This window comes from Corvus hawaiiensis, chromosome 1 (assembly GCF_020740725.1).
Source record: "Corvus hawaiiensis isolate bCorHaw1 chromosome 1, bCorHaw1.pri.cur, whole genome shotgun sequence".
In the NCBI taxonomy this organism is placed as follows: Eukaryota; Metazoa; Chordata; class Aves; order Passeriformes; family Corvidae; genus Corvus; species Corvus hawaiiensis.
This window is the reverse complement of record NC_063213.1, coordinates 69,222,440-69,366,618: the sequence shown is the minus strand read 5'-3', so window position 1 is coordinate 69,366,618 and position 144,179 is coordinate 69,222,440. Positions and strand designations below refer to the sequence as shown.

The following is a 144,179-nucleotide window of genomic DNA, read 5'->3' as shown; positions in this document are numbered from 1 at the left end:
TCAAGTGTCAGTCAATCCTGGTTTTGGACTAAATTAACTCTTCTAGAGTCATTTGGCCTAATAAATGAAAGAAGATAGTTTCTTGACATCTATTTCACTCCCCCACCTCCTCTCCCACCCCCCCCCCCCCCAAAAAAAAAAAAAAAAAAAAAAAAGAGAGATCAAATCATTTCAGACAAGCATAATAGGATATTATTACAGGATGTTGCGCTGGATCACCTAACACTTCCAGACTCATGCTCTCCCTTTGCTGCTCTAGTTCCCTCCGAAGTAAAGGCATCAAAAAGCTTAGGTGCAAGATATTCCACCGTGTAGAATACATCCACATAGTCTTAAAGCTGATATCTGAAAATGCATCAGAACTCAAGAACTTCAATAATTTACTGCTGTTCAAAATTAAATAGTTGTTATACCATGCAGCAGCAGGAAAAACATGGTCTGAAAGAAATTTGAGAAGCATATATTGCATGCTTCTTGTTGCCATTTTACTTAAGATCATGAGGATTTATTATTTGTCTTAGTAAACATTTAGATGTTCTAGTAAAAAATCAAAAAAAACCCCAAAACCATCAGAGCCTAAACAAAGACAGAAAAGAAAGTTCCTATTAGCTGTGCTTATTTGAAGATAAACAACCTCCCTGCTCCTTCCTCATCTTTTATTTTCTCTAGTCAAAGAAACTCCAGTATTTCAGTAACTTTCCTTAGTTTGTGATTCTGGAGTCAATTTCAGTGCCACAGGCTCTTCAGTGGATTAGCAGAGAGAAAGGCTGAATGCTTTGATACAGATCAAGAACTCAGGATATTTTGTGGGGGTGCAAATGACAATTGGCTATAGGTCTTTGCCTTTGATAATTCTATTCTGTAATCATCAAAATTCTCATCCAAATAACAGATTTTCACTTGTAACATTTCAGAAGCACAGATAGTGTGAAATCACTCTTCAGTTCAATTCCTGCAGAAGCAGGTGATACTTAACTTGGTGTCTTTACAACCCATAATACCATCAAATAAGTGTTTAGATTTGCTAAGGCAAAATGCCCCCAAAAATGGCATATTCAGGACTCCACAAATACAGCTCCCTTCAGCTGCCTGCAGAGCTCAGCCTAGTTTAATACATTACTTTCCCACACAAAGCAGTTCATTAACCTCTAGGTCATCCTAATGATTCTTGAGATCAATCCAGATTTCCAGCCAGACCAGGTAAAAGAAGGAAGCTTTGGCTTTGTTCAGAAACCCATCTCAAATGAAAAAGGTGGTTTCACCTTTCTGGTTGCATAGCATGGCCCCACCAGCAATTGCTCTGGCTCCTGTTTGGAAGAGGAGGGCAGCAGAAACAAGTACACTCTAATTTAGCTGGTCCAGTTTCATTTAGGTCAGCAGCAAATCTCACACTTACTTTATGAGATCTTCAGTTTTTACATGTTTGCTTCTATTTGTCACTTCAAAAGCTCAGTTTGTCATAACTGGTTCCTACTCTGAGTTTCCCCTTGAGCACTTCAATGCTCTCTGTCTAGACATTACTTCTATGTATCAGGTCAAAATTATTTTCTCAGTTGTGCTGAGCTTTGGGCAATAAATCCCTCCTGTGTGGTAAATACTACAAAGACCTTCCCCTTCAAAAGCTGAAAGGAGGATAAAAGCAGCATTTTCCTCACAGAGAAGCAGCCTCCCCTCTCTTTGCAGGTCCAAAGAAAAATATTTTTAAATTAATTTTTGTTTAAACTCTTCTCACTTTCATTTGCTTACATTTTCATTTTGAGATATGTTACAAAAAGAAGCAGAAAAACAAGTTTCTCAGTTTGGCTGGTTGTTCTGAAACCAGTTAAAAGCTTTTTCTCCTCAATTTCATATCCAAAATATTTTCCAGAAAAAAGAGCATAAAAAGTAATAGATGTAAAAAAAAGAATAAAGATGAAATAATGGTCTCTTCATGTTCTCTTTATACCCATATATACACTTACTCTTCTATCTTCTCCATTAGAAATCTGGGACATTCAAGATCATTTTACTATCCTATTCATTTCCTTTCATGATTTTATTCATGTTTGCAGAAAATTAAGTCTATTTTCAGACAGCACTGTATAAGTGCAAAAGCATTTTAAGAGATTGCTTGGCAGAACACCTTATGAGAAATTGCTCCTGTTCACAGGAGACAGACACAGCATTCTCAGTCACAATGTAGCCCTCTTCTGTAAGCAGACCCATAAGAAAAGAAAGACTAAACTTTGCCCATTGCTTCTTTCTTCAATAAAATTAACTGAAGAGTTCACATTTCATGGGTTGGTGTGTGTTCAGTCAAGATTTGTGGGTGACTTCTGCCTTCACCAACAAGGAGGTAATTTCACTCCCGCCAAGCGTGATGATTGCCATCAGAAACGAATCTGGAGTATCTTCAAAGTCAAGCTCAGCCATTCAGTTCATGAATGCAAATCCAGAGGAAAGCCATGTATCCCTCTAATTGCATTAACATCCCATGTTGGGTGACAGGATTTTGTCCTCGTACATCAATAAAAATACTCTCAAATTGAATCTTGGTTACTGGAGACAAGAGAGGTATTTGGGTACAAGATGAGCCCAGCACAGAACCAACCTCGGCATGCTGAAACATAGTGAACACCTCTGTGAGGAGGAAAGGAAAAGGAAATTCTTCACATGTATACAAATCACATTTTTGTATTTTGAGAAGGGTTCTTCTGAGGACACTCTGCAAGGACAGGTTTGGGAGTTTTTTTGATAGCTGCTATGTCACTTCCTTCTTGTCTAGCAAAATATGAATTGATGTGTTTTGACAAACTCATACTCACAACTCAGATAATTCCTAGCCAGCCATCACATAACATACAATTTAAACCAGCATAACTATAAAATAACGTGGAAAGTTTTAAGTTTTTAAGAACAACCTTTTAGTATTTCAACTTGAGCTTGCTGCCACCAAAGACAGTTGGTGCTCTGGGGCTTGCAGCAGTGGCAGACTTAGCTTTCAGCTCTGAACACTTCATCCAAAAAGAGCTTATTTACAGGTCAGCTCTTTTGAAAGTCTAAGTCTAATGGTAGGAGACATAACCACTATACTATCACGTAAGGGGACACCATGACTATACCATCATGTAAAGATCATTTTCAGTTATAAGCTTAAGCTGTTTTTTATTAGGAAATACCAGACAATGTGCACTGGGCTTGCTGGTGGGTACTTTTGGGAATTGGAACAAGGAAGAAAGATAAGAAAAATCTCTTTGTACTGCTGTATATTGGCCAACTGATTTTGGGGAGTTCTGCAAGCTGCAAAACTGCAAACCCATCAACTGTAAACTCGGCCCTGGTGAATTTAATAATGCAAGCAAGCATCAGCGCTTACAATGTAAGAAAAAGATGATTCCTAGAAATGAGACATGAAAGGTTAACAAAGCCAATGAAAAGGCATTCTTGGTACCTGAACATTCTACAGTTTTGTTGCAAACATAAAAAGGACAGTCTAGTTGTAGGATACAAGAGGAAGACCATAGGAATGCCTTCTCTGAAAACTTTGTTAACAGAAAGCATTTATTGTAATACATCCAGCGTGTTCTTTTGAGACCTATCATCCGTATGCGTTCAGTTCTTACTGCTGCTTTAAAACCAAAAGGGTCTCTGGGAAGAGACCTCTGGGAAGGCCCTGGATACCTTAAGTAATGGGGACTGACTGAGAGCTACTGAGGCAGAAGGGCTCACAGAAACAATTTTCCCATGAACAAGCTGATGTTCTTGGGCACTCTGTTACTTCCATCACTGCTGAGTATGATGAGTTCAAACACAGTAAGAAAATCCAGAGACATCTATTGGTTTGAGTTGGAATGGGTTTGATGTGCTCTCCCAACAAGACCGTGAGATAAAGAAAGGCCAGTATCTTTTTGGCAGCCTGGGCCACCTCTGCAGTTGTGCAGATCACACAGTGGCAGGCATTAGTACTCCAGTCTGCCACGTCTCTCCTCCCCTACCTACCTGAATTTTGCTTGTCTCCTGACATCCCTTAAAAACACCCTTAAAGGCCAAATGGAATAGGGGAGAACTGGACAGTTTGGGGCACATCAGATCCCCCCAGCAAAATGAAGAGGGAAGAGAGGAAAAGAGCAGTGAGACACCGGCTCCCCTCAAGTGAGAGCAGACAGAAGACTGCTGCAGGGCAAAGGGCAGCACCTGCCAGGCAGCTGCGGGACAGGCATTCAGGAAAGGAGGATGGTAAGACACACAGAAAGTTTGTAGTTGCAATAAGTACTTCATTGCAAAATTCCTCCCGAATCCCAGGAAATACAGCCTATGGGATCAACAAAGCGTGTAGGTCAAATGAAAAACCAAATTATGCCAGTTCTTAGTAGGTGACCTCTTAAATGTACATATGCATGCATAACAAGATGAGACAGTTTTGTGTGAAGGAAGAGCCAGCCCCAGTGACTGGATATAAAATGACAAGCCTTTTCGAAATAATGCATTTGTTTCAGATGAGGTTTAGATTAACAGGCTTTTCGGGTGAGCCTTTGCACTCCATCTCATCTCACAAAGGCCACAGAGCTGTAGAGCTGGAAACCAAGGAGTAAATCTGAATATGGTTCTAGATCATCTTTTACAAAAACTTCCAGAAAATTCTTCCATGACAGCAACAGTCACTGCGCAACAGCTCCCAGAGCTGTCACAAGGCTTCTTTTAGGTCAGACCCCAACTCCAATAAGAGGTGGGCCACCTTCTTAGAGTTTCAGATCCCACCTAGAACTACCATGTGCACCTGGGGATTGACACCCGGAAAGCACACGCACATATGCAACATGGGAAAAGCACAATATGCAACTGTAACTTCACTCTGGGGAAAAGGAAATAACAGGAGGCAAGAAGAATAAGTAAGAAATAGGAAGGAGGTGGTTGCAAAGAATCTATTGGCCCACGAGAAGCACTTTCCAGTTTGGCAGCAATAGACATGCAGTCATGAGCAAGATTCAAGGTGTGACAGAAGTAGTCAAAGAAGTTAATTGCCAGGAAAAAACCACCAGATGTGAAGCAGCACAAAATTGTACGAGTTTTGCCACTAATTTCAGTGCAGCCAAGCCTTCGCTGCAGGTTTCTTTAGGGCAAGCTCTGGTAATTTCCTTGAGCTGCAAAGGAAAGCGTGGAACTTCCTGCCTTTCCTCTCCCTTGAGACATTTTAAGTTTCCTGAATAAGGCACAATGAGGACTCTGCATATGCCAGGGTAAATAACAGCCTTTGTGTAACTTCCCCTGCATCTGCTGGAACAGTCTTCACACCACGGTTAACTTTGGCTTGATAACCTCAGTGGATGTCTTGCTTGTGTTAGCAGTCCCTCATAGAGTTTGTTTCTGCTGCAATGTGTTACCTGGAAAACTCAGGTCTCTGTTAAAGATTGATTTCCAAACATCTCTTATGTCTTATTCGTTGTACTGCAGGAAGGAATCTCGCAGAAAAGGAAGCAGCCCTTCTGAAACTCTCTATTCTGCTGTGCCTCCTCATCCTCAGGAGGTACTCCTTTTTTCTCCTGAGCTGCTTGGTTACTCTCTTTTGAGAAAGTCAGCCATGATTGTGTCTTCATATCTCTTCATATCTCCAGCCCAAAAGGGTTGTCTTTCAAGACAACCTGCAAAGTCCACAAGAAGCCTTCCCTTTGTCTCCAGAGTCAATTTCACTTTGGTCCTCCATGGTCTAAAATATCTTTATTTTAGGGGTCTTTCATCCCACCCCAGGCAATGTAATCTCTTGAATAAACCTCCATCAGAAAAACATTTCTTGCATAGCTCCCCTGGAGCTTTCCTGCACTGAGGCAGAAAAGGAAAGATAAACTCCCACATTCATTTAAAATCTTGGTTTGAAGCCTCTGAAACAGTGCTTGTCTATGTTGTACTGGCTTTTCTCTGTTTTTATATACCAAGCACAACACTGTATGGTGTGGAATATCTCTTTGGCCAGTGTGAGTTAGGTGAGAAGCTGAAGAGTCCTTGACTTACTGTAAATTATGCTTACCAACAACTAAACCATCAGTGTGTTAACATTATTCTCATCCTAAATCCAAGCCACAGCACTGTACCAGCCAGTAGGGAGAAAATTAACTCTACCCCAGGCAAAACCAGAACCAAGTTTTACATCACAACAGGATACTTTCCCTTCCCCTCCTCCTCTGGTTTGCAGCCGGTTGACTTGGATAATTTCTGTTGCTGCCTGTCCTGAGCTTCCCTTCCCCCTCCCCAAGACAAGCCAGGATTTGCCTCTGCCATGTGCTCTGAACCCCTTTGTTCCAAGCGCAGGCAAAACCAAATGTAACTCAAACTCTTTAGCAGTGTCTGATTGGCCGCTCACCCCGGGTCCGCCCCCAGTCCGCCCCTTCACCCTTCCCTGAATAAAAGAAGGACCCGAGAGGGGGCCTGCCCTATTTGTCTTTGCACCCCTTCTGCGAACGTCTGTCTCTGTCTCTGTTTGAAAGCTTCTAATTGCAGGAATTAGGCAAACCGAAGGCTATATTTCTCCCTCTTTGCTTCTACTGGTGGTATCAGCTTTGCAGTTACCTTTTGCCGCTTTCAGAGCTACTGAAATGCTGGATTGCCCGTGCTACCTCTCTAGGCTGCCCAAGGCTTTCTAAGGCATTGAACCAGCCTAGCTGGTAAAAATCTGTGAGTATTTCCACAAATTTCACTATTATCAACTCTTGGATCAAGAGCTACAACACATCTCTTCATCAAGTTCCACAGAGAAAGCCAAAAGAAACATTCATCACACAGTCAGCAGCCTTTGGCATACGCCCTCTGTCATGAACCTCTGATCAGGCAGTCAAGATTATACCCTTCTCAGATTGTTTGCTGTGGGCCTGCTGAGGTGGTTCCTCTCTTGTGGACTCCTCCATGAGAGCCAGACACCAGCCTGCTCACATCTTCATGATTTATTTATAAGCACATTCAAATCAATACAGTTAACATTCAGGTAATACAAATTTGTGTAAAGAAGTTCACATGACATTAAAAAAAATAATCATGAAATAGATACTTGAGAACTAAACTCTGGCAAAATTTTGATTTCATTTTTTCTTCCCTTGTATTGTTCTCTGCTTTCTCTCCTGATCTGTGTGGTTTCAAATCTCTTTCTTAATTCATGGAAATATTCTCACCCTGGACTCCTGCCCTCCAGCCTCATGGTTTTTTCTGTTTTGCAGAGCCAGCATGGGCTATGGGAGGCAGGTGCTTCCTCCAGCAGTCCAGAGGCCACTGTAGTTTCAGTAGTGACTCAGCCCAAAGTGAACCCCACAGGGTAGGGCTGGCAGTGACGTCCTACGTAGTCACAGCTCTGTACAGCCACACTGGTTTTGAACTGTGCTCTCCATTGTGAGTGATCTTTACAGGGGAAAAGTGAGGTGTGGCAGCCCCCAATTTTTATTGTTTCTCTGCTTTTAGCATCTTTAACTTCTGAGAACCCTTCCTGTGCAGCTCTGGATTCAAGCACAAAATCACATGCTTTCTTTATAGAAAAACTAACAACTACTCCCTGCTCCTGAATGGTTTGCAAGAGCCTGAACATTGCTTTTCCAACACAGATCAATCAGTGTTTCCACAGGGGAGGAAAATAATAGTCTATATTAATACTTTGACTACTACTCAAGGGTACCAAGAACAAATAGCATCCAAAATTTTTCTCAAATTAAATGAAACCTAAAAGAAGCCTCTCATTTTGTCACCCATAGCTTCTTAAATCAGTCACACCAGCATAGAAAGAGTTTCAAAGCCACTTTCTTTACTTGAATGGTTCATTAATATGAATTGTTATCTCATACACAAAATACATGATTAATTGTACCCTGCACCTTCTCAGAAGACCTGTGAATTGCTTGTTTGCTCTACAGGAAAGGAGAGAAATGTCTATGTTTGGGACTGTTGCCTTGGCTAAATATTTATATATGCTGTTTTTTTTCCCCACTTTGGTTAAATTATTTATTCAAAACCACTAACCCTCTGAGAAAGGAGTTCTTATATTATTTAGTGCAACATCTAGGGAGCACCCTATGATGGTGATAAATATAATGCTAGAGTAGCAACAGCAATCCTGTAATTGAAAGAGTCACCAGGGACAACTATAATAAAAACTGGGAGCACAGACTCCTGGATTAGCTAGGCTGAATTTTGCAACTTATAAAGACTTCAGAATACACTCCAGGAAGAATTATGAGGTGTACTTGGGTTTAACTTCTCTACACATTGCCCAGAAGTACCTATAGGGAGCCTACAAGAGAGATGGAGACTTTTTACAAGGACGTGTAATGATAGGACATGGGGTGATGTTGTTTTTTACCCTGAAAGAGGGTGGGTTTAGATTAGATATTAGGAAGAAATTCTTTACTCTGAGGGTGGTGAGGCACTGGCACAGGTTGCCCAGAGAAGCTCTGTCTGCCTCATCCCTGGAAGTGTTCAAGGCCAGGTTGGGTGGGGCCCTGAGCAACCTGGTCTAGTGGAAGGTGTCCCTGCCTGTGGCAGAGGGCATGGAACTGGATGATCTTTGAGGTCCCTTCCAAACAATTCTATGATCTTATGATGTAAGCTACACTGCTAACAGCTGCTGGAAAACCCACGTGATGTACAGTCAATTTTTTTAATCTGATCACTTAAAATCTTCTCTGTGACTTTTTTGGTGCTTTGTCTCTCATCAGCAGTTCATGTAAGTTTCAAAGAACCTCAAACCTCACTTGAGGCTTGCAGGTGAGCAGAAAACTTCATGATCATGCTACTCTAGTTTGGGAAGCAGCTGTCAAGTTAAGAAGAACATCTTCTGTTCTCTGTTTCTCTACCCACTGTTTTCAATCAACTTCAGTAACTCAGTGTCAAGTAATTAGTCCAAAAGTTTCATCAGGATGCAGAACTCACACCATAATTATTAGGAATAAAAAAAAGAAATTAGAGAAGACTGTCTCCAGTGTTTCTGCTACACAGTCAAGAGTGGGCAGTCAGTGTCTGCTTCTTTCCTGGAGGCTGAGATAATTGTATCGTGTGATCTTTATGGCAACTGCCAGCTGGATGAAATAATAACCCCGAGCTGCCCCTGCACCCTTCCGTGATCTCACAGGTTTAGCCACCACGCAAGCTCTTGTTTTGACTCATGTGGAAGAGGGTTAGTCCCGGTCTCCGTCCTCTGCACGGATCACTAAGCAAAGGGAAAACAACAAGGTCTGAACACGTCATTCATGGAAGACTGCCAGGATTTCCTTTCACTTGAGATTGCAGTGCTCGGAGTTAAGAAGTTTTATTCCTATCACATCAACATGGGAATCCTTTGGTCTGTGAATTCATTCATCATCCCAGCATTTACCCTCCTAGATTTATGTCCTTCAGCCAAGCCAATCTTCTGAGTATTTCACAATGCTGCAATTATCACTGTCTTTTAGCATCAAAGCAAGCACACAGTGAGAGCCTGCACAGGTAACCACAGGGATTGCTCAGGAGAGGTGGGAGAGCCAAGTTTGGTGAGCAGTGCTGAGTGACAGTACCTCCTGGAGGGGTTCAGCTGCCTTCCCAGAAGGTAGTAAACACATCTTCCCCTCTGGCAGAAAGGAGTCATCAATAAATGTTACCTACTCCAGCTGCTATTTGCTAGCCTAATACAAACTTTGAGGTAGCTTCATAACTTACACAGAGAACTTAATTAACTTCTAGTGGATCCAGTTACAGGAGGGAGGACTGAGCACAAAGCAGAGAAAAGCAGCACAGTTCAAATTTTTAAAGGTAATGACGTGATATTTCCATGGCACTGAAAGCAGTAAAAGTAATTTCCAAAAGTAACTTATGTCTGTGAAGCAAACTCTCAATGATTTGTAAGGGGATTTCAGCCGAGTCACAGCCTGAGGTGAATTTCAGATCTCCATAACACACAGGACATGCAAATAGTGAGAGGACACACAGCAACCTGTAAAATCTGAGGCTGGGCTCCTGTTCAATGCCAGCACTATTAAACTTAGCAATCTGCATTTTATTTTTTTTCTAAGGGATTCACCCCTTTATTCTTCCATAGCAGAGGGAGCAAAGAGCTGATTAAGTGCAGGAGGGTACAGACAGTACTTCAGATAAACTGTTGCTATTTGTCGAATGATCCACCAAATCCAGTTTGTTTCAAAACACAAAGGCAGAGTAGTCTTTTCAGATAATGAGCAAATGGTAATGATACAAAGTATTTACCTTGGAGCTGCAACTGTTTGGGAAGGAAATGCAATTTATTTTTGTATATCCTTTAAATATCTTCAAATATCCCTGTCATCTCCAAAAGCCCCTTGGAGGTCATTCCTTTATGTGTCTGGATCAAAGAAAAAATGAGGTGCACAAGAAATAACACAATCACTCAGGCAGTAAGGTTATTCAATAGAACATGAACTCCTCAGGAATGCTAGGAGAGCTCTGCAACGTAAAGTATGCCTCTTTTAAGAAAGTGTTCATAGATTTAAAAAAAAATAGTCATAGGAACATCAAAATATGATCAAAGCATGAGATTTCTAGTAAAAGAATCTTTAAACTGTTTTGAGAAAGAATCTCCTTGAAAACTTCAGACTGCAGAAAATTTGCTACCTATATGGAGGTATTTGGTCCTGGTTTTCAGAGGCAGTGCTTTCATGAGAGTTGCAGTTTCATGGGTTTTCTACTGTGGATCATGTATAAGGAGCAAGAGGTAAGATGAAATGATTCCTCGAGATTCCCAACAGTGCTATGAAATGTTGGAGAACTGCACAGTTTTCCAGGCCAGACTCCCTGAAAGCATTCTGTATGAAACCCCTGCTAGAACAGAGATCCTTTGCAAAAGGTCAGTCCCTGAGAGATGCAGGCTGTTGCTGAAGAGGAACACCCCAACCAAGAGCGTGCAACAGGGAATGGGAGGGAGCCATAGGTGGGGACACACACAGTGCAGGCCTGCAGAGAAGTACAAGAGCCAGGCAATATAATTTGGCTTTGGTTTCAGGTATAAAGGCTCAGGTCCTTTTCAAAGCACCCTGCTGCTTTAGGCACATGCCCGAAGCCCTGAATAAAGGCCACTTGCAGCAATGATGCAGACCCTGGTAATGGCAGTGACATGAGAAAGGTGCTGTATGCTTTGGGAAAGGAGTAATTTTATCAGGAAATTGATAACAAAAACCAAACAATACCCAGAAAATCTGAAGCTGCCAGCATATATTTTATTTCCCTGGGAAATGAACTTTTTATGAATGTTTAGAAGATTCCAGGTACTTTCCCAGCCCCACAGCAGCTATTTTCCATATGGCACACAGGCCAGACCAAAAGAAGCAGTCACACAACTTTGCTCTGGTCCTGAAAAAATGCTGGCAAAATTAATCTGGGTGTCTACTTTCCCATATAGGCATACCACACTGCAAACTCCACACGTTTCTAGACGGACTCACAACATAGATCCAACTCCAAACATGTCAGTAACTTGAATCAAATGCATTTTCTCTTCACAAGACACTTATGGTTACAGGCTGAAGGATACCAGTGCATGCAAGGGAAAGTCAGATCTGCAATGGGAATAGTGAGCAACACACTGCTGGGCAAGAAGGGATGGAGATAGTCAGCCTAGGAAGCCTCTGCCCATGTGGAGGTTATTTGTGCAGCTGGCAAAAAGGTTCTGGGGAATCTGCAACATGGAAAAGAAGACAGATTTCTTCTTTGCAGACAGCCTATCAAGCACCACCACCTGGAGAAAAAAAATTTCTTAAGCAGCTGTCAAGACTCGATAAAAGGTCAGTATGTTTATAATAGCCAAGGTTGCATTGGAGACACCAGTTTTATGCACTCAAAAGGCCTACAGTGTAGTTTTTACAGGAAGCACCAAACATTTAGGTGCCTGGAAGGAAAGAAAATTGTATTGAGCCAAGGAAAATATGTGGGAGCTTCATTGAAATCTCCAGCTCATTGCTATTCCGATCTGTCTTTTGTAAAACTGTGGATGAAGTTTCTCTAATTGACCAAAGTGTTTTGAGAACAGGCTAGTGTTTATGAAATACTTTGGAAGTAGAATGGTTGGAGTATTTTTTTATTGCATTCATCTTTTCACTTCTTGGGAATTGTTGTCCTATAACATGACTTCAAACACTCTTAATAACTTTCTCTATATTCATATAGCTGTTCAGAATGAATGCATACATGAATTCAAGTTGGTCAAGACAGATGAAAGGTTGTGGGTAGATCTTCATCTAGACCATTAAATGGCCACTGTTTCAGGCAAAGCTCTTGAGACATCCATATTACTCTATGATTTTAATTCATGGGCCTGATTGTGTCTGTTGACAGCGTTACAGCATGGGCACTCAAGGCAGTAAAATTGCTCTCTGAATATTCCCAGAACAGGTTGCGGAAGCAGAATGAACCAATGAAATGAGGAAGAAAAATACCTCTGAGTGATCAGCCATACAAAATTTCCCCAGGTTCTCGCATGGGCATTTTCATTGGAGAGAAGAATCTTAGGTCTGGGGTGTCTGAGCTGGTTGTCCACATTCTGGGTTCAGCCAGATGCTGCGCGTCATCCATCAGAAGCAAGTATGGGCTTTTTAGGAACATAGAGGATGTCTAAAGGACGTGGACATTTTGGGATGAAAATGAAGCTACCAGTAGCTGACACCAACAAAAAAAATCAATAATGCCTTTACAAAGAAAAACCCAGACCAGAGGAAATTAATTACAGCCACCTACTGCTGTCTGAGGGAAAGGATCGAAACTACTCCTCTGGCTTAAAGGCCACGTAAGCTCATGCTTCTTGAATTTTTGCTGCCAGACAATGTACCTAAATAGAAGATTTTTTTTCTCTCTCCCACATACATGGCTAATTAAAAATAGCTGTGGTGCTATGAGACATCTCTAATTGGCCTGTGTGAAAGCTCTGTATTCTACTGGTAATTACAATTATTCTCCCATTGCAACCAATTTCACCTTCACTAAATCAGTCATTTATTTTCTGAGCTATTAGGACCCTGGCTGAAAACACAGGAACTATTCAATTTCCATCCTTCTCTTTCACACTGTGGTATACAAGAAACTTCTACATGTTCTTCAGTTTTCATAAGACATTTTATTCTTTTAACTCAGAGCAGACTTCCTCCAATAATGTATGCATTCAAGGCAAAATCCAGTTCCTTTTGGATGGCAGGATTCAAATGCAAAATAACTATTTGCTTCTCTTTTTTCCCCCCATAGTTATGGCTCTCCCTACAAAGTGCTGTTAGACAAATCCCTTAAAGCTGTATCATGTAACACCACTCAAAATGTCCAGAATCAACACCACCCCGTGGTCTTAAATGCAGGTTGGACCTTCAATTCATGTAAAAACAAAGCATTCATATGAATTTTATAGCAACAATAATTGGCATCACTCTGCTTTTGAAGGGCTTCCTTTGAAACAGATTTTGCAGACAGATCCAAATTTGGCATCAGTGCCAGCTCACAGACTTTATTAGAAATAGCCTTATTTACTATGCTTCATGGAGAAGAAAAAGGGCTTGGGACTGTGGACACCCACCCATGGGCAAAGTGTCAAACTTTTAAAATTAAGAAGTGAGACAGGTGTTCCTGAGAATTTCAAAGTGGGTGATTTTGGTAAAGACAAATTACGCATAAAGGCATGTATAGCAGTCTGAATTCCTATTTGGGAAAGAGTGACTAAAGCAGAGGAATAACAATGCTGCTTGGTCACGCTGGATCTGGGCGTGCTTCGGGGCTAAAATAGCCAAAGTGTATTAAGATAAATAAATGTAATATAATATAATATAAAACTTCACTGGAAAACGAACTTTTGTGGAAGGAGGAAGTGACCTACAAATTTGGTACAAGATCATAGGACAGTTGAAGTTAAATCCAATGGGGGAAGAACTAGGATAGCCAAAACAATTATGTTTACATCCTCAAATGTCTGGGTTTTTTTATATTTTTGAAATGTTCTAAATATAATTTTTGAAAGGAATTAAATGAGTTTTGAAGAAATGTAAATGCCTTAACAAAACTTGTTTTCTGCCAAAATATTTTATCCAGTCAAAACAGTTTTGTTTTCTCAGTTTATTTTACCAAGAAAAAGGGAAATTAATTGCTTCTATTTGTGCTTTCAGCATATGAAAATAAGCAATTTGCAGTGTGTTCTGGAGTCACCAGTCAATGTCACATCTTGTGACTTGACATGACTAACCCACATAAGGTCTAGTGGTTTCTGACTGGCTGCTGCTGCAATGACAGTGCTCACTTGCTCCCGCTGCTAACTCTTTGAACTCCCAAGGGAAAATACAACTTCCCACCCCTACAGAAAGCCCTCCATCGCTACAGCATTTCCCTCCTCAGCCTTATACTTGCAGTAACATTACTGTTGTAATCTGAACATGTGCCTACAGTGACAGAAGATAAGGCTTTAATTAAGCTGGTTTTAAACACTTTAAACTCTCATTCCTGAGAGTTCCTCCCAGTGCTTCATGAGTTTATTTTCCTTCCCTTGCCAACCATGCCTGCTGCAGTGGCACTGAAGCTGCTAGTAGGAAAGGGATTAATGGGGATTGTCACCTCTCCTCCAAAAGAGATGACATTCAATAATGTCTTTGTGCCACCCTTTTTCTCTTGCTGAACCATATATTGAAGGTGAACAAAGGAAATGCAGTGCCTGGTGCTGCTGGCTGGCACCAAGCAGAGAGAGTCTCTTGGCCGTGGCTTTGAATACACCACAGGGGCTGCTCTCTGGAAAAAAGCTCCTCCAGAAACCAATGTTTGTCTGTGAGGGAACTGTGGGAGGAAAAGAAGAAAACAGTGACTTCCCCATTGGGGTTTTCTTCTGTAAGAACACCTGCAGAAGGTGCTCAGCACCAACCAGCTTCCTAAAGAACCTTTTGCAGGCAATGACCAGAGCCCTGCTGCCCACCACAGCTGCCAGGGAAGTTTGCTTTAGCAAACCACGGCTGCTGCGTGCTATCCACCAGCTGTCACAGCCTCACCCCAAAACATGCATCTCCCAGCAGGCTGGGACACTTGCACCTTCCTGCTGCTGAGCTTTTTCCACCTGTGCTATGATTATCACTGCCTGCTTCCACCCTCTTGCCTTCCTCCTGGCTCAGTCCCAGGGCTCTGCCGGTGATGTTGCACACTGTCTGGCCCTGCCGCTGCTTTACTTTCAGCACTGCTTGTGCCTGTTGCAAATGAGCACAGTTAGGGAGGAGCCACATGCCAGAGGAGCAGTCTAACTGCCTGCACCTCCTTTTTCTGTAGCTTTTCCTACATCACGTTCCTCCAGCACATTATAGAGAGGCTGGAAGAGGGACAGGCATTACAGCAGACATGCTGGCAGCAGCCCTGGGAGCACACACCCCCTCTGCCCAGCACTGGCACAATGTCAGTGCTTGGGCTTCCATGTCTCTAGACTGAGGCTAAACATCTGGGTCATGCTGGAGAGGCTACAGCTGGCTACAGCTTTTTCAGTCCTTTCAGCAAGAAGGCCATAACGGAGCAAACAGTATCAAGGTGATTCTGTCCATTATTTTCTACATTTCAAGCCTAGTGATGTAGAATTTTTTTTCACCATCTTGCCACAACGTGTGACTTTTCAGATTACTATATTATGTCAGTAAAATGTCATTACTAACAGTAAGTACATACATTCCTTAAAAGAGGACACAATGGACATGGATAACAGTACAAATCAAGTTTAAAAAACAATTTTGAAATCAGCACGTAGATGATTTTTTTCCTCACTGGTGTGTACCTCCATCACTTTTTCATTGGGACACGCTTCCTGCCAGGCACTGCAACTGGTTTTTATTTTATTCTTGTATTGTAGTAGCTGAAGAGACAACCATTGTCCTTGGCACTGTCTCCTGAGCTATAGCAATGTGCTGGATTTCAGAGACTCTTATCAGCTCCGTGCTGAGTGGTCCTTAAGCCAAAGCTCTGCTTTGAAAGGGAAATATGTCAATGCAAACATGCGACCTTAGCATCTCAAGATTTTCCAGCTAATCTCTCACAAGGTACCAGAACCACAGTCTCAAGAACCCACGGATAAGGGATATTGGGTTGCAATGAGTGCCTGGCAGCTTCTTTTTCATTATCCTGGGAAATAGATACATTTTTTACTATCTTTGTGCTTGCACAGTTCCCAGGAATTATCACATAGGTATAATTCCTATTCTTAAGATGGAAAAAAAGAAAATCCAGCCAAGCAAACCTGTGCTGGCAGTCAACTAAGAAATGTAAAGAAGATTAGACACTCCTTACAGTTTCTGTACTTCTTGCAGATGCATAATCACCCTTTTGGATGAAATTTTTCTTCACTACTCTAAGCTGTTTTCCTTGCTACAATTTACACACCCGTATCTCCCACTTGACTTGTCGTTACACATAAACCCTAAGAGACTATGTCTAGTGTTATTTTGCATACCAGCCAAGAAACCAAGCCACTCCTGCCTCTGAGCATCACTCTGCAATCCTTCTCGCAGAGACATGGCATTTTCCACGGCCTGGGACAAGATGCCGAAGCACTGATGTCATTTGCCTGAACTGCCAGGCCCTTCTTTTCCTGTTTCTCTCTGCTTAACAAATTCCTGAATCATTCCAGCTCCACCATGCGACTCACAGCTTGTTCCATAAATAATTGGAAGCAGGAAGGATCCAAGAGCAATAAAAACCAAACCTGAAAGTGCTGGAATGAGATTGGTTACCTTGGTGTTGTTTCGTTGGGTTTTTTTAAATCTTCCATAAGGGAACCTGGTCTTTACAAAGGAAAAAAGAAAAGTCATCTGCTTTATTTAGCAGGAGTTAGCAATTCATGCTTTGCTTCCTGCAATGGGCCAACCTTATGTCACCAGCTTACATTCTTCAAAGCCTTATACTGAAGTTGGGATGAGAGGATTCTAAGCTGGTTTGACTGAATGCCAGCCAGAGGAAAAAAGTTCCTCTGATTGCTTCATGTTGGGCTGTTGTAGATATTCATTCAAATATCTCACTTGGAACAGAATAATCCCCATGCATCTTCCCATTAATACTTAACAAATATTAATTAATTAACCTTCAAACAATCCCCAATCCTGTGAAGTAGAAACTTCCTCTATTTTATCTCTATTTTAAAAAGGAGACAAAAAGACAAGGGCAAGAATAGATATTAATGCCAACACGGCCAAGAAGTCTGCACTAAAAGCATGAGTAGAATGAAAGGGCTGCATTTTCTTATCTGTCATGGGATGTATATTCAACTGAAAAAGTTACTTGGATTGGAGGAACTATACGTAAAACTGTGTTATCCAAGTACCAGAGTCAGGAAGAGGTATCACGGAGTTTTGACACGCTATAAAAAAGTGTGCGAATAATACTGCAAGAAAGCAAAAAAGCAAGGAAAGAAGTGGAATTCAGGGCCAAATTTCTCACCAACCACTTAACAAGCTGCACTCCAAACCGAGAATCATTTATTCCTGAGAAAGAGAGTTAGTCTGCCTATTTCCCCCTCTATGTGACTCACTCTATCGACACAATGGATCTGAGCACAGATGTGAAGTTACTATGTATTTGGGGCAAGCTGGGAGCTCTGAGCTGTCCCATGCCACAAACCTCCAATTCATTTAACACATGAAGGTTTTATTGATGATGTTGCATGCAGAGCCCAAGTGAGCCAGTACTGGTTTCTTGGGACACTGCAGATTCATCTGGTCACTGTATCTTCTGGACAATTCACCTCTGGATGTCTCACACAACCTCTTCAGAATCTCTGTTCTCTTACCAGTGTCTGTGTTGCCAAATTGAATTAGTTGACCCACAGCACATTTGTGGTGTGTGCAACCAAGAAAACAGTTTCAAGAATGGCAGGCTTGTATTTGTACAGCAGAACTGTCATGGTGGGAGCATGCTCTGCATGTGGAGGGCTGTGCCTGAGGGGCACATTTCCTTTTGAACACTTTCAAATCACCCTGGAGATTGTTAACTCATCCATGATTGCAGCTCTGTTACCAATTGCTACAGCTTCTGGAACAAAATGGGAATCAATGTCAGTGTCTCCAGTAAATGTCTGCTAGGAAAGAGCTCTCCTTGAAATGGTTGCAAGAAAAAAAAGTATATCAAAATAATAATGGAGCAATAAAAAATAAATTCTCTAAAATTTGGATTCATTTACCACTGAGGGCAATTTTTCAGTAATTTTCCCCTGAGTGTTTCAAGGCATTTCTTTCCCTTCCAGCCCCCCATAGCTCAGGGGATCTGTCATACAGGTCTCTTAGTGCCTCAGCTGCTCATGTGTTGGTCATCACTCATGAGTTAGACACTACCCTTTTCATCTTCTAGTTAGTTTTTCTGCCAAACTGTGGCACTGACATCCTCTGGATGTGATTGAGCCAATTTTCTCATCCACTTCAATGAACCTTGACTCTGCTCTAAGAGGATAATTTCTTCCCACAGCTTCTGGGAACATCAAATGAAATTGGACTGTCACTTACTGGATCCCATTCTTCTGGCTTTTAGGGCAGCCTAAGTCTCCAGTGTACTATATCTCTTTTATTTTCATTTCTTTCAGCCTGCCTCAACCTACTCTTTTAGCTCTGTTTTACTTCCACAACACAAAATAATCTGATTTGGCATCATATGTGGTTGGAAATTCACCAGTATGGCTCAATTTGAGGGGAAAAAGCCATCCCAAACATCCCTTGTATAGAAGTCCTCGGTATACAAAAGAGCTGCTCACATGAAGATGCCAGTGCCTCTAGCAATTCTGCTTGCTGAAAACCTGGCAGGGAAATACCAGCATTAGAGCAGGTAGGAATATCTGTTCAAATATCCCTGAATTCTTCACATTCTGAAGAAAACTGTTCTCTTTTACAATTGCACCCACCACCTTGGAAGAGCAGATTCTCTGCTCCTGCAAATCTATCCCAAACAACATGAACCATGTTTTGTGGGTTTCTCTCCCCCAAAAATCTTTATGGGAGGCAAGTCCTGGATCTGACTTCATTGGAATGACTGAGTTGGGCCAGGGCCAAAAAAAATCCTTCCCAGCTTGTCCTTGCTGCTTTTCCTGCCCTGGAGCAGGTATGTGCTGTCCTCAAAACATATCAGGCCCATCTCTAGAAGTATTAGGATATTTTCCTTAAGGCAAACATTCAAACCAGCAAATGTTGCAACCCGTATCAAAAGAGAATTTAAAATTAGGAAGAGAAACTCCAGATGAAGAAGGAAGAAATCTGCTGGATGTGTATCTCACTGTCATCACAGTATTATCTCCAACAACTTTTCAGCACAGTAATGGCAGGAAGACAGAACGAGCAGGCACCCAGCAGGACATTCAGCCTAGGCCACTGCTAATACACATGCCCACACCACCCTTTCCCATTCATCACCTCAGTGAGGTCCATCTTGAAAGCAGTCATGAATCCCACTTGTGGAGCTACAGTTCAAATGCCTAAAACCCATTTGCTAATTTCAATCTTAAATTTATTCCTGGTCATTTGTATTCTAAGGCATCCATGGCTCCTTTTCTCCTCTCTGGTATTTACCCACCTGATACATTTCCAGACAGCAAATATATCCCATTTCTGCTTTTGTTTTGCAAGGTTAAACAAATAATTCCCTTCAATTTCCTACTGTAAAGCAGGATCCCTGTTCTGCTGATCTTTCTCACTGTCCTTTTCTGCATCTGCCAGCTTCAATTCACCTTTCTGAAAAGACAGTGGTCACAACTACATGTGGTATTGGAATTAAAATTAACTACCACAAAACAGAGAGAAAAAGGATCACTTTTGAGGACCATCTTAAAACTTGTAAAGAAAACCACAACAAGATTTAGAGCATACATTGTAACTAAACTCACTCTTTATGTCTGTGGAAAAAGACTTTAAGAACATCACTATGTGCCTCTTCTGTCCGAGTTATAGCTTGTATAACTGTGTCATAATTTGATACCAGTCTCAAAAAGAGGTTGATAGAAAACAAATTGTAAGGTTCGTGGGATTTCCATTGTGTCATGGTAACATTGCTTCTGTCCCTGAACCTGGGATTAAGGGCTTGAAGCAAAGATGGAGATCTCAAGTGAAAGCCTATGCACTGATTTCAGCAGGCAGAAAAACAGCTCCAGAGGAGTAATTTTCACATTTCAGAACCAATGGACCTTTTCAAGTCCACAGAATTTCCCTTCTTTAGGCAGGAGCAGACTATGGTGCATGGCCTGCCGAACATCGGGCTGTACATCCTTGCAGCCCCAGTGTTTGCCACTCACTGGGATGCGTCCTACATTAGCCCTGATGCAACCCCTGCAAGTAGCCAAAACTATTTTCTGTAGCCTTCTGTCCACAGAGTGTTTCCCTGGAGAAAAGTTTGTGCATTCCTTCCCTATGAGCATCCTTGGACAAGCACAGAAGCTCTCAAAGACAGTTTATGAAAGACCGTGGATATATTTTCTCAGTCCAGATGTAGAAATAGCCTCATAATGAAAAGCAAAATGGCTCTACTCAGCAATCATTTCAGTGACTTTGTTTCCACAGCCCCAGGAAGGATTCCTTCAGTTCCAAAGGTAACACGATGCAACCACAGCAGATACTATCAATTTGCCATGTTAGGCATCCTTCCAGGAAAACAGCTTATCACCTCCTGATGACATTCTATTTTGCAAGGATGTATTCTCCAAGCTGGAAGAGGGGAAAGCTAAGAGATTTCCACTGTCATCTGATTTTTGTTCTTTACACCACAGTGTCAGCAACATTCTCTGGGTATTGGGCAGACCTCCTCTGTAGGTTGTTTTTTGAAGCCATCAGAAACAGAGGGAATTCTTCCCTATTTGTCATTTGAAATAAAGTTCAGAACAGAAAAATGCCTCATGACTAACTCAAGCAATTGCTTCACTTGAGCACTTCCTGTTCTATAATCCTTAAGAATAGTTATTGACCAGGTTAATTCCCAGTGTACACCATTTGTAGATTATATTTCTGCACACATATGTTACTGCCCTACTCACACTCTGCAAAGATGAGCGACATTCATGGGTTTTAACTTTTGTCAACTTTTGTACTTCTCAGCCTTTCTAAGGTCTGTGGTTCATGCTTACTTGGGTTCATACGACAATAGAAACAAGAAATGTTTGTTTCTAGGTCTTTTCCTCTGGAGCTATCTGAAATATACAAATTGTTTGCAGCAAAAAAGCCCATCTGCCTTTGAGTCTAAAGTAAATTCAAGCACGTTCACAATGCGCCTATGTGCTCCAAACACTGTTACCTATTCTAATAAACTGTGAGAGAGTTCCTCGGCAAGAATGTAGCCTGCTCCAACTTTCCCAAGCAGCTTCTGAACCTGTTTTGGTAGTGGGATTCTGCCAGGAACCACACCCAAGCAGCAGTTGGCTCGCAGCCACCTAGCACAGGCCAACCCAGTCCACCAGTATAGATGCAGGCTGTTCCATGCCAGTTGGCCTCACTGGCTGGGACCATTCCCAAGCACATTTAATAAAGTGGTACAAACGCAGCCTATCTCCTTTTAACAAAATTACAAAGTCAAATCAAATTGTCACTGACAGGCTGTTATACGTACGGGTTTAATAGCATACTATTTTGCAAGTGTCTGGCATTTCCTGGGCTCACTACACTTGTCCTGTGCTCCAGTTAAATACACTGATACAATTTCATAGTTAACAGTGGAACTGCTGAACTCCAGCAAGGCTGTGATGAACTGGCTCCTTTGGAATAAGGATAGAAGAACTAAAAGAAGATTTTCTAAGGTCAAGTTTGGCCATGACCTAAGTTACAATCACTGAACATTTTCTCCATGTGACAATCTGATTATAATTTTCTGCTGTGTCACTGCAATTACCTCCCACAGCCAGACACCATCTAAAATAATACCAAGAAGGCAACTGCTCTCCTATTGTGCAAGCGAAGTTGGAAACAGAGATGTGATTGATTGGAGGTTGGGCAAACTCCAAACCCTATTTTTAACTTCGATCACAAGACCTAGGGTGCCCCATTAAATTACTGAAATAAACGTAATACCTTCTTTCCTTCAGTATATAGTGATTCCAGTTGGAAAAGGACTTCTAGAGGTCTCCAGCCCAACCTCCTGCTCAAAGCAAATGTAGTTAAAGCAAGTTGCTCAGGGTCTTGTCCAGCTGTGTTTTGAAGATCCCCAAGGGTAGAGAGTGTACAGCTTCTCTAAGAACACATTCCAGTGTTTGTCAACCTCCACAGTAGAAAAATTTCCTTACACAAAGTCAGAATTTTCCATGTAGTAGCACGGTAACAACCCAGAACTCAGCTGGGGGCAACTGAAAACCCCTAAGGGCAACCAAGAACCTTTTCCAGGTGGAAACTGTGGGTAACTGGAAACTCCTGAAGAACCTCAAGGAGCACCCAGGGGCAACTGGAAAGAAATGCGAATCTCTGAGGGAAACCCAGAACTGTGCTGAGGCAGCCAGGGATAGCTGGAACCCCCTGAGGGCAACCTAGAACCCCAGACATGTATCTGTTGTGTCATGTGCACTGAAATCGTAAGAGTCAACAAAGATTTTATTCTACTCTATATGCCCAAATGAGCCAAATTTAGACTGAACTGTGACCTTAATTTGCAATATTCTCAGACCCCAAGGGAACTTAAGCAATTTTTTTTTTTAAACAAGATTAAATAGGTATTTGTAAAATACTGTAGAATGCAACACTGACAATGCAAAGCTTGACAGCTAAAAGCCTGCCCCTTACTCTGCTTCCCAACTCAGAGACAGATGAGCAAGGCCCAAACAGGCATTTCCCTCCTTGTGCTTCTATGTATTTACATGATGCCAGCTATGCAGATAAACACCAATAAACACTAATTAAAACATGCAGTATTCTTCACCAGAGGAGTTTTATGAGACATGATTCGGCCTTCAAAGTAATTACTCCAATCCCCTCATAAGGCCAGCGGAGCTCAGTTAGGTTCACCATGATTGATGATAATTCTGACTGCTTCCATTAGGAGGCTTGCTGTGCTATGAACAGTCAGAAAAATACCCCATCACTGTGTTCATTAGGAGAACTTCCACACCATTTCATAAAAGACAAACCCACTAGACCTATGTGTCACAAGAGCTATCCACGCTAAAGTGCCTTGCTGGGTCAGGGCAGGAGATGATGACACCATTCACTGAGCATTTAGGGCAGTGTAGGCACATCCCATCGCATGATTAAGCCCTAAGAGAGGCACTGAGGATTAATTACAGGATCTTTTTTTTAACAAAGGTTCAAAACCTTGTGACAGAAGATAGACTGTGCCTGACTACTACTGAATTCAGTCTTGTACGAGCTGCCAATTAATTTTAGTGTCCTGTCTCCACCTTTTGCAGTGACTCGTTGTGACACATTTGTCAGGGGAATGGTCACATATAAGGAAACACACACACAGGGCAAACCGGCACAGTATTAAAAAGGGAGGTCAAATTATGGTTCCATTAACCTTGACAGCATCTCTTTAAAAGGAGATGAAAACTGAAACAACAAACAACCAAACCTAACCTTCAGCTAAAAATAGGAGCTCTTCTGCTGAGCTCTTTTATACCACAGCAAATATTTATAGATTGCTCAGAAATCCTGAATAATGGTGGGGTTTAATGGAGGCTGACAAGTTCTTAACTAAAATATTGCTAATGTGTACTATGATGAGGCTTCTCCACCATTTACCACAGGGGCCACTGGGCCACTAGAGGGTTTGCAGTCTCTACAGCCATGGATAATTAATGTTACACAATGAACAACTTCTCAGAGGAAAGCAAATGATCATTCCTGGAGCTTAATGGCAAGGTAAGTAGGTAAATAAATAAATAAAATCTACAGCTTTCACATTTCTGTCACATCCATCAGGAAAGTTTCTGAAGAATAAAATGCGGAGAGAAAGATCTATTAAAGACCAAACATGAAAACAACAGTAGTGTGTTTTTGACTACCATCCATCTGCAACTGTAAGTGATGAAGGATTTAGGGCAGGGGGGCAGTGCACTCAAATTTCCAAAATTGCCTGGTTTTATTTAAGAATTTCCAGTGTTTATTTTTAGACTTTCCACCAGAAAATAAATGGCTCAATATATTATCAAAAAACTGTCAAGAAATGAGCAAGAAAACTGCAAATTTCTTCATCCAGTGCTAAGGAGGGCTCTCTGGTGACAGTAGACAAGCCAGAAGGTGTTTAAATAACTCAGATGATAAACCCTGTGGAGAAACAGTGGGTTCTATTTGCTACTTGTAGCATTAATAATCAATCGCTTTTCCACACAGCTTCACCCTGATGTTGTTTTAGGACACAGGATTTTCAGGAGCCAGCAGGGTCTTTCAAGTCTCAGTGTCAATTCAAGGAACTGACATATTTGGCTCCAGAGCCTGGAGAGAAAGAAGAGAGCAACAAGGACCAGAGCCAAGTCTAAGCCTGGACATCTCTGGACTCAGCAGATGTGAACGTGCCCATGGTTCACATCTGGAGCATTTGTTCACCACCACAGCAGGACTGGAGAAGTCCTAACAGTTACAAACATGCAAGACCTGGTACTAATCCCCATGACTCTTATCCCTCCATTACAGAATGTCTTTGTTTATGACTCAGTCGCCAAGATATTTTTGGAAGCTTTTATTCTGGCGATCCCAAAGCATTCTTTTCCTCTTACAAAAACTTTAGTATTTCTTTGGGGTGTGGTGTATAACTTGGATACAAATTTTGGCTGAGGGCTAAGGCTAACTAAGAAGAGTGGGAATGACATTTTGCGAGGCATGAACCTTCTTCATTTTTCTCAGTCATTACTGTGAATACTTAAGGCACTTATTTTTGAAACAACAATCTAAAATACATATCAAAAGGCTAAAATACACATTGCAAAGTGCTGATCCTTATAATATAAGATTTAGGAAAGTTCAGTGCAAGAAACTGGCTTTAAACCAGTAAATAAACAATGCCTCTTATTTTGTTTCAGATAGCTGGAGAGAGTAGCCAAGTCACAGTTCAAAACCAGAATAAATCACATCCATCTTTTCTTATTTTGCTAACAAAATAAACATATATTAATCTTTCAAGTGAACACTTGATAAATCCTTGAAGAATTTGTTACCTATATATACAACATCACTTCAACTTTGTGTATTATTAGTTTCTCTGAGTGCCAGTCATAGTAGCAATATGTGCCAAATAGTGTCCTTTTCCTCATAAATGGCAGCCTTCCAAAACCTTTGGCTGTATATAACTACTGCAGTGTTTGAGGAATTTGGGGAATGAAAAATCTCCAGCAGATTAATTTACTCAGGTCTGTAGTAGAAGCTTGAGACCTATCACTGCATTTCCTAATTAATGGCAATCCAAGATTGTCATTTTTGCTTGCCTCTGCATCATAAGTTACATCCGCAATTCACCCGGACCATGGCTCCTGCATGTGTCCTTTAGCGGCAGTGCTCATGTGAACCTCCATCAGCTCCTGCACCCTTCACAGCCATTCAATTCCACTACTTCACCACTCCTTCAGTGGTGCCAGGACACTGATTAGAAACTCGTGTTTGAACAAACCTCAGGTGGTATAACTTTGCTCCAGGTTTTAAATCAGGATATTTTTAATACAAATAACTTCCCAGATCTGATTCATCATTGTAACTACTGAAGAACAAAACAAAATTGAGATTGATGGTGATGAAGGTGGCACTAGCAGAGATGTTTTAAACTTTCTTTCCAGGCCCTCAAACTTCTAAAAAGCTGCTTTAGGACAAAATAGATGGCTTTATGCCCAAATTGATGTCTTTATCTCATCTGCTGATGGAGCATATTGACATCTGTGGAGGCCTTGAATTGAATTCAAGAGCAGCTTCCCAAGCAGGAGCCAGTAAAAACATTCAAGGAGTTCATTCTTTGCCGGTAATAGTGGGTTCAGATGAAAACCTGATGATCCAGAGGAGGGATCTGCCTTCTCCTATGCTCAGCATGTGTTAGCTGGGGGACATGCCCCTAGCCAGATGTGGCCAGGAACTGGGAAAACTTCTGTGTTTTCAAAAGCCATCAAACAGCAGTATGTAACAAATTGTTCTGTAGAAGAAAATCTTCACTTAGCAGTTGAAAATTAGATCTCTTTTAACTATTCTCTCATTGCAGTTTCTCATACCATGGCTGGACATTTGAAATTATATCTGAATACTCTTGCATACACAAGAATGATTTCTACCCTCATTATTCTACCTCTGTATTTTGTGATATACAGACTTCATCTCAATCCCAGTGTGAATTTTAGGCCTCACACTTCCCTGTTAAAACTGCAGACATAGCAGATGCCACAGCAGGTGTAGAATTTCAAATCATTTAGCAGAATGTTACAGTTCTGAAATTCTTCTTTTTTCTCAGTCATGTCTCCCAGTCAATGAGCAGAGTAAGGATACAAACCTCTGGTCTTCATTCCCTGGAATACACTCTATTCTCTTTTTTCTTCAAAGATGCAGTAAGAAAATCAGCTTCTTATCAGCCAAGCAAACCAACAGGTTCAACAGCTATCACTATGAGATGCAAAGTCAGAGGCTTTTACCTGCAGGACAGTGATTACACCATCCCCACCAGAGCTTTATAAACCAGGCTAAAATGTTTCAGTGTTTTTCTGCCTCAACGCTATCAAGCGTGGGCAAGCACAGTGGAGCCAGCATGTGATTAAGAAGTACCATGTAAAAAGTTTCCATATATTTGGGGTTTTCTTAAAGGTCTAAGTGTATTACAGAGTTCTCATGCGTTTGTGTACTTGTGCAGCAGCCCAGCTGTGAGGATTTTGCTGGCTGTTCCCCACTCCCTCACAGACAGCCATGCAGCAGCTTGGGCTGAACATAAAAAGGAAAAGTTACAAGCTCATAAAATGTTAATGGTCACTTGCTTCTGTTTTTCAGTATATAACAACTAAATAGACTCATCTTGTTAATGCAATCCGAGGTTGTTCTGGTTTTGTGATGTTGTTCCACTAAATCTCCACTGCATTATTCTGGTGTGCACACGTACACACACACAGTTACAAAATTTTCTGCTGTGATTCTCCCCAGCTAAAAAGCATTACAGCCACTACTGGCACCAGCAGAGAAAGGAAGGAGGTACAGCATATTGTTTAACAATGATGCTAAGCAAGTTAATAATTAGAGCTTGCTATGGTCACCTTCTTTCCCAAACACTTTATTGAAGTTTGTCCTTTCTAAAAGATTTTCTCATGTAAGACTCGCATTCATGCAGAAGGCAGATGCACATCTGTGGTTTGCAGCCTTTCAGTAAGTAAGTTGTTATTATAAGTAAAATTTAACAACCTGGAGAACGGAATGGATGAACCCAGATTCTAAAGAAGCAAAAGAACTTTTCTTGCTATGAGTATGTCACACACAAAACTATTTGAATAGAACATCTGTTGTCTATAATCTCATAGTAGTGTAGGTTTCAAAAAGCGCAAAGAGATCCTAACACATGGGCAGATGTGCGGTTAAAGGCAGCGCACAGGATGATCCCCATCTTGTGCTACCCACTTCCTTAGATGGAAGAATAAAACCTCACTCCTGCCAGAGTGCCGTTTCACTGTCAGCACACATTTGGACAGCCTAAGACCTTATGGTTTGTTTTACTGAGTACCAGCCTTGTATCAGTCAACCTGAGCCTTTGTCCTTGTGAAATCATGCCAGAAAGCTGCTTGGGCCAGGGACAGATGTCCTTTGTTTCAGAACAGATGCGGCCTTGCTTTGTGCCTTTTCTTTCACGGCCTCCTGGCTGGGGCTGTGGTGGCACCCTGTCCCCTAAATTGCCATGTCTGACATCTGCCATGGCAGCACAGAGGACATCCCTCCTTGGATGCAGAGCAGCTGCATGAGCCATAAGGGCACTGCTGCTGTGCAAGTGCCAGGATTCACTTGCTGCTGTGGCGGCCGCGGCCCTACATGTGCACAGCACGGGGTACGTGTGTGTGTGTGTATGTGTGTGTTCAGCTCCCTTTCTGCCTTTCATGACAGCAGGAGGTGACACGCCCGTGACTGAAAGCTGTGACACCAGTGCTGAGGATGCAAAGCAGCAGGATGTGAGGAAGCACTGGAGCTGCTACAGCTGAGTCAGCAAGCCCCAGCTGCTCTCCTGCCTATTTGTCTTACAGCAAGCTGCTGTCTGTGCTGCGAGCTCCCCAGAGCACCATGCTTGCTCAGGAAGTTAGAAAAGTGAGTAGAAAGGTCTCAGCTCTCCCAGAGTAGACCAAAATATTGGAACTTACGTCCTTAGGCTCACTATTTCTGCTCTGAACTTTGCAAACAGAACATCACTCACATTAAAGACAGGACAGTGGAGACAGGCTGAGAGAGTTGGGGTTTTTCAGCCTGCAGAAGAAAAGGCTCTAGGGAAACAACAGAGCAGCCTTCCAGTACCAAAGGGGGCCGGCAAGAGAGCTGGAGAGGAACTTTTTGTCAGGGCATGAAGTGATAGGACAAGGGATGGATGGCTTTACATTGACAGGGGATGAGTTTAGACTAGATATTAGGAAGAAAATCTTTACTTTAAGGGTGGTGAACAGATTGCCCAGAGAACTTGTGGATGCCATCATCCCTGAATGTGTTCAAAGCCAGATTGGATGGGGTTTTGAGCAACCTGGTCTAGTGGAATGTGGAACTCCCCCCCAGATGATCTTTAAGGTCTCTTCCAACCCGAACCATTCTATGATTTTATGATTCTGTGCTTTCATTCTTCAGAAGACCCCCATGACATTCCTACAGCTCTCACTGATGCAGGCAAGGATGAAGACATTTGATTTTGCTTCCTCAGAGAATTCTGCTTCTTTACCATCATTCAGAAAGAAACTCTCTGTCCATAACTCTTGAAAAATCCCTATCCAACAGCAAGAATGGAATCACTCTGTGTCTAACTGACCTTAAGCACATTGCAGGTTGCTGAATCACCCGGATTTTCGGCCTTGGTAGACTGTTTCTCCACCTTTTAATTTGTGCCAGCAGTAAGTAGTATAGCAACTAGAAAACAAGCCACTTCAAGGAGATTAATTTTTTACTTTTTGCCAAACTCATTTTTAGCCAGATCAATTCTTTGAACCACTCCACTGCCTGACAACAGAGCCAGCTGCAGTGGGAACAAGTGTCGACTGACAGTTAGCTGGATTTGGATTGGCTTCAGCCATGATGAAACAGCATCCTCCTTCAAGAAGGGAGGCCTCAACTAAGGCATGACTCATGCAATGACCTGTAAGCTTTAAAAAAAGATGTAGTGAGTGATAACAGTAAAGCCTGAGGTAGAAAAAAATGGTGCATGAAGTGAGGTGGTGTACTTCCTGAGTGACTAGGGTCTTAGTGGAGTGTGCAATGCCTCTCCTTTTCATACACACTATTTGGTTTGTGGCTGAGGATTAAGCTATCTAATTTCTAATCACTGCCTGATGTGGCAAGCACTTGCTACACACACTTTCTGGATGGTGAAGCTATGAAGCTCACATCTATGAAGCTCAAATAGAGAAATACCTTAAGACACTTGGAGGAAGAAAAGCTCCCTGTGAAACCTAAGCCAGCTACAATGCTCATGGAACTGGAGGGGAGAAGATCTGAGTCTACTTTGAAAGGGTGGGGAGAAAATATCACTATTTTCATAGAGGAAGTATCTTGATGTACTTTCAGTCATTGCAGGAATACCCCTGCAATTGTAAACTGTGGAGTGATTTAAAACTGTTGGGAAAAAAATAATCAAAGAGATCTCCCCTGATGTCTCATGTTCTCTTCCTGAGGCACATAGAGAAGTCATGGCTTTTGATGTTTGCTTTCACATGTTTAATTTGTAGGGAAGTTTTCTGTAAGCTGTGACACGTAAGGACAAGCAAAGGCAATGTTCTCTGGCCCCCAGGGCATCTGAAATAACTTTTGTCTTAGAAAAAAAAATTCATTAGGCTGAAGTGCCCCACTTCACAGAGCAAACTCTTACCTGAAACAGTGAAAGCAGGAGTTTGAAAAATAGTATCTCACCAATTTAACAATTTTTTTCTCACTAAATTCAGAATTAGTTATAACCCCAGCACAGTCACTGCACAAAACTGCTTTTTTCTTCCAGCAGTTGAAGAGGAACATGTATTGCATCACCAGCCTGGAGATCAGGGCCAGCAGATGAATGTGAGGGTTAGTCTCCAGTGAAACACTAAGCAGGCACTCTCTCTTCCTCAGGCACTGACAGAGGCTTCATATCCCTCCCTCAAGACCAGCCATTGCTCAAAGATTATCTTTAATATACAATGTCTTTCAAGCAGACTAATCTTCCCCATTGTCTAGACTGCACAATACAGCCTTCAAACAAGAAGTGCAAATGGGGACATTTCTGTGTTCTCTCCTCATCCCTCTTATGTGAACAGCCAAGAGACCAACAGGGAACAGAGTCTTAGATCTTGGATTTAGTTTGTACACTGCAATAAAATTGCAGTCCAAATTGTAATAATATGACAGGAAGATTCCATGGGTACATTCATAGATTCCACAGGCATTTCCTCAGAGATACCCTTTGACGCTCAGGGCAAAGGGCTTCCTCCCCCGACAGGGGCTTTTCTGTCCTTTCTAGATGCCTTGTTGTAGAGGCCTTTCCTTGGCTTGCCACTTGGACTCCACTTTTCAGATACAATTTATTTATTTGGGAAACCGTCAGAAAACATTTGGTGCTGCTGGTGTTTCCTACTGTGGGAAAACCTGTCAGTGCCAGGCAAGAGGAGGCAATGTTTATAATGTACAACAATTAGGTGGCTCTCAGCCAACATGAAGTGAGGTCTAAGGGTCATGTATGCCCTGCTCTGCTGACTATTCTGACTGAATACTAAAGATCCCCAAAAGATGGCCGTTGCTACAGATTTGTGTTGCAGGTTCTGCACTGGCGTTTCAAGGATTTTATTTTAAAAAACATTTGTCTGGCCACAGTTTCTGTCTGTTTTTCCTAGAGCTGGTGGATGGTCAATTAACTAGAGTTTGGGAAAATCAGCAGTTTTTTGTTTGCAATCATTCATGCAGATCTTTCTCTGCCTTCAGTCTGAGCTGATTTGCAAAGACAAACAACTAAAATAAACACAGCTCTAATGCTGCCTGGTTCAGAGTCAACTGAACATTCAGCTCTGGAAGTACTGCATGATTTTTAGGTAAAGCATAAATCCATCTAAATTTATTTCATGTTTGAAAGTGATCCATCACCAGATGGGCCTGCCGTGGAGCCGGGGGCTGATGGAGTTAAGACTGTGCTCACACTTCTTCCTGGGAGCAGCAGCAGCAGCAATTTCAATGGAAATACTCACAGAGTAAATGCTGAACCCTGAGTCTTTTGGCTTGACTTCATTTACTTGGCTTCTGCATTGACTGGCTGGGAGACAACACCCTGCAAATAGTTCCCCTGTCTGCCCTGCTCCTCACCCCACGCTGTTTGTCTTCAGCTCTGCCAATATCTCCCTTTGCATGGACAAACTGTAAAATCAGTGAGGGAAAGAGTTCGTCTTAAAAAAGGAGCATGGAAATTTGGGGAGGAGGAGGGAAATAAGGAGTTATACCCCATATTGGCTCCCTATGACTATTTAGGGTGGGATTCCACCAGTCACTGTGTTAGCACAACTGAGTGGGGAGCCTGGAAAGGAGAAGGGGAAAGTAGGCAGAGATGGAGCAAGTCTGGCTGCCAAGCACAACAGCTCATGAAACCCCAACCTGGCCCAACAGGGACCGAGCTCCATAAGCCAGCTCTGATGCTACTGAAGCACCTGCCTGATCCTGCCACATCACAGGACAGCCTGAGAAGCATGTTTTAAATCTCTGTGGGGCTTGAAAAGAAGACAAAAAGTCTGTAGCTTTGTGGGGGTAAAAGCAGAGGGTAGGTTTCAGTGCTCTTTGGCTTTTATGATTAGATACTGATCTGAAGTCCACTGAGTTGGTTTGAAAGACTGAGTGCACTGTTCTTTATCAAGACTACAGATCAAATATTTTAAAGACTTCATCAATTCTTCCACTGGCTACAAAGCACTAAGGAAGATGACTGGGAAAATATAGAAGAAGGCAAAAGAAACACAGAAACAGCTGTACACCATTGAAACAGAATGTTACTGCGAGACGTAGTTTATAATAATTAGTTGATCAACATGCTAGGCAAGGGATATTTTTTTCTGTTTTGAACCAGTAGATGCACAGATGGGGTCTATAATAGAACTGGCATGTGTGTGGAATTTTTTTTAAGGCTGCATAATTTTACAACCACTACTAACATTAGCGTGTGTTGATATAATGGGAAGAGTACTCAAACTTCTCAGAATTAACGTTGTCAAACTGGCTTCCTGCCCATGAGGTGACATTGAAATTGCAATAGTCTTTGTCTGGAGCAACAGTAGTGGCTACAGCCAGATTGTGCAGACCCATGAGCTGCTCTAATCATAGTAATAGCAGTAGCATCAATATGATCATAAGTAATTAAAGAAATGTAATTTTCCCCATGTTTTCAGCCAGAGGTACAGTAATAGCTACCTTGATTAGGATCAAACAATAGATCTGCTTTTGAGGTAGAGTTAGAAATGAGCTTTTCATACTTCTCTTGCCATATGTGATGTGGTTACCCTGTGGAAGAGAGCATCAGCACACACTAACCAATTAGGCCTCATTGACCAACCAGGTCCAAAAGCATTTCCACGTGCTCCAACTTGCTTCTCTTTACCAGTGAACTACCTGAACATCCTCTTTGTCATAAATTTACCAATTTTAGCTGCACTCTCCCTAAACCATCACCAGACAGGATCTTGCAGTTAGAATGGTCCAATGGACCCTTCCCAAGAGGGGAAGAGGGTTTGCCTGTGACAAGCCTGTTCTGGAGGTGAGCTGTCCTGCATGGGTGGCCAACTACTTGGGTTGTTTGTGCCCACAATCATAGAGGCCACTCCACAAATGTGCCTTCTGATTGACAGTTCATGGGTTTATTAAGTGCCCAAATTTTCTATGGCAACTTTGAGGAGGGGTCATTACTCCTTTCTCATTCACCTGTATCAGTGAGAAGTGAAAAAAATTAACAGAATGACACCATCAGTAATAAAGAAAAAGAAAGGTACATCAAGAAATGTGTATTCTGTGTTTCTCCAGGGATAATGTAGGGAGTACGTTTTGTTCTGGGATTTTCACAAGGAAGCAATTAACTCTTGGAAAAAAATAACATGAGTCAAGATTTAAAAACCTGTATGTGTTATAAAAGACCAGCACCAGGGAAACTCACACAAACATGCTTTCAGAATTCCTCTAATGCTGTCAGTTCAGCTGAATGCCACCAGTTCACACAAAGTGCAGGAGGTCCCCTAAGCAACTCAGCACCTTCAAAATGTTTATTTAGAAGCACAGCTGGAGCAGGAAAAGCCTAGCTTTAAGCTATGTATCTGTCAGAGACTAATAAACCATTACACTAAAAGAAGCTATTGCAGCATTTGGTAACTCCTAAGAATGGTCCAAACTATGCTGCAAAAATATTGGAGGATGTGTCCTGATCTCTGGGATTCAACCCAGCTGAGATATATGCCACTGCAGTCACACCTGTCAGTGTTTAAAAGAAAGGCCCATATAATCTGATCAAACTGCAGACTCAGTGCTTAAGCAATAAAACTACAGTTTTATTGGTCCTTATTACTTCTCACGTCTTAAAATCTCTGACATGTAATATGGCATCTAAAAGTCTCTTCATATCTGCTTTTGAAAGCACAGCTTTGATAGACAGGAAACTAATAGAGTAAAAACATAGTAATAATTGAAGCAACCATAATCCAATGAACTACTAATCAAAAGCCTCTCTGAAGGGCTCCCTGTTTTGGATGGGTTCTGCTGACCCCTTTTATTTTTTCGATTTTATCAGCGACACCAGTGAACCACCAGCCCTAAGAGCTGAGGCCATCACAGGCAGACACTGACTGGTACCACACTAACGTGAACCTTACTACTCCAAAATTAGTTGCAAATTCTGGCACATCAGGTGAACAAAGACCACTGCCACCAAAAAATAGCACTACAGAATTCAATCTCTCAAGCATCCAGCGCAAAGAAAGCAATGCTGTGCTAGTAGAGACAGAGATTTTTTGCAGCACGTTTGTCATTCAGATTATTGCCTCCTCAATAGCTGGTAGCTGAATTCCCATCTCATAAAAGCTTTTTGGAGGAAGGTCCCTCAGAGGGGGCTGACTTTCCCATTTTTTTCTTCATTTCTTTAGCTCTGTAGAAGGCCCACCCACAGTTTTGGCTGCTTATTGCAGCTCTCTATTGTGTTTAAGTTCTTTTCTTGCTCAGTTATTTGCAGCTGCCAATTAGAGCAAAATGTCTACAGAGGTCTTATTAAAAAAAAAAAAAACAAACAAAAAAGAAAGAAAAATCTTGATTTCAGTGCTAAACCCAACTTTGGAAAGTTACAAACATTTAAAAATGCACCCTGTCTTGTTTGTTTGGCTGTTTTTTTCTTCTCTGTCCCAACTATCTCCCTCAAAAATCATTAGCTAGGATGGATAAACACAAGAAATACATCCTCACCTATAGCAGTAATTGTCATTTTTAGGTCTGTGAACAACCATACATCATGATGCTTTTCCTCAAGAGATGCTAGAGCGGTTCTCAGAGGGAAAGGGTTGCAGACATGCTTTAGTTATTACAGCATAAACCATAAGAGCTGCAGAACCACCTTTTTGGCATTATAAAATACTTTTTTTATAGCATGGGAGTTTTCACCTGAGTGACAAAGCCCTGTGATAACTCATGAAACCATCTCCGTATCTCCATGAAAGGATATAACCAGAAATATCACCTGTCATCTAGGCCAGCCTCTTCAGGTTCTGCTTGAAACTCAGACTCTGTAAGCCTTTAACTGGCTTTTGTAAAATATGTTTTCTTTCTCCAGTCCCCACTCTGTAGTGACACATGCATTAATTGATGTCTCATTACAACACTGTTACTTAAGATCTTATGGCACAGTTCTCTTTTAGCCCTGAAAAACACTTTTTTCACTGCACTGCCATTTTATCTCACTTTATGCAATTATAAAATAGCATATACATCTGTTAAATATTATTATTAGTGAAGTAAAAAATTCCCTGTAGCACAAGCAATACAATTTTTATAGAGAACATATTTATCTTTTGACACGTTATTGTATTGACTCATGAAAAATAGAAGCAATGTTCTCATTATTTATCCAATCTAACTTGAAGAACACTCTTGTCAGTTCCTTCCAGGAGGAAAGGATGTTGAATATTTGATATATGTGATTAGTGAAGTCTGCAGTGACCTCTTCCAGTATTCTGTATTGTTAACAATCATTGAACCTTACAGAGGAAGAGGAATAGGGGCTTTGAGAGTTGTCAAGCATCTGTTAGTTTCAAAAAGCCATTAAGTTTCTTGAAAAGCAACAGGTAACTTAAAAGGAAATTTAACCAAAACATGGCTAAAAGTCACCATCCAAAACAAAAGGTCATGAGAAACCACTTGGGGGGGCTTGAATTCTGTGCCTCAGTGGGATTCCCTGGATACTATTTAATGCTTGTTAGAAGGAGACAACAGGAACATCTCTGGATTTACCTCCCATTCTCAGCCTCAAAATTTCAAATTACTACAATAATCTAGGTTCATCTATTGCTCAGTCCCTCAGCAAATCTGCTGGCTGCTAAAACCAATGTAGGAATGGAGCCAAACCACAATGAGCTCTAGAGGCAACACTTCCAAAATGTCTGAGACACAGGCTCTCTCCATTCAGACCCTAGGAGACTAAGAGTGGACAGTGCTCACAAATGGGATTTTAGCTTGGGGTCTCCTCCAGCCCAAAAGGGTCAGTCAAAAAGAAATCAGTGCTCACATGAACACAAGTGAAAAAGCTGAGATCCCAGCTCAGCTGCTGCTGTAGCAGATGTTGAAATTCACTCTCACAGAGCAACCTTGGGGACAGTACTGCACCCAGGACTTCCTTCTGCAGTTACTGCCAGCTCTAGAGAGCTTTGCAGTTTGGCTGTGAGGCACAGAGAGGGAGCAAGCAATGTGCAGAAGGGAAAATTCCAGCTGTGGTTGTTTGCCCTTCCCTCCCTTCCTGCCCCACAATAGCTTCACTGTCAGAAACAACAACAAACTGCAGGACTGCATTCATGCTGATCCCCAAGTGCAGTTCCTGACAATTTCAACCCCTCAGTGGAAGGATCCTTTTCTTAGGCACATTTAACTAGCTCCAAGCCCTTTTGCCTGTCTAAAAAAGCAGTATCAATTAGTAATAAGTGATAATACATAATTAATAGTACTTAGAAGCAGTCCTGCCTTGCAGGGCTCTGGCTACTAGCTAATCGAACATTACACTAGAAAAATGTTAATATGATCCTATCATTTATAGGATATTTCACCATCTATTTCTTGAATAACCATTTGTCCACTCTCCCTTTCTCTTCAGAGCACTTTCCAAAGGCATGCCATGATGGCTGGCAGCACCATCCCCATTCTTCAGAGGAGGACAAGGCATGGACAGGTAGAGCAGTTGGCCAGCAGCTCACTGGTTGAGCCAAGAACAGCAGCCAGGTGCATCAAGCTCTGTGTTTTATCAAGTCAGCCACAAGCAAGGGAGCACCCTGCTAAAATAAGGGGAATACTGCCTTGGTAGAGTTTCCTACACAAGTGTGGCAGGAAGAGATTTTGGGTCCCAGTCCTGTTTGCTCACGACTTTTCTCAAGCACTGAGCTCTTTTCAGAAGAATTCTCTGAAAAGATTTGTAACTAATTATTGGCCTTCACAGCTTTCAGCATAACTACTGAATTTCTCAAAACCACAAAATAAATTGAATGCAGATGAGCAAGACCAGAGCCACAGATAATGAGAGAGCTCAGCAGAAGAAAAGCAGAGAATTAAGTAGAAAAACACACTCTAAGACATTCAAATCATGTCAGTGCCCACTAAAGAATGTCAGCAGTGGTCTTTGTGGAATAGGAGCTGTGCTTGGTGTCGCATTTCAAGAAAGAGAAGGTTTATTTATGAACTTGATTTTGTTTGGAGACTTTTAGCTTGGCTTTTTGGGTAGGGAAATCTGGGGCCCAGGGCAGAACATTGTATCATTTTCTGGAAGAAAGTCCCTTTTCGAAGGTTATAGGTGTATAAAGCAGCACATTATCACTACAATTTGCTTCATTCCCCAATACCTAAGCGTAAGTAAGGGTCTGTTTTTACAAATGGCAGAAAAAGGCAGCAAAGGCAGAGCAGAAATTGTGGTGAGAGCACTATGCTGTATGGAGCAGCAGTACTCCAGAACTGGCTGATAGGTTGCCATGGATTTTAACTCTCTTTTGCCTCTCTCCCAGGGTTGAAGAGGGAACAATTTTGGCAACAATGTACAGCCTGTCTGTATTGTTCCACTTTTGCTTACTACTAGATTTTTCTTGGAAAGAAAGAAATTCTTAGAGCGTCTCAGCAAATTCATCTGGGGCTTTTTACAGAGCATATGGTAGAGAAATTCTGACTCCTGCATAGCAATAGATGTACAGTAAGTTGTTTTGAAGTCAACTCTTGGATTTTTCAAAGCAGAAAAAGCACTTCCCCTTACTGCAGGGAGCAAGGCTACATATTGCTGATCACTGTGACTACTCACAGTGATCACTTCCAGAGGCAATAAAATAAGCTGCATTTCGGCATTTGTTGACTGTAAGGCTTTAACAGTCTCAGCTATAAGCAAGCCACACATTTTCTTTTCTGTCACAGGTATGTGAACTTAAGTTGTAATATCTTAATAAACACTTAATCGTGACCTTTTGCTGTTACATTTCTCAAATGCTTGGAGCAGAAGACTTACTTCTGTCCTTCTACAGCTGATCCAACTGGCTCTGAAGCTCAAAACACACTTGTCACCGCTGAAGCTTCATTTAACCATCCAGGCTCTTCCTACATGTCAAACAGATTTGAACCCTGAGACAGACCCTATAAATTTTTGTAGATAATTTCCACTACAGCCAGATATGGCAAAACCCACTGTGTACTAGGACTAATCTTAGGAAGCTTCTTTCATATCAGCCTGAGCAGCTTGCAGTAGCTCAGAGATATCTAAACAGTGCTGGGTTTTAAATTTCAGGCTACAATGCAAAAGATGCTTCAGAAGTCCCAGATGCAGTGCCCAGTCCCTTGAGAATATCTGGGGTTGGAGACTGTCTGGGGTTACGGTGGGTGGAATGTCACATTTTCTCCCTTTGCCACGTTTTACAGCCTTTGTTTACTCTGAAATGTATGGTACTTGCAAACTGCTTTTGCCAGAGGTTAAATACTTTTTGTTCACAACACCACAAAGACTTCTCTGTGCAACAGTACCAGAAATGTCTAGGAATTCTGCTTGGCTTCAGTTATATCTCTCTGAATGTTGTGTGTGCTATATTTTCATATGTTGAGGATTTCTACAGAATTTATCAATAGCCATAATGCTTTCCCAGGAGAATCTCTGGCTCACTTTTAAGAGTGAACAGCTCCATCCTTAGCTTAGCACTTGTCAGGCTAGGATCAAATCCAGACACTCTTTCCATTTTTCTTTTAGTAGATCATCTATACTTAATCTTTGCCTCTGACAAACAGGATTAAGAAAACTCTCTCTTTTTGTTCAAGGTCCCAAACCCATATATAAACACTGTAATTTACTACACAATGGCAGCTCTTTCAAGGCATAAATATAAGTAGCAATAACAATCATGCCCTTTTTGAGAAGTCCTTCTTTCCGGAGGTAAAAACCACAGCTGAGGTGGGGTGTGTGTGACCTTCACATGCCTGAACTCCACAATGCACTGAAAATTCTGCTGCAGAACAGGGGATAAACAGTCCCATCTCAACTGGAAAACTGAATGAGATTAAACAAAACAGCAACAATTTCTCATCTGATCCCTTCTGCAAATAAGATTTGCTAAATTGCCTTGGAGATTTCAGAGGGCAAATTCACCCTCTGAGCTGCAGGAGTTACAGCAGGGTTCAATCTGGTTTCAGTACAGTAAATGGCTTTTGAGCACTGCTGAGGGTACTGTGTGAAGAGGTAATGAGATGAAATCACAGATCAGGGAAGGCTTCATCTGCTAAGATATTTTTCCAACAACAGAATATTCCTAAGAGTCTACTGCATTTTATTAGTTTAGCTGTTGAAAATAAACCCAACCAAAATAACCCCAAATTATTTCCATGGAGACTTTAAACAAGTCAAGAATGGAGTTTCTGAAGTAAAATAGCTTGTTTTTAATTTAACAAACAAAAAGATTTTCTGCTGTAAGGACTTTAGAATAAAACACTTTCCTTTTTATTGAAAAAATTCATTTTTGGCAAAAATCAAAAAACTCCAACTGAGAAAGGGAGGAAAAAAGGTTTTGAAACACTTCTTCAAATATTCTGAGGAAGCTTTGCCTTCTGGCACAGTCATGGCAGAGTTTAAGACAGTATACATAGAATGTTTTAAAAACCATACATTTAAATTTCCGAATTCTGACTTCCTTTACTGCTGAGCTTGCAGAAACAACAGACTGAGGGGAGGAAAACTCCTGTGAAGTGTGTCTGTGCTCCTCATGGGCTGGCTTGGTCCTCATCTCAGCCCCTGACACAGACTGAGCAGCCCCAGAAAGATTCTCAGGCACAGCACTGTGGTGTTCTTTCCCCCACACTGAAGTAATGACAACTTGAATAAATAATTTCTTCTCTATTCCCCTGCTGTTCCAGCAAAGAGCTGCAAGCAGAACCTATTTATCTGAGCACTGTGTTGAAAGGGTGAACATGGACCTAAAGAACAAAGGGGCAGGGAAAAGGGCAATATTCTTTTGTTAGTTTGAAAGTTTGGGTGAAATCTGACATATAGAAAGTGCTTGTTATAATGATTTCTTTAACTGATGAGGTTTTAACCTAAGAAATTTTAAATAGATGAAGAGACTTATACAGAACAAGCCCCGTCTGAATAATATTCCAGTAGGGAATATTTCAGTGAGTCTCACAGAAATGAGTATAATAAGAGTTAAATTGCTCCTGCTCCAACAGCAGATTTTTCTTAAAATAAATGCAATGAAAACACCATCCCCCGAGTATAATTTTGTACTCTGGAGCCAAAATCCTCTCTTATTTACACATAAATCTAGGGCCTTATTCACAGAGTACCAGTTGCCTTGACTCATTTCCCAAGGCACACTCTCTCCACCACTCCAGGTACAATCCAACATCCGCAGTCAGGCTGTGGCTCCCAGTGGACATATTCCAGAGATATATCAGGATAACCATATTCAGAGCTAAATTCTCATGCTTATGGCTAATGAAAGCCCGATGTTTATGTACCAGCAGAGGCCAGCAATATCTGAACAGGGGTAGCTTAAATTACCATGTTCTACAGTGTTCAGACTTCTTTTAGAGCAATAAGGGGGGGAAAAAAAGCACCATTTGAATCTGACTCAAGAAAGACAAGGTTATTACTCATATTGCAAGCAGATAAAGTGTGTGATGAACGGAAAACGTTATTAGAGAAGAACAGATTCCTGTTATGATAGGCCAAGTAAGTGCTGGTTTCACTGGTACACTGTTAATTATACATTCACTCTTTCACATAATGAAAAAAAGTCTCGTGTAGTGTCTGCAAAAGGGGCTTGCACATTTGCATATAATAAAACCTGCAACGACAAATGTCAGCAGTACCATACACCGATGTCATGAATAATTCATAACACAGAACAGTTGAGCTAAAAGCAGAGCAATAATCAAACCCGTTGTTCTCCCCCCACCCGCCCCCAGCTCTCTACAGGCAGATAAGACCTTATTTTCTGAGCACTTCAAACCCAAATGATTTCAAGAATTCCATTTCAGATAGAGGAAACTGCTGTATGGTCATGGCAACTTTGACTTTTAGAGCATCAGTTCCGGTCTGGTCAGTCAAGCACTATCTGTCAGCTCATTTATCTGTCCATGGAACTACCTGGGACTCTACTTGATGGAGGCCAGGGTTTACCGGGTCATTTCCCTCCAAGAGCAGTGTCTTCATAACAATGGAGCCCATCAGAGGAAATGTGGAGAGTCACCACTTCCCAGTGTATTTACTTTGGGCTCTAAGATTTTTCCATGTCAGCTGGATACCTCCTGAAAGCCTGCTTTAGAACAGTAACTGAGGATGGAGAAGCAACTGCCATGTTCTGATCATATTTATCCATGATATATTCTCAAAAAATTCCAGCTGGGTTACTAAGCTGTACTTTTTGACAGCCTGGCAGGGCAGATGGTGCCCAAAACCTGCCAGATCAGAAGTTAATGTTTGCCCACTGGCTATAGGAAGCACTGCAATTGCCTGAGATGAGGGTTTGCTTTGATAATAATTTGATTAAATAAGCAGATGCCCACTGACTTCAGAAGTCATAAGCACATGCTTCTGCAGAGGAGTCAGCATTACCAGCTTCCCCAGGGGAGAAACAGAAATACCCCACAGGGAAGTGAGATACTGAGGAAAGCTGGTGGAGAATGGCATTGCTTGTCTGCGAGGATGTCTAGAAGAGACTTCAGGTTGAACAGTTCAATAAAATGCTTGTTTCTCTTGTGACAGGTATTTAAACTGGTGTTCAAAAAATGTCTGACCTGAAGAAGGCAGTGCTGATGTAATTTTCCACTGATAACACCTCACTCTATCACACAAACAAGGAAGGTCAGCACCACTCCACAGCTGTCTCTAGACTGGAACAGGAGGGATGTATCATTTAGTTCACAGCCAAAGCACATTCAGTCCATGGAAAGTTGTACACTTTTTATCCAGCATCATCTTACTCTGCTGGTTATCTCCATCACTTAAGGTGTCCACCACACAGGTTTTAATTATGTGCAAGCATGTATATATTACATAGCTTTTAATTACTGGTTCACACTCCTAAAGACCACCTGTGTCTTTTCCTACACAAAAATCCACATCAGGACTCCCAACTGGGTTTTTAATCATGTTTCCTCCACACTGTACACTCCAACAGACTTCTTAATGATTTGATCATGTGCTGTTTAATACAAAAGGACCTGGCTTTGTTCCCTCTACAGAAAAGATGTCTGTAAATGCAGTAATATTTTAAAATAATTTAATTTCTTTGTTTGGGTGTCACACTGATACCTATTTACAAACACCATTTGCTGCACAGATCTGTGTCATTTTGTCCCACCTGAGCACTTTTTTCTAAAGAATTAAAATGATGGGTCTAAGTGAAAAAGACTGAACTGTAAGACACATCACAAGGGTAGAAAAACTATTTATTTTTGAACAATCTTGGCAGATAATTTTTAAGATAGAAATCCCATGATGAGAAACATGAGTTTTGGATCTGGGAAGCCAAACCCCTTCACCCAATGCAGACAAACGGTGAGACAGGGCTGTTGGAAGCAGGAGACAGGACAAGCCAGGAAGCCTTGCTTGCTTACACAAACATCACCACAGACCACGTAAGAGCAGCCTTTCTATATTAAAAAGCAACATTCTTATGCATGTGTTGGGGTCCCTCCCCTGCCGTGTAGCCCTGGGAGAGGGGCCCTGAGGGCACAGACACGGGGCTACCCTGTCCCTGCTCAGCCTCGTTCCCATTGGTTGGTTTGTGTTCCCTGCGCGGGCAGAAGGACCCTTGGTCCCGTGACTGGAACAGTTCCTCGGCAGAGCTCCGGCCATGCGGCTAGAGAAATAAACATCTCTCTGAAACAGCTAGCAAGAATCTGTCTGTCCGTATATATTTCCTTTCCACGGGACTCCTGGTTTGATATATGCGTGTTGCAGGATCCCCACTGCAACAAATGGTGGAGATTTGAGAGCAGAACGATCCCTGATCCCTAAGCGACTGATTTGTGTGAGTAAACCCTAGAAACTTTGGATTCCTCTTCTTGGTTTTGCTTTGCTATTCCGTATCTAAACTATGGAGGAACCGTGGGAAGACTCTTGGCTCTCAGAGCCGCATATGGACATTTATCTTAAACTTAAAATGATTCTTGAACAACGATTTGTAAATTTTAGCTTGATTCAAGCTCAAAAAGAACTGAAACACTTCCTGGCATGGTTGTTTAAGAACTTTTTCTATGTTTCTTGGGATTTAATTCTTACCAAGGGCTTTTGGAAAACCGTTTGGACACAGTTAATACTGGAGTCAAAATATATGCCGATGGAAGAATATTTTCGTGAATATTATTTAGTTACCGAGACTGTTGAGCAATGTCAGCTGTGTCCTGGCGAAGGGAAGCCTGGCGCAGGGACCGTGCGGCCCAGGCCACGTGCACCGAGCGCTCTGCGAGCAGCAGCGAGGCAGTTCCCGCGCGCGGGCGGAGCCACGCGAGCCGCAGTGTCGGTGGCGGAGCGAGGCGCGGCGGGACCCGGCGGTGCCCGAATGGCCCCGTGCAGCGCGTGGTGGAGCGAGCCCCGGGAACGCCCGGCCGAGAGGGGCGGCGCGCGGGCAGCGGCTGGCGGCGATGGCGGTGGAACGGAGCCGCGCCCAGCCAAGACGCGCGCTGGAGCGGGGCGCGGGGGAGTCATCGCTCGGGGGCCCGGCCGAGACGTGGGTGCAGCGCCCGGCAGCGGCAGCGAAGCTGCGACCAGAGGAGGCGACGCACGGAGAACTGAGCGGCGTGGCCCGGCCCGGCCCGCGCAGCCCCGAACGCGACCCCGGGAAGAGCGCGCAGGCACCAGCAGCCCCGACAATTCCAACACGGGAGCGACCGAAAGAGACAGCAAAGACGCAGCGAGACAGAAAACAGCAGCCACTCGGAAAAAGGAAAAGATCATAGCAACTAAGACCTTAGGGATAGTAAAATGGTATAATGTTAAGCAAAATTATGGTTTTATAACAAGGTGTGACAACCAGCAAGACATATTCGTGCATAGAACTGCTATTAAAAAGAATAACCCTGAAAAATGCATCCCAAGCTTGGGAGATGGAGAGGTGGTGGAATTTAATATTGTAGTAGGGAGAAAAGGGTTACAAGCATCGCAGGTCACTGGGCCTGATGGTGTTCCTGTAAAAGGCAGTATATATGCAAAAAATCGTAGTCATGTTAGACAGTATCTCCATTGTAAGCCCCCCCTACAGTTTCCCTTTCCTAATCCCACCTTTCCCTTTTACCCTATGTCCTATTACCCCCAGTGTATTCCCAATCCGTTTTTTCATCCATGGTTTCCCTCACAAAACCATGCTTTTGCCAATTGTTTCCCCAAAAATCCCTTTCCAATGCCGAGTGGGGGATGAAAAGGGGGAGGGAAGAAGTTAAACCCTCTCCTGCCTCAGTTTCCCCACAAAGCATGCTCAGAGAATTCTGTCTCCCTTCTGTCAGCCCTAAGATGTTCCACAGAATCTGTTTGGACATTTAAAGACTCAGGAGGGTGGCTTGTTTTGTTTTGAAACTGTTCTTGTTATGTTTATCCAGTTGTTTTCATTCTCCTTTTATTAAAATAAAACGGGTGAGGTGTTGGGGTCTCCTCCCCTGCCATGTAGCCCTGGGAGAGGGGGCCCTGAGGGCACAGACACGGGGTTTCCTGCCCCTGCTCAGCCTCGTTCCCGTTGGTTGGTTTGTGTTCCCTGCGCGGGCAGAAGGACCCTTGGTCCCGTGACTGGAACAGTTCCTCGGCAGAGCTCCGGCCATGCGGCTGGAGAAATAAACATCTCTCTGAAACAGCTATCAAGAATCTGTCTGTCCATATATATTTCCTTTCCACGGGACTCCTGGTTTGATATATGCGTGTTGCAGGATCCCCACTGCAACATGCATGCATGTGCAAACACAATGGAGCACTGAGAGACTGTCTGCTCAATGGGCATTGCCATACTCTTTATATACGCATGCATGGGCAAAGCTAATGAAATGCAGAGAGAATTTGGCTTGTTATATGACCAGTAACAGTATATGCAAAAGAAACAGATTTTTAAGAGGCTGTTAATTCAGTCCTCTGAGAACTTGTTCCTTCCTGGCACCAAAAAACATACCAGTTCAGTAAAAAATTCAAGCTTATGCTTAATTTTGTGTTTATGCTAACATGTTGCCAGTCCAGTTACAACCAGAAACCAAAATTTCAGATGATACTTTGACTTCTTCCTAACAATGATCTTTGTTTCTGTCAAATATGTTTCCACTGTCTCTTGCTGAGGTCAAATATCAGTATAAAAAGATAGTTGGGTTTTGCTTTGTTGGTTGTTTTCCTAATGAAGAAAATCAAATACTTGTATTCTTGAAAAATTGCTGAACTTTAAGAGAGAAAGAGAAAAGATGTTGATGAACTAAGAACAAGTGTGAGAAGTATGATTCAAAGAAGGAAATGCAGGGTTAGACTATCTGAAGACCATGAAATAAGGCTTAACAACCAGCTGAGAACTTGCATCCTCCCAGATGTCAAAACAAACTGGCCCAGAACAGAAAATTCATTCCCCACATTTCAGCAAATAACAATTTTACCATTCCTAATTTTCAAACTCTGCAGTCCCTTCCACTGCAAGTTTTTAAAAAAGGAATAACAGCAAAGAGCAAAAATATTACCCAAAAATTGCTTTAAACCAAGAAAAAAAACATAATTTAATATACACTGCATAACAAGAGGGATCTTGAGTAATTTGATCTTTTAGCATAGTTCTAGCATTCTGCTCAGCAGCATTTAACATTAGCCATATGTCTGCAAAACAGAGCTCTGGAGAGCACTGGTATATTTTGAGGACATCCTCATTGCTTCAGAGCTTGGGATTTAGTACTGTGTGCCTCAGTTCTGACCACTGCAAGTTGCAAACCAACTTTCTTTATAGAAAATGTTTTACTTGCAATGGGGTTCCCAGAATGTGCTACGTGTAGTACTAAAGGGAGACAGGCCCCTTTAAAGTGGCAAACAGTGTGACAGTGGAGGCACCATCACCATTCTGCTCCCACTGATAATGTATTTACACGTGTAGCTCACTTGAAAGCTGCTCACCTTTTACTCTGGAATTGTTTCTTATCCAGACACGTTGTAACAAGTTCAGCACAATCAAGCAAATAGGAATTGACTGGAGGGGGAACCCAAAATGCTCAAAATTACCAACTACCTTATGTTGCACCTCCTTGCAACTGTACTTCCAAATCAACATGAAGAGGGAACTAATTTGAGAGAGAACAGAAGAGAAACTGCATCAGCTTCTAATCTCTGGGTTTTGCTGTCTGTAAAGGCAGATGTGTATCACTCCAAGAGCTTTGGATCAGAAAGCCTGAGCTTGAAACTCAATTACTTTAAATCCCACTATTCCAGGGTGATAATTCATAACACTTTTCTTGTCAGGAAGTATATTGGTTGCTGCATAGTACTTAAAAAGAAATTTTTAGATCAGAAAAAGATGCAGTGAAGGGCTATTCATACAATTGTCTATTCTACTGAACCAAATTTGAGACTTGGGAAAACGAAAGGCAGTTAAGACGAGGTTGCTGTTGCCTTATGCTGCAGAATTTTCTCCTGCCCTGTTTTGCCTTGGTAGAACATTACCTGCTTACACAAGGACAGATGCAGGCCAGCAATGGCTCAGAGCTGCCTCTACCCTTTGTCCGTGCCCATTCTCACCCAGTGCAGCAGCACCAAAGCAAATGCCTCACAAATACATAGTGTGAAAATTGGTCTACTCTGACTCAGCCTATCCCACTGCCATGACCTGGTGAGGCCAAAAGTTGTCATTCCACCTCACTGACTTTGAAGGCAGGGTTTGGAAGCAGGACTGCTAGAGTGACCGTGAACAACTGGGTAGTTTTGTTAATGCAAACTTACAAAAGCTTACAGGAATCTCCAAGGCAGGTCTTCCGTTCGGCCTGTAGAGCCACAGTGGATGCTCTCAAACTACTGCAGCTCCTTAGGCGAGTTAGGATGTACCAGGAAGAGCCCCCAAAGGAGAAACCCAGAAGAGCATTTATAACAGGGTTACTGAATATTATGAATGAACCATCAGGGCCTTTCAGAGAGGTGGATGTATCATGTCTGCCTCTGGCTTGCATTATCCTTTTTTCAAGCTAATGAGAATGACAAGAGTTCCTCCAGGCAGAGTAATTCAGGACAACACTATACCTTTTAGGAAAATACACTTTCCCAAATGCTACAAACATAGCTCAGACATCTGGACAGATCTTGTACCTTCAAAGTCAGTAAACTGGAGTGGCCTCCTGAACTTTATTTAAGGGTGTTTTCCACTTGCAGGTGACCTGGTCAGGTTTTTTCATCATATTAGATCAGCACGAGCTTCGGCAGTTCTTTTTAAAACTCAGCTTTAAAACCTGTATCTTCTTTTGCTTGACGTAGTAAAATGTCTCATCTTCTCATCCTCACATAAAATTCCCCTGATACCAAAAAAGTTAACTAAATTTCTACTGTAATCGTGAGCTTTTAGTAGAAAGATACTGTAACTGCGAACTTTTAGCAAAGACACTCCGCACACTTTTAGCAGACAAGCAAGGCATGCAGAAATTGTTCTCCAAGCAAGGATGTTAGAAGATAAAGAGGAGACATCTGGCTCAGGAATGCAGCTACATCCAAAACAAGTACTGAGTTTAGGAACTTGGGGAACATAGGCAGGGTTTTTATGGTAGTGAACAAAGTATAATATGCATGTAGTGACTGTATATTAGCAACATGCTTGTAGAAATCAGGGGCCATGTTAGGAGGACTGATCCCCCATGCCTTCCAGGCACCTAAATAGATGATGCCCTCTTTAACAAAAAAAAATTGGTGTTATTCCAGTTTTCAGAGATTTGGTAACAGCATCAGGTAGCTGGTTATTAAGCTATGCTCTGTACTTCACATTTTCAGAGTGAACCTGTTTCCAAATCTCTCCATCAATAGCAAGGGAGGGAGTAAGTTTGGTAATAAGAGGACTTTCTAGGCTGGCAGTAAATCAGATTTTAGAGCAACAGCAAATAAAGAGATCTCCAACTGGTACAGTTATTTGAATTCATAAAACTCACTTGGATATCAAAACGTCTCTCTCTGTTGGAGGATTAAATTCCCAAGCTCGCTGTCACAAAACATAGAATGGTTTGATTTGGAAGAGACCTTATCTAGTTCCAACTCTCCTGCCACAGGCAGGTATGCCACCCACTAGAACAGGCTGCTTGGGGTCCCTCCAACCTGGCCTGGAACGCTTCCAGGCATGGGGCACCCACAGCTTCTCTAGGCAACCTGTTCCAGTGCCTCACCATGCTCTGAGTAAAGAGCATCTTCCTAATCAGTGGTATCTAGGAGCAAGGGGCTGGCTGGCTGCTTTTTCATGCCAGGAAAGAAGCAAATTCAAGCATGTACATTTAGGCATTTTCAGTTTTTTATGAGTAAGCTCTGAGTTAAAGGCATATTTGTGATGCAGGCAGCATCACATAATAGCTGTCAAAACGAAATTCTTTCCTGCAGGGCGTTCTTAAGGTAGTGTGACAACCACACTGACCAACTGGTAAGATTCAGGTGGAAGTCTTGAGTTTTCAAATCAAAATGCCCTTTTCTTAGTAATTGTGTGAAGTTGTAACATTTTCTACAAAGTCCATTCTGACATAATCAGAACTCATCTTTTTGAAGTTTAAAGATCCCCCTTGCTCTTTGAAAGTCTGCTTGTCTCCTGTGATAGACATGCTAATCCGAGCAGGAACACAAGAGATGCCAAACAACAGTGGATGTTTCATACTAACTGATTTCAAAATCACTTTCAGTTTGCTCTCACAAGACACACTGTAACAACAAAAACAAAACCTGAAAGCTAAAATCAGAATTGATCCCCACAAATGGCTACTTCCTTTAGAGATGCACGGTAGAAATTCTAAAGACTTTTTTAAAACATAGCAAGGATGATAGTTTTGGATCAGTGAGAGCGTTGCAGTGCTAGGTTTGGTTTAGCAAGCTGCAGCTTTCCTGAGAGCTCAGCAGAGCTGCTTAGAGCAGTGCGACCATTGTCGCCCTCCCATAGTCCATTTCGGACGGCCCCGCAGTTTTGCTCTGGTCAGCTGTCAGCTCTACAACCCAGTGATGGCAAAGGAGGCGAGAAGGGTCTCTCCATGAGGGTTTCAGAGGACCTTTAATGGTTACATCTCGTCCCGGCGACTTCCAGAGGCAGTGAGACCTCGTGATCCGGGCGCAGGGGGCTTTTGTCAGATCGCAGGGGCGGTACATGGGCGGAGTTGGGGTACAGGAACCAATAGGGAGAACCTGAGGGAATGGCCAGGGCTAGGGGCAGGGGAAAGTGGGGGGCAACAGTGTGAAAGGCATTTAATAAATGAATCAGTGGGAAATACAACACCACATGAGAGGAGCTTATTATCTTGCTACTGCTTACCCTATGTATCATTAGGTGGTGTGCTTGCCTATGAAATATTTGGACATACAGTGGATGTGGGAGTCCATCCACAAAAAGTCACTTTTCTTGTCTGCTTTTGTTGGAGGATTTTGGAGAAGGCTTATTGCATCACTGTTTTGGGCCCTTAGATCATTTACTGTGTTACACTAAAACAAACGGCTGAGCCTCATTTTCCATCATTTTGCATTCACGTCATTAAAAACGTGTTTAAGTGTTCCAGACGTTGCAGAGCAACAGAGCTTCAAGGTTTCTGCTTTTGCCTACCAGAACCAGATGTTCCACCACAGCTCTTCCCAACAGTGTTGATGGCAGCAGTTTTCCTGGTGGTACTTCACTAGTTCTCAGCAGCATTTCAAATCACACACACAGAAACTTCTTTCTCTTGCTCTTTGGCTGCAGAGATTTTTTTCCTTCTCTTCCAATATTTCTCTCTGCAATATCCTAATTTGGCAACATATTAAGGGAGATGTCTTAACAAGCCAGTGTGAAGGGGCAGAACTAATTAAACTAACTTATGCAATAAGAGGTATTAAAAATGCAAAGGTTGCTTTATTACATGTTTCAGTAGAAGTCAGTTCCAAATTCTACTAGCAAATGGCTAAAGTTTTCAAACACATGCCCAGCTGAGTAGTAAGAAACATTATGACCAACCTAATAAGGATTTATGCTGTGCTGACAGGAATGTAACAAATCCCAAACACATGGAGGCCATATACTTGGAGGGGAGTGATGTGAATCCTTCCAGGCGCATATAAGCCAGAGATGAATGCAAGTGCTAGTGTGCACATACGAACAAATTTGTCCCACTTTCCCCATTCTGCCATTGGCAACAATGCCTAGATTATCCAAAACCACAACGAATTACCAAGCAGAAGAATTATGACTCTCTAAGAATCTCTGTGCTGGAAGCAGCACTGCAAATCATGTTGCTAAAATTAAGAAAGTAGCTAGAAAAAGTTAGATCTTCTTTCTCTATTTTTCTTCTCTAAGAGAGAAGTTTGCTTATTTAATATCATTATTAGCCCTGTTTATTATTCATTTATTGGACCCTCTTTATTTTTAACTAGGCAAAAGATCACCAGATCAGGAGAAAGACTCCATAAATAAGAAGAATGAGAAAGAAAAGAGCCCCTTTAGATGTGAAGCATCTGCTGTTCCCAGGGAAGTATGTGGGTTTGGGATCAGGTTCATGGATGGGCTCCAAAAGCCCTGTGAGTTAGGTTGCAGGATAAACATACATATCCAAATCAATGCAGTCTTTCTTCCCCCTCATTCAAACCCAAACATTGTGTTATGATCTAAAGTCCCTGCAAAACATTTCTACTTCCCTTGGTATTATACCAAGGGAATATCATGTCTTCTGATATCTTCACAACAATCACCATGAACAAACCCAAACAAAACAACAACACCACCACAAACCCAAACAAAATAACAACAATAACAAAACCCAAACCCAAAACAACAATTCTAACAGCTTATGAGTAAGCCACAAATTTTTCTTAAATGTTGTGTTTGCGGGGGGGGGGCTGAATTTACTGCTTCACAGATGTCGTGTAACACAGGCTCATTTGGGCACCTTTAGCCTGTCTTCCACAGTTTGCCTAAAAACTCAGATCCCCCATTTGCCTAAAGCCTACTAATTATTAACTGCTAAAGAAGGCAGGTTTTAAAAGATGTGTACCTGATCTATACTAGCATGACCTTTTGCTGGAGTAACCATTCCAGCCAAAACATCCAGCAGAGAATCCCTTGTGTGGATGTAATCCAAGAGCAGCAGAACCACTGCATTTGGCAACCCTTCTGAAAGTCACCCTGTAACTGTATAATAGTTACGCTGGGTAATTGCATTTGTATTAGGAGATTTTCCTGGCCTGGCTCCACTAGCCAGAGATGACACCTTTTCCTATCCCTGGATGATATTGCTGTGTCAACAGAAGTCCGCAACATAGATCCATTCCTAGAGAAGGAATTGTGATTCTGTAGGAGAGGCCCAGACACTCCAGTGCAGAAACAGTGCAAGCCCACTAACGTCTTTGGATATGATCCAAATTTACACCTGTGCAAAAGCAGAAGACACTTAGCTCTAAATCCAATGCTGCTGCAGTGTTTGGTACTTGTGATACAGAATTCTGAACTACTTTCCACTAAGGTTGAGTAGTTTGCAGCTGGATCTAAGTTACATATTCATCTGAAGACGTGGTGGGTTTTTTTGCTTAAATTATCCCAGTGTTCAGGATTTTTGCCTCATGCTAATGAAGACAAATTGTTTTGCAGTTGCCATATGATTTACAAAAAATGAATTAAAGATTACAAGGAAAATTTGCATCAACATTTGTTTTCACTGTCATGATTTATACCAGCTGCAGACCTGACCTCAAAAACCGACACTATATAAGTCAAACTGCACAACACAATGCCATTTCTCACAGTCCCAAACCCCCTTCTAGCAGCACTGTACTTGTCTTACTCTCTTGAGAAACTCATCAGTGACAAAGTTGGAGGTAGATATTAGTTTCTTCTGGCTCTGTGGGCTTCCTACTACTTCTGCCTCATACACACAGTGCTAGTACGAAAACCAGGCCCTTAAATTCGTTGGCAGCACTGACAAAACCACTAAGCCACATGCCCCTTTCCAGACTTGCGTAGTAGTTCCCAATTTTTTTCAGTTGTCACTGCATGGAGAGGTGTTTAAATTGTTCTCTCCTTTCCTGGATGACAGCAAGCATAATACACAATTTCAGGCAGGATCAATGCTCTGCTTAAGAGCATGAAAGCATTTCATGAAAGGAAAATAAAAAACAGAAGGAAATGGCTTATTGCTAATGGCTCAATCCCTTCTGCTTTTTAGCAAATGACATCAATAGCTAAATCCAGGAATCAGAAGTCAGAAAGCAAAGCCAAAGAAAACCTGTGAGATTTGCCCTCTGACATGCACACACACTTCATTCAGCTGCCCAGTATGCAGGGCACAGCACCAGAACTAATAGCACCATGGCCTGAAAAGAGCAGAGAAGAATTCAAAGGACGAAAGACAGGGTGTAAGGATAGGAGGGTGAGAGTGGGTGATTAAGGGTATAGAGATATACTTTCCACAGTCTGATCAATTTGCTTTAGCATATGACTGCAATTGCCATGGACTTAGCCGTGCCTGAGTTGCAGCAGGGCTTATTTGTTTTTATCCCTGTTCTGATTTAGTTAGAGCACCACATAAAGGACAATGGGCTTTGTGAAAATCTCCTATGGAGATCTATCAGTTCAGGTGTGTACAGTCACTTGTTAAGGCCATGCAAATTGTAAAGCTGGGAAAGAGCCTGTAGAAGATGATTTCCTGGAAGACTGTGGGTTTACTTCCTCTGCCTGAGGATGACTTGGCTCACTCACCACTTGCAAGCAGGAAAAACTACTGTTTCTACTATGCAGCTCTAAGTCGCCAACAGCTAGGTCTTCAACCAGCACTTTTAACTCAAAACACACTTGTCATGTCCACGTCTCCTCTCCCAGACACAAAACAACTGTCTATTTCTCTCAAAAATTTCAAAGCCATTAATGGCATCCCCAAGCAAGTCTAGAATTTGTGGTGAGAATTAGAAAATTAAGGTAGGAAAGAATAAGAGCTCTGGAACAATAGGGCAGGAAAATGACAGCTCTCAAAATTGAATTTGATAAATTAATCAGCATTCATTTAATTATTGGGAGAGAAGGGATAAGACACAGTCACTCAAGAGATCCCTTGCAGTCCTGTATTTCAGAAGCGATAGTTCTGTGGTGATTTTAGCTGATTATTTCAGAACTAAGTTGCATATATAATTGAAATATATTAATGATGTCCACTTCTTTATAAAAGGCATGTTTTCCTAGTACATCTTGCTCCAGCATGAGACAGGCAGGGATGCTGGCTTCACTCCTAAATGATTTTTAAGGGATAGAGGAAGGGAACATTTCTTCCATGTAGGACTCCTGCCAGCAGTTCTGAAAGCTGGAGCAGTTGTCCTTATGCCTAGCAATACACATATGCAACACCACTTCATTTCACTGTAAGGACCATATGGTCTGTCTAGCATGAGCTTGAACCACTGCCATTTCATTCTAGCCTAGCTGTTCTGTAACAACAGAAGAATCTGATTTTCAACCCATCCATTTTGTCAGCATTGTTGTCTTAAACCTATACAACTCATCACCCAGCTAGAGGCACAGATGCAGCCAGCAAAATTTAACTTCGCTCTGCAGCAGCACTGGGAAAAAATGACCTGCCAGCACTAATCACTGACTGCTTTAAGTTAAAATGTTTCCAAAAAAAGGATACTAGTACACTCTGCATAATTAATATTTAGCCATAAGGTGAAATGGTTAACTTGACTCTTCTGATCACCCTCAGAGACTGAGGATTAAGCATTTTACTGTGTCTGCATGAAACTCACTGGGAGCAAGAGGTTTCCAGTAATCAGTGAAATGAGGCTCTCATGCATCAGACAGGGGGCAAGCAAACAAAACTGGTGCAAGTATTTACTCAAGAAAATTGCAAGAGGATGACCACACTAGATAAACTGAGACAGGCTGTAAAATTAATCACATTTGTTTATTATTGTAATTAATAAATAAATAAATTACTCCTTCAAAGGGGATTTATAAAAGAGCAAAATCCGGTCAAACACATGCTCTTTCTGCTTATGGTTTTAAATCTTTTGTGATGCTAGCTTGCCAGGCAATTTAACATAACAGAGCAGCCTTGATGCTATCCCTGTGCAGGGCAAGGAGTTGAATCAATCAGGATCACTAATCACATGAGAAAAAAACACAGCACAACACTGTATAAAGAAACAGCTGGCAATAATAAATTTAAATTGTTCTTCATAGAGAGAAAAATGGAAACATGTAGTGATAGACCAACATCTTCCTGAATGCATACAGTGCTTGGCTTTGAGCAGGGCATTTGAGGATCTCAAAGGAACAGCATAGTTTGACAAATGCTTGCTAATGAATGCAAGAGTTGTAAAAGGAAAACTAAATATAAATATAAAAATGCAACTTCAAATTAGCTGGTTCTACAGCTTGTACTGAAGTAGCATCTTCCCAGCCACACTGGAAAAAAAAAGAAAAAAACCCCCAACAAATTAGTTGATGCTGCCGTCCTTACTTTATTGTGCATTTTTATCATGCAAAGCAGATAGGAAACTGGATATTGCTCTCTTTCTCCAGGATCTGTGCCAGTTAGAAAGCATACTATAGCCAGAACCTGACAATTAATTTAGAAATTGTTTTTGACCACACTGATTGCAATTACAGAGTGAGGAGCCAGAATATGATGGCTAGAAAAAAATGCCCTATCATAGGGCCCAAAGAATTCAATGTGCTTCATTTATCAAAAAATGAAATCATGAATGATCCAATTACAGCACACACACCCCTCATTGTAAAAAATAGCTGGTCTCCAAGGGTTGTCTCACTTAGCAGAGGAAAGCATTGAAAGAATCAATAGTAAAAAGTTAAAGCAAAAAATAACACCAATTTAGAGATAAAATAAGTAACATTTTAACTGTGACCCATTGCTATGACTGATAATGAACTGAAGCAGTAAACTTCTTTTTTTTTATGTTTAAATGACACAGTGTTTCCATAAAAAACAAGCCATCTCTTGTCTAGCAAGAGTTCTGTGAAATGGACTACAGAGAACAGGCAAGGTGGGAGATCAGGCACAGGCATCTTTCTGTGCTTTTTGGGGCCAACCACACTATACAATCAGTCATTACTCAATACCCTTACCACATCACCACACCCCTCACTCTAAATTTATTGCCAAGCTTCCTATGAAAATAAAACTTGGCTTTGTGCTCTACATAAACATAGGTCTGTCCACTGCCTCTTAGTAATTCTGGTACCCAGTGGCAAAGTTTAATGAAATTCAACAAAAGGTAGGGGGTTGCTAAGTATGAAATGCTTAAATCATTTGTGAAAAGAGCCAAAAGAGAGAGGATCACAGAATCACACAAATAATCAGTTAAGTTGGAAAAGGCCCCTGAGATCATTTAGTCCAATCTATGAGCGAACATCACCATGTCAAATAGACCATGGTACAAAGTGCTGTGTCCAGTCTTTCCTTAAATACCTCCAGGGATGGTGACTCCACCACCTTCCTGTGCATGGGAATGGCAGGGCATTCCAATGTCTATTCACCCTTTCTGTGAAGAAATTCTTCCTAATGTCCAACCTAAACTTTCCCTGGCACGGCTTAAGTCTATGATAAGGTCACCTCTGAGTCTCCTTTTCTCCAGGCTAAACAACCCCAGCTCTCTCAGCCACTCCTCATGCGACTTGTCACCCAGCCCCTCCAACAGCTTTGTTGTCCTTCTCTGGACTTTCTCCAGCACCTCAGTATCTTACAGTGTCTGTAGTGAGGAATTCTAAACTGGAGAGAGTGTGGCCTCACCAGTGCCAGATATAGCTCCACATGGGATGTGACCAAAGTGCAGGACCTGGCAACTGGCCCTGTTGAACCTTATACTGTTGGTCTCAGCCCATTGATCCAGCCTGTCCAGGTCCCTCTGCAGGGCCTTCCTACCCTCCAGCAGATCAATACTCCTAACCAGCTTGGTGTTGTCTGCGAATTTACTAAGGGTAGACTCAGTCCCCTCATCCAGATCATCAATAAAGATATTAAACAGCCCAGCCAGTCCTTAACAAAGCAGATCTCTTCTTAACCCATAGATCTCTTATTTTCCCACAGAGGAACAGGCCACAGAATTAAGACATCAGAGAATTCACACGGGAGGACATGAAACATGCATATACACACTTTGGAAACAAGGCTTCAGTAGCTTTGCTGTTCATGAAATTGCTTAAGTGAGAATACTACAAAAGCAATTTTGTGCTATGGCTACAGATAGCATACAGGCCATGTTTGTGTCAGAAGATAAGCTACCTGGGAGATGTTGTTCTTATGATCTCTTTTGCCCTTAAAATCTATACCATTGTGTTACTTTTTCTTCAAATCTGCCATATAGTAGGACTCCTTCACCAATCTTAGTCTGAGTAGCTCTCTAAAACACACTAGAGAAAAACATGACGGACAATACTGCTTTTACTTACCCAAATTCCACAATGAGCACAAGACTGCAGGGACTGGTGGTTTTTAAATACCATTACAATTTTCAGATTATTGTAAAAAGGAGTTTTAATAACAAATTTGACTATTGACAGCATTTAATTTGTCTAAAAAATATAACTGAAAAGGATCCCTAGCAGAGCTTCTTGCAAGGCTGGGTTTGCAGAGAGCAGAGACCCTGGCCGTTGGAACACTTCCTGCTGTGCCTACGCCTAGGAAGCAAACACCTTGCTACCCCACCACCCCAATCAGAATGGGATTGATTACTGCCAGGAAACAAATACTATCCCCGTTGCCTCTAGAAAGTATCCACGTACCAGACTGTAGATGGAATGCATTACTTCTTAGGCTACTAAGGTTTGCAAAGCTCAGTCACACATCTGGCTGCAGGAAAGTTTGAAATTAGTACAAGACCAGGTTGGGAAGAATCAGCCACAGCCAGCGTGACCCCTTGTAGCAGGGTGTGAAGTAAAGCCATGCTTGCAGAAATGGTACCAGCATTTAACCATATCTGTCATCTACAGGAAGGAAAGTACAATACAAGGAAGGCCATGCTAAGTCCATCCTTAGGAAGCAGACTTTTTGCCTGAAGGGATTTCCTCCAATCTTCAACAGGACATGTCTGCCTCAGTTTAATTAGAGACAGTTTCTATCAAATTATCTGTTTCTGCCAGTTCGGCCAGCAGTGACTAAGGCAGGATTAATTGCATGCTAGGAAAGGTGTGCTGCATTGCTCACTTTCTGTTAAGGAAACAGAAATTAAAGCTGGCACACGAAAATGGAACTGAGGCACCCCTGTGCCGCAGCTGGCAAGTGAAGAAAGGGCATTCCAATCACCAAGACATCATTTCCGAAATTCAGACAACAATCAAACGCCTTGAGCCAGTTGCACCGACTATTGTAGAGGAAGTGAAGCTTTCTTAGTACTAGGTTATAACATTATATTAGGTTGTTGCTTCCTTGTACTTGCATACGAAGAAAGAACAACGACAAAGAAACAGTAATGCAGCTATTTACCAGTGCATGGCCTTTTCTAACACTGGACACACCCACCCCTATAAACTGGGAGCCAGAGAGAGACATTGTTTCACAACAAGTGCGTCAGTAGCAAAAATCTGAGAACAACTCCCTAAGCAATCTGGTTCTGGACAAGAGCTGCTAGCACGAGTAACCTCAGTGGCAGGGCCACCGGAGACATAAGGAGGACAGGGAACCACGCTTTCTTGCCAACCCGGACTGGCAAGAATAATAAATTCTGGCCAAAATATTCTTCATGACACAAAAGAGGAGCGCTACAGATCCCTTTGCTCCGAGGATAAGAATTACTAACAAACACAGCAGCACACTGTCCTTCAGCGAGACTTGAATCGACACCTATAAAGAGGAAAATTCTTCTGCTCCTGCTAACAGCTAGTTCTCAATACAATTCAGACCGGAATAAATTAACACCAATTAGATGCAACCAGCACTTTCAGCAACAGCTTATGGGCATACCTTTGCATATGCCTGGCTGGGAACACAAAAAGAGCTTCCTTCTCCAGGGGCTATGGTGGCTTATCACTGCTGTATGACCATATTACTCAGAGGGTGTGGAGTTACCAGGGCAATGACTCAAAAGAATGCTGAATATCAGTTTGCAGTGTGGGACTTTCACCTACCCTACCTCTGTTGGTTCATCTTCACATGCCATCTCTTGGAACATGTTTTCTGTGTCTAGGAGTCCACAGGGAGCTGCTTATTTTGAAAATACAGTGTAAATGAGAAAACATAATCCATAAATGTTTTCAAGATGTTTTCTGCCAACACTGCTGCTCTGTTGGCCTTTTAGGTTTCCCATTATATGTAGAATTACCTTGGAACAGGAATGTGAAGTTAAAAACACTGATTTAGGTGCAATGCAATCCAAGAGCGTACACCATGTATACCACTAAGTCCTGTATATTTATGATGCAGAAAAGAATAATGTACTTATACAATGCACTGCCTTGCAGAATGTAGAGGTAACTACATATAATAGCATTAACTATTAGTTCTTCAACAAAAATCAGATTTGAGCAGTTCTATCTGGTTCAGACTTCTCCTTCCTACTTTTTAGTTTTAGTAGCTATCCTGAATTTGTTTTCAGGACGAATCTTCTAGAGAAAGAAGGGAAGGAAGTTATCTTTCTTCTCTATTTCTAGCACTCTGCTAAAGAGGACAGGTATATTTGAAAAGACTCATGCACAAGACAGAACTGTTTTTCCTTGCCTGACTTCTGCCCTGGACTTGCTTTGAAGCCTCAGTGAAAAAATTTAAAAACTGTCTTCTGCCTTATGTTATCTCTGCTACCCCTAAAGAAAGGGCTCTGACCATAAAGCTAGAAGAATGTCTGAAACCACTGCTAACAGACTAATTCAGTCACTATTAGCTACTAGAAAAATAAGAGAAAGTCTATACAACATAACATTTAAGTTGTGCTACATGGAATGATGTAGCCTAAACCCTGCTCCATTTAATACAGAATATTCGAAAACTCTCTGAAATAGAAATTAGAAGCCTAGTCTCCTCATGCATAACACTTTCATAGGAGCACTCGATAAACCCCATTTCCAAAAGGTTTTAACCCTTTTGCACTCTCTTGGGAAACTCAGAATAAAAAACAATATCTTACTGTGCAAAGAAGTCTTCTAAACCTCTACACACGATCTTCACAGAGACAAATAAATTAAGATTAGGGGCACCAGGACTTTCCCAGGTTGTGTCTAGTCAAAGCAAACTCCAGCCATCCATCAAGAGGTAAGAGTTCACGAGTTAATCACAGCCAGCTGGAGGTACTTTAGTCTGAAGATTGGGGGTAAAAAGACAATCCTGTGTTCAACCTTGCCTCTTGGAGGCTCCCTACTCAATGTTAGCATCTTCCTGATGGCACTCTGAGGCACCTGGCTCACCTATAACTCAGTACATACTCATGCTGAAAGACGGGGTGCCTATAGGCACTCAAAGCTTGGGGTCGGGTGTTCCTACAGCCTTTTCTGAAGTCAGCCTTCAGGCACTTCAGGAAGGATTCCACATCACTCAGGACTTCTACATTTAAATCCTATTGTATTCCTAAATTCTACAACTTAGATGCATTCTAGGTGTAAGTTGCTTCAGCTTGCCCACAAACAACAGATTAGGGGGCTCAAAGTGGACAGCAATAAAATTACACTGACCACCCTAATCTGTTTCCCTTTTTTCTACAATTCTGCAAGTTATATGGCAGGGGTTCATTTATTATTTTAATATCTATAAACTACTAATAGAATTTGCAAAATTCTTATTGACACTGTTAAATGAGTTCAGAACAAGACTGATGAATGCATGCAAACAGAAAGGATCCAAATTAATGCAAAAATCAACCTAGCCCAAAGCAAACTACTAGCCTTCACACACATCTGTAGTCACACACTTAGACACCACTTCGGTAACTGTCAGACACCCTTAGTGAAGTCAGTAGGATGTTATGTTTAGAAGAGGCCTTAAGGTGTGGTTTTAAATCAATTTAATTAAAATAGTAAGAAAAGTTGTGCCCATCCTGTTGGATGGGATTAGAGTTCCAGATTCATTAATTAACCAGGTATCAGCCTAGACAGTGTAGCTGTATATGGAGGCCCAAGTCTGTGGTTAACATCAGGCACAGTGTGATTAAATCCAGGAAAATCTGGCAAGAAATGAATGTTTATTATCTGCTTTTAAACTCATTCCCTACTAATAATCAAATTTAATAGATATGGTGCACCCTTCAATTAATACCGACCTAGGGAAAAGGAAACTAGAATTCTTAACATCAGTGGGTATGCAGTCTTGTGTTTCATGCAACTTTTATAATATACAGTGATAAAAATTCCCAGATGATTATGTATATATGACATTTGTCTTAATTTATAGGAAGGAGCTCGCTTGTGCAGGTAGTGCTGATGAAGAAAACCAAGCACAAAAGTGGGGAATGTGTTGCACGTTCAGCACGTAAACAGAATCTGCCCCTAGAGATTATACTGAAATCAATGAGCCTTTAGAGACGGATATTTCCATTTGAAGTTTCCAATTAAAACATGCATTATTTATAGCAGTAGAACCTTTGCCTGAATATAACACAAGAGTCTTCTGTCAACTCTGCTACAGCCCTTAACCTGTGCTGAGCCTGCACTTTGTGGAGCTACTGCTCTATGAAAGGTCTTTCACGATAGCAAAGTAGGAAGGACAGTGAATGCAAGGATCAGTTTGTTCAAGAGGAAGCACAGTTAACACCTTAAGACCTAGCCTGGGTTCCTCTCAGACTCATGGAAATTGACATTCAAAAAGCTACACACATCCCTGTTTGCTGGACTGCGGAGAAACTAAAACATACAAATTCAGATATTCCTTGAATAATTTGGCTTGGAGTCAGAGTAGACTTGGAAGATTTCTACTATACCTGGCAGTTGGAGTAGAAAATAATTGCATACTGGTCTAAGTACATTTAAAATATTTTATATTATTCAATCACAGTTACACATGAAAGCCACATTAGACTTCCACTACTAGCGTCTCCCAAATTACCAAAGTGTGTGAACTTCTGATAAAAGGCTGGTGTTCCAAGATGTTTTACGAAGCAAACCAGAAATATGTCAAGATTATTAATTTCTGCATCTAAATTTTCTTCCTTTTTTAGAGTGCAAAGAAATAATTCTTGTAGAACCTGTCATATTCATATTGAAAGATCACTTAAAAGGACATACCGAAATCTTTCACTTTACTTCAGAGTAACTATACTGCCTGGGGCTGGGATAAAGAACAGATTATAATCTGGCTCTATAAATCATACCTTGTACATACAAAACCTGTTATCAGCAGTCTTTTCAGTAAACTAATTATTACTGAATATTTCTGCCCACTTACAACAGGGTAATAAACATACCAAAAAAAAAAAAAAAAAGAAATAAAGCACTTATTTTGTATTCAAGGTCCCCTTTCTAATTAATTTATCAAGCTTATTGTACAGCCTGCTCGAACAACAGTGGGGAAAAAAATGGAAAAAACCCCCAACATATTAAAAATTCTAGTGGGCATGCAACTGCACCATACTGCACCTGCAGCTCTGCTACTGCAAGCTACTCTTGCCTGTTCTCAAATGCTAAGATTGAGCTTGGTGCTTATGTGAAAGATGTAAAAACAGGGCAGAATGCCGCCAGAAGTAATCTCCAGTAATTACTAGTAATTTAGTAAGTGGTACAGACCATCCTTCACAACATTACTGAATAAATTCCCTAGAAAAGCAGATTGCTTACAACACAATTGTCAAGGTGACACCAAAATGAGAGCTCAGTTCACTTACCAACTATTACAAGTCTCTTCTTGCTTTTTGCAAGATTGGGACTGTTGATCTGAGTTTTGGCTGAATTCCAACTTGTTTAATTAAATTCCACATACCTACATCTCCTTCACATTCCTTTGCTACTGCTAAATGCTATTAAACAACCAATATGTTACGTCAGTGTCCTCTGAGCCCAACATCAACAAGGATCAAAACAGTTCCCCAAAGCAAAGTCAGGGAAAAGCTGCCAGAATTCTTCAGAATAAAGTACTGCTGTTGTCATAAATGAGTACTTACCACTCAAGCAATTTCAAGTTAAAGAACCATCTGAATGTTGTGCAAACAAGTTAATACAATTCACATGGCAGCATTCTAAAGAAAGAAAACACTTCCCATTATAGTAACACTTTACGTATTCAGTTCCAAATGTCCAACTATTATTCTTCCAGATGAAGAGGGACCAAGTGTTTATGTTCGGTATGCATCTCCAACCTTTTCTGTGCCAAATGTACAACAGGGAGATGAGACTTGGGATGCTCATCAGTTTCTTACACTATGAGAATCTTCTTCTCTTAGAAAAATTTTTCTTTAATTCCTTCATAGAGATTCTACTTACAAATTGCCAGTAGCTTCTCTCCACATAACTCTCTAACTAACATTTTCCTGTAAATCAAGAAATCTATAACTTACCTGAAGGGAAACTTTTATCCTGTTGCAGTAGTATATTCTTCACAACTGTGTTTCAGAGAACAGTGCTTCTGTCTGGTATAAAGTTGTGATACTAGGTTTTTTATCCCTACAGATTTTTTAAACCACAGTCAAATAATAAATGTGGAGTCTTAGAGTAAAACCATTTTAAAGAGCAATTTCTATTTGGCTAAATAAGATTCAAGTATACTTAACCACCGAATTTTTAAGTTTATTTGATAACATATTTCAATAATTTATATTTTTATTTCAACATTGGATGAGCTTATAATAATATACTCATTATAAAAAGTAACCATGAAGAAATTTAGTGAATTTTGTTTCCTCCATTGAATGCTACAGCATCAGTAGTTTTTATTGAATCATTTACTGTTTTATATAGAGACTGTATTAAAAATGAAAGACACAAAGAAGAAACCAGTTGTAGGGTTCACTGTCAGCTTTGGCACATTTCAACTAACTCTGCCTTGAAATGTCACACTCTTCATTTGTAAGTAAGCAGAACCTATCAGCTAGAGGTAACCAGAACAGAAATCAACATGTTCACCCTTTGGACAAGACAAATCCCCATGATCCTCTCAGCACACTGGAGTTACCACCAGTACCATATCTCACACAAAGCACTTAGGAAAGACCACTCTTAAGTGCTTTTAATTGCCACATAAGAACTACTTTTTCTCTTCTTACATATAATCCCTGTCTTTCAGCACAAAAGCCTGACAATGCCAACAACTTCTTTATTTCCTGAAATGCTCAGGTGGAAGTTTAAGAACCTAATGTTCCACAGGGAGTGGTTCGAGGGTAAAGATGGCCTGGGAACTGGTTAATGAGATTTCTGAACTCAGGTGGTAATTCTTAATGTATTTTGAGAGAAGTTGTTTATCAGAGGAAGAAGAGCAGCAAAACTAGAGCCAAACACCTCAACACCAGTGGGATGTCAGCCTGTGTGAAGGTCCAAGCTCTTCTGAAAGCTGTAACAAACCAGAAATGTATCAGTGATTACAACCACCAGCGGCAGTGAGTGAGCATTGCACAGATGCAGGCTGTCAGTCTGTAGCTGGAGTGCTCACAAATCCAAAACAGCCAAACAGTAGGTCAGGGGATGAGCCATCCCTCACAAGATCTCACGGCTCGGTCCAGTAGCAGATCCAGCCCAGAGCAGCTCTCACAAGCAATTTCACTTACAGCTTAGCTGTATTCCCAAGTGAGAGATGCTACACCTAAAGCACCTCTCCTTTTACACAAGCAAGATGATGCCTTTCACCACTTTTTTCCCTACCACTGGAGTAAGTTAGTGGAGTCTGCAGCATGTTTTCAGCGGTACTTCTATATCAGTTGTCCAGCTGTGGATATAGCTATTCTTTTAAAATAAAACCTCCATAGAGACAATAAAAAAATCTAAACTCCTACAAACACAAGTGTCCCAATTTACTTTTTGGTCTTAATAGCACCTCTATGCATTTCAGATACAATTGCTCCAGCATGTAACCAACTACACCAGAGATGCACACATTTGCGTGTACAGATAATTCCAGCTTAATGTAGTGAAAGCTGCGAACTGCTCTGAACTTGCATTTGTCATTTATTCTACCTATTCTGCATTATGACAGAGGGACATACCTCAAAATAAAGAACTTAAACATAATACAAATACTGTCAAAGATTCATTCTATATAAAAACATGAGGTTTGCCACACATTTACTATGGGTCAAAATCCTCCCCTGAGACAGTGGAATTGTCATCTGATACTTAACAAAATCTCAGTTCTTTCAGATCAGGAAATACCAAACCTAGAATCTAAACCTTTGGTTTCTGGCACCTTCCTTATGCAAAACCAGCCAAGAATACAGCTGTACACAGGGTACAAGTGAACCCAGACTGTGACTTGTGGGTTAGTCTCAGCACTTGTGCCCTAACATCAAACTATGAGACACCAAAATCTACCAATTTGTAACACAAGCTTCTCTGAACTTAAGGTTTCCTTAAGTTTGAACTTAAACAAATATTGAGGATCCATTTATTTTGGTAGCACTCTTTGCAGACCTACAAGGTAAGATATTGAAACAATCACCTCCAGGAGGATTCATCCCACACAGTGTTAGCCAACAGGCGTATTACCTTCTAGATTTCCCCTGTAAAGTTAACTGCAGGAAGGCAGTAAGAAATCCTAACAGGTGAATTAGCCCACACATTTAAGTGATGTCTCATATGAAATTAAGATATCTCGCAGGAATGCCCATCATTCTTCAATGAGCATAGAAGGGGACCCTCAGAGAGGTCAGATTAAACCATTTAAGTTGGCTAAACCTAATTTTTAGACTGATGTATACACCACACTAGTTTAAAAACCTCGTGGCTGGTAATGCCAATATTTATGGGTTTTCTCTATTTGGGGGAGTGGTACTTGGGTGGTGGTGTTATTACATAAATACAAGCAGCAAAAAACCCTTAGACTTCCTTACAAGTATGCTTAATAGAAAAAGCATACCTTAACCCTCCTTTTCCTTCGCACCTAACAAAAAATTTAATTGGTTGGTCTAGAAGACAAAAAAAAAAATCCATTTTCAAGCTAAGATTTATACAAAAGATGAAACATTTTCCCTTATATTATTATTAAAGAAGCACAGAACCCTTGCCATCTCTATTATCATCAGAACACACAATTTTCAGGAAATCATCTTGCAGTCTTTGACAGCAAAGCTACAAAAAATGTGAACCTGTCTGTTTCTGTGCCATCAGAAGCAGTCATCTGCCTCTTCCAAGTCACTAAGTATGGCAAATATCTCAAGCAAATTTATGTCCCATCTTCAACTCAGCTTTAAGCTCTTGATAAGACAAAAGCCTTAAAGTAAAAGACTGTTGTGAACAGCCCAGTTACATACTCATACACATATATAAATGCATCAACACATGTAGAAATGCACTCTTTTCTAATTATCAGTAAACAATTTATATTTATTCATGAACTATATGAGAATACCATACAGGTTTAGAGATTACACTTTTCTGTATTTCATCACTGCAGTTATGCCATCCGTAGTCTTGCTTACACTCAGATCTGCATGTGATTTCTACCCTTTACACCTCGCTTTTGAACACAGCCCACTGAACCAGGCAATGGGTTCTGTGTGGGTGCAAAGTGTATGCTTGGGGACTGGGTTGGGTTTGTCTAGATTTTTCTTTTTTTTTTTTTCCTTCAGTATTCTTAAATTTTATTGTATTTTTGGTACAATTTCAGAAGTAGAGGTTGTTAGATTTTATTGTGCTTAAAAATCTTAAGACCAACACAGACCCGAAAGAAGCTACTTAAAAAAAAAAAAAACCAAACAAAACCAGAACCTTAACTGTATTTACCCAACTCAGGCAAACTCTTTCACAAGTGGCAATTTCAAACACTCTAACTATTTAGGTCAGGAACATTATGCAGATAGGAACTAAATATTTTTTTAAGTATAAATTTCACATAGAACAAAAGAGTACTTTCAGACAATGCAATTGTTTACTCTAATGAACACTAGTTAAATTATTCGCTTCCTGATCTCATAGACTGTCATTATAAGTTTTTGACTTATTAAAGAAAAATTCTGTCAATTTCAAATGGAACCAGTTTTACAGCAGAAGTTGAGCATGGAAGTGTTTATAGTATCATGATGGCTGAAATGCATCTAACAGGGCAAAGCAGGCTGGTGAAAGGAGGCACACTGGTAATCTGCAAGCAACAAAACAGCTGGGCTGATTTATTACAAGTAATTGAAAAAGTATGTGCTTCTAAAGTAATACTGCAAAAAGAGACAAAATATCATGACAGATATTACAGAATGATTTATTTTTAAAAGTATTTTTTGTAGTATAGGACTTAAAGAGTATGGATCCCTGTCACTACGTTGTATCTAATAACTAAGGAAATCGTTGTAACAAGGTCAGTAAGTGATCATTCCATTGTATGAACTTCCTTCAATTTTTGTTACAACATTTGGATAATGTTTACAATTCTGCATTTTTGCACACCTGCCACAAAAGCTAGGAAAAAGCCTTTTAGCCTGTTATTCCATTACCAGATACTGAAAAGCTCTCAGTGAAGAAGGAACTTTAAGCTCAAGGTATTTTATCGCTTTTGATAAATGCATTTCCAGATTTTAGTTCAGACATCAAAAGACTCTCCAAACAGAGCACTAGTTTTGTAATAAGAACCACCATTATTATGACAGCTAAAGACTCAGAATAGATTAAGCTTTTTTTTGTTGTTGTTGTTGTGTAAGTAACAAACCCAGACTAATTAAACCATCTCTCCACCAACCACTGCATACCTCAACAAGTGACTCATGGACATTAGCTTATATTAGTTTCAACTTTTCAGCTTTAGGAAAAGAAATAAAAGCAGCAAAGAATACATTATTTAGTGTAAAGAGCTTAAACACACATGAATTTAACATTTAAACATCCACTGAGGCTGCTAAGTTCATACTTGGAACATATTCTTCGGCTTTACTAAGACCAGCTAATGCTCCCACTCATCACATGACGTGCCCCGCCAACACCGCAAAACGAGATGTGTTTAGCACTATCAAGAATGTGATCATTTCCTCAATCCACGGGAGTGGGGGGGGGTGGGGGGGGGGAGGAGGGGGAAGGGGTAGAATCAAAATACTACAAGCAAAGCTGCAGACAAAATCAGTGAAAAAGCTGCATGGTGAACCTAAACCACCAAATTAAGACATACAATTAGTGAATGAACATGTTCTTGGGTTTTTTTACATAAGCTACTACCACTTGTCCCAGTATCTCTTCTAACACATGCACTGATACTGTCACCTACTGGATATTTTTGTATTTATCCCACTAGTGTTCCATACATCTTTCGGTAGAGTCTATGTGGGAGTTACATAGAGGGAGAGCTGTAAAGAAGAGCCAGAAAGCAATTCCCTTAAGCAAAAAGGTCTTCACAGAGCCAGGGTCCCAACAGGAATGTATATAAATGCTTGACTTCGGTAGGAGTGCATACCTCAAAGTGTGGGATTTTGTTGTTCTTTAAAAGCCACCAGATTTACAGAATTTGTCTGACAGAGGGATTATTTACACCTACCAACTCTATGAGCAGAGCCAAATTTGCAGGGTCTCTCACTTGTATGTGTTTGCAACTGCCACCAGAGTGGCACAAGAGCAGAGCTCACACTTGAAAAAGCTTTTCACCTATCAAGAAATGAAAAGCAAATAGGAAGGATGTTGTTTGTTCCAGGCAAACACCAAGTGTGTGTGGAGAATCCAGAAGAATGTCAGGGGATCAGCATTACAGCACATCCTCCAAGCCACAGCTCATCTTTCACATGATCCTGTTGCTAATAAAGCATCATCTTAGACACCGCTCTGGGCAGTTAAACGCTGAAGCCTGTTTTACCAGCAGCAGACCTACTGCATCTAAATTTGCCTTCAAACGTAAGTCTAACCAAGATAGACTGGCCAGAACCATTTCCAAATTTTGTTTTGATCTTTTTTTTCTGAATCAAAGTTCAGGGGGACAACTTCAAGTGTATTCTATGTCACCAATTAAAATCAGACAAATTCTCCAGAAAGGGGAATACAGCAGAACAGGAAATTTTCAAAAAGCAATAGGAAATCACATTAAGGTAAAATAATTTTAACTTAATGAAGAAAACACACAAAGAATTTTCTGTAAAGACATCAAGGACAACATTTAGGTCACAAATACAAAGAAAAAGTGACTTTCAAAAACAAAAACATTGAGAGGTACATTCTTAAAGAACAGGACACCCCTTTCATTTACATTCCCACTGACACATTCTATTTTACAATGTTTTATTTCATATTTGTATGAAAATTCTGAAATATCAGTCTTACAGTGGAGAACCTGAAATGAACCTAATCAGGAAGAAAGCACAGACTGAAAAAATGAAACAGAATCACAGAATGGTCAGGGTTGAATAGAGGATAAGCCCCACACATGCAAACCTATTTTCATTTTTACATCCCAAAATAAAACATACCAATGAAAACATTTGAGTTTAAAAAAAATAACAACAAGTGAACATATTTTAAGAATCTAAACCTAACACCAACCCTGGTATAGTAACAATTCTCCTCAAGAGAGCATTTCACTCCAACATTATTACAAGTATCGCTCCTGTATCAGTTCTACCACTGTTATCTTTCAAGAATTAATGCATTGCATGACCATTACATAGCCAGGTTTACCTCCAACTGTTGATGGGGAAATGAACAGGAAGAGGCTGACATCATCTTCACAAGCAGCTGTGAAGGTAGTAAATTATATTTTCATAGGTAATAAGTAGCTTCCTAAAACTAGTTATGTGTTCGCTGTGGGTCACATAGCAGCACAACCAGGAATAGGAGACAGTTCTAGATTTGCAATCGTTCTTCTAGACAGTGACTGTCTTCATTTTTTTGCAAGAGTTTAATTTATTTTGCAAAGGTTTGGACGCTTGTTTACTTATGCACCTAAACACCATTAACAGATCCTGGCCACACTGCCTTGTCAGCCTCCCAGCAGAAGTTGTTTTGCCCATCACTCTCCTTCTCCTGTACCTTTTGAAGCACTGTCAGTTGGCTTCTACATAAGCTAAGAATATTTAATAGAGCAAATGCCTGTCTCTGAAGACATGGCACACTTGCTACCACAGAGATTGAGAGCCATCTGTCCCAGTAGCAAGAGACGTCTATCAGCCCCCTTCACACTCACGTTTCCTGCCAGACATCTGCCTACTCTCCTGTGCCGCCGTGTGTGATGCCACAGCTCCAACGCTGCGGGATGCAGCACCACCCACGGCACTCAAGTGTTGGAATGCCACGCTCCTGCCGAGTGACTGCAAGAGTATTTTGTTTCTTCAACTCAGTGGAAAGGTAATTTTGCCACTGTGGACAAAGGTGGATGTTCCCTATCTACTATGCTGCCAGCTCCTACAGGATGAGTTCTCCGCAAGCTGTTTTATTTAAGTACTATCACGAGCATTGAATTGGCTCCCACTGTCCTGTTCACCCACTCACTGCACACACCAAGGAGGTTTCAGGAAGGCATTAACACAACATAGCCTGTTTCCATCCTATGCATTCACTTAACCTTATTTTCTAATCCTGTAAAATGCTCAGTTCAGAAGAAAGAAGGAAGGCTTCACCTTTTAAATACCAACAAGATGGAGTGGATCCAACAGTTCCAAGCAGACAGTGCTACAAGGTACTTTCTTCTGTGTAACTTAGAATTTCTAACATAACTGCCTTTTTTTTCCCCCCAGAATGATGGGTTTAGTATAACCATGGCAATGCAAAGTCTATTTAAACAAATCACTTGGTTGAGTCAGAAAAGACTACAGAACATCAGTCACAGAGACCGGGCCTTTGACAGAGGTTCAAAAAAGTTCAAAACAAAAAACTGAAGTAGGGAGCTTTCCAGAAAATGAAAGGGAATGTAGTCAAACTGGAAACCCAACTTTATGATATTGAAATCCAGAAATACGCCTATATGTGCAAGTTAATTTTAAAAGTTTTAAGAAGACATTCCTGTTTTTAATCTGGCCACAGAGCACCAGAAGAGAAAAAAAAAGGCATGGTTAAAGTCCACATCCCTCTGAACTAGCAAAGAGACCCTTTTCAGTTAACAAGCCAGGAGCATAAGCTGTCCTTGTCCTTGCAGTATTTATATCTTTACATAGGTGCCTGAACACAAATTCTAAACCAGAATCAAATATATCCTTAAAGATCAATATCCCTAATTGCCATAAAAAACTAATTTCAGTTAAAAATTTGCTTGTTTTGTAAAAACAGGATCACAGTGTTTGGTTCTTGCATATTCAATGTAAGAGGGAGAACTACCAGTGGGAAAAAAGCACCCCTTTTCTCCAGAAATCCTTTTCATGTCCCAAAAAAATCACTCCTCACAGCACTCAATATCCAACTGTAGAGTACTTCTTTTTTCCTCCCTAAGCAATTTATGTAAGTGGTAACATAAAGAGGACATCCATGCAATCCACCTGTATGTGTTTACATCTGCTGTGTCAGAGAGACCTTGTTCCCAACTCCCAGTGCTAGCAGGGAATGGCTTTGATGCCAGCATGCATTCCCATGTGTTTCTACAGAGCTAACTATAAGAATGCTTCCTGTCAGAAAGGAAATTAACCTTGTCACAGCTGGAAAATCATCATCTATTCTTCCTGTGTAGGTGGTTGGAAGGGATTATGTTTCTCAGTTACTGTGTTAATTTAGGCTTTTAATGGCTTTTATCATGAGTATTTAAGGCTATCAGTTAGGAAAGATTGGCACCACTATGGGAAAGATAAGACCACAAAGATTCCTATCAGACCTGTATACCATGAAATACTTCAGTTACTAGTTTATTATCTTTTAATTATTTATATTCACAAAATGACATCATTTGCTGTGTTAAATTAATTTCCTAGCAGCCAATACTGCATAATGCAACATGATCATCTTGGATTGTTCTATTTTGATGTTTGAATGGTCCACCACAGCTTTCTAGAAATTTTTTGTCTCTGTTATACAACCTATACTCTTTCAGGCTTGCAAGCGGAATTTATTTAAGAAGAGGAAAAAAACCTCCATATGAAAATTATATATGTGCTAATATACAGAGATGATTCCTAGGAAGGGAAACAGAAAACATTTGAAAAGGCTGATGCAGATTACAGATCTGTTATCCCAAATTCCTTGATGTTCTAGATTATCCCCCTCACTGTGCTTAGCATACCTCAGCAACAGAGGAACAGCACTGGCTGTTCACAAATTCAAACACAAGTCTTTAATGTTGTAAAGTCACATCTTTAACACACAATCATTTCAAAGAGAGAAATAGAAGCATAGAAGTTTAAAATCCTTGTCCTGTGAAAACCAACTATAGCAAGTTTTAAAAGTGCATACACATCTACCCAGATTATTGACCAGCACTCAACAAACAGAAACAATGTCCTTGCAAAACACACTGTAAATAATTAATAGCTGTGTAAATACTATTCCCAAATACATGTAGTACATTCATATATTAGATGTAATAAACAGGATTACTCATTCTTTAAACACTCTATAAGGAAAACAGAGCTGTTTTCATGACATATTTGCAAAGGCAATTCAAGTCCAGCTATTTTGAAAACAAAGTATTTTAGAATACTATGGAATTAGTTTGTACTATACTCAAGACTTTTACTGGTAAAACTATTCCTGTTAATTACTGCACAAAGCAAGAGTGAATCATACAGTTGTTATTTTATGCAACAGTACTCAAAACAAGAAATAGGCAAAAGGGAATTTAATCCTCAGTTATTTGTGTGGATCTTTCTTGCACCAGAAAAATAAAGCTTAGATTGCTTCAATATTAAAAGCCCTTAACTTGCATAAGGGAATGCTCCCCTTAAATACTCAGGGGAGTTGTTGGAGTGACCTCAGTAAAACCATGGGGTCTCTATGAAAAAACCTGTAATTTAAACAGTGGACTTCAAGATGAAAGCCAACTCTGAAAGGCAAGTTGTGCCATTCTGAATATATCTTCGTAACTAGTTTCTCCTCTTCTCTTAAACATTTGTAATCTTTAAAGAGAAAAAAATCACCACAAAAGAAAAAAAAGTCAAGTCACTTGATAAAGTTTTAGGCTCCATAAAGGTCCCACATACCTTACAACACAATTTTAATGAAAATCATTAAGGCAAGTCTACCAGTCTTGTTAGGAATCTTAAGTTTCATTCTTCCCAGTTAGCTTCTGAACACTGATACTAGGAGCTGATATTCACAGATGCCACTATGGTTTTCCTTTCTTTATATAAACTCCTGGATAAAACTCTGCAGCTGAAAAGGCTTGACTTCCCTCTCTCTGTGGCTTTTTGTTAACTACTTTATCTGTAACTTAAACAGAATTACAGACACACACTTTCAAAAAATTCACAATGGTAGGTAATAATCACCATTTTCCCTACAGTCTGAAAAAGGACCCCACTCTACTCCCAATCAATAATATGGTACACTTCCATAAAGTTCTAGGTGATAAAACTGCACCTTGTGGCTGAAGTAAGGCAATAAAATTTGGTTCTATTGTTTAGCACCACTAGTACTGCCTGTGAATTGAGGCCTTTAACTCCTATGCTCTGTCAGCAGAAGTCACAAGCCATCCTTGTACACGAACACATTAATTACACACAAATGAAAAGCATCACTAGATTTAGTGTATTCTCAGTTTTATTTTCTGATGGGAGAAGAATGGCTGTGAGAACATTATCTTTAATTGTAATATGCAATTTGAAATATAGAAAATAAATATTTGAAAGATGTTAAGTAAAACTTAGGTGACATTAACTAATAAGCACATGGGGTTGGGATGCTTAGTTATTTTATCCTTTAAAATATATACACACCTAATGCCATAGTCATAAAAATCTTAAGTCTCAATATAGAACTGCCCTTTTTATAAACTTGAGATAGATTTTACTAAATAAATTCTACTGCTTAATACTGAAAAGAATGAAGACTTCAAATTCATACATTCCAGCTACAGGAATCATTCCTGTACATTCCAGGTAGGAATCATAATTTTAAACTCTCCCATTGGTATGAAGCCCCTGCTGGGATTCACAGGCAGAGAGGGACACTGGAAAAGCGTTTGAAAGGTAACAAACAGCCCGCGTGATGTTGTTCATCTGCTGCCCCCTCACGGTGGAAAACAAACAAAGCGCCACAGGACGCCCAGGAAAACAGCTGGATTTCCAGGACCTGCTACCAACACTTTGCTGGTAACCACCTGACAGCAGATCTTCCTCATTTTAAAGGAATTCCTTGAAGTTTTACAGTATCCATAGACTCTAAAATATACTTCCCATGTGTGTCTGTTAATATGGGCATAAAGAGAGACAATTGTGGTACGAAGAGAAAATGAGGCAGCTTGCTCTGGCACTCTGGAGCTCTGTGCAGGGCACAGCCCATGCTCACAGAGCCACAGTCAGCACAGCAGGGTTACCCTTATGCCCTTCTGCCATCAGCTATTCCATCTGTGCTGCAGGACACACCACCGAGCTGGCTGTGATCACCACCAGATCCTGTTCTGCTGTGGGGACAAGGCCTTTAGCAGAAAGAATTAAGAGACAGCTGCAGGCTGGGACTATGGCTAATGCCAGTTTTATGAGTTTGCACCTCAGGGGGCTGTAAGAAAGGAACAGTGTTGACATGAAGTTTGTTTTGCTGTACAGAAGTCAAGCAAAGCTCGAGTCAGAACTAGGTATGAAAAGTTCAAGTTTTTAATCTTCGCGTTTCCAGGAAGAGCTCCAGACAGTCCATAAATGCTCCTTTTTCTTTCAAAACAGAGATGCAGTGTGTACATCAGATGACAGATTTCCTACGAAACCTAAGATAAAATCTGGATTGTCATACCCCACTGGTTCACAAGTAACCATTGTAATGATGTAACGATGTAAAGTGCTTAACCTTACACTTCTGCAACTTCAAACAGAGACAACTTTTGTTAACTGACTGCTTCATTTAAAAAAAGCCCAAAAGATGCCTATGTGCAAGGTACATCATCAGCATATTGGTCTGCTCCCTACTTATTAACAAAAATGCTCTAGCTCACTTCAAGCAATTAGACCTTTGACTAACCAAACCCAAATTCCATTTTTGCTTTCTTTTTATAATACCAATGTCAGCAAGCTACTAAAACATGTATTTATTTCTTTCCATGTGAGTGACAACAACTCCAAACGAGAAAAGCCAGATTCAGTATAAACAATTATGTAAGTCCTAGAAAACAGCAGGATAAAGAAGCCATTTGGGGAAAAAAACTTTGACAATTTGAATTAATTTATGACACACAACTGTGAAAGTCAGAAAGTTATTTCTCTAGTTAAACGATTGTAAAAATGTTTTCTGACAATGTAACAGTCATATGTATGGCCATAAAGACCAACAAAAAGAGAACACATCCCAAACCAAATGCACATACTTAGAAGAAACTTAGAGAAAGAGATGTACACAAGCTTCTCTACCTAAATATTAGAAAAGTTATCAGAATATTTTGTAATGTCAACTTATGGACAGGTGGCTACCAGAGATTATCTTCTTTATCAAAGAAAAAGAGATCTTTTCTGAATAACAGGAATGCATCAAATGCCTTCTCAAATTCTGTTTGGAAGAAAGGATGCACTTGAGGTCAGGGAAAGTCTTGGTGTTAACTCTTACAAGTGCAGATAAGTAGAATTTTATGCTAACTGATAAAATTGGTGCTTCAGTTAACACTCCTCCTAAAAATTCAGCCGTGACTACAAAGAAAGCTTTTTTTTTTGTTTTTCCACCTAGTTAACTCGCCGGATTCCAAGAAGTCTCACAGCATCTCTCTTGGCTCCTGAAAGAGCCTGTTTCAGTGGCTCTACTTTGTAACAAACTTGTACAAGCTTGTAACAAACTATAACAGAAAACCTTTAGCTGCATCTTTTGATCAGCACCTGCATAATTTGTTCCAAAGACTGGTACTATTCCAAACCAAGAAGAAGGCAGCTGTTTGAAAAGAGTACCTTATTTTTGTTCAGGTTAACGGCAACTGTCTTACAAAGATATGTAAATAAATCAGCAAATAAATGTGCCAGATTACCAAATATTATACAATGAAGAAAGAAAATAGCAAGTTTTGCTATGATACAGATCATACCTACTGGAGGTACTGCATTTAAATTAGCCTGAATCCTTCTTTCAAGTTGCTTTTGTGTTGAAACACACAGGATTATCTTCAGGCTTCTTTATTCTCTTCCTGCCTTTCATTGTAGGTTTGTTGTTTCTTCATGATGGATTTGTTTGTGATGTCCACTCAACTGATGTCTGGTTTTGAATACTTGATCCCAAAATGAAGACAAAAGGGCTGTAGAAGTTCTGCAATTTTCCATATGCTCCTTCAACTCTTCTCTGGGCTGCCAATTAAGAAATAAGTTAAGTAAATTAATTCAAAAAGAACCCTGAAATACACTATACCATTATTTTATAATACCATCAGTGATGGAAAGACTTAAAAATCTGAGATAGGAAACTTTCAGGTGATGAAAGACAAAGTTGTAGAGAAAATAAACCTTGCTCCTCATTCTGTGCTGTTTGTGAAACACACACAAAATAGAGCTTCTCAAGAAAAGTCATTTGTTTGAGTTGGTTTTTGTTTGTTCATTTGTTGTGTTGTTTGAGGGTTTTTTAACCTGTAGGGCAAAATTAGATGCAAGTTAAAGATAAGTAATTTTGAGGAAAGAACTGCTCTGTTTTATTTTGCATATACTGCAAATACAATGAACACTCAAGTGATACACAGAAATGTTTAACTGCCATTCACACACACCTTGGACGTACAGATTATCATTATAAGAGGAACACTTGCATTATAAAATTGCTAAAGTGCTGCTCGGCACAATGAAAGATAAAACCAAAATTAGGTAAGCACAAATTAAAATCATAAAAATGATAGCATTTGAAAATTTGACATACTTGATTTGACATACTTGCCACGACAATAAATATCCTTTCTTTTTAAAAGTGACAATGCAGGAAGGAGAAACATGATTTTCAGGTTTCTCGTTTGACCTGAATCCATTTGTTTTACCAGATTACAGTGTATTTATCATATAAAAACCTTTATACTACAATGCACATTTCTAACATTTCTGTCTTTTCTAAGTTTCCTCAGTTAAACTTCCAATGATCATAATACATGTAGATAAAGACCAACCAACCTTTAAAGTTACATAATACAGCTACTATGCTGCAAGGAATTGACTTACTTTCATTATGTTACGACTATCCAAAAATTGTTAAAATAACATAGAATGCTAATTATGTTAAGACTAACTCAAAGATCAGTGAAATGTCAAACCAAGATATAAGCTTAAGAAATACAGTCCTGCATACACTTTTAAATATATACCATAGTTATATGGAATTAACTAAATAAAAAATTAGGAAAAAAATATAAGCCCATTACATGATTGAGAAGATACCCAGTGTTTGTTTCAGAGTAAATGAAATACTTTCATCCATGCAAGTATCATTTGGCACAGCATAACTTAATTTGACTCAATATTTTTTGTCCTGACATAGTTTGTATATTACTGCTTTTGCACTAGCCAAGATACCAAAAAATCTCCTTTCACCACTCTCCCAAAAGCTTACAAACAAGATATAAAACCTGATGTTAATTGTTATACAAATAAATCAATCTCAAAACAGTTGTACCAGCTCTGAAGAGTATTTGTAAAAAATACAACTTGGTAATGTGAGACATTTCAGTAGACTGCTGATTATAGAAAGAAAAAAATTAAACACTTTTCCTTACCCAGTGTCACCAAGTCTTATTAAATTGCCTATTCCTTTTAATGTGATGACACAGCAAGCATCAGATTGCCAATACTGCTGAATTCTGGAGTCTCTAGTGAGTAAGAGAAAAGGGAGGATAAATGCCAGTTTTGTGACCACTTACAGATTGAAAATTATATAAGAACCTTTTTGCTTTTTTTATTTGCTGTATTCAAGCATAAACAAACACTTACCTGACCCTCCAATTCAACGTACACCAGCGTGGTTCAGTAGTCAAGATGCCACCAACACATGTAAGGATGTTGTGATGGAGCTGAAGCCAGTAACTCTAAAGGGTCTACATGTCACAGGACCTAAGGAAGAAATACGTGAACTTTTATACAGCCATGTACTGTATGGCACATACATAGCTATGTACAGCCTAGTAACTCAGAACACACAGCAGTACATACTGCTAAAGGAGAGAGCATTTCTGGTGAGTTATTTTAGCATATTAAGGTAGATTCCCAATGTATTTCCCACATAAAATAAAAGCTACATTAAAAAACTCAAAGCCTCAACTCATTAAGGTTGCTACGCCAAGAAATAAAAATTAGGTATTGCCAAAATTAAAGTTGAATTGTCAAAATCAAAGTTGCCTTGGTAACCTTAATCTCATTGTTTTTTGTGTATCTACTCTGCTCTCTAACGAATAAATCGAGGCTAATGAAGCACTACCAATTCTACACACTGAATTTCAAAAGGATCACTGGGAGCAGAAATTTGTATACAGGCAAATCAGGCAGTTGAAGATTTTGCAAGTGTACCCACCCACACAAGATGAGTGCTTGGCATTTTGACCTGTATTGAGAGTTCTCAACCCTTTTTCTTTTTTTTTCTTTTTTTTCTTTTTTTTTTTTTTTTTTTTTTTGTGGTTTTATTTTCTTTTTAACATTCAACAAGGTTTAGGTTTCATTGTTGGAATCAAAATACCCAAGAAGTTAAAGAATTAATGCCAGATTTCACAATGGGGAATAATAAATATATAAAAATATACACACACATATCAAAAACCTCTCATGTTTGAACTAATTGTCATTTGAGTAATGGCAGCACTAGTAAATAGAAGTGATTATGTACCCTCTTGTTTTAATGCTGATTCACATGTCTGAGGCTATATCCTTTCTGTCCACTTCAGACCAAACTGTTGCCCAAGCTATTCTCATTTTCTGAGACTCCACATTATTTTACTCTTTGCCCACTTTGCCTTGACCCAATAACCACTTTTGCTAACATGCCAAATTCTGCTTAAGCTCATCTCCTCATCTCGTCTTTATCTCTAGCAACATCTCACAGGTTTTCCAGCCCCACTGGTCTTCAGTATCCAGTTTCTTTTATGTGCTGTCCACAAAAGAATTAAAAACCTTTGCAAACCACGTACCAAAGGAAACTGGCAAGTTTTCTTACTTCCAGTCCCTGCCTCTCTAAAACAGTCTGTCACAATTAGCTTCCTGCAATAAGGTACTGTCATTGATCACTGCATTTTTCAGAGATACTGAAAAGTCCAAATCTCAACAGATATTTGCATCAGGAGTGTGGCCTTTCAGCTGTTCTAACAGGAGACACTACCTGAAAAATGCTTATATATTTCCTTCAAGACACAGACTATTAGGGCTTTTTAAACGAAATCTTGCAGGTTCCACTTGAAAACATCATGAACAGAAAGTTTTCCCCATAGGGATTCTAGAAAATAGGCTGAATCATTTTTGTTGATTTGCACTTCTGACATCATTAAATGTCCAAAAAGGAATCAGAAAGAGACTAAACCCTTGGGTTAAAATAAATCTAAATTGAATATTGAACCTGGATGGTCATCATGAAGAGTATTACAATTCTGGTGTTACTCCAGTCACACTGACACAAAGCTAAAGCCAGAAAAGCTTCAGACATTAAGCATCCTTCAGCTTTGACATTCTACGTGGTACAGTATCTCCACCCCCAGTTTAACAACATAACAAATAACAAAATGGTGAGGTAATAAAGTCTTCCTTGTATGAAGCAAGGATCTCTACCTCTTGTAGATGGAAATAAAGCTTCACTGAGTAAGACGAAGCAGCACTTGAGAAAGGAAGATAGACTTGCTGCTACTAACAAGGCAGAATTTCCTTTTAAACTAACAACTAGTTATCCAACCAAGCAATTATCAACTGCCAAAATGAGCGCATCAGAAACTCTAATCAACCTAAGAAGTATTCAAAACCCAAGCATCTCATCATGTCCTGCCATCCAGATTCCCTGCCCTGAATGTTGCCCTCTTTTCTCCTCTACCTACTCATGCAGCTGCCACATCCCACCCCACCTATTGCCTTGGAAAGATGGAGATCCTTGTTTAGTGCCTTCAAGCAAACTCTAAGAAGTCCCTAATCCTTCTCCCCTGCCCTTCAAAGCACAGCCTTTCTAATCTATTTTAGTGAGTTTTAAAGCCTTCTTCCACCAATTAAAACAAATTTACTTGTATGTACACTTGTATTAAGCAAATATTTAGCACTAAAAAAAAAAGGAAAATAACTGCAAAAAACATCTCACATCTTCCATTCAGTATAGTTTGAAACAGTATCTGTGCTTGCATAGATGCTTGCAGACCTTGATCCATTCCTTAGTTGTATTAAAAGCCACAGTTCATTACAATAGCTTAAAAGCAGAGCAAATACATTAATTTGTAATAGAAGACATTTCTCCAGGTTGAACAGTTATTAACACAAATGTTCAAACTTAACTCCTATGCAGTTCAAAAGTATTTTGTAGTTATTTAAGCGACATGAGGCCAAATTTGTCTGAGATGCACAGTATTTCAGAAGAAAGAGCAAATATTGATTACGAAGACATAATTTGACCATGGGGATTCTGGCAGCAAATCCAAGGTTAGCTCAGGTCTAAGAATGCTTAATGCATTTCCAATGTCAAAACAGAACAAAAAGCAAACCAAAACAAAACATGGTAACAAGGAGCTCTCAAAGATTTCAAACCACAATTAAAAATGAGTTAGCAAAATATGTACTTGCAGTGGAGTTATTTTGATGTCAATTACCCAGCTTATGAAAAATATTGAAGGAACAGATACATTAAAATACCCCAACTTCAAAGGATTATTTTTAGTGGCAGACATAATACACCTTACATGTCCATTTTCTTCTGAGCACATCTGCTGACAGTCTAGATTTGGTCTGGAGAAAGTACTGGTTGGAGGCTGTAGCTTTGGACAGAGGATTTCTGTCTAAAGGGAAATGCAATCAAGACCACTAACCCTTTCCTTGTAAAGGTTTTTATATAAAATCACTCAACTTTTCAGCAGCTTCTGAACTCTTTTTTTATAAGATTCAATTTGTACATTGTTTTCCACTAGCCAGTTAGGCTTTCACGAAGGTTAAAAGCTACAACAAGTATATTGTATCAACTAACGTTAGCAATTACAGTGAGAACTTGACACTAAGTTAAACACAATCTTAGTGCTAAGAAGCTATGGTTAAAACTATTTCAAAAACTATCCCCACAGCCAGCAGGAAGGCTCTCATACTCATTGTATCAGCTCCACAAGCACAATAAATGAGCCGACAGCAGTTCCTCAAAGTGTTACAGTAAAGCTTCCTTTAATGGAATGAAACATCTGAAAAACATTACCAAGTTGAAGTTTTCTTAGTTTCTTTTTTGTTTCTTCTGCACCTCAAAAATGTATAGAAAGTAGCATGGTGTTAAATAAATATTTAGAAAAGTTTCCTTTGCTCACATTTATCACAAAAATGTAAGCAATATTTAGAAAAAATACAAAATGTTTACCATTCCACAACACTACCAAGAGCTTAAAAAATTATTAAGTATTTAACCTATTAAATTTTTCACCAGGAAGCTAAAATTAAGTAAACTATCTGCATGTTAACATAGCAATGAATGGCAAATTATAATCTTCAAAATTCATCACCCCCAGACATGACGGAAATTGTCAAAAGAGCATCTCAGAAAACCCAGTCCCAGGTTTTCTCATCACAGTTTTAAGGAAGATGGATTTTTGATCCCCACGCCTCCCACCCAAAAGGAATGAAATTACTCATTCAAGAGACAATTTATAATTTGTTAATAAAAAGCAGTTCTCCTTTCACTTAAAAACCAGATTGTTTATATAAGCACTCATAAATTTTTTCACTGTTGTAGTCATCTCTATTTTGAAATACTGTGAATTTCAATTGTATTTCCATGCGCTTTCCTTTCATACCCCCTTAGAGAAAAAGTTATACTGGACTGCAGCCTTGTTCTTGGCTTATAGCCATTGTGAAGCAAATAAAAAACTTGTTTTGCTTTTATTTCCAAAAATTACCACTTTCTCAATTACTTTTCCTCCAGAAATTCTGCTATAACCTTTTAAAAAACTCTATCTCCACCCCTGTCAGGCAGTAATAGCCTCAGAAAAAGCTCATGTATCTCAAAGACAACAAAGGCATCAAAACTAGACAGCATAACATGTAATCCAATCTAAACCTTTCAATCAAAACCCTTCATAATCTAATCTAAACCCTACATCATAACACAGATGCCTGGCTACAACCACAGGATGCCCTGTCATTCCACATTCCTTCATGTTCCTAACCCTGTCTGTTCCCTTACCTGACCGCTGCCACAAACACCAGAGCACACCCAGGAGCCATCACCTTATTTCATAATCACCTGTTCTTTCCCTTGGCCATACTGAGCAATCAGAACCAACTCAGCAGTTCAACCCCTGAAGCAAGAATTTGGTTTGTATCCCAGCAGCAGCCACGGAAACGTTGCTAAAATCAATTAATCACTACAACCACCTGCAATACTGAATGGTTAAACAGAAAAATGCCCAGACTACCTTTGTACACAATCTTTCAAGATTTTTACCTACAGACATGAAGGTGAGCACTAGATGCATAGCTTTATTGAGGGCAGAGTACTTGAAATTACTAACAGAAACATTATTTAAGCAATGAGGAGAAAGTGTAATTGGTACAAAAGCTACATTTGTAGTTAATGCAAAGGAGAACAGAACTAGAATACTGGAATAATGTCCTTTTGTGCTTTAGGAGACAGACTATGTTAGTCAAGGTCTGCCATTGATAAATGGAGATAATATTTAGCTATTAAAAATGTCACAAAATGTAGAGATAACAGGTATTCACCTTGATAGAAGTACCTTCACAGTAATGTTGAGTCATTAAAAAGCTACTAATATTGAAATTATTGGAATATGATGGTAAACTACCCATAAAATATTCAGAATCCGAAATAAGAAATGAGACAGGATTTTGCAGAATGAACATTATCAAAATGTGAACATTTACAACACATTTTTAGTATTTTTACAGTTCTTGCATTTTCTTTGCTCAAACCAGCATGAAGATGTTTTACAGCAGCTTCTGATGATAGCATTTACAGTTCATACTGAAAGGCTACAATAAATTTTGCATTGACCAAATAAAGTTATTTGCAGCAATAAATTTAAGTTGAGGAGGCAACTGGATGAGAGTGAAAAATAAAATCTGACTTACTGGTAAAATCACTGTGTGGGCATGTAACCATATCCTGGTAAGGCCAAGCAAGCTACATGAAGATTTCTTATCTGCTCAGTTCCAGATGATGGGCACTGAGATGAGGTTTCCTCTGACGGCTGTTTCTGTGCACTTCCCAGGCACTTTATAAAGTGATATAAAAGCACCTCTACAGATGAGGCACTGGTAGGTTTATTTTAGCCGCATGTGTGATTTCCAATGGTTTTCCATTAAGATCTACTCAGTCATGTGACAATAAACACATTCAGAGACATGATCCACATCATGACCCTTTAAATGGATTTTCTCAGCATCTTTCTACTCTAGTGCTACACTGCACACATTGCAGAAAGGCTGCCTTATCTCAGAACCCAGCTTTAAGGCACAAGCATTTTCCACAGGGTGAGCTGAGCCTTTAGATCCAGCTTTGAACTGATTTTCCTGTGATGTTTACACCTTGATTGAGTCTTAGTGGTTTTTATCTCCCCAGTGAATGTCTGGGTTCTAATACTGGAAATGTGACAGATGCTAAGAGGCAAAGACTGGACTTATCTGTCCTTTCCCTTGGAATATGGAAGAGAAGTCAGCACTGCAGGGTTCCTCAAGTAGCAAATAAGATGCTGCTTCTCCAAACAAGGTGTTCCTTTCACAGGAGTGAGAGGCATGAGAATTATGCTTGGGCTCATGTCACAACAGCAAGGACTCTTTATTTTGAGGCATCTGAAAGACAGGCAACAAGACAGTCATTTTTTGCAAGATTTCTTTGTTTTCATTATTTTCATCTCCAATGCTACATAACTCATTTTTACCTTGGTCCATTTTAGAACAGCCCGAAATTCGACATGCCACATCTGTTTCACGCATTTGAGCCAGGTGTATCCTGATCTTACTTTTGATCCTGCTTGTGAAATGGCAGAGCTTGTACCTATATATCTCCACCAGAAATATTTCCACCAGACAGGGCAATCTGGGCTTCAAAATCCTCAAGCAGAGCAGCACACAGCTGGGATGTTGTGATGTCCCAACAGTGATGTGCGGGTTCATTGACAGAGCACATTGGTATTTGTAGTTAAATAACTACAAACAACTAATTTTCTGTAGTTGCAGTTGGTTAGAACATGGCTCTGGTAACACCAAGGTGGTGGGTGCAATTCCCATACAGGCCATTTATTTAAGAGTTGGACTCGAGGATCCTTGTGGATCCCTTCCAACTCCAAATATTCTATGAATCTGTGAAAAGACAATAAACAGAAGAGTTAAAATCCACTTCATGATTTCAAGTGTCTTATCCAAAGTCTGGGGAGCAACAACATCCAGATTCAGATTCCAGTCCTAGGGATGTCTGCAGATTTTACGACTATCTGAAAGAAGTGAGGGTCCTGCATGAGAAAAATGATGCCATAAACGACTGCTCAAATCACCTGTTGAAACTAAAAATGAACTACAGGTTAGCAAGATTACGGCCTTTCTGTGTTAAATTTATAACAGCTCCTGTTAGGAGACAGGCAGCAGAGGTCCTAAATCTAATACTACTTTTAGAAGACGAGAACGCTGGTGAGAAACCTGCACCCTCCAGCCCAGGAGCCACCACAGCGCACCCAGACACTGCCCCGCGCCCAAACCCCACCGACCCCTTCCCTGCTCCTCGGCACAGCCAGGCCGAGCCCGGAAAGGCAAACTAAGCGGAGCAGCGCCTTACAGCAGGATCATAGAATCGCAGAACGGCTTGGGTTGGAAGGGACCTTAAAGATCACCCAGTTCCAAAGCCCTGCCATGGGCAGGGACACCTTTCCACTGGACCAGACTGCTCAGAGCTCCAGGCAAGCCAGACTTGAACATTCCCAAGGATGGGGCATCCACAGCTTCTCTGAGCAACCTGTGCCAGTGCCTCACAGCGAAGAGCTCCCTCCCAGTACCTCATCCAAACCCGCCGTCCCGCCGCCGGACCCACTCCCGCCGCCGCCTCCCCTCGGCCCACCCTAGAGGCGGGGGGCGGGGCCTCCAGCGCACTCCCGGCCCCGCGCGCGGGGTTCACTTCCGGCCTCGCGTCCCCCCCCGCCCTCTCCCAGCGGCGGCGGCGGCAGCGAAGGAGTTCGGAAGTTCAAAATGGCCGCCGCGGCCGAGCCCGAGCAGCGACCGCCCGAGTAAGGACTGGCTGGAGGGGGGGAGGCGCCTCGTCCTGGAGCCTTGGGGAGGAGGAGAAGGGAGCTGGAGGGAGAAGCACGGGCGAGGGGATTGGGGAAGGGGGGGACACACTACACGGGACGGGGACGACGAGAAGCGGCCCGGGTGGAAGTGGCGAGGGAGGAGGGGGTAAGGAGAGGAGGATGGGGGAAGGCGGCCGCTCCGGGGGAGAGGGGCTGCTGTAGGCGCCGCTGGCCCCGCGGCGAGGCGGCGCGCCGGGGCCTGGAGCGCTGGATCCGCCCGTGGATTCGGGAGGGCCGCGCGGGGGGAGGGGGGAAGAGAAGGGAAGCGGCGGCGGGCGCGTGTCCCCGGGAGTCCCGCGTGCGCCTTCCCGCCCTGGTGGCGCTCCGGCCGCGGGGAACCGGGATTGCCGCCGGCAAACCGGGTTGGCCTCTGGCGCGGGGGACGTGGGACAGAGGGACGCGGGGGAGGGATTAGCATCCTCCGCGTGGCTGCGAGGCCGCTGCCCGCCGGGGCGCGCAGGGCTCGGGCATCCCTGAGGCGGATCCGGGCCGGCGCTCCGCGAGATTCCCCCGCCACTCAAACACACACACACACCCCCCCCACACCCTGTCCGAGCGGGGCCGGGGGGCTCCGGGCCAGCGGCTGCCGCGGGGCTGCCCCGGGGCCGCCGAGCCGCTGCCCGCCCTGCGGCGAGCTCTCCTCCCTCCCTCCTTCCCCCGGACCCCGGCCGCTCTCGCGGTATGGAAAGTGCCCGTGCTGGTGGAAGCAGAAAGTGATTTGTTGCCGCCAGCCCCTCCTTCCAGTCCTCGAAATGACTGGCAACTCCCGGCTCCCGTTGGGAAGCGAAGATCGCGCTGTCGCCTCCCCGCAGGAACGGGGCTCCCGGGCGTGCGTTTTCCAGGCACCCCGGTTAGTGCCGTGGGGGTTTGGGTTTGTCCACACTCAGGAGCTCGTGAACACGGTCTTCTGAAAATTCTGCTGGGAGTTAACGATCTAATGCTTACTCTATTTCTCCTCTTTCCTACATTAATATTTTAGCCATATAAACTGCTTTCTGTATTTTTTTCTGCCTTGAAAAGTTTTGATTTGAAGCTTGATTTTATTGTTAATCCTGGGAGTAGAAAACAGGTGAGGAAAAGCAGTGGGAGTACATGTGAGCCTTGTAAAACATGTGCACATGAAGAAGAGGGTTTAGTACTGTAGAGAGAAAGTTAAGTAGTAAGATAGAAGCTGATGATAAGAGCCCTGTGTGAAGGAAAATATGGGTGAAATCACTTTGCACATCCTCATGAACTTCCTGTAATTCTTCTTCTTGAATTAAAAAGTATGAAAAAGTAGGGCTTTAACAAGATCACGTCACAGTTCCTCTCTATTTAAAGCCATTAGCACCTAAACATGTAGACTGCCTCATCACCTTCTAAAATATTCTTAGAAGGTTTTTTCATCCACATCACTATACCTCTGAAGCATGTAACTGAAGTAAAAGTTTATCCACAGTTCAATGAAATTACTTGAAATAAATTATCCCTGTACATGAAGAAAATTTGAACTATTTATTGCGTATTAATGAACTTAATTTTGTTGTTGAGTTACAAAGACAGCTGGCAGTTGTATTGGCAGTCTGTAGTGGCCTGAGATACTGCTGGGATGATGTGGCTCATCTGGCACCTTTGCTGCCAGCTGGCTTTTCTAGAATTTAGGATGAGGTTATTGCATAACTTTAAAATACATGCGATATTTTAAAATAACTTCCTTAAAGATTTTGGTGTCACTTTCTGCTGTTAAGAGAAGGAAGACTTATCTGGAACAGCTTGAATGGACGTGATTTTTTTGGTCTTTAATACTTTTATGATGTCTTGAAGTACCCTTAATCTGTTAATTGGGGATTTACACAGCATCCTGTATCCAGCTAAAAGAAATTTTGAAAGTCACATAGTTCCCTTAAAATTCTCCTTCTGGCATTTCTTCACTTAATGTCACAGATAGCAAATCCAAATTGGAGAAGTTTAGCATTTAAGATTTTTTTTTTTTATGGCAAGCACAACATAAAATAAAGTCTTTTAAAGACATTTTTTCCTCTTTTGTTCTGATATTCTCTTATCATAATTTTGTGGAGTGTCAGGAGGTAGCAATTAAGAAAAACACCTTTCTGTATGCCTTGAATAAGCAGAAGTAGTAATAAAAATGTAAAAGAAAAGACAAGCAACATTTTGAGTTAAGTCTGTGAATATTTTATATTTTTAACTCAAAACAGTTTTTTCCCTTTGGGAGCTCCTTATTTCAGAGCACTAAGCTGTTAATGATTTTAGCAAATAATTTTAGTGTACTTTGCAGAAAAGTCAGCTGTATTTATTAGTATGAGAATTTGCATTAACTCAAGCAGGAGAGAGTAAATGTGTGCTGCTTGAAGGTCCTGTCCTTAATTAGGAAGACACTAATCAAATTCATAGTGAGATGCTGTCCTTTAAGTCTGGCTTAGAATATCTCTGATACATTTATTTTATCAGATTATTGATCATACTTTTCAGAAACAGCTGTTGTATGAAACTAGTAGAGTTCAGAAGATAATTTCCGCATTTCTGTGTACGTTCACCCCCTGCTCCTGACTGTCATGTTTGGGGGATTTCTTTTCACCTAATGAGGCTTGGGATACAGCAAAGTGCTATGTTTAAGTTATTAAAGTATTAATGAGTAAATTCCAAAACTGTAGTTTAGATGGGGTGAGTTTGTAGAAGGGTGAGCTCTGGCACCTGTAATATTTGGCAACAGATTTCAAAAGGCAAATGTCTGTATTACCAGAGACAGTAACTTAATTGATGTTCTGAAGGAGATCAGGAGGTATTTGCTAAACACTGTAAAACCCCTTCTTGTTAAGCCAGTTTCAATGTCTATGGAAGATAATACAAGGGAATGTGTAATGTTGGGACCGAATTTTATATTTTTTGAAGTTGCTGTTTGAAGAAATTACAGTTAATTGAAAACACTCATTTTAGAAGAAACTGTATATTATTATATTAATAACCTGCTGTAGACTTACTTTCAGCTGTTTTGGCCAATGGCATTTTACAGGTGTCAAGATTACCACATCTTTTTGAAGCTGCTAGCCTGCTATATACTATCAGAAAGCTGCTCTGAAATTGGACTACTTTAATTTATCCTGTTCCTCAGTAGTGTTCCCTGTATTGCATAAATAATATCAACATGTTAGAACATTTCTTGATTTTCTAACAGGTGTGTACACTTAGAGAAAAAAGTTGCAGCTAAGAGAGTCAGTCAGCTCTGCATGAGATTTTGCAAGGAGGTTTCATTAGGTGGTCATACCTTGAAATAAATTTTGATTTTTGGAGCACAACTGTTTTCTGCCACTTGAAAATACTTTTAAAAGGCATAGCTTGGGTTAGGCGTTGGAGTGGAGCAGAAAGTGACAGATGCTGATGGACTGACAGATAAATGTTCAGCGCTGTTGTATGCTATTAACAGATAGGTCAGAATTGAACATAAAGGCGTAAGCATTGATTCCATCCACACATTTGGTTTTGTCAGTGCATCTGCTGTCTGTTCCTTCCATAGTATTTCTTTCTGCAGCCATAGCTGTCTGTTCCTGAGGAAGTGTATCTGCTGTTATAATTTACTTAAATTAGTGGTGCATTTTTAATTTTCCCGAAGGTAGGTGAATAAATGCCAGTTAGTTTCTATCATAAAAGGCTGTCTACTTAACATGAGGTAAAGGACTACAGTGAGTTTATAGTACTGATCTCTTTGTTTTTTGCAGGGTTGAGGATGCTGAGGCATCCGAGAAAAGTGTGAATGAAGAAAATGGGGAAGTATCAGAGGCAGACCAACCTCAGAACAAGCACAGCCGACACAAAAAAAAGAAACACAAACACCGAAGTAAACACAAGAAACATAAACATTCTTCAGAAGATGATAAGGACAAAAAACATAAACACAGACACAAACATAAGAAACATAAATGGAAAGAGGTGGCTGATGCCTCTGACAAAGAAGATGGACCAGCTAAAAGAACTAAAATTGATTTTTTGGCTCCTCTGGAAGACTTAGAGAAACAAAGAGCATTGCTGAAAGCTGAACTTGAAAATGAATTAATGGAAGGAAAAGTCCAGTCTGGGATGGGATTAATATTACAAGGTTATGAGTCAGGATCTGAAGAAGAGGGGGAGATTAATGAAAAAGCACGAAATGGAGCAAGACCTACAACAAAGTCAAATACTAAGGGGAAATTAGAACCTGTGGACAATAAAACTAGTTCCAAGAAAGCAAGTAAAAGTGAATCAAAAGAAAGGACTAGGCACAGATCTGACAAAAAGAAATCCAAGGCAGGAGTTGATGGAGTCAAAGAGAAGACTACTAGAAGCAAGTCAAAAGAAAGGAGGAAATCCAAAAGCCCTTACAAGAGAAGTAAGTCTCAAGATCAGACAAGGAAATCTAGGTCTCCTATACTTAAGAGGAGATCTCAGGAGAAAAACAGAAAGTCTAAGTCTCCTCCAGAGGATAGAAATAAGGCTGATGATAAAAGTAAATCAAGAGACCGCAGAAAATCTCCAGTTGTAAATGAAAACAAAAGCAGAGATCGTGGTAGAAAATCTAAATCTCCAGCAGAACTAAGAAGCAAATCCAAAGATAGAAGATCACGGTCCAAAGATAGAAAACCTAGGAGATCAGAGACTGACAAAGAAAAAAAGCCAATTAAATCTCCTTCTAAAGATGCTTCTTCAGGGAAAGAAAACAGGTCCCCTAGACGACCTGGCCGTAGCCCAAAAGGAAGAAGCTTATCTCCCAAACAGCGTGAAAAGTCAAGAAGAAGCAGATCCCCTCTCTTTAACGACCGTAGATCTAAACAGAGTAGATCACCCTCTCGAACCCGGTCTCCGGTTAGAAGAGTGAGGAGTAGATCTGCAGAAAGGAAAAGAAGAGAATCAGAAAGGAGGCGTCTTTCTTCTCCCAGGTAACTTAAAGATGTCATGAGCCATCACAAAAATACATGACGGGATGAACTGTCTTCTAGTTTGGTGTTTATCTCCTTGTTTTATTCAGTAAATAGGTATTAAAAAAGGTAATCAGATCATACATTATATCATAAGCTTACTTTGTATGTATTCAATTTTTTAGAAAACTGTTCCTCCCAGCTGTCAGATACGCAAATTCATCTTGTGGTTGCTAAAGTGCTAAGTTATTTGCTGCTCACACCATTACTGGGAACAAGTTTTGTAACTGTGTTCTCCTTTTTATTGCTGGTTGGATTCAGAATTTGGCTTCTATTTTGTTTCTTTGTCAATAGTTCTGTTGCTTTCTGAAATTTCTGTGGAGTGCGAATCCTCTCCAGTGTTATGTATTAACGTTGGCTAAAAGTGGGTAATTAAATTAGCCTGTATTTCCCCTCAAAAAAAGCCCTAATGATGGATAGAGTCAGCATGTGTGAATGTAAGCAAATTTTTATATCAAGATATCCTTCTCAGAGTCTTTTTTTTTTTCTTTAAAATATTGTGTGTTTTTCATTTGCTAGCAGGATGTTAGTGTTGCTTTGTTATTGGACTGCCGTATATAATTACCATATTTTGCATACGCTTAAAGGAGAAGGATGGAAATCTGTTTAATGTATTGGTGTAGTCTTGGCATTTTTTTAAAAGACAAATTTAGCCTATGAAAGCAGTTACCTTGAAATTTGAAAGCTAATAATGCCTGGATGGCAAGTTTCCAAGAAGAGAACCAATGTAAGTGTATGCATTTTTGGAAGTTAATTCATTAGCTGTAAGAAGTTTAAGAGGCAGAAGAGTTCAGCATTGGATAATAAATAACTTAAAACTTTGTATCGGGGAGTTTAGCTTCACCCAGTTTGAGAACTGAGAATAAATAAGTATGATTTTAAAACTGGAATTGGAAGCACTTATGTACCACTAATTTAAGTAAAAGATCAAGCTTGGTAAATGGGCACCTAAAAATGTGAAAGTTTCAGCCTGAAGCACTGAAGGTTACTCTGGTTTCAGGTATGGGGTATCTTTGGGTACTTTGGAGAATGGCCCCAGTGGTGTTAACCCGATCAAGCAAGGATTGTAAATGCTGCCAGTTTATCTGGCTGCTTTTCAGTAAATCAGGAATGTGTCGGCCCAACCACTGAGTTTTTCTGGCATAGTAGTTGACTTTTCCTCTGTAGCATTTTGCATCTTTCAGTTTTCATTTTTCTTGACAGCTTGCTTTGCAGCCAGTTTGAATTGGTTGTCTAGACACTTATTTCAAGTGATGCATGTGTCTAGAATTTTGCTGTCAAATTCATACTTCTGTAACTGCGTGGTGAGCAGCATGTGAGTGGGGGACTACTAATATATTTTTTGCTGGAGGTGTTTGCAGATCAGCAGAAATAATCTTTCCTTGTAAGACACCTTAACTAACTCAAACTGCTGTTCAAGTTTTAACTACTTGTAATTACTCAAACTGCCAGAGAATTTCAGGAGCTTTAATGAACAGTTTTAACAAAAAAAAAATCCCAGTAATTTCATTTTTGTTTCCAGTACTCTAATCTTGTAAGACACTTCTCAGGTCTTTGACTGGAGTTACTCATTATGTGATGTTACTATGACTTCTTAATCAGCTTCTACTTTTTATCTCATCCCTGTGATCTCTGAACTAATCTATTTTTTGTAACAGATATTTTGATTGGGTTTTGGCAGTACAACCGCTTTGTTAGTCAAGAAGCCTGTAACTCTTCATCCTGTGACTCTTTATGTAATATTGTTCACAAGAACATTATATAAATTAATTGGGCTAAAGGTATTGGCCTACTCCAGCATTTGAGTACAGTAATTCCTTGTTGAAACTGCCAGTACTCTGCACATGCAAATTTCACAAGTAAATTTCACATATAAATTTTCCTATTGCTCCACTGTCTACTATTTTGCATCACTTCTGTATGTCTGATCATTGTCTGTAGTTAAGGTAATTGAAACTGATGAAGCAAATGAAAAAAATCACAGAATGGGTGGAATTAGTCTTTCAGATCCAAGATATTTTGTTCATTGATGAGATATAACACCTGTAATAAGTTGTTCCAACTTGATTAAAAAAAAATCAAAAATAAGGAGCAGGAAAATAGTGTAGCAACATTTCCTTTGAAATAGTGTGCAACTATTTTCCAATTTCTAATGCAGCCTCATTAGAATAGTTGTTAAATTTTTAATTCATATTCTTTCCAATTTTTGATTGAACTCTTGGCTATCATGCAATTAAGCTTCTTAATGTAGTAGTCCCATCAAGGATTTTTTTCTTGGATAATTGTGAATCTGTATAGACAAGAATAAACAAATTTTGAATAGTGTATATAGTATCAGACTTGAATTTTTTTTTTTAATTTGAGAAGGGTTAGTTTGCATTTTAATTAAGAATTCTAGTTTGCATCGGCTGTTTTAGAATGTGTGAAATGTTGAAGCCGTGCAGTTGTAGTGCCCAAATTGAAACAGACAGTGTTGTCACTACTGTGAAGTAGCATGATCCTAAGCCTAAATTTCAATACCATGGTTGGAAGGTGGTGAAATAATTCTCGAGAATAAGATTTTATGGTTTATGTATTGTTTCAATACTGTTTCTGGTAAACATGAAAACAGGCCACTATTTATGTAGGACCTAAACACAAGCATTGTTTTAAAACCTCTCTTAGCTTTGTGGTAGTAATTAAGGAGCTGTTTCCAGACTTGTCCTGAACTAGATCTTTGTATGGGCACACACTTCCCAGAGTGGGGAGAGACACGCAGGAAGGGCGGCCAGCTCTGCAGCCTTCTTATCCATCGCTCCCTCAGAAGCCCATCTGGTGGTCCCTCACCTGCAGTAAGATTTTTCTAGTGAGTTTTTAGAGAGAACGGATTTTTTTGTTTTCAGCTTGCTCCTGATTTTTACTACCACTTTCTTCCTCTGTTTTAAGAACACGGACCAGGGATGACATTTTGTCTAGACGTGAAAGATCAAAGGATGTCAGCCCACCCAGCAGATGGTCCCCATCCAGAAGAAGGTCTCGGTCCCCCATCAGGAGGAGATCTCGAACACCCCTTCGACGTAGCCGATCTCCCAGAAGGCGGAGTAGATCTCCTCGAAGGAGGTAAAGACACCCTGTGTTTTTAAGTATGTTTTGTAAGATTACAGGAAGAAAAAGGATTGCTATGTTACATGTAAAAAGACTATGCTGGTTTTTTTGTCCATGTTAATATGTGCTCGCACAGTTAAATTAATTTTGTCCTCCATGAGTTAAATTGTTTTATTACTTGGAATCGTTGTGTATATTTATGTTTTCTGAAAAGATTGTCCTTCTCAAAAAAACCCAAAACAAACCCTCCCCAAATCCAAATCTCTTATTCTTAACAAACAGGGATAGAGGTCGGAGAAGTAGATCTCGCCTTCGAAGGAGGTCCAGGTCACGTGGTGGCCATAGACGTAGGAGCAGAAGCAAAGTTAAGGAAGACAAATTTAAAGGTAGTCTTTCTGAGGGCATGAAAGCTGAACAGGAGTCTTCATCAGATGAAAAGTAAGAATATATTTCTAACTTGCACTGATTATTTAAAACCTACAGTTCCACTGATACCAAGAACGAGCTAACATTTATCTTCATGGTGTAGTTTTTGAGTTGTCACCTAAAACCATAATCATGTCTTAGTACTTGTGATCTCGTCAGATTACTGTTGGGAGGATCTGAAAAACTTTGGAATATGCAAAAAATAGCAAGACCTGTTGGCTAGTGGGCAGACCTGAGGAGAGGATATATCATTAGGTTTTTAAACTCAACTTGATCAGTAGCTTGTGAAAACTTTTGGTCTGATTGCCAGAGCTTACTGCTTGGGGAAAAACTTTAATAGCTGAAAGGATTAACTGCTGTTTGCAAATTGTGTTTATATTTCCTCGACATCTGCTTATTCAATTGTGCAAGAGTATGCATTCTTAATCAAATTATTAAGGAAGAATGATGCTTCAGTGAAAAGGAACAAGGTTTTTTTGTTTGTTGTCTTTTGAAAGATGGCTGCTAATTGTTTGCAATTAAAAATGGAATACAGAAAGTCCCAAAGAGATACCAAGAGATAAATTTTCTTTGTAAGGAAATGTAAATATGTGCAGTGGGATTTAATACACCGTTGCTTTCTGAGTCACTTGAACAGCTATTGTTTAATATATTCTGTGTTTTATATGCCAAGGAACTGCACTTGGTAAAATACAGTAGATAATTACATGTTTATGAAGTTATATAAAAAAATCGTATTTTTGTAGTCTTGAAGACTTTGATTTGGAAGAAGAGGATGAAGAAGCAGAGATCAGACAAAGGAGGTTACAACGGCAAGCAATTGTTCAGGTACATGGTCGCAGGAACTACTTCTTTGGTTTTAGTGTAGTGTCAGGGTAAAGGAAGGCTCTTTGCCTATTGCTGTGTTATGATAGTAATTCCTATTGCTATATTTTTGCAGTTAGCTCATTGTAAATGTTAGTCTCTCTTAAAACTCTACACTTCTATTGTCACAGCATTGCTTTTAAAACTGAAGTGACGCTTCTGTGAGTCATTTTTTGCTACAGTCATTTTTTGCTACAGTTAAACATTCTCTGACGGTCTTAAGACACCTCAAAAATGTTCTTTAGTTATCTTCATCTGTAGGTTTTCTTTCTAGCTGTATCATTGATATAATAATGTCAGTGTAACAGATATATATAACTATATATCAATTAACCTAACTGGTCAGTTTGTTTCAAGTAGAAGTTGTCTTTGTCAGATTCCAAAATTTTGTTAAGCCACTCTCTCATGGGTTCCTCCCTAAAAGCAGATAATGTATTAGTGCACATGTGAGTTCCCATGAACTTCTTATTCCAGGTAACAAGGTAACTAATCACAGGTGTGTGTGATGGAGACCCCTGAAAGGAGCTGTGGCCAAAGGGGGTGCAATTGTACAGTACAAGTCAGGTATCTCTTTTCAAAGGTGGGATTTGGCACACAATTAGAACATAGCAAGCAAAATGCTGTAGCATATTTATTTAGCAGCAGGTAAACTCACTGGCTTTAGTGTACTGCTTATTTTAAGTAGCACTAAAAATACTGCCCATGATTTGAGTTTTATGCAAAGCCCGTTGTAAAATCCTTCAGAACTATGACTGAGCCAAACTATATAAATTCTGTTTAAAGACTGGTTACACCTGATGTTGGTGCAGGCAGGAAGCAAATCTCAGAGCTGAATTCCCTAAACAGAAAACCTCTGCTTTTCTTATTGAGTAGTTCAGCCTTGACAGCTGAGCAGTCGCAGCATTTCTTCATCTTGGTTTTTAACTTTTGGGATAGGAAGTGAGGTCTGTATAATTTCATAATACTTAAGGGTAACAAAAATTGCAAAGATGTTTGAAGTTTTTAAATTCTTCTGAATTTTTTCAACACGAATGAATAAATAGGATTTCCAGTTCACATTAAAAAACTGAGTCTAAAAGCTACTCTTCTGTGCCATAACACTAATAAAACTGAGAAATATTCTAGAATATAGGATATAAAATAATTAATTTTTCCTCAGAGACTGTGTTTCAGTGTTTTTGCACCAGGACGGTTTAGTAATAAATCTGTTGTTGCTGACATTTTGTTGTGCATAACGAAATAACTAATATTCAGTAGTAATTGCTTTTTACAGAAATATAAAGACCTAAAGAACACACATGAATGTTTCAGTCTTATGGTCTGGGCTGTGGTGCATTGTGACAAAATGAATTTTCAGAAGTTGTATCCCATTCTGCAAATAATCTGTTGTCTTTAGAGACGTATGTGATTATGAAAGCAAAGATTAAGGTTTCAGCTGAAAGCCCAGACCATTGAAAGGGTGGATATGAAAATGTTTTAATTGTGATAAGATTGTGAGATTAAGAATTAAATTTCTTTTTAGAAATACAAAGGCCAGACAGAAGACAGTAACATATCTGTACCATCTGAACCAAGCAGCCCTCAAAGTAGTACACGCAGTCGCTCAAATTCTCCTGACGACATCCTAGAAAGGGTCGCTGCTGATGTTAAGGAGTATGAACGGGAAAATGTGGACACATTTGAGGCATCAGTGAAAGCCAAGCACAACCTCATGACAGTTGAACAGAACAATGGTAAGGTTTTCTGAAATCTCTCTAATGCAATTTATGAAAGCTCAGATACTTGGCTTAGTTTACTCACATACTTCCAGACTTGGAAGTAGATTGAATTTGGGGATGGAATTTATGAACATTTTCACAAATATTATGGTGCTTAAAACATAACATTAAAATAAATCTTCCTCATTAGGAAGGATGAGTGGAACATGTTCTCTGTATTTCTAATAACTCTTAACATGATTTGTGCTTTACATTTGGAAGAGCAAATAATGATGTCTGTCTTTATGGTTAAGAATTACCCTTCCAAATTTTTCTTTTCACTTAGGCATGTTGTTTTCCTAGAAGCTTAGTATAGTCCTAGACTTTATTTTTTGTGGGTTGGAAATTATGCTCCTTTTATACCTTTTTTTTGGTCAAAGCCACTGTGACAGAAGAATATAGGTGGGTCTGTAGTAATTTAGAATTATTAAAGCTTTTGAGGGTCGTTGCTATTAAGTCCATTTTAGCAGCATAGCTAATTGCTGAAATAGGTATTTTCTTCTTCCCCCCTGCATGTACTCTATTGTACAGCAATGTTGAAATGAAACAAATTTTGATATAAAACCTGCCTTGTGCCAGCTGCAGCAAAAGGAATGCGGAACATCTCCCAGCGCACCCTGTAGTATTGAAAGTCTGCTGATTTTTTTGTGGTTTGAAAGTGGATTACTGTCCATCTTCCAAGTAGTCAAAGGTGTGTGTAGATGCTGTGTGGTCATACTGGAGCTAGTTTAAGCTGCTTTGGTTTCTCTCTACAGTTTAATTGCAATAGCACTGTTTAACAAGGGCTGTGGACCCTGCCCAACCCCTCCAAGGAAGAGTTGCAGTTAGCTTGTATTTCATGTCCTGCGCCACACGTATCCTTGGGGGCTGAATACACTGTCTCTAGTGGATGCTTCTCTTCAAAGTAATAAAGCTGCATCTCTTAGGGACTGCTGTACTGCTCTGTAGTTTATCCTGGCATTCCCTTGAGTCGTGTGTTTTCAGATTGTTCTCCTGCAAAATAAGAACAGTAAAAAGAACTGTTCTAGTGCTTTCTTTGCATACCCCAAGTTTAGACTTACTATGTCTAACAGACAATGTGTTTTTCCTTTTTTGTCAAAGCATGTACTGCTCTCTAGTTTTGTATACTAAAGCATACAAAAATATAAGTCTTAACTACATAGGCGTTTTCCACATAGACATGTGAAAAAGGTTTTTAAAACCAGATCAGTTACACTCACATCTGGGTGGTAAGATCCTGGGTTGGAGGTGGCTGTAACAACAGCTGAAAGTGGTGGGTTATCTTTCTCCGCAAGAGTAATTTTTTTTTCTTTCCTGACCGCTTACAGGGCCAGGGTAATAAGTTGCTAAGAAACTACTCAATAATTCATTGTAGCCCAGTGCAGGTAACTGGAACTAAAAGGAAAATATGAGGAAGTTTCTGGAAGGGTTTGTAGCTCAAAACAGTGGTGTAAACTGCTTCCCCACAAGTGTCAGGTGACAGGTCTATACCTTGAAACAGTGGTATCAGTATACTGGATGATTTTTTTTATGCTGTCACATTTCAGTCTAGTTCTTTGGTGTGGAAGTGGTTGGCTGTGTGCATCACGAGACCTGAAGCCTCTGAGCTGAATTAGCCATTTATTTTTCTCCATTGCATAGTGAAGGGGGGGCCTCCAATTTACCATGTTCATAGAGAGCTGCCGTAATGTGTGCATGAATGAAATCGTTTGAAGTTTGCTTGCTTTTGTTAATGTGTACTTAATTTATATTTCTTTGCTTTCATCTTATCAACCAAGTAAAATGTCTTTGGGATTTAAAGATGATTAAAAGGTGAGAGAGGGATAATCTTGCCCATAACAAAAATGTTTCTCTTTAACATTGTAGTAAACATTGTGTTTAACAAAAAGCTACACACCGGGTCCTTTTTGGCAGGGTTGGAGAAAACATTTTCCAAAGAAAGAATTTCTGGGCTTTAAAACTTTGGGTTTTCATAGAACATCTTGTGATTAACAGAAAAGCCTGAACTTGTGTATTGAAAACATGACTGTATTTTTGGATGTATACACATAGTCATTTTATACTTCTTTTTATACGTACATCTATATAGGCATTCTTTGTAGGGAGCATGTAAGTATGTAGTTTTTTTGTTTCTGCTATGCTTACTTGAAAGCTATTATATGTAATTTTTCAAGGAGGTATAAATTTTTGAGTGCTTGGAAGAACTTAGCTAGTCTGAGTTTTATATTCTAGAATGTCAAATATGTGAAATGAAATTTGCTAGAAACGTTAGTAGAGCTACCTGTTTGCCAATATACTGATCTTAGACTATGTTGTAAAGATACTAAGTGCCAAATTATACTGGCAACAGTTATCGTTTGACATCTTTTTTCATGCTGAGTAATCTAAATTTCATTTTAAGGTTCATCTCAGAAGAAGCTGCTAGCTCCTGATATGTTCACAGAATCAGATGATATGTTCGCTGCATACTTTGATGTAGGTAATTCTTGGAGATGAAATGTATGACTTTTTCTGGTTGATTTTTGTTAGTCACTGTCACCTGAGGGTTGTGAGAACTTTGATTTTGTAAAGGCGTGTGCAGCTAAGTGACTTGTATGTTCTTAATCTTTTGGTCACCCAAGGCAGGCAAATTGGTTCTTAATTAGTATTTCAGTGAAATAAAACCTGCTGAAATAAGTGGCAGTTTTACCAGAGTAAGCAACTGGCAATTCACCTGCTGTTTGAATACAATGGACGTGGTAAAAACATGAATCTATTTATAAGTTCAGCTTTTTATTAATGTTACCATGTTGCAATGTTCTAAATATGAGCTTTTTCCAGAGGTTCACATATGGTTAATTAAAAAATGGGTAAGATACTGAAATTGGCTAATGATGCTATGTTGGAGTAATCTGGTGGTTTGTTTGGAGATTTTTTGGGGGTGAAAAGATACATTTCCTCGTTTAACACATTTTCATTACCTTTTCTCTAAATGTCCTGCAGTGACCTTCAGATATTGGCAGTCCAGTGACTAGTTTTGAGACTTTATGTGCCATTCTCTATAGATCCTCTGCATTGTTGCTGATGCACAACACTGAGAAATAAGTAAAGACAAGAACTTTCTTCTTAACTTAAACCAAATTAGCTGGAGAATTTTTATGGCGGATGTAACATAGGCTGCCATGGTTTTACTCTCGTAACACTGTGACTTGGGAAAAGATGAATACTTGAAGGGTAGTGTGTGTGTGAGGGTGCATTTTTAAAAGTTCAGAAGTTACAAGTGGGGATTTACATGGCTTGTGAGCAGCTCCCCCTTCCAGAAGCTGTTGTTCAATTGAAGATACACTTTACTACTCATAGTTTTGAATTTGTGACAAAATATTGCCCAGTCTGTTAAGAGATGTCAACAGCAATTGTAGAAGTGTTACGTTTGTATGTATAAGAGTATGAAACAAGTGGCATGTAATGAACAGAAATTCAAGGCTTAAACAGTTGTGTTTTCCTTGCAAATTGCTATATTTTTTTACTATAAACTTACTGTAAATAAGAAGTCTTACTTACATGTTAGAATGTGCATTCTAACATGACTTGTATAAATTCCTTGTATTAATTGAAACTTTGCCCATTTATGTTTAATAATAGTTCTGTTGGTTGATCTCATCCTCTTTCCTTGCATCAGTCTTTAAATACTGATATGTAAATAACAGTAAGTTGTTTCTCTCTCCTGCAAGATAAGTGTGTTTGTATTGTGAAGAGAAACAGTGTTCAGTAGGGGAAAAGGGCTTTGGTAAATAAACGTCAAGGGAAAATACAGAGCACACAAGCAAAGCTGTTACTTTTATTTTTATTTCAGAGTGCTCGTCTAAGGGCTGCTGGGTTTGGAAAAGACTTCAAAGAAAACCCCAATCTCAGGGATAACTGGACAGATGCAGAAGGCTATTACCGTGAGTTGTGTTTGTTTATCAGCAAGGACAAATAGAGTGAGGGTGCTGAGTGGAGAAGATCCTCATGTATAAAAGTATTGAAATTTTGTTCTAATGTAGATGTACCCCACAGCCCTCTCTGAGTGTGTAATGTAATGGATGAAATGAGCATGCAGATTTTAACCTCAGTTTTGAAAAGACTCCAGACTTGGAGAATCACCCTTTGTTCCCCATAATCTCCACAAAGCTAGGTGCTACAAAACATTGCACACCATGAAATTAAAGGATTTTGCTATTTGCCCTCATATTTTGTAATGGTAGGGAATGGTTTATTTTTCTGGAAAAGTTCCATTACATTTATCCCTTGTAACTTGAACTTGCTTGGTTTTCTCCCTCAGGTGTTAATATAGGTGAAGTTTTAGATAAACGTTACAATGTCTATGGTTACACTGGTCAGGGAGTCTTCAGTAATGTGGTGCGAGCCAGGGACATGGCCAGAGCAAACCAAGAAGTAGCCGTGAAAATCATCAGGAACAATGAACTTATGTAAGTAATGTTTTTGTTTGGTGGTAATAAAGCACGTGGAACAGTTGGAAGTTTTTCATGATGTGATTTGAATCTCCCTTTGTTTCAAGTAAAGTAACAGGTAACAGCTGTGATTGCTGCCTTTTCTGCTAATATGAGCCAGATAATGGGAAGCGCTTGAGGACTATGTATCCACACTTCTTTACAGCTATCACGGGAAGAAGGGTACTTGCACTTTCATCAGGCACTTTCTCATTTGCAAAACCGCAGGGAGCAGTGATAGCGAGAAACAAGGTTACAGCTAATTATGAGCCGTATGTTTTTTGAGATGGGAGTTGTGGACTGTTTCGATGGACCAAATCTATTTGGCAGGCTATGGGTTGGATCCCAGTCAGTCATCTGCAACTTACAAAGAGACTTCCATACATTTAATTATTTCTGTATATTATCTAAATGTTTGTATGTATATAAGATAGATAAAAAGGGATGGGATTCTCACTGTTGAAATACAAAAAAAAAAAAAGAGGTCTTTCAGAATGAGTCAACATTAACAAGTAAGATCTCTTAAACTGTGTCATTTGAGGACTTGTCTACAATACTCATTTTTACCATCTGCTGCAGTGTTTATACAGTCACTGTGTCCTCTTCTGTTAAAGACAACCTAAATGAAAATGTTTTCCATGTCTCTTACCTTGGAAGTTTTAAAAGTTGTCTTACTGTGTGTATAACTGGATCGGTTTTAGTTACATGAATAAAAGTTTTAGAGGCAAAAGGGGGAGGGTGATTAAGCTATTTTAGTTTGGTGTGTTGTACAGGTAATAAGCTTGGGTGTGTAATTTAATCTATAGTCAGTTCAGTTTAAATCTTCTTTTAATACTGTTGTATGTGGCAAAGTACTTTTTTTAAAAAGTAAGCTACTCTAGTGAGTGCTGTTTAAAATTTATCATATTACAGGACAAAATCCAGTTTTAGCCTTACATGCAACTGAGAGTGAGAAGGAAAGGATAAGTAGGTTACAATGGTACAGTGAAGATCCAAGAATTAAATAAACTTACCCAGTGTGTAGTCACTGACAGCAAACCACTGCTGTGGTTTCGTTTTTTTTAGCTGTGGTATGTTAGGTAATGACAAGACACTTCTCATTCCTGGATAACTATAACCAACAAGTGAATGTCTAGATTTAAAAAAATTATTAGAATTTAACTGATTTTGTTTTGTAATCACATTTCTCTGTTTTCAGGCAAAAAACTGGCCTAAAAGAACTGGAATTTTTAAAGAAACTCAATGATGCTGATCCTGATGACAAGTTTCATTGTCTACGGTTGTTCAGGCATTTCTACCACAAACAACATCTCTGTCTGGTATTTGAGCCACTCAGGTAAGGTGACAAATGTTTGGGGCTGTCTGTAAAAGGTAAAGTACTACTGAGCATTCTTTACCTTGCTGGGTTTGGCTGTTGTTTTGATACCTTGTTCTCATGCCAAGATTCAAGAATGCAAGGAACTTTGAAACAAAAAAAAATTGTCTGCGGGCACAAATCACAGGCTACTGAACTATTTCTGATTTACTTTTAGCTGTTGTGAGTTTTCTGCCTAGAAAATATTTGAAACAAGATCATGTATGGTTCCTCTCGCTGGTACTACTTAATGATTTTTTGTGTATGTCAGTATTTTTATTAGTTTTAATAATTCATCATTTTAAGGGTTTCTGTTAAGAATGCATTCCCAGAGAGATTCAGGAGTTGCTGTTTATTCTGTGAAGAGTACCTATATAATAACAGTCTAAGGAAGAAAATTGTTACAGTGGCTCTTTGCATGCTCACTTTCTGTTCAAGTAATTAAGCTCTTGTGACAGGTTGATTGTAAATACTGTTTTATGGTAGATCCAGATACATTAATTGCCTTAGTCCCCATTCCTACTTAGAGACATCAGTTGTTCATATCCTGAGTTTTCTGTGTATGTCATATTTCAATTTTAGCCATATTTGGGGTGAGCATAAGTTATATACTGAAACAATGCAAAGTTTGTGAGATTACTATCATATTTCATTAATTAACTGTAGAACAAACTATTGTCTTGTCCTGCACTATCTCTTGATAACACGCTTGTACCTTATTTATGTCCAATTACTGTTTTTGTCCTGGAATGATGGTCTTTTCATCTGCTGCTTAAGTCACCAAAAAAATCTCCTCAACTTTTTGTGTTTCGCATGCTTCCTTTTTCTTTTATTTCTGAAGAAAATGAGTACAAAGGCTTTACGGTTGTTAAGAAAATGCTGTTCATGTGCAAATAAATCCTCTCAAATCAATATTGATTAAAAAGTATGCTCTGAACTAAGTAAAGTCCAGTCTAGTAAGTAATTACACAATATAGGACAGATCTGATTGACCAGCCTTTTTATTTCAATTCTGCAGCTCACAGAGTGGTATGTTAAGTCAAATGCTGCTTTTCTCAAAAAATACTTAAAGCTAACTGGTTTGTTCAAGTTTGTCTCAGAGTTTAAGAGGCCGCTATGGTTTTTTTTTGTTAAGCTCTTTCCAATTCTTTCTTTCCCCCTTTCCCTTAACAGTATGAATTTACGAGAGGTTTTGAAGAAGTATGGGAAAGATGTTGGGCTCCATATTAAAGCTGTGCGTTCCTACAGCCAGCAATTGTTCCTGGCTTTAAAACTTCTTAAAAGATGCAATATCCTACATGCAGATATTAAACCAGATAATATTTTGGTAAGTAACAAATAATTAAAACTTTTTTTGCATGGTCTGTAGTGTAAAATGAAGTATTTGAAGTTCATATCATTCTGTTAATTTAGGTGAAGTCAAATTTACTGAAAATGTTAAGGGTTCACACTTTGATATAAAATGATACTGTGGTATAAATAGTAAGGAAGAAATATAATACAGTATCTAAATAAAATCTTTTCCAAACAAACATTCATCCACTTCCATCTTCATAGAAAGCAGATCTTCCAAAATAAGACAATGTCTCATGGGAGAAATATTTGGAATTTTCCCATCAATAGTTGAAAGATGTTCTTGCTTTCTGCAAAATGGATGTAGGTTGTTTGAGTCTGGATGGAGATTTTGTTTATGTGAGTGAGATGATGGGGAAAGGTCCTTAACGCCTCTGTTTTGCTAATGGATATTTATGTTTTAACTTTCAGGTGAATGAGTCTAAAACAATACTAAAGCTTTGTGATTTCGGCTCAGCTTCACATGTTGCAGATAATGACATCACACCCTATCTAGTTAGTAGATTTTATCGAGCTCCAGAAATCAGTAAGTACATTTTGGATTAGCTACATCTGTCACATGCCAGTATTAGCAGATGAAAATTTGACTTGGATTTATTCTCTAGTCTTAGCAAAACATGACTCTGGAAGTATGATGGCTGTCAAAAATTCAGGCTTTGAAGGCATGTTTGTGTGACTCTTCATGTATGTTGGTGATCAGCTCAGTGAGAAGTCACTCTGATGGGTTATAGTTATGTTTCAATTTAGAGGTATTGTTCTCACTTCTTGGTTTTTGCTAATTTAAAGCTGATCAGTTTAGGTGTTAGGTAAAAACCTCCCCTTCTAAAATAGAGGTACTTTAAAAGCTAAAAGGTTTACATCCTTCTTTTATGGTAAATTTTTATTCCTAAGAGGAGCAGCACCAATATAGTTTACAAATCAGAATTTTTTCATCTGTCTGCTTTTGTGATATTATATCAAAGTCTGCCTTTTTGGAATTAACTGGAATTGCTCTGTTTCAGTTATAGGAAAAATCTATGACTATGGTATAGATATGTGGTCTGTAGGCTGCACATTATATGAGCTTTACACAGGAAAAATACTGTTTCCTGGCAAAACCAATAATCATATGTTGAAACTTGCCATGGATCTCAAAGGAAAGATGCCAAACAAGGTAAGAAAAATAAGTACTTAATATCTGAAACTGCTGTAATGAACAGTAGAAGATACATTCTTTGTTCTTCTGGAATTCTGTTTCTTATCATACACATTTTTTCTTAACAGTAAGTAATAGACTTTGCTCTGACTGTGTAATTTATACTGATTTAAAATCTTATGAAGTGAAAGTATACAGCTTCTTTTTCATAGACTAAGTATAAAGTGAAAGCAGAAACCTTCTAAGCAGTGACCTGAAAAAAAATGTAAGTCAATAAAAGATACTGTGTCCTTTTTCAAGGGGTTTGAACTGTATCTTTGTTTTCAATCTCGAACATTTATTCCTGTCCTTTTGATATATTTTTTTATTAGTATTAAATTACTCATGTTGCAATAAATTAGTAGACATTGATGTTAATTGTGAAATTTGTAAGACACAGAGAAGTTGCCTGAAACTCTTGCCTCTTCCTTATTTTCCAGATGATTCGAAAAGGCGTGTTCAAAGATCAGCACTTTGATCAAAATCTCAACTTTATGTATATAGAAGTAGATAAAGTGACAGAAAGGGTAAGTCCCCTGTGTATTGACTAACCCATCACTTTTTCCAAGCTTTCCTAGTATTATGGTCTTTCAAATGTACCTTGGCTTCTTAATTAAAAACAAGATTTTATAAGCTATTAGAAAGTCCTTTTGCAGCAGTGTGGACAGATTACAGAGTTATAAAACAGCAAAAGATTTTTTTTTTCCTGGGATGTAGGAACACGATTAAGAGAAATCTAAATTTAATCTGGTAGATATACAGGGTGCCTCCATATAATCTGTCCTTAGATTACTAGTATAAGAAATTCTGCCTTCATTTTGTAGAAGGATGTTTAACTTCAGTATGATGTGGTTATATTGTATGAGGTCGTTATTAATTTTGGTATAATTTTGACATATCATATTTAAGAAGAATCACGAAATAGTGGTCAGATATAGGACTTTCCATGTGGACTTCCATGTTCTGAGTTAACTGGGATGTTAGATTCATGTGAACCTGTGTTGGTGGCTTCCCCCCAAGAGTGTGTTTTCCACTCTTCTCTGCCCTGTGATGATTTTATGAGGCCGTGTGGGGGAAGGGTGTTGCTGCTCTTATACGAGACAAGCCTGCAGAAAAGCTGCTGCTGAAGCTCTGTAAAAGGGATGGATAGGGAGTTTGTGCATTACTTCTGTTCTACAAGGCTGCCATTTTTGTGTTTGTAGGAGAAGGTTACTGTTATGAGCACCATTAATCCAACCAAGGACCTATTAGCAGACTTGATTGGGTGCCAACGACTCCCTGAAGACCAGCGTAAAAAAGTGCACCAGCTAAAGGACTTGTTGGACCAGATTCTAATGCTAGACCCAGCTAAACGGATTAGCATCAACCAGGCTCTACAGCACGCCTTCATCCAGGAGAAAATTTAAACCAGATGAAGAAGTTCAAAGGGTTTGATTAATTAAGATACAAAGACTGAAGAAATTTCACAGCAGTTATTAATGTATATAAACATAAATATTTCCCCTGCAAAGTTGAGGAAGAAATGATACATTTGAATTAACATCAAGGCTGATATTTCTTTTAGAAATGTTAGAGTAATTCTGTTTTGTGTCTTATGTGAAAATTTTCACTGTAGAACTGTTTTAATTGCCAAGACTGCACAAAAGTACAATGCTAATGTATATGGTTGCAGTTCGTATATATTATAAAAAGAAAAAAGCATCTGTTATAAAAAAAAAGAAAGAAAAAAAAAAAAGAGAGCAGTAATACTGGGTGGTTGATTTGTTTTTAGCAGACTTGGCTTCATTTTTGTCTTTACAAAATGGCCAGCATAAATGCTGTTTATATTCACATTTTCCTAGGTGTGTGTGTGCAGGCCACAGCAGCATGCCCTTGGTGTAGTCAGTGCCGAAGGGGGTCTGTTCCTTCTTGAGCCTGCCCGCAGGGATGGTCTCCTCTTTTAAAGCAGGTTGTGTACAACTTTCAGTACACTGAAGGTAAGCTAACCCATCAACATCACCGGTGTTTAAGCTGTTATTTTACTGGAACAACTGACAAATGAGAGACAATAGCATTGTGGCAGAATTCCCTGCATGTTTGAGAAATGATCTTGTTTTATTTTCTGGCATTGCAACCGTGGCATAGTTACAACTTCTGTTCTGTTCATCACATTTAAAACTGGGAGAGAGCGCACTTGATGGATAGAGCGCCTTCAGTGTACTGTTTCTTATTACTTTAATTTTTTTAATCAACTTGCTATAGACTTTGTATACATTTTGTTAAATACAGTTCACTATGACATAGAACCAATACTTACAGAAGAGTTTTCATTTAGTAATTACATATGTTGGGATCTCATTCGAAAGACCTTATATCTAAAGGATAGATAGACAACATAATGAAATTTTTAACTATTTGTATGTCATTTTGAAAGTGTACTGCTTTATGCTAAAAGTGTTTCATTTGTTCATTGTTTTCATTATTTGTGATCATGTTGTCTTTCAATACAGGCATAAACCTTCCACTCTTGAACAAAGCAGCTGCTTTTTAAAAGCGGTAATTGCTTCTTTACCTTTTATTTCTTTTGTAAATGAAGCTTTTCTTTAAGAAATGTGACTTTAAAGTGTTGTCTCTTGCATAAAACAGTTGACACTTACTTATTGTAAAGTGAAGATTGTTCTGCTGCATGTAAAGTGGACCATGCAGATTTCTGTATGTTTTCAGTATGCATCATTAGATAATAAAGTCTTTTGTGAACAAGGCATTTGTAGCCATTTTTAAAAGAATCTGTCTTCAGTGATGGTAAATCAGGTAATTTGTAAGACCCGGCCCTGCATTTCCTATTAATCATTTAATTAAAGGGATGATTAAATGTTATGATCTTTGGGAGAGCTATAGGCTATGTTAATTGGATAAATAATTATCACTGCTTAAAAACAAAGCAAAAAACCCTACAGATACTGTCTGTCTGCTTTCATTGTAATGAAATTATTCCTGTAGGACATGGGATTAAATTCAGGCTTTAACTAATGTTTGTGCTGTTTTTCTCACTTTTCCTTCTGATGGTGCTGAAAGAGAAAAAAGGAAAGCGAGTCACAGGCCACTCAACGCCTACTCCATGGGTCTGATTTGCTGAGACACCAACTTCACCTTCCTAACAAGGTTATTTCTGACAGCATGTGTAGATAAACATTTAGCAACAAGTTAAAAGAGCTTGAGACAATTGAGTTGGTTATACAGGGTGAGGAAAACAGAAACAACTTTTTCAGGTCCATACTGCTGTTTTAATGTTCTCTTTGACGATGTTAAGAAGTTCATCTTTTCATTTTTTATTAATATATTCTGACAGGCTGTGAAAACCCCACTGGTTTCACGTACTTTATAATACTTTGAACTAAGAAGGATTTTTGTATCCATCTAGGTACATAATGGCAACAATCATGCACTCTTAGTGCATTCAAGAATGAGGAAAAATGCCACAAAGCAGGTCATTCTGCTGGTGGGGAATACCCCACCCAGGAGGTGTAATGAACTAACTACGAAAACGAGCAGGAGATGGGTGGTTTTGTATGCCTATTTGGAACCTTCAACCTGTCTCTTCTCAATTTATATTGTAAAATTACTAATAAAAACCAATCTCTCCCTATTTCCACATATTTAAGGTATCTTTTTCATACAGGAAATGAAAGAAGTTAGCTTTCATGTTTAGGGAAACACTAGTTGCTTGCTAGTTACGCTTTCTGTATTTAACTTGCACTTTTACAACATAGGCAGCACTTCTGAGGGCACTTTTACACAGATGTAGTAATAGCTTATTCTTTCTGTTGCTTTGTACTTTATTCTTAAAATAGGAATATGAAACAATGAAATGAGTTGGTGATACAGAAACAAAGCAGTAGAAAAGATGCCCCTTAATACCTACAGAATTATTTTAAGCTGTTCTGGAGAAGCATAAAGTTGCTCGTTTACTTGTTCTTTGTGTTGTAGGTGCAGCTCAAAAGAAGATGAAGGCTACCAGAAGACATGAACAAAGGTTTCTGTCCTATAAAAGATATGAAAAATGCTCTTCATCTAATTCTGTCTCAGTCTTTTAGTTTCCAGCATTTCAATATAGAATTGATTAACACTGCTGCATTACTGATAATTCCTGAAACATACTTGCTGTATTAGAATTTGTACATAGATTGTTTTGTTTCTGGTTGAAGAGATTTTTTTTATTGTAATTAAATGTAGGTAAATAAGCATTACTCTTTAAATGTAGTTTTCTTAAAATGATAGACTGAGCAGTACAAAGTCTATGACATTTAGGCAGAAAATCTGGCCATTATATTTGGTTAAAATAAATGTGTTAACCAGTAAACATTTAAGCAGATGATGCACTTTTTTCTTTAACTTCAGTAGGTTCATTATTTATTTCAATTCTGTCAAACAATTATCGATACAGAGAATAACTGGCAGGGGTTATTTAAAACAAGTGGATTTCAGTCTCCCATCTAGCTGATACTTCTTGTGGGCAACAATAGAAAAATCTTTAGTTCTAGCTTCAAAAACCTCTGGACTTGAGGATTTTTTGACGCTGTTAAGGACCCTCTCCAGTTTTGGGCAATGCCTGTCCCTGTAGCCTGAGGTCTCTGAGGCGAGGAGAGAGCTGTGGCTGCCACAGTCAGCTGAATTCTCATGGTTGTGGCTGGGTGCAAACAGAACAGCTGTGCAACAGAATGAACAATTTCTCAGCTCATCTAAGAGGGAGGATAACTTATATTCTCCTCCTGAGCACAAATTTTTAACTTACGTCTTTGCTAGAGGTCCTACATACAGAAAGTTTGGCTAAATTTACTGTGCTGATTTCTGTTTCCTTCTCCCTCATGGTGACAAGGAGCTTCACATTTAACATACTCAGTTTTCCAAGCCTTCAGAAAAAACAAGATTCCAGCCCTGTGGAATTAGAATGTGTTTTTATTACCTTGGTGTCTACTACTTAGTTTAAAAATTAATTACTGTTCAAGAGTTTTTAATAGTCGATAATGATTCCTTTAAAACCTTTTTAATAATACTTTATCTCCATACATAGGGTAAGTGGCATTAAACTTCTGAAGAACCTTTATGTGTGTATTGACCCCCACACAGAAGGCAGACCAGACTGTGATACTGCTGGAGATAGAGGGATCTTCTACAGCATGTGTAAAATTGTAACGTGGGTGGAGAATGTTGAGAAGTGGCAATTGCTTGAAATTAATAAACTGTGCTTAAAACTTGCCTGCATCCTGTCTTCCGTTGTGCCTGCATCTCCTACTGCAAAGCTATGAAATGTATGAACAAGTTTTAAAGGCACTAGAAATTAAGTATAGTTCTTTGAATGGGGTTGTATCCTTCGGTATCAGAGGCATTAGAGAATCTCTGGGAAAAGTCTTCCTGAATATGTAAAATGGAGCTTTTGTTAAGTTGCGTCTCTGTGTCTCCCATGGTTTTGGAAGCCCCCTAAGCACCAAAGATTTCATGTGAATCCACTTTACTTTTCACTGTGCCTTTTTTTATCTTTTATAGCAAGGTATTAACCTGTATTGAGTCAGGGGGGAAAGAATTGCCTTGTATTGCAGCAGAGGGAAGTCGTATGTACTTACAGATTAATCTTTATAAGGGAAAAAAAATAGATTGGGAGTAGCAGCAAAGTGAAGTGGGAGGGAATGTGTGTTTTTATTTATAACTTGTAAATTATGTATCACATTATTAAGTATATTTGTGTGGGGGTACAGAAGTGGGACTACCACATGTGTGTTCTACACATCCATGTCTTAGTTTTGTTCATCTAAGTATGTAGATAATTAAAACTTAATTTTAACTTGTGACAATACTTACTCTAAATGTAAAACCTTGGCCTTCCTTCCATCATACACCTATTGAATTCTTCACTGTCTTAGTCATAAATCATAAACATTGATTTTGATGATTGTGGCCCAGATATTTCTATAAAGTAGGTATGAGCTAATTATTTATAAAATAATGAAAACACATGAATATTTACAGAGATTCAGTGTTTGGTTTAAGTTAATGAGAAATAATTTAAAGCTTCTTATGGGCAGGTATAAACAAATAGGCCATAACTGATAGAGTAACTGTTGATGGTTCAGTCTCAGAAGTGACTTTTTAAGTGAGAGTGCAATGAAGGGTGGCTTTGTGTTCTTGTGGAAAGAAACTAGGAGGGGGTCACTGAGGATAACTCAAGTACCCCCAGTCTAAAGAATGGGACTGATAGTAGCTACCACGAGTAAGAAGCAAAGAAAGTCGGTACAGCTTTAAAAAGAAAGGAGCTGATAACAAAGGTTACTGGGCACAAGAAGGCAGAGAAGAAAGCACTCTTGATTGCCAGTAACACGTTAAAACCTTAATTCTCTATTGCTACAGGAAATGGACCTTTTCACAGACTCACCTTTTCACAGACTCTTAGTGAAACTGACGTGTTCTTCAAGTCTTTGAAAGCCAATTTAAACCTGCAGCTACACTAGGCCTTTCCCTTTGGAGAGGCAGATCTGTCACGGAATCTGACACAGTATCAGGCAGAAATATGGTTTTTTAGAGGATGCAGGTGAATTTCTTCACTGGTAGCCACCTTCCGTAGTCGTCTGTCGTAGCAGGAAAAAGGGTATTTAATGGTCTGGGTTTGACATTTCTGCATATTCACTTTTCAAGCAGCTCTTAACTACCAATGGCAAAACTCCTTGCGTAAATGGGACAGCTCAGACATTCTACAACTCTTTCTCCTATGCTAAACCAAAACTCATCCTAAAAATGTTACCATGGTACTCTGTAAAACAATCTGACATTTGAGCTGCAGCTTTTCCAGGGGCAGGAACAAAGTTTAGCTCAACTAAAGCCAAGCTGACCTCCATACCATGGTTACTTGTGTATCTACTAGGCAACTAGGAAGGCAACACACAGAATTCTGTAAATAATTTCATAAAATCTAGTTTGGATTTAATATCCAGACAGATTAGGCCAGCTGGGTTAAACTGGTGTGTTCCTTTCCGCCTCTTGAATGAAGATGCTGCATCATGGCTGAACGTGAGGACTACCTGCAATCAGTCTTCTTTTGGGTGATCTCCTTCACACAGGATAATGACAATTTGGTCATTCTGTGAGTTTTTAGATTAAATCTAAAATGCACAGAATGCCTATCCATTTCCTCCCCCTAGGAGGCTTAAATAAATCTGGCAGAGCAAATTCAGGCATAGAGGTCCCTTCCTCTTTTACAGAGAACATCCGGCACTCTCTGACAGGGTAGGAAATGGGTGGTTTCACAAGCTGACCCAAACTGCTCTGTAGCTCATTAAAGCTGATATACCACGTCCACTCTTATTTGCAAGTAATTTCCAATCTATTTATGTTTATAAGGCCTTAATAAAAAACCTGAGCTATGCTTACATGAAAATCCCAAATAATGCCCAGATCAAGATCCTTTTTTTCTTGAGGTTTTTCTCTTTTAAAATAATCCAGAAACCCTCATTTCCTGTAGTAAATTACACAGTAGTTAAATATATGAAATTGAGAGCAATTTAGGATATCTCACAGATGCTCTGCTCCAAAGACTGCAACTAATCCTGTGTAACCGACTTCCAAATTTGTTCCAGACTCCCACAAGAAGGTGCACACCCACTTTTGCTTCTCATGCTCCTAGGGCCAGGGGGAGGCTGGGGACCTTTTCTGTACTCTTCCTACTGGATTCACAACATGTTTTTGGTTTTCTAGTACACTGATCACAAAACAGAGCAACCAAGACATCAAAACACAAGTAACAAACTACTGGCAACATCTCAGCTTCCCTCCTGCCACCCAGCTGACCCTCAGTGACAGAAATTTGACTGTTGCAAAGCACGGTCTTGTTCAGAGTATGTGCTGCAATGTTATGAATTAAAAGCTATCCCAACTTCCGTAACACAGCTAGATGCCAGGCAAAATAAATAAATAAACCAAAAATCACAACCTCGCAGTCTGGTTTTGGTCTAAGAAGTGTTCTAGCTCCAATCTAATTTTTCCCATAACCATGAGCAGCCCAGTGCCCTGTGATGAACACCCTGTGATAAGACACTGGCCAGAAGAAAGTAAGAGTGTTATCAGGATGTTCATCTGCAATAGGAATGATAAAAGGAAATGAAACTTGAAAGGCACAGGGGAAACTGTGGTTTGTTTAAGCTGGTTTTGAATGTTAAGGGGCAAGAGTTTAAAAATTTTTAGTGGTTTCTTGGCTTTGTACCCATCACAGAGGTAAAATACTATCTGCCTTTGCTGAGCACTTCTTAAGCCACAGGACTTCCACAGGGTTTTATGGAGTAGGGAAGGAGAGAGTGGCAGAAGCCACTGGTTCATGGTTCTCCCAGTTTCTAGTTGACTGAGCAGAGACAATCACACATACTTCCATTGCTTTCCTGATTTACTATAGGAGGAAGGCACAGCTGCTACAAGAATGTCCTGTAACAGGAGATGTAATATGACAGAGATTCTTCCTAAATCTTTTGAAATACAGAGTTTACAAAAAACTTGCAAAAGCATATTGAAAAGAAAAACCTCCCAAAACCTGGCCACGTGCTCTCTGCTAGCTACAGCACATAGTAGCAAAACTTGGGACAATTCCCCTCTCCACCCCATTAGTATCACCTTTATGTTTTCCAGCAAGTGCAAAGGGAGAGCACAGTCTCAGAGATGAAGAACTATGAGGGAAGGGCAGGGTGTGGGAAACAGAAGTGTTTAACAGAATGGTTTTTTGGGTTCTTACTTCGTGCTGCAGAATTTGTCCGTCCTTGATGGCTAGATTAGCAGGAACTGAATTTGAAACAAACCTGTTTAAGGTTTGCTAAAAAGTTAATCCTTACTGAAATGGTTCTGAGGTAACAATTTTAGAGCAATTATGTCAGTTCTTGGGCTATCCAATTTCAGCACTGCTAGACAATAATTTAATCATTGGTAGAATCATCCAAGAAAATACAGCAGTGGAAAGGTGCTTCTCTTCACTGAAATTCATCCTTTTGGTTATGAACAATCCAGCTCACAATTGTTAAAACTTGGTGTTAGCCATGTATTTTATAAAATAATGTTTTCTTTTGACATCCAACTCATTTACAAACACAATCAGCAAAAGCAGCAGCAGAAAATTCTTTCTGTGTGCTTTTCCAGTAAAAAGTAAATGTGAAGATTCACACCATTACCACACTTGGATTTTTTAGCAGGGTATGTTGTGATATGCAGTGGGTAATGGTTTTAAACTGAAGGGGAGAGCAGGTTTAGATGGGATATTAAGAACAAAGACTTTTACAATGAGGGTGGTGAAACACTGAACAGGTTGCCCAGAGATGTGGAGGGTGCCCTATGCCTGGAAAATTCAAGGTGATGTGAAATGGGGCTCTGAGCAACCTGATCTAGTCAAAGGTATCTCTGCTCATTGCAGGGAGGTTGGAACTAGATGATCTTTAAAGGTCCCTTCCAGCCAATTCCTGCAGATCCCAGTCTATGCCCTCTCACTTTGATAACCTGATGACTGCTGCTTAGTTGAGTGTTTCAGCTGATTCTACAACCCTACAACTGTGATTTAATTTAGATCCCATTTCCTGGAATTGTTAATTGGAGCTGCACAGCAGAACAGCACAAAAGCCTTACTAAACTGAAATGACATTCACTGCTGTCCACTTACACACCAAGCAGGTCACACTACTGAAGGAATTTAGATCGGTTTGATACTGTTTGTCCTTGACAAAAGTGTTTTGTTCTATTACTGCAGAATAGGGAGGAGATTTCCAAGAAATTCTCTCCACTAATTTTGTGTACTTACTTGTACCTTCTTTTATTCCTTTTACAACGGCAGACCTTGATTTAAAAAACCAGCATTCTGTACTTGTATCACAAAAGAACTGTAAAGTCACACATTTTTAAAAGATCAGGACTAATGGAACAATATGGTCAGAAGCTGGCTTTTTTTTTGTTGCTCAGATGCTTTAAAAAAAAAAAAGTTCTAAAATTTTCTGCACTCATCACTTTAAATGTCAAAAAGAAATAGAACAACATTCAGCAGTGCTGTGAGGCAGCAAAAATATCCCTTCAATACAAATTGTAGCAACTTAGAAACTGTTTTGTTATCTTCTTTTAGGTAAGTTGTTACAAACTCCATGGAATTTCTGTAAGTAGTTTAATTTCTTTTTTTTTAAACTATGCAAGTATTTTACGGATTTTTAAATTAACATTCATATCAATAGGTAAAGAATTCCTTATTTCATATCTGTGAATTAGTTATACTACTTTTATCTAAAATACCAGGTAAAAAATACATTTGCAATAGGTACTTTAGTGGCTGGAAAACATGAAACTCTACACATCACTAAATGTTAATTAGGGTGAACCCATTTCATATCCCTCATTATCATGAGGGATACAAACTGGAGATATCATTATTTGTGTACACATTCAGGGAAAACAAGATAAGTGATTATTCAAAGTTCAGGTTGAAGTTCTCAATCTGCATAAGCATTTCCTGTGGATTAGAATACGTGGTGCACAAGAAAAGTTGTTTGAAATTGAAAGTACTGACGTGGTTCTTGCAGTTCTAGGGTCTTAACTAAATTGGAAGAGAAAGCCCAGTATCAATAAAAAAAAAGCCAGGCAAAACCCTCCCTTCCTGCTGTATCCTACTTCATCAATAACTAAAACCAACCATCAGACAGAGAATGCAGAGTATTTACTGAAGAAATCATATTAATAATGGGGTTAATGAATTGTATACTTAGATGTCTACAAGCATCTTCAGGGTGCAACAGACTAACACATTCAATAGGAGACTCCAGGCTTCTACTGGAACATACTGGTTTTCACCTCCCAAATACCCTTCCATAACTTTAATGACAAAAAATTGACAACAATTAATAAAAACCTGTTGAGTGCTCCAATTAAAAAGTACATAAACTCATAATTACATACTGATATTTAATTCCAGAGTGCTAACATGTCTTTGCATGCATTGCTCTCCCCTGTTTGGCCCGGGTGGGTGCTTATGACATGAACTACTCAATTGAACTTGATGTAATTATTAAAACATTATTTTACCTGCTCAGAGCAATTTCACCTTCACTTGTCTTCTTCCAGGCATAGAACATTCATTCTTTGTTGATATTTTGAGTTAGCTAAAGTAAAGAAAGTTTTGTTCAAATATCAGAAATTCATTTCAGAATAAGCGCATGGAATATGAAATAAAGCAGGATACCTAATTTATTTGGCCAACAAAGTTCACCTCTGTTATGCTACACTGATGTTCAGATTGCCTCAAATTAAGCAAAAGGTCCACAAGAGCCCTGCAAAGAAAAGAAAACCAATTAGAGATACAGTGCTTGTGAAAATGCTTCTCAGAAATTATCAACTCGCCTTTTCCCTTTGATCTTTTACTAGAAAATTTTAACCTGCTACAAACGTGTAATTTAGTTTTTAGCTTAGTTTACTAAGTCTAGTAAACTTTAGTTTAGTCTTAGTTTTAGTTTAGTAAACTTAGTTTAGACCTCAGGTGTTGGGTCTGCATGAACAAGATAGGAATTTTAGGTAGGGACAAAGGTTTTGGGCTTGCTTTTTCCCCCCAAAGGTTTTACATTTTGCATTCTAGACCTATTCCACCTACTTATGGCTAAAATGTATTGATACTGATTGGTATTGATATTACATATATATGTAATATCAATACAGAGTGCATTTTAATGTTTGCTCACTTGCAAATCAAGGAAAAATAATCTTCCAAAAAAATCTTGCAAATGGGAACATTTTTCTTGATTTCTACACAATTATGCAACATGTATAATTGTCTGTAAGTACCCAGGAAAGTTTCTAGATGCAGGAAACCTTTTAATGATGATCATAGTTTAGTTTTTCATCATAAATTCTAACCCATTTGAAAACTTTCTATATCCTTGTTCAGATCAGAGATCTATTACATTACCTTCATGGAAGTGTTCACATGCAGGTGGAACAAGGGAGAGGCACTTCAACACAGCAGAGTTGTTACAGGATATTTACTGTAAATTCAGTGTTAGAAACACAAAAGCTGGCTTCATGATGCAGCCTGAAAGTACCGAGTACATCACTTCCATGCAGAGTTTTGTGGATTCTGACAGACTCTGGCTTTCTAATTGTTGGTCTCAAATGTGCTCTTAGTCAAACAGATGTTGTATTGGCAGTAACTATAATGAATATAATCCATGAGTGTTGCAGGTCTGATCAGTGTAAGCTTAGAACACCTTATTTTCTGAAATGAGGCGCAGGTTTCTTGTCCTTGGTATTCGTGTGATCTATTTGATTATTTACCTGTGATTCTACACAAGCACAGTGGCAGAGAGTAGGTGTGTTTATAACTGTGCCAAGCAGGACCTGAATCCTGTTGTACATTGCACCCCCATTAGGAAAATGGGCACCACCCAACAGTGACACCTTGGAAGGGAATGTTCAGGAACACTGATGTAATTCTCACAATCTAATTATAATAGATAAAATTAATAAGTGACTGTATTTCAGAAGAAATTATCCCAAGCTGCTGCTTTGTTGTATGGACTAAATAGAAATTGTCTTAAGAGACTCATCAGACTTTGTTGTACTTAATACCAGACACCTCTAAAATGTGTGTAAATTACTAAAGATGCTAATTCAAAACATTTTGTGAACATAGAAGTTAGGAACTTTCTAAGTGATCTGAGACAATGGTTTAACTTTTTCCAAAAGTTAACCAAAACCACTCAGGAGTTCCATTCCCTAGAGGTAATGTTGATTTATTCTCATTACTCACAGAGAGCAGTGGTTTATCTCCCATTGCTGGAAGAGGTATGCTGGCATCTACTGATCAAGGAATCCCTGTTTCTGCTATTTCATCCATCAACAGGTTATCAAGGGCTGCATTTTTGCTTTAGGAAAGCAAACACATCACACTTTTCCATAGAAAAGGGGTCATATGAAGCAATTAATGGAAAAATGCATTGGAGATTAGATCCACAAAGCTCAAAACAAACATCTTTTGAGTTGAATGTGAAGTCAATAGAATGCTTTTTTGTAGGACTGTTATATTAATAGGGCTCCCATGAACTACTTGCCCTCTCATTGAGGATGTTTCACAGGAAGAATAAGAATCACCACAACAGTAATTAAATATTTTGATTTATTGTTTCATTAATACAGCATTTCCTTCCCCACAGACAAATAAAAAGAATCACTCATAAGATACTTATTGAAGAGCTATCAAAATAGGGCGCTATAGAATCTCTTGATTCTTTTGAAAGACAATCTGCTTTAGTATTATTCAGAAACATCACTGGTGCCTACAGAATAACAAACCTTTTTTCCCCAACCTAAATATCCATAATGGATCCAAGGCACATAAGAGTGTATTAATTTTGTGAACCAGGTTTAACCTAGGACTCAGAACAGAGATATACCACATGAAAAGATATAAGAATTATTATTTGAAGAGAAAGTTCATTAACGATGACGGCAGATTAGGCTACTGCCAGCTGGTGAATTATTCTACTGGTGAAGATTAGAGTTTTGATTTCCTCTGGAAGAAGCTGACAATAGCATTTACACATTCATCAGACAACCACCTCTCCGTCAGCACTTCACACTCTCTACTGTTGACTGCATGGAGCTTCTCCTTTTCCATACTTCGTAACAGCTGCTTTGACACTGCCAAGGACTGGAGAATAAAGAGAGGAACATTAGGAGGGTGAGTTTTCTATACTTGAATGCTTCAGGAAATAATACAAAACCCTCACTGCAAATAACATCACATCCTAACCCAACTGCAATAACATCACATCTCTCAGCTTTTAGTCAACATTTTTGCTGGAAGTATTTACTGCATTTAATTCCCCAGACTGCTAATAAGGTGTAGAAGGCTCATGGGAAGCAAACCAGCAGTCCACTAAGTGCTCATTATCAGAGTAGATGGTCAAAAGAAACAAAACCCATTCAACTGTCTGCAGTGTCAAATGTAACTTGCATTATCAGCAGCTGGCACAGCTGTCTCCTCCTGTTCAAGGTAACACAAGACCACTGTGACTTCAGTAGTCTTGCCAACTCTAAACTTGGGAGCAGGATCACTGAATTCAGCAAAAAGTAAAGCCACCCAGCATCATCTTGAGCACCCAGAGTGCACACAGTACAATTAATATTGCAGAACCAGTGGAAAGGTTCTTAAATATAAACTACTGCCAAAATAAAAACCTAAGAAAAGCCACTCAAGGCACTCAGAGAGACACTGCACAGGTGGAGCAGTCAGGTAATTTGTAAGGCTTTTCAGCCACTGCATTTCTCTGGACAGTGCACTATCTTAGATGCACACAGAGCAGAAGAGAGGGATCTGTTTCCCAGCAGCAAAGGGAGAGATCTGTGCTTGAGGGAAAATATAATGATCCTCATTATTTCAATTAAGGATGAAGTGAAATGAAGTGACAGGAGAGGTTTGGCAGAAGAACTGGGAATGCTACAGGCTTACAAGGTGGATAAAAATGAAAAATACTGACATTTTTGGGGAGGCTTGCATAAGCTTCTAATCTTGCCCAAACTTCCTTCTGGAAACTGCTGTCAGGGAAGACCTCAGTCACAAGTCCCTGGGCACAGGCTTCTGCTGCAGTCAGCTTTTTATTGAAAAGCAACATCTCACTTGCCTATGTAACAAAAAAGAAAGTGTGATTCAATAAGACACAAGACTTGAGCAATCTGACAGGGAAGCTGCATGCTTCCACATCACATTCATTTTAGTCTCTTGCTTGTTAATATCTGCCCTCTGAAAAGAACAGAGACTAGATTATTATGATGATGATTATTATTGTTATTATTAAGGAACTGCCAGATACTGTCTACTTCAAAGCCCCTGCTCGAGCAGAGTACTCAGTCCCATCATTCAGGCCATATGAAGCAGTTAAGCAAGTATCACGCCCAGTGTCAATGCCTGGGCTTCACCACTAGGGACTGGCCTACAGTTCCTACTGTTCACTACTGTACATGGACTGTACATGTCTTTTCGAGCAGAGCTCCAAGGTTGCAATCTGAAATTACCTCATCATAAATATATTTGTTCACTTTTGCAGTGACTCCAAGATTTCTAGAACATGTACTGGCAGGCTGTATCTCACTGAATAGAATACTTTTGATACTGGGATATCTATGAAGCACTTGATCTGCTCTTTACAGATTTAAACCCTGCTCAAAAAAATACATTATATTAATGCATGAAACATCAGATAAGTCTTTTAAACTGCCAAGACTTTTTCTGTGGGATATCAAAAGAAGAAGAAAGGATTTATGCTGTTCTGAGAAAATTTGGATTCTGCTTCTTCATTTTTCTTTCTACTTTTAATTTTTTTTTTAAGTTACTATTATGTAGTTTCCTCATTTCTAGAGCAGACAGAGAAAATAAAAGATGGACAGACTACACTTGCTCTCATGGTCAGAGGATACCAACACACGAAGGTCAGATGATCCCACAAGCAGTGTAGTCATTCTTACCTTGGCTAAGCCCATGATTTTTGGAAACAGGTAAGAGGAACATCCTTCTGGGGACTGCCCAAGTTGACTAAATGGGCTGTGAAATGTAGCCTGGAAAAAAAAAAGGAACAAAATAAAGGAAACCTTACATCACAGCATGGAATTAAAGTACTAGCACTTAATTTTCATTTTAAATCTTCTACTGAGACAGAGTTCACCAAACACATCTGAACTGTTACCATAATAGGCTTCAAACGCCATCTGGAATCATTGCTTCATCCTTTCAATGCACCCCAGAGCTGGCTTGTATAATTCCATTCCCTTATCCAACAACCCTATTGATGAGTTACATTATTTGAATACAGCACTTAGAGAAACTAATGTGCAAAGTCTTTACAGAAAGGATGTTCATGTACATCTGCCTTAAAAGTTATTAAATACGTGTTCCAAGTAACTTAGGAGGCAAACAGAATTTTTGCCTTCCTGAAGGCACACCAAGTTTATTCTTCTCCTGAAAAATTCAAGTCACTGAATCTTCTTTCCCCAAATTTTAAGCAAATCTAAAAAGAGCCTGTGCCAGAAATGCAGCAAGGGGTCATACAAAATAATACCATAATTGCAAGTTAGAACTGAACAGTGAACCATCTTTTAGAACAGAGAACGATCAACTTTGAGAAGGCTTCCATAAACTTGAAGATAATAGGAAAATTGTCATGAAGGATAATCTAAGTAAAAGGCTAGCTTAGATCCTATAGAAATCCTCCAAGAACTGTTACCTAGGGTACAAGCAAAAGCTGTCCCAGCGCAGGTAGGAAGGTACCAATAGACTCTAAATAATGAGCTTGTCATGGACTTTAAACACAGACATACAGAAAGTGAAAACTATGTCAGACTGTAAGTATGACACTAATATAAACCTGCAGGGATTTAAAAAACAATAGAAATGCAAGGCAAAGATACGATGCATTTATCAGGCAGTAAAGGAAGTTCAAGTATGAATTTCAAGCCATTCAAGAAAGAAGGATAATATTAACAGGACAAAACATTTCATGCTTATTTGGATTAAACTTCAACTAAATCTATACTAACTCATGGCTGTAAGGAGATGATACGCTGAGTGGAAGTGATTAGACTTCCAAATAGTCTTAATAAAATTGAGAAGTATAAGTAAGAAGATACTATTGAATATGGACAAGTTAAAGTTTGTCAGGAACAACTTGGTATGCAGCATATGACACACGACAGGGAAAACTGTTTTACTGGCAACTTTATAGCAAGGGATCCAGGTGTTAGATCAGCCCACAAGTATGTAAATCAACATATTGATTTTTGACGCCCAACACAGTGGGATGTCAAATCAGAAATACAGCCTGCAGAACGTGGAGAAGTTCTTCTGCTCCATTTCACGTCAGTAAGACATGAGCTGATGTGTCCAGCTTGTGCCACTACGCTTAAAGAGACACAGAGCAAATGGAAGGAGTCCAGAGGAATGTGTCTACAGGCCACATGAGGAAAAGCTGAACAAATGTCAGCTGTTTAGCTCAAAAAAAGGAAAAGATTGAATAGAGAAGGTAAACCTGAGATATATCTAATAGGCTAAGTACACTGATGGCTAAGGTTATTCTAAGGGAGGATGAATATAGACTGCTCTTTAAACTGAAGAACTAGAAACAACAGGTTCACCCTGTAGCAAAAAAAGATATCTATGGACCATAATTGACTGAATAAATCATGCACATTAGACAAGCACATGACAGGAGTGACATGGTCACAAGTGATCTGTAATGAATTACTTCAGCCAGTTACAGAACTTCCATTCCAGAACAAACTTTTTCTCCCCCTTTCACACCTAAAACGGGCCTTACAAACATCATTTCACATCACCTTTGAAGAGGGGCTCTTAAAAAAAAGAGTCTGTAAGCTGGAGTTAGTAACTTGATAAGCATAACTACAGCACAGGGAATTCCATGCATGTTAACCACTGATGTACCCCTGATGTAGCCCTGTGCTGGTAATTAATACAGACAGGTGTTCCTTGATGTGATATACAAAACCTTTAAGACTTTTCTGAAGTGTTCTTTTCTTTCAGATTACCCCAAATCAAATATTTAATACAGACAGAGGCTTAAAGACTGTCTTGGGATAGGCCACGTACTTACCCTGTCAGAAGCATAGACAAGGTCACACAACCCAAGGACTGTTACACAGATTCCAATAGCTGGGCCATTTACCACTGCAATCAGTGGTTTAGGAAAATCAATAAAATGACCCACAAACTCTCTAGAGGGAAAAGAAAACAGAAGGTGTAAGATGTAAGAGACACATCTCAAGTGTTTTTCATCCAACAGATACAAATTTCAAAACACGTGATTAGACACTGCATAACAAAACCCAAGAGCTAGATAGAAACTACATAGTCTTTGGTTTTTCAGCCTCTCAGAAATGAATTCTAACAAAATAAGAGCTATTTGAAACAGCTGCATTTCCTTAGCAACTAAGAATCAAACATGTACATGTCAGCAGAGCTTTTCTAGTTCCTGCGATCAAGTTATGGAAGTGTTTTCCTCTTCAGCTACAGTTGCTGAATACAGGTCACTGACAAGAGTCCTCTGCCTGTATATCCATCCCAACTCCACCCATGGGATGGCCATTCCCTTCACAGACTCTGTTCTGCAGTGAAGCCCCAACAGGCAGCAACACTGGGATGTTACCACAGCACAGAACTCCCTAGTGCTCTTCTGCACAGGCTCAAGAAACAGCATTTTGCTTCATCTGACAGCTGCTTCTCCATCCAAGAGGTGCGAAATGAATTCTCAAAATCAAGCATTTTCCAAAAGTGAACAGTGTTGTAAGAACTCCATTCCTCTGGCATCTCTGTGCATTGGTTGTAGTGGAACACTGTGCCTGTGTAGAAGTAACAGCCCAGCAAACACAGGCTTCTCACAAGAGCAAGGTTAAATACCACAAAGCACACGAGACTGCCTTGTGCTGAACACCCTACAAAACACTGCAGGCTGGAACACTTGCCAGGTGCCACTGAGTAACATCTTCACAACAGGCTCACACTGCATCATGATCACTTCGAGGGGCACCTGTGACCCACAGAGACAGCTCACCTAAGTAAAAGCTACAAAACTGAGTACTTGCAGTTCATCTTTAAAACATAAATCAAAACCACTGCTTTTCTGTGTATTTTAGCTTTTCCACCAATTGCAAGTGCCTGAGGAAACAATCCAACTTGCAAGCATCTCTCAGATGCAATTATCACATACAGAAGTAAAAAAGAAGACAAAATCTGCTTAAGCAGGGAAAAAAAAGAAAGAGCCCCTTGTGTCAGATGATATCCCTGATCTTCTTGGCCTTAGAAAAGAAATTCATTTAACCGGTAAATTCAAATTTAAACCAAGATCTCAGAATTACTGGGCAATTTTGAACAAGTTCATTACACCTGTCTCTATTCAAAGAAGTCTGACAGCGAAGGTATTTTGGCACTTCCTGCTAGTGTAGACACTGCTGGATATCAAAAACCCCACAATTTTTTCATGTACAGTTAAAACAATTTTTCATTATATCTGCATGTACTTTGGGAACTAAACAATGAAATCAAGTCTTCAGCATCACTGTATTTAAAAAGACTTCTAATATTAATCTATTTATTTCATACAATTAATACCACTTCCTCCCACACCATCTTTGTGTTTATGCACAGGGTGCGCCCTTAGACACAGTCACCTAAACAGATGAATCGTAGCATAACTGGGTCCCTGCTGTTTTCTAACCATGCCTGCAAATTATATTTTACCCATTACAGTAACTTATGCATATATGAAACCAAGATGTTCTACTTGAGTAATACTGCTCCATCTTTTGCCATCTTCTCCATTTCACCAGGCTGGACATTAGTGAAATTATTCAGATCATTTCCACTACTATAGTAGTCTCCATTTCCTGCAGAGAACACATAGGAGTAAATGCACCAATGGTTTCTGAGTAGGAAAGAGAAGCTTTCATTTATTACATTTACAAAAGAATTTTATCCCCAGTGTCTAACATTGTTAAGTCATTAGACGGATTTTCTCGAAGTATACACAATATCTTAAAGGACATCTATGGTTTAAAACTAAGTTTCTGACTGTCAATTTGTTGAAAAGAACAATCAGTAAAAAGCCAAAGAACATTAACTGTGAAATATTTGATGGGGAAAATTAATTTTCTTTTTTTTCTGTAACAGTGTCAGATGGAAAAAATATTTTATTTCTTTCCCTGCATACTTCCCCAGGTATTTTTTTTCTGTCAATTCACAAGCATTCAAATAATTAGATGTGAGAAACTCTTTTTTTTAAACAGGACAATGGAAATGTAAGTTGATGCATCTCTCTTCACCCACCTTCAAACTGATGAAGAAATCAAAAGTAGATAGAATAACCTATTTAATATGTGGTAGTTTCACATTTTTAATGATCTATTTAGAAAAAGGCACAGCAGTCTAAGGATAAGACTGACAGCACTGCATTGCCATGACTGTACTGGAAGATGGTTCTTCAGTAAAAAACAGATAAGCTGGTATTCAATGTATAAGCCAGTTTGAGGCACCACCAAAAAAGCAAGCAGCATTTAAAAGCTAGACTGCATGACTTAATTGCCTGAATCACCCTATGTTCCATGAGGACATTCACAGGATGAGACCTACTTTACACTGCAGTGCTCTTATTCACTGTGTGCAAAGGAACAGAAAGGTTTGTGCAGAGGTGTTTGCTGTGGACTCATAGCTATACATGTGTTAGACTTTCCAGCTCCAGTTGTGTGAATCACCCTTCTTATCTTGTAACAGCTATGGTGCCCAGTCATTGCTACTGAAAGGAAATTCAGCATCCTGGGAATGGGAACCAGGTGTCGGTAAAGCAGACAGTGGAGAAGAATTTGCATGCAATTACCTCAGAGTAAACAGGTTTAAGCCCAAATTCACCTTGAATTCACACTACTTAGTTGCCAGCCAAAACTCAAGTTTTGGCTAAATTCCTAAAAAGACACTTCTCTGCAATGAGGATGGACCAGACAGGCAGCTATTCAAAAGTAATAAAGCCCTTAGGAGTATTCCATGTCCATCTTCTCAGCTGAGAAAGATGTTCTGATGTAACGGCAAGCTTACTTAAGAATTTGAAACACCAGCTCAAAGAAAATCTGCCAAAACACCCTGGAAAATCTTTGGTCTATAATATAGGAAAGAATTTCCTCTCTTAATTTTATCTTAGTCTAAGCACAGGTAGGAATTTCATGTCAGTACTGTACTTTGGTATAATATAAAACATACCAGTAATAACTGCTATGGTAGAATCATTTTTTCCAGCTTCTTCAAGTGCTTTGATAATTTCTCTGTACATCTGCATAAAAGGAAAATCAACAAAGTACAAATGTGATGCTGCAAAAGAACATAAAAACGAGATTGACACTGACAACAAGGAACTCAAGAGACAGATTAGCTATGATCCTTTTAAGCACTGAAAAATTTGTCATGCGCAAGAAGTTTGGTATTACACGTGAAGTACTTCTGACCATAAAGACACACACTTGCAATACTCAAAACTTCCAGTGCAAACGTAAAGGACAAAATAAGGTCCTTTGCAGAAACAAACACTGACTTGAAACAGCTAATTTCAATACAGCAGTTTAAGTGGACAAAATAACACATGAAAGAATCAGCAGCAGTGGTGTGAAGACCCTGCTCTGGTATCTCTGCAGTTGTGAACCAGGATGATCATGATGCTTCCAACAGGAGGGACTTACTCATGAAGGTAACTACGGGAAACAGAGGATCACCTACACACGCATGCAGCAGTGCTGAGCCAAAGGCTGCACAAATGCTTTATTATACTCAAGGCTGCAGTCAAATCTTGCATGCAAACCACAGGCCAGTCCTCCTGCAGTTTGCCGTTTTAATTTAGTGCAGACCATAATCCTATATTGTTGAAAGAAATCAAGAGACACAAAAAAGCCTAATTTGTAAAATTTTAGCTGAATGATTTCATTTTGTACTAGATGTTTATTCCTTAGGTTGTTGTTGAAGTCACAATACTAATCCCTCATAAACTTCAGACCACCATGCTTCAGTCACTTCTGCTAAACCTGTAGTAAGGACTCTAAAGATTTAAGTAGCTTATCCAGAAAGAAATAAATCATTAATCCTCCCAAGTTCATTTCTTTACCTGATGGTTGATGGCATTTTTCCTATCAGGTCGGTTAAACATTATCTTCGTGATATTATTTTTGGTAGTAACTATTAATGTTTCGTAGCCATCATGTCTGCCCTCTTCTGGAGAAGCCTCTTTCTGCTGGCTAGCAGATTCTGCAGAGACCAGACTTGAGACAAGTTCAGCATATTTCTGTCTGGCATTATCCTGCAAGAAAATAAAAGAAATTAAAAAATAGGGAAGAAAAAGAAAGGGAAAAAAAAGGAAAAAATACTAAAAAAAAGAGGTAAGATGAAAATAACACACACAAGATTATGAAAAGCTAAAATTTAAATCAGTTACAGTATTAATAAAATGGGTACCTGGATGCAGGGGGAGGGGAAGGTGACTGCTTCAGGACAAAAGAAAACAAAAATCTCTATTAAAATATATTCCAATTAAGGGGGTGAGGACGGGAACACGTATTATTTGAACACTGCAGAACATGCTTCAAGTCACCTTAAAAGCAGCAGCAATAGATTCACAAAAGAGAAGTGCATAGATGCTTGGATAATGACATTTATTTTGCTGGAAGAGTGCCCCCATCCATGCCTAAGCTTACCAGAGAGACCTTTGTCATATTGCCAGCATTTACACATTTCTGTGGATCCTTTGTTTCTGCTTTCCAGTTGGACATTTCTCTAACCGAAGTTTTTATTTTAGAATAGTGTTGCCAAAAATAAGAGCACTGAAATGGATCTTACAGCATTTTAAAACTGCTTGAAGACAACAAGTTTTCACTTGCACTAACAAGTTTTCATTTAGCACTAACATGACACTCAGAAGCCTAAAGAATCCTGTCTCCCTATTTCTAAAGTAAGCAGTGATTTAAAATAATTTTAAGTACTTGGTTGTTACAACCTATTGGCTTGAAAGGATAATATACTTTGAACAATTCTATAATCCATAATGAGTAGCACATGAAATTGTCTATCCACTCTCCACTCTAACTTGAGGAGCCAATTCTTCTCCTTAAGTATTTCTTGACTACTCCTAAAAGCAGCAGGGCCATCTCAAAAATAAATCCAAAACCTCAAGCTAAAAAAAAAAAAATCAAAATGCACCCCAAAAAACCTAAAGCGGAACAGTATGTTGTATTCATGAAATCATGCAACAATGTTTTGTTTAAAAAAAATAAAAAAAGGAAAAATACAAAAAACCCCCTCTATATTAAAGAATCTTTTTGACTGAGCTCAGCAACTACTACTGAGCAGCAGCCCTAATGCAGCACAGCTGATTTGAAAAGTTTGTTTCCTTCATTTAATAGCGACTGAGGAAACCATGGTACCTATATGCAGTCAGACTTACTAAAGCCTGCATGAAAAAGGAATGCTTATGTATCTCTGCATCTTTATTCTTCCGGCTTGCTTCACTTGACTTCTCTAAAGGTTATTAAAGATGCTAAAAATGTCAAGATGTATTGAGAAAGAAAGAATGAAGAGGCTCTCAATACACCAGTTTTTCCTAGCCTTTTAGTCAACAGTGTAAGAGACTGACATTTTAAAATGACAAAGTTATGAATATGCTGAATTCAGAGATTTGGGTTTTGTTGTAAGAACTGAGAAGCTCAATCCATCTTTCTTAAAGACAAGAGCAGAATAGACCATAATACAAAAGAACACTACATTTACTGAAAATCACCACATAAGATCTCTTGCACAGATACAAGCTAGCAGCAATAACGTAGAACTAGGCTTACACACACACACAAAAAAAAAAATCTCCAAACACTGAAGCAGTAAAGTGATTGAGGAATACAGAGGGAAACATTTTGATGGCTGAAGCAGAGTTGCTCAGCTAGCATGTTCTTGTCATCAGCCACTCACTTAAAGACCAGACACTTCAAGGTAGAGTACTCTACACAGTATCTAAGGGAAATTATGGGTTTTGTCACCTGAGACAAATTGCCAAGAGAGTTCCATGCATCCCACTTGGCTTTCTTGACAAAGTCCAGCATACCTGGTTTTGGAGCATTGCAGGGACCTTCAGTAGCCTGAAAAGAGAGTGAAACAAACTTATTTAAACCTTTGATTAAAGTATTCTATGATCAGTTTTCCTGAAGAAAAATAAACTATTGGAAAGAAATATTTCAAGTGGGAAGCAGGAAAGAAAGAAAAAGTACATTTATGAGCTCACTATTATTAATTAGTAAAGCTACCTGGAACCATCAGCTGTCTTTAAGGTTTTTCGAAATGAGTTACTGATTGCCTTCCTCAACATAACAAGCCACAGCCTGTACTGACCCTGCAGTCACTCCTGATCCACCAACACTTCCCCAAATACCAATACAAGCCCTGCTATGGACATAAAGCTATTTCTAGAAAGGTCCCCTTTCATGCTGTGTAAAGAATAACCTTCACTCAAACTGTGGAGGAACAGTTCCTTGAATTCAAAATAGACAAACAAAAAACCCCAAACAAAACTTATAATGACCATACTAAAAAAAAAGAGAGGAAAATACCACAGAAATCAACTGTCAAATGTCAACACCATTATATTATAGGCCCAGATAACTGTAGATACAAGAAATTTAAGAGGAAGCATGCAGCCTACTTTTTTTTTCCTAGGCATAAGCCATTTTCCAAAGCTGAATCAATATTATTATATGGAAGGCATCCCACAATGGATGTAATTTTGCTCTGTTTCTTTGAATAAAGGTTCCTACTCAAAGCATAAAAAACCAGGTTTGGCTTCCCTCAGAATTTAGGCATTTTAAGGGGCTAAAATTTCAAGAACAGAATTTAAGCACGTAAAATCCAGGGCCTGTTAATGCACAATACATTTGAACAGCCTGTATTTTAAATAAATTTTACAGGTCCATCCCCTCAGGTTATAAATGCTCCTTACTAAACAAAGTAAGTCAAGTCAAGCCTACCTGTTTAAACAGAGCATAGAGTTTCAACTTGGTTTCATTCCCAGGATCCTTTTTCAAAAGCTTCAGCTGTTCTTGAGCTTTTTGGAAGTCCTTCTGGCTGACCTGCATGGTGGCTGCAGTCATGTGCAGGTGAATTGCTGGAGTGCAAACAGCTTGTGCTGGCCTGGGAGTAAGTGGGGAAAAAAAATCCCATTATTTGACTTTTGTGAAAGGCTAGAGGAGAAACAAATATGCTGCTTTTTAAGACATTTAAAGTAAATGTGAAGTATTACATACAACACTAATCAAAACAACAAGAATGATATTAAAAGTCACAAGAAAGTTGCTTTAGAAGTTTGCTTTTGCTATGATATAATTAACCTTTGGAAATCATTAAATTTTATTAATTATTTAAATCTCACCCCCTTGTACTCAGCGCCTTGAATAATGCATTCAGTTCTGGGCCCCTCACTACAAGACAGACATTTTGGTGCTGGAATGTGTCCAGACAATGGAACAAAGCTGGTGAAGGGTCTGGAGCACAAGTCCTGAGAGGACCAGCTGAGGGAGCTGGGGGTGTTTAGCCTGGAGAAAAAGTGGCTCGGGAGGGACCTTACCACTCTCTAAAACTGCCTGAAAGGAGGGTGTAGCCAAGTGGGAGGTGGTCTCTTCTCACAGATAACAACTGTGAGGATGAGAGGGAACAGCTTCAAGTTGCACCAGCAGAAGTTTAGATTGGCAAAGAAAATCTTCCTAATATCCAGACAGGTGGCCAGGCACTGGAAGAGGCTGCCCAAGGAAGCAGTGGAGTGAGCCACTGTGCCTGGAGGTATTTAAAAGATGTGTCTATGTGGCCTCTGGGGACGCAGTTTAGTGGCAGATTTAGCAGTACTGGTTTAATGGCTGGACTTGATGATCTCAAAGGCCCTTTCCAACCTAAATGATTCTATGATTAGCAGCTTTATATGTCCACGAACTGAGGTGAGGATGCAGCCTGTCTGCTTTGTGATCTTTTCAAGTGTGTGTGCTTCTAGCTAGAAACATCTCAATTTGAAAGCCTGGTTCTCCAATCAGGGCAGCACAAGTGAAGACTAATTTCAAAATGTTCTTTGAAAAAAGACTGTCTGTAAGCCAGCTTGTAGGCACTTAAGAAAAAAAAAAAGGCAGTCAAAATATTCTGGGAGAACAACTTCCCACCACAAAAAGGCAATTCCATCAAAACCTCCCGCAAAAATACCAAACCTAACCCAACTCTACAATGCTTTGTAAAAACAGTTTTATTTCAGTAAAGTTTGGTATCAAAAGCCAAGAAGTCTGATAATTTTGACTTATTTCAAGAGGGTAAAAGCATGTTGTCACAGGGGTTTTTTTGGTTAAATGGCAATATACATTAAGCATTTTTACTATTTTAAAGTGTTTGCAGTTTATGTCTGAACCTTCCTTCTCTATTCTATTAAAAAGAAAAATAGCCTAACTTTCCCTACTCTAACTTACAGACACACCTGTCTTGTTAGAACATCATACATAATAGATTTCATAATCAGTCTCATTTGAAAAATTAATGAATATCTCAAATGGAGACTGACAGAATGCTTAATCAACTTAATGTTAATATTTCAGTTACAGGACAATCATTTAAAAACCATGGAAATTCTGCCTTTTTATACAGCTTAATGAGAATTTTAAAGATGTTCTACAGCCTACCTCAAAAATATCCTCATTGCTCTTATTTCTTAAAGAGAATTCAATTTCTGCTGCAAGCCTTAAAGCTGCAGGCAGAAAGTGTGAAGAATGTGAACTGCCCCCCATTAATTTTATTCCTCTTTCATTTTATGCAGCTAGATGGTTTAGGTGCTTGTACAAATGTTTGTAAGATCTATTGGTTTTATGTCCTATTACAGCCTTTCTTCGTTAATAAAATCTAAGTTCTGACATTTTGGAGATACCAAGTTTGAATGACAGACACGGAAAGAATATTTTTTTTTTTATACACAGAATTTCCTTTGAAGTGAAAGAATTTCAAAATTTGGTTCAAAATCTTATGCCAGTAGCAAGAAACCTATCTGAATAATACCAAATGGAATAGGCTAGCAGAAAAGGTTGCAGGAACAGAAAGTCCTTTTAATTGAGTTGATGCATTGTAAACTTATTATTAAGATAGCAGCGCACCCAGACAAACATGGGGTTAACAACTCTCACTGTAACCAATATTCAAGCTGGTGTGTTCAGAAGCCTCTGTCAAGAGTTTAATGAGTTCATCCCTTAAACAGCTGGGGATTATTTAGCCAACTTGTGGACTTCATTTACAGCATCAAAAAAAGACTTTCAACAGGAAAAAGTGCACCTAAATGGACACAGATACAAGTTTTTTAATACTGCATCCCTTTCATTAGTCTGCTCCAGAGTCCCAGAACATGACCCTTTCAGATCCTATTTCCAAACATGTTTTTGAAATCACATTTACAGGAAGAAGAAATGAGAGCTCAGGAAGAATAATTGTTTGTTTTGGTTTGGCTTTTTTTTCCCTCCGATTTTGCTAGCCACCTTTGGAATTACTGGAATGCTACTGTCCCCAAGATGATCTGTGTATCTGCTACAAATTTTCTTGTCAGTCTAGGCAGTGACTGAGGTAGACCCCATGTTTAAAAATGGAGATTTGGGTTTACACCATGTTTGACAATCTGGATTTCACTCCAGCCTGGCTGTGGTCAATATCATAAAAAGGCTTTAAGAATCTCTTTTATATACAATTTGATAATGATCATAAATTAATGAAAGTTGAGGATGAGCAGCTGGGGAGAGGAGAATGCCATAGAAGCCAGTCTGAAGGTATGTACACAATATTTGCTGTTAAGGTTGGCTTGGTTTTTTGGGGTTTTTTTTGGGATTTTTTTGTTGTTTTTTTTTTCATTTAGCAGGTCATGGTTCTCTTCCTTATTATGGATGCAAAGTAGACAAGTTAGAAGAGAATGAGAAAACAATTAGGTGAATAAAAAAATCTGGCTGGGGAAAAGTGGAATGATCTTTCAGTCAGTACAGGCTCAGAAGAACTTTGCTGTTTGGTTATATTCACTTTTGCTTCTAAGTTAAAAAATGTTTGGGTAAAACTATCCACTTCAACTACTTCATCTTTCATTCTTCTTTTCCTCCTTACCTACTGATTTGTAATAGGAGATTGTGCAACCTATTAAAGTCTGTTTATAAGAAAAGGCCTTTTATCTTTCATTCTTCCTTGCTGCTTATAGCTCAATTCTCTGCAGGACTTGATGATTCACTCCATTCCCTCTGCCTTCTGATCTCAACAGACATTTCCTACACATCAGAGATGCTCATCAATTCTCGACATGCTAAGGCTAAGCTGATTACTATGATTTCTCTATTAAAGTAACAACAAAGGATGAAAACACAAAGGAAAAATTAAGTTCTTTCACAATTAATTCATCTTGGACAGGACTTCATTCTTCAGAGGCACAACAAACAGCAGTAAGAGAGTGCCTTGATCCCAAGTAAATCACACAGAGTGAGGAGATGACTCGACACCTCTCAGCACACACAGAAGCGCTGCCACCTCTGGCACTGCACAGTGGTGCTGTGCCACAGTCCCAAGGGCAGAGGAGCTGGAGAGGCTGCTGCAGCACAAGGACGGAGAAGCAGGAGGGGCTGCTGCAGTACATTTTGGGACAACTTGCTCCCTCCATCTGCTGCTCTCTTGCTGTGATACTGAGTCCTTCTTAGTCACTCACTGAGCAAATCCACACCCCACTTTAGTGGCCACACTTTGTGGAAAACACGCAAGGCAGGCAGAGAGCCTGGAACCTGACATACAAGCTTTTAATTCAGGCAGGAAAAGAAACCTAGGAAAGGCAATCAAAAACCCCTCTGTATTTCCCTTTCTCATCTACTCACAGCAACAAAGCAAAATGATTTCCTTCACAAAGCTTCCTGTTCATGGCCCTGCACCCTGTGGACAATTAGCTGCCACTGCCCCACTGCTACAAATTACCTTCGCTGTAGTGGCACCCACAGAAGAGCAGAGAGGGCTCGGTAACCTCCCCCAGCTGGGTAAAAGCCAGCCCCCACCAGAGAGACAGAGTCACAGAGGAGTCACAACTTGGCAGAGCAGTCAGAGTCCATGACAAATGCCTGCATATTCCTGCAAGACCAGCAACTGGGGATTTCGCAAGGTGTACACTCTGAAAAAAGAAATAAATCCTGGGCATCACTGCCTGAACCTGAAACATCCAGGCTGACAATCATTTCATGTTTATTCCCTTGTTTCAGACATCTCTTTGTTGCTATTCAGTCATTCAGGATATCTTGGAGGCTCGCCATTCATCCTATTCATTCTACCTGTTCACTTAAATGTCTCTCATCCCAATAAAAATTCAAATCTTAAATTTAAGATTTCAATTACACTGAAAGTAATTTCTCACTGTTTATATGATTCACAAAAAGACTTCAAAGCCTGTTAAAGGCAAGCCTCTCACTTCCGTGTAGCTCTATCACTTGCATAAGGACTTTAAAAGAGTTAAAAATGCCAACATTTTGTAAAATACTGACTGCTCACTTTCTAACTTTTAAAGCAACATTGCAGTTTCCTCATTAGGATTAAACAGAAGTCAAAAGATCTCTTTGGACAGGAAACATCAGGTACATTCAGCAAAAGAAAGGGATGGATATACCTGAAATCCATCTTCCATTTACTTAGTAAAAGTTTTCTTTTAAACGTTAGTAGATCCTGGGGAAATAAAGCACATAGAAAAGCAGTTATAAATCCCATTAGGATTAAAAGCAGCGGCTGGTGCTAGATACACATGGGTTTAAAACTCTTGAAATGGAAAATGGTCATTTTACATTATTTTAAGCAGCTTTAGGGAGAAAAGCATGAAAAAGAACAGGAAGTGTTGTTAGACAGAAGCAAGAAGCACATTAAACTGTCACTTGGATGAATCCTGCAACATCTTTTGTCCATTATGTTTAACACTTCAGATAATGTGTGCAATATCCCTTCTTTGCCATGATCACTATCTCAAGGTGCTGTCATTTTTTCCATTGCTCTTTCCACATGTTCCTCATGCAGAACAGTGAAGGGCATGGTAACCACCCCATGCCATTTCCCACACACAAAGGGTATTACAGCATCATAAAGTGCTGCTATTTCTGCTCATGTCCTTTCCATCTTAAGAGAAAATAAAATGAAATACTGGTTTGCTGCTGCTATTGTTTGAAGAGTTGTATGGGTTGGTTTTTGTTGGTTGTTTTTTTTTAGCTATGACACAAAGCAATCAATTCCCACAAACCTCAAGATGCTAAGTGTTTGGTTATAACCTAACACAAGCTTCTGACTGCATGCCTCTCCAGAGTCCCTGCAAAGAAGAGAGAGAACATTTCCCAGCCCAGCCCACAACTGATTTGAAGGTGTCAGCCAGACCTTCAATTGTTCTACAAGGCTCAGGAGCCTAAAACCTATCCCAAGAGCACCAGCAACTGCTCTTAGGGGTGCTCTGAAGTCACACAGGAGAGCAGCTCAAAGAGACCTCCTTGCTCCCTGTCCTCCTGCTGTGGGGACATATCCATCCGCAGCGAGGAACCACGCGTGCTCTCTGCCAAGGTGGCTGGGGCGGTCCTTCCCTGCTGGTGCCTGGACAGTACCACTCCAACCAGTTTCAGGCTTCAGTCCCCCTCTTTCAGTAGCACTTCTCTCATTTTGATCCTCTCTTTAAATTATCCTGATTTTTCTCCCCGGAAGGGAAAAGGGATTTGGAGAAGGAATAGCAACTTTGGATTATTAGTTCAGATACATCAAGGGGCACAGGAGCAGAGCTGGTGGGAAAGCTTGTCCCCACTGGAAATTGCAGCAACTGCTAGGAAATGAGGTGTGTGAGGGGAATAGAAACCTGTATTTAAACTGTAACCATGAGAAAATGAGTGGACCATCTGAAAAAAGAAATTTAACCTGATACACCAACTTCGCTCATTCCCCTCCTCCCAAGCCTTCATATCAGAATCTCTAACAAGATGAAAATAAAAAGAAAGTTTGACAAATAATTACAATGAGCAAAGCATTAGCAGTACCACGCTTCCTTGGTAACCAGGAAAATAATATTTATCATTTTCCATATTCACTTGCAGTATTTTCTTCATGCAGTAAATGTAAAAGTTGTACTTCATTTTGCTGACAAGAGGAAGCTATTGTCTATGCTGTTAACACAAAAATGATTAGAAAATTTTAATCTGCAGATTCCCCAAGTTATCATTCATCATGCCATTGGTCACATTCTACTGAATCCAAACAGATAATAATGTAACTTTAAGGACTCATACATTTTTTTACATAGCCCGAGCACTCACACAGCAATGTAAGAGCTTTTCCCATAAAGATTAAAGTGGAGAGGGCTCATTTCTGCTGTATCTCTCCAGTTATTCTCCCCATACAAGCTACCCAGGTCTGAGCTGGGAAAAAGAAGAGGCACCTGAAAATGCTAAAGCAAACTGAGCATCCTGTGGCATGTTTGGAACACTCATGCTCCTTTGCTGTTGGAAAAAAAAGGAGCGCTATGGAGAGCGTAGATGGTAAATTTACAGATAAATTCTGGGTAGTTTCTTCTGGCTGTAGCAGTTTCTTTCTTTATGCCATCTTATTACAGGCTGCTCCCGAAGAAATTCAGATCATTTAAATATACACACTACTTCTCACCATACACTTTTTTCAGTTGAGTTTTTTTTTTCTTTTCTTGCTACTAAATTATTTTTTTATGTGTGCCTCTCAAATCAATGATGCCTGTTGCTGCTGTTAGACTTCTGGCTGCAAAGCACTCTTCCTCTAAGTTGTATAGACAGATTTTCTCACAAATAGGAGTTGTGCAGTAGGCAGTGACACTATAATACTAAAAGAAACCTCAGCTTGACAATTTTTACACTAATAAAGGCAAATTACTTCAGGTTTTTATTTCTAGGTCTGTCCTTTCAAGTTTCTTCTCTTATACTGGGAAACGTGGAGTAACCACTAGGAGAAGAGAGGTGGTGAGCGAGTGGCTTCATGGTACTTCAGCTGAGGTTAAGCCACAACAGGCCTTTTTGATGCCCAAGGTGGGGCACAAAGGGTTGAGATAACAACAGATCTGACCAGAGCATGTTAGAACAAATTTGTTAAAAGCATTGATTAATTTAATAGTGGCTGGTTACAATGCTGTTCCATTTGCTCAGAGTTCCTGCATGTGGGCTCACAGTCCCTATTCCATCCATGGGGTCTTATCAGCATCGAAGTTATTCTCTAGAAATCAATGCATTTGTTCATTTGGGGATGAAAAATACCAAGTTTTATTAACCATGGCGATACCATGAAGGAGATGATGACTCAGTAGACAGAACTCCAGCCTTCCTAAAAAAATCCCCAAGCCATAAGGAAACAACTATCCATCCCTTCCTGTTCCACCAGCATAGTCCCTGGCTGTACCCCACTATACTGCAGCGTGGAGTAAACTAAAATTTATTGCTATCAGGCAATAGGAATGTTTCTAGTGTTCTCATATTTCCAGTGTTCCTAACTAGTAGAAAACATCAGTGCAAATACTCTATAAACAATTTGCTTGCTGCTACTTTAATAAACAAAGAAATGAGAGCCAAATTCTTTTCTCCTTTACATTAGGATGTTTCAAGAGTTGCTCTAAACACAAGTTTTGTGTATAAATCCTTATCAGCTTTTACTATTTTACACTCCTACACTGTTTTGACATATAAAAACGGGAGGATAATTATGTGTCTGTTGGCAAATTGAAGTGCTGAATCACTGTTGTTTAGTGCAAGTGGCTCAGCTGTGCTTGATAGTTTCTTTTTCAATATTAAAGAATAGCTAAGAATGAAGGCTCTAGATTACCATTCACTGAGATATGAAATGCTCTGATCTTTGTGCTCTGTACAGGCACAGTTTTATTTTACTCATTCTCTCATCACAGCTGCTGGAAGGGAAACTAGGATCATCTCCTGAAATCTCCACAAGAATTCTCTTTCCAGCAGAGTAACTAACAGAGTCCTAAACCTTTTCTTTAGGTTGCCTGGACATGGTGAATGACTAAAGCATGAGAGAACCTCCTGTATATTCTCAGTTCATATAAGACACCTCTACGAGCAGGAAGATTTACAGATAGATATCCTGTGAAACACATTCGAAAGTTAAAAATAAGAACATTAGCATAAAAAATATACAGCTGCAATACTCATACATGTGACATTTGCTGAGAACCACTGAGAGTTTATTGCAGCATTTGGAGAGCAGCAAACTCAAATAGGTTCCTTACACATCCTTATCCAAGGTTACTTAACAAAATGTTATGAACAAATACTCAAAATAATTTTGTTGCTAATGGAAAAAGGAAAAAGCCATTTTGATTTGGCTTGCAGGGACAAATCTTCTTGGTTGTATGAAGAGCAAGAAAACATGTAACTAGTTTAATGTTAACAGCCAACGTAGGTAGGTTTCTTGATGCAGATACAACCAGCTGCTGGAGCTCCCACCCACATCAGAACACACACTGACACTCCTCATAGTGCAGCTGAATCAGTGAAAGAAAATTTTTCTCTGAGGCTTACTTTCTCTCCTGAATCCATGACACCTAGATGCAATGGGGGTGGACACAAAGAATACTGAACAAAACAGTAACGAAGTAGTATTTGCCAATGGCTTATCCTGTACAAATCCAGAGCTCTTTCAGACAGCTTAGAATTAAACACTTTAGTTCTAAACACAAAGTAGCACACTGCTCTTGGTTTTGTCAGTGTTTCCAGCATCCACAGTCAAACAGACCAACAGGTTGTCTTTAAAGACCTGGAGCAATTTACTCAACAAAAATCCAATGAACTGAAAAGGAATTATACACATTAAAGGGGACTTCGTGTCATGTCTTACCAAGACATTGTAAAAAGCTTAAATTATAGCATTTGGAAGGCTGCACCTAAAGCAGCAGCTCCCAAGACAGAGGTCAGAGGATCATGTTGAATTGTGCCAGTTATAAGCGGGGATGCAACAAGGGTGGAGCCAAAGTGGCTTCTATCATTGTAGAGATCATGAAGAACTGTTGGTCCGGGAAAGAGGCGGACAACCCATATAACTTGGAAGTTCTTCCTCTGAATAAAAGTGTGCTTTATCTGGCATCTTACTGGCAATTAAGTAAAACAACACAAAACCAAACAAAGATTCTTTTGTTTCAGAAACAGGCTGACTATAATGACACGTTTGAAGCAGTCAGCATTTTACAAGCATGAGTATCATGGTATGAAATGACAGCATATTTGAAATTAATGGTTAGCTTCTAAGGATCAAATTATTAAAGAATTATTGACCATTCTATAAGCTATATACTTCTTACACCAGACCTTATACCAGAATAAATATTATCACAACACCTTACCAGAAAAACAGTAGCCACTCTTTTGGAGGGCCAAAGAAACAGCAAAGAATCCATACAGCACAATATTTCTAAACCTCAATAAATCATTTTTATTCCCATTTAAGAATGGAACCTCTTCTATTCAACACCGGTGAGACCACACCTGGATTACTGATTACTGCATCCAGTCCTGAGTTCCACAGCACAAGAGACATGGTCATACTGGGAAGAGACCAGAAAAGAACCAGGAAGATGGAGCATCTCACATTGAAGAGAGTCCTAGAGAACTGGGATTGCTCAGAAAGCTGTGATCCAAGACAATCCATCCTCAAGATGTCCAGACACCTTGGCTATGAACTGTGAAATCCAGCTCAATTACATACAGCTTGCTGCTCTGGATTACATTTTGTTGATTTTAAGCACTGTGTGTATTTCCACTCAAAACAGTTTAAGAGTGTCCTTAAATAAGCACGTAAGTTTACCAAGACACTTCTCTGGAAAACTATCCAATCAACTCACCACTACCTTTTATCTTTTAAATTGTATTGGTAAACCAGCATGTGCAAACAAAAAAAACCCTGCAATTAACATGAGTATTTGCAGAGAAAGCCTCCCATTAAGAGAGTTATTTGTTCATTTTCCTTTGACTAGTTAAGCCCACAGTGGATTAGTTTATTCCAATGGCTGTGTTTCAGAATCCTAGGCCTTAAAGAGAAATTCAAGATCCATTGGTGGTATAAAGACCCTTTCTGAAATACTTGAAAGTTACCTTACAAATGCTAGAAGAAGCTGATTTTACTAGTATTCTGCAAAAGCTTACTGCAAAAGTCAAATGGCACAAGGTTTCAAGAAAGGAAAGAAGGTGGTTTCTTTAATACATAAAACAAAAGAAATATTACTACTTAAAAGGTAAGTAAAGTATGATGAGCTCTCTAAACTTACTATTGACTTGCACCAAGACAGAAAAGACGAAGCTTGGGGAAAAAGTAAGTTTAAAATCAAGGCAGGTATGTGCTCTGCTTGCTTTTCTGGTGCCCAGGCAAGGGTCTGTGACCCACATAACTCACAACATCAACTAGAACTACAGATCTGACCTACTAAAGATAAGCATGGTTATCTCGAGCAGGAGGAGCAGAGCAGAGTACCTGAGCACTACAGAATCCAGCATAAGCCAAGGAGAGCTGATAAACAGAAATCTGTCATAGAAAAAGATGTTGGTTGATAGGAATAGCAAAGAGTCGAGCAAGGTGCATTGGTACAGCCTGAAATATAGCACCAAGAGGCACAAGCGTTAGAGACTCAGAAACCAAAACACAGGAGTCTGTGTAAGACAGCAACAGGGAGTAAAAACATACTCCACAGGGCTTTTGTGGTGTAGGATCAGGGTATGTGTTTTGTACTGTGGATAAGACACAGCCTTTGTATGTGGACACTTTTCCCATGTCAGTGAGCCAGGATGCATTCCCACTCAACCGCTAGTGGGTGGGGAAGTTGGCAGGCAGATGTTTGGGAGGCTGCAGGACATCTGCTGCCTATGCCACACTGAGATCAGGAGGGAAACAAGACCCAACTCACCTACATCTGGGGAAAAGCTTCAGGCATAAAAGCAACTTCTACTGCCAGCACCAGAGGTTTTGGTACAGACCCCCAGGAGACTCAGGAGTGTTTGCAAACAGAGTTTTTAAGAATATAGTCTGATCTATTACTTGAAAACAACACTACAAAAACCCAGTCTTCCTCCTTGTAAAAGGGAATTGGATTAGGGATGACAGCAGACAGCCGGAAAGAAAAGGAAAGCAGCTGCTGCAATACAGAAATAGGCCCTGGTAGGAGGAAAGTAGGTGAAGAGGCAATAGTGTCCTCTTTGCTCAGCCAGCATGAGAACATCCGAACAAAGCTACTAAAATCTGTACGTCCATACCCAACCACAACTATCTGAGTAAGATCGACAGAAAGGACTAGACATTTCCCACCACAGGGATACAAGGCAGACTCTCTCTGAGGCCAAAGAGGTCCTCATGGCCAAACCTGGAAAAAAGAAACAGAACAGAAAAGGGGATACCACCAGACTTACTCGTCACCTCCAGGATGACAGCAGACTCAAAGATGTTTTCCACAAGGCAAGGCTTACATGTCCTCTGGGTGTGCTGGCATCCACAGTTCCCCCCAATATTATCTCTCCTCACATATTAAAAAGAAGTAAACAAAAACCTGTGATGCAGGTAGTACAACATAAACAGCAACCAAGAAGCCTTTTCAGGGAATGACCTGGAATACTGAACTGCTTCTCACTGAATGAGGCCCTGAGCACAGGCATTTGATGAAACAAGAAATAATCTCTCAGCTGCAAGAGATCAGTTCTTCCTCCACCCTCAGTGGAGCAGCTTCCTCATAAAAGCACAGTTTCAGGGGAAAGACAAAGCTTCTGGGCCCTAAAGACCCAGGACTTTACATCTGACTGGCTTAGTGGGAGGCAAGGCAGAAAAGACCCATAGCTCTTCTCTATGTGTCTACAGGGCTGCAGTTAGACAGAGGTAAAGGAGGAGATGGAAGGGTTATAATGTCCTGCTTTGCCATAAATGTATCAAAGGGCCCCTGATATAATGACCAACAAATGCAACTGCACTACCAAACAAAGGGTAAGCAATTCAGGGAGCAGGATCATTTAACTCCCAGGCAGAAGTACAAGAGGGTTGAATAAGGACTGTTGTGTATTGTCCTGGAACTTTATAACACCTGAGCTCCTGCTATGTGGGTGGGCTGTAAACATCCAGATGTTTTGTCATGAGATGATGAGGGGATGCCAAGAAGAGATTTGGAATGCTGCTCAAGAGACAGATGGAAGTGAACTTGAATTCTTAAGACTGCTGCCTCCCAAGCTGAAAACTAGATACTGTAGTAAGGAGAGATTTACTGTAAGCAGGAATCAGGAACAGGGAAAGACCAACACGGCTACAAAAGCAAGAAGAAGCCAACAGCGTAAGACAAAATTTACTGGTTTTCAATTCACTTTACTTAAAGACCAGCATTTAATAGTGCTCCTATGAAACAGGCTTTTCTGAGAAATAAAAGAGTAGCTCATGGAAAATTGGTCTTTGACAAGATCTGACCTCCTTTAAAGCTGCTGAAATAACTGAACCAAGGACTACACTTGGAAGTTCGTGTGTGACAATGTTACTGTCTCAGTTTGACCAGGAGAGTGCTCTTGGAGAAAGTCTCTGAGCTGCTGCCAACTCCACTCCCTTGGATTGTGCAGCACAGCTGTCTTGGCACATACAAGTCAGATCCCTTCTAGACTACATAAAACTGAGAGATGTCCTCCAGCCACAGACAGGCATTCAGTGCTGGGATCGCATGACAACTAGACCAAAGGAACCCCTCAGAAAGGATAGCACAGATGCAGGTTTCCCAGCAGCAAGCATTCAGTGCCCAGTGGTCTGCCTGACCAGATATGGCTTCACAGCAGTGGTGTTGCGGGGCCTCCAACCTCAAAGATCTGAACACAAAGACTGTCAAGTACGTACAGCCCCAGTAAGACTCTTCTGAATGTGCACTTGTGTCAGCTTTCCCCCTCCTCAAATGAATTCAAACTTGAAATATTATATATTGCAACGTGGCAGGAAAAGAAGAGCCTGTGGAACTCACAATTCCATTTCTGAAAGGGTTATGAATGTCTTGCTTAGGAAAACAAACAAACCAAAACAAAGTCAGAGGAATCCTTGCATTTTGCCTTTAATTTGTACAAGTCTTTCTCTTTCCCTGTTCCAAGGATACGACTCTTTTTTCCAAGTTTAGACTGCAAAAAACGCTTCCTAAATTCACTGGCACAGCAATGTTGCTAGTGTCTTTGATATAATTCTGCTTGCATACTGGTAATACAGAAAACAAAGCTCATCTGTCTGGTGCTCTGGCATTGGAAAAATTGCACTACTTTCCTTTATTATATCTGATTAAAACACTAAAAGCATGAACCCATTATTAATACTGATGTATGAACTGCTATCTCATAGAGAATCTTGCCATTTCAAATAGATGTGACTCTACCAGCCTAATGATGATCAGCAGGCCAGTCTTTTACATGTTTTCCCAATTTAGAACTGCTTTCCCTCACTCTCACTGTAACAATTTAGCTACATTAAATTAATATTATTTAGCTGAGAAAGCTTGCCTAGAGAGTTCTTTTTTTGAACTGAGGGCAGAAGTCATACAATTCTCTTTTTTCTCCCTCTATCTTATGATGTTCATGTACTTAACTTCAAATAATTTCTTACAAAGCTTTGGGTGAAAAATATTACAATTTAATGCATAAATGTCTTACAGTCTTCTGGTCAAGATGCACTCGTGTCTAACTGACTTGGATACTTGAGTAAAAGCATTTCACATATGAAAGCGTGCATTATAACAGTCAAATATGAATGTTTTTAACAATCAGAGTATCACACATCTTTAAATCTATTGATATGATGATGCTTGCTTCACTATCCCATTTAGGAACTTGTTTACCAAGTATACTTAACGCACCAAATGCTTGCTTTTTCTTTAGTATTAAGCTATTTTTGACTGGAAGAGGAAATTCTATGAATTAGCATACTTTGTGATTCTTATTCACATACAAGCAATTTTATAGAGGAATTTCCAATTCAGCCATTTCAATTAAAATGTTAATCACGCAATTCCAAGTGTAATTGCAACTCAAGCCATCCCTTCTGCTTTCCACTGCCCAGCTAACCCTGAAGGTGCACAGCTCCTACACTGCACACTCCTGCACGTGACACTTTATTTGGAAACAGCTTAGAGACAGTATACAATAAATAAAGGCGTAGAAGATACTGCATGATTATTTGGAAAGCCAAAACAGTCTTAGCAAGAAGCCCTAATTAGCTGGACCCACAATTAAACTTGATTTTGTCAAGGCCAGGCTGGATGGGGCTCTGAGCAACCCGGTCTAGTGGAAGGCATCCCTGCCCGGGCAGGAGGGTCGGAACTAGATGAAGGTCCCTTCTAACCCGAACCATTCTACGATTATATGACCGATGGGCCTGGTAAAGTAAAATAAAATACAGAAAACAAGAAAAGGCCAAAACACATTCTCCTCTACATTTCAGTACGGTTTTGGATACCTCACCAACAATTTTTCTGCTGGTTAAACATTCGCCTCAGGAAGGCATCAAACACAGGTTTCCCACTCCCACGCTGTGTTCAAACACTTAAAGGTGGCTGGTACGGCCGGAGGTGTCCCCAGCTTTAGCAGAAAGACTTCCCCCGTTTGTCAGGATGAGAGCGGCGCCCGGCCCGACGCACTAACGCCGGGGCCATCCAGGGAACGCCAGCCCGGCTCATCCAGCGGCGCGGGCAGGGCAGCACCTGCTCTGCACACCGAGCCCCGGCGGGAGAGAGCTGCGGCTGCCCAGCCCCCGGCAGACGACCCCGGCCCGCGGCTGCCGGCCCCGGCCGACCCGGCCCTTGAGGGGCCCCGCCGGGCAGCCCCGGTGCGATCGGCACTCACCTCGTCCCGCAGAGCGACCGCCAGCACAGCCTCCGGACAAAGGTCAGGGCCGGGGACGCCATAACCGGGGAAAAGAAGGCGGAAGCGGGGAGGAGACAGCAAACCCCGCCCCGCCGGGGAGGCCGCGCCCCGGGCTGGGCGGTGGCGGCCGCCCCCTCTACCCGGGGGTGGATCACCGCCTCCATCGCCGCGGGGAGGGCGGCCTGAGGGCGGGGCTGGGCGATAGCGCCGTCACGGCACTGTCGGTGGAAGAGGTGTGGTGCTGCGGTGTGTGGCGGCGCTTCGAAGCTATGCCCGGGAATCACAGAATCATTTAGGTCGGAAAAGACCTCTGAGATCACCGAGTCCAACCTATGACCCAACACCACCTTGTCAACTAGACCATGGCGCCAAGTGAACTAAGGGAACTTCATGCTATTGTTTCTTGAACGCCTCCAGGGATGGTGACGCCACCACCTCCCCGGACAGCCCATTCCAATGTTTAACAACTTCGTCCGTGAAGAAATTCTTCATAATGTCCAACCTGAACCTCCCCTGGTGCAGCTCGAGGCTACGTCCTCTCATTCTGTCGCTGGTTGCCTGGGAGAACAGGCCAATCCCACCTGGCTTCAGCCTCCTTTCAGGCAGTTGTGGAGAGTGGTAAGGCCACCCTTGAGTCTCCTCCAGGCTAAACACCTCCAGCTCCCTCAGTACTGATAATAAATGATGGAGAGCAGCTTAGTGAGCCAGCTCCCTCAGTACCCTTGGATAAATCTCATCCAGTCCCTTAAACTTGTGAGTGGCTAAAGGTGCTTTAGGAGCTGCTCAGGACCCTAAACTCACTCACAGCAAGGGTAACAAGAAGACCAGGCAGTTCCACATGCTGCAAATTGTGCAGGGTCAGAAATGGAACCAGCTGTGGCGCAACCCG

General features: G+C 39.9%; 2 protein-coding genes and 1 long non-coding RNA gene across 12 annotated transcripts; 1 reads left to right on the top strand and 2 right to left on the bottom strand.

Annotated features, from left to right (window-relative positions):
- Positions 1–72,535: 72,535 nt before the first annotated feature.
- LOC125328863 lies at positions 72,536–84,189 on the bottom strand. 3 transcript variants are annotated; one of them, XR_007204914.1, is made up of 6 exons: positions 84,108–84,189; positions 83,001–83,421; positions 82,192–82,911; positions 76,882–77,001; positions 76,668–76,760; positions 72,536–75,264 (listed from the first exon to the last, which is right to left on the bottom strand). It is a non-coding gene; the product is annotated as an uncharacterized LOC125328863 (long non-coding RNA). The 3 variants fall into 3 exon arrangements; XR_007204911.1 differs by having other exon boundaries at positions 83,001–84,143; XR_007204924.1 differs by lacking the exon at positions 72,536–75,264 and adding an exon at positions 75,271–75,540 and having other exon boundaries at positions 83,001–84,143.
- A 39-nt stretch (positions 84,190–84,228) lies between these two features.
- PRPF4B (pre-mRNA processing factor 4B) lies at positions 84,229–109,059 on the top strand. Of its 5 annotated transcripts, XR_007204906.1 has the most exons (19): positions 84,230–84,335; positions 88,112–89,305; positions 92,270–92,443; positions 92,711–92,866; positions 93,601–93,682; positions 95,241–95,451; positions 97,877–97,950; positions 99,308–99,398; positions 99,776–99,923; positions 101,143–101,280; positions 102,472–102,625; positions 103,063–103,177; positions 103,653–103,804; positions 104,266–104,352; positions 105,028–105,801; positions 106,315–106,360; positions 106,880–106,966; positions 107,792–107,837; positions 108,876–109,059. XR_007204906.1 is itself a non-coding variant. In XM_048310023.1 (15 exons), exons 1-15 carry the CDS (start codon positions 84,298–84,300, stop codon positions 105,229–105,231), a joined length of 3,018 nt encoding a protein of 1,005 aa, XP_048165980.1. In that variant the 5' UTR covers positions 84,230–84,297; the 3' UTR covers positions 105,232–109,059. The 5 variants fall into 5 exon arrangements, 1 of the variants encoding a protein (XP_048165980.1); XR_007204907.1 differs by having other exon boundaries at positions 105,028–105,305; positions 105,667–106,966; XR_007204902.1 differs by having other exon boundaries at positions 105,028–106,360.
- Positions 109,060–116,955: 7,896 nt separating this feature from the next.
- On the bottom strand, positions 116,956–143,388 carry ECI2 (enoyl-CoA delta isomerase 2). 4 transcript variants are annotated; one of them, XM_048309998.1, is made up of 12 exons: positions 143,270–143,388; positions 133,060–133,115; positions 132,381–132,570; positions 128,399–128,561; positions 127,418–127,516; positions 125,500–125,691; positions 124,608–124,677; positions 123,142–123,244; positions 121,456–121,576; positions 119,318–119,407; positions 118,333–118,476; positions 116,956–117,503 (listed from the first exon to the last, which is right to left on the bottom strand). In XM_048309998.1, exons 4-12 carry the CDS (start codon positions 128,519–128,521, stop codon positions 117,348–117,350), a joined length of 1,098 nt encoding a protein of 365 aa, XP_048165955.1. In that variant the 5' UTR covers positions 128,522–128,561; positions 132,381–132,570; positions 133,060–133,115; positions 143,270–143,388; the 3' UTR covers positions 116,956–117,347. The 4 variants fall into 4 exon arrangements, with proteins under 4 accessions (XP_048165955.1, XP_048165945.1, XP_048165966.1 ...); XM_048309988.1 differs by lacking the exon at positions 132,381–132,570 and having other exon boundaries at positions 143,270–143,348; XM_048310009.1 differs by lacking the exon at positions 133,060–133,115 and having other exon boundaries at positions 143,270–143,328.
- Between the last annotated feature and the right edge of the window lie 791 nt (positions 143,389–144,179).

Coding starts and splice junctions, on each gene's coding strand:
- PRPF4B (XM_048310023.1), top strand. CDS start 84,298: ATGGCCGCCGCGGCCGAGCCCGAGCAGCGACCGCCCGA. Junction 92,444..92,710: donor AGTAGATCTCCTCGAAGGAG/GTAAAGACACCC, acceptor CTTAACAAACAG/GGATAGAGGTCGGAGAAGTA. Junction 99,399..99,775: donor AGATGCAGAAGGCTATTACC/GTGAGTTGTGTT, acceptor TTTCTCCCTCAG/GTGTTAATATAGGTGAAGTT.
- ECI2 (XM_048309981.1), bottom strand. CDS start 143,331: ATGGCGTCCCCGGCCCTGACCTTTGTCCGGAGGCTGTGCTGGCGGTCG. Junction 127,517..128,398: donor TCTATGCTCTGTTTAAACAG/GTAGGCTTGACT, acceptor CTCTCTTTTCAG/GCTACTGAAGGTCCCTGCAA. Junction 123,245..124,607: donor TACCATAGCAGTTATTACTG/GTATGTTTTATA, acceptor TGTTCTCTGCAG/GAAATGGAGACTACTATAGT.